Source organism: Octopus sinensis, linkage group LG18 (genome assembly GCF_006345805.1).
Source record: "Octopus sinensis linkage group LG18, ASM634580v1, whole genome shotgun sequence".
Taxonomy (NCBI): Eukaryota; Metazoa; Mollusca; class Cephalopoda; order Octopoda; family Octopodidae; genus Octopus; species Octopus sinensis.
In genome coordinates, this window is record NC_043014.1 from 28,193,250 (window position 1) to 28,295,750 (window position 102,501).

At 36.4% G+C, this 102,501-nt stretch overlaps 2 protein-coding genes and 1 long non-coding RNA gene across 5 annotated transcripts; 2 read left to right on the forward strand and 1 right to left on the reverse strand.

The window, feature by feature from the left end:
* Positions 1-7,635: 7,635 nt before the first annotated feature.
* On the reverse strand, positions 7,636-15,134 carry LOC118766812. Its single transcript, XM_036510596.1, has 3 exons — positions 14,957-15,134; positions 8,652-8,880; positions 7,636-8,053 (listed from the first exon to the last, which is right to left on the reverse strand). The coding sequence occupies exons 1-3, from the start codon at positions 15,132-15,134 to the stop codon at positions 7,636-7,638; spliced, it is 825 nt and encodes a 274-aa protein (XP_036366489.1).
* An 8,508-nt stretch (positions 15,135-23,642) lies between these two features.
* LOC115221294 (transmembrane protein 170A-like) lies at positions 23,643-46,632 on the forward strand. 2 transcript variants are annotated; one of them, XM_029791442.2, is made up of 3 exons: positions 23,643-24,873; positions 44,372-44,542; positions 45,732-46,632. In XM_029791442.2, exons 1-3 carry the CDS (start codon positions 24,741-24,743, stop codon positions 45,860-45,862), a joined length of 435 nt encoding a protein of 144 aa, XP_029647302.1. In that variant the 5' UTR covers positions 23,643-24,740; the 3' UTR covers positions 45,863-46,632. The 2 variants fall into 2 exon arrangements, with proteins under 2 accessions (XP_029647302.1, XP_036366723.1); XM_036510830.1 differs by lacking the exon at positions 23,643-24,873 and adding an exon at positions 26,396-26,407 and having other exon boundaries at positions 45,732-45,871.
* A 56-nt stretch (positions 46,633-46,688) lies between these two features.
* Positions 46,689-71,031, forward strand: LOC118766948. Of its 2 annotated transcripts, none has more exons than XR_005002854.1 (3): positions 46,689-48,838; positions 49,078-51,983; positions 71,019-71,031. It is a non-coding gene; the product is annotated as an uncharacterized LOC118766948 (long non-coding RNA). The 2 variants fall into 2 exon arrangements; XR_005002855.1 differs by lacking the exon at positions 71,019-71,031 and adding an exon at positions 54,445-54,457 and having other exon boundaries at positions 49,078-50,925.
* The last annotated feature ends 31,470 nt before the right edge of the window (positions 71,032-102,501 follow it).

Below are 102,501 nucleotides of genomic sequence, written 5' to 3' on the forward strand. Positions count from 1 at the left end.
AAGAATATTTAGAACATCTGCAACAACTTTTTATGTGCCCGTTGCAATACAAATTTGACATCAATCTCAGTAAATGTCTTTTTGGTGTTTCTTCTCTTACTTTTCTCAGACATACCATTGATAAAGTTGGGATAATCCTTTACCATCTAAAGTGGAAGCTATTCATAATTACCTATTCCTCGTTCCTTATGAAAATTGTGAGAATTTCTTGAACTAGACCAGTGGTTCCCAACCTGTTGTCTGTGGACTCCTGGTGGTCTGCAAAGGTAGCACTAGGGGTCCATGAACATGTTAAGTTGACAGATCCTGGAGTCCATGAGAAAACTCATTTAAATAAAAGGGGTCCTTGGTAGTGAAAAGGTTGGGAACCACTGAACTAGACTGTTAGCATCGATCTGGTTAAGAGAGCATTTTTGGATCCATCTACCGAGCAACGACATTCTTCTTCTTCTTCTTCTTCTTCTTCTTCTTCTCCTCCTCTATATGTTGACCCACCATCTGCAGATCCTACACATCCCAGTTTGTGTTACGCAAAGTGGAAGAAATGTACATTGGCCAGCCAAGTCTGTACAAACATTTTATTTTTAATTCTGTGGTTTATACGGCAGTTATTGGTTAATGCATTCTGTGCACATTATTTTTTTTTGTACCCAACCTTTTTCAATATATACTGATCTTATTGCCATTTGTTCACTTTTTTTTTATAACATTCAAGATCAGTCTGACATTTCACTTTTCAACCATCTGCACCTATTTGTATGTTCATTTTTTATATAATTTGCACATTACATTTTTTGCCTATATTTTGGCATTTTCTTTGTACATTCTGCTACACCCTTTTTTTAAAATCTTTGTTGTACATTTTTCTGCAACAAATGTTCTTGCATGGGAGTTCTCTAGCAGAACTGTTTAACACATTCATTTTATTGTAATATTAGACATCTTGTCAATTTGGCTGTTTTAACCTTAATACTGGAGAATTGGTTCACCAGAGCTTGTCTTAGCATCAAGTCACATGACCCAGTTGTTAGCCAATTTAGTTGCAGGTATTGGTCAGATTTTACTGTCCAATTGTGTGTTTGCAACAGAGTTTGTTCCCAACACAGGAAAAACCAATTTTTACCTGTGGAGCCTACCCATGGTTATATAAACACGAGTTTCTGCTGTGCTTTGTCTTTGGACCAGCCGCTAATGACAAACACCAGCCAGTCTCACAGCTTTCTTCATCCAGTGTCACCTGTCTTCATCATAGCGGCAACAGTAGACCACAGCCACATTATTGGACCTAACAGAACTGAAGTCATTTGAATGTTTGTTCCAGACTGTATCATTAACATCATTCCCTTTGGCAATCTTCTGTTATTATTTTCAACTTATTAAAATCTTATCGCTCTTCTTTCCACACCATATCATTATAAATGTTGACCTAGGAACATCTTCACATTATACCCTCTTTAGTTTTTGAAATTCCTAGAAAAAAAAACGTCTTTAAAGAAATTCTCTGGGCTTTTGTAATCTGATAACTAACAGGTATCCAATAAAAATTTCGTCAGATGCCTTCTTATATATTCTGTTCAATTTAGAGTTGGTTGAATCAGAATTCTCACATTCTTCAATATACTCAAAGATGCTGAAGTTTGCACAACCTATTGTTTTGTACAGTATTGTGTCCTCATAGTTTTTAATGTAATTCAGAAAAAAACAAAAAAACCTAATGTTGATGATCCTTGGGTGAGCCAGAGTCAATGTCTAAGCATTTAGACATCCATGCTGTCTCATGAAGGCACATGGCTTAGTGGTTCAGGTATTCAGCTGATGATCATACGGTCGTGAGTTTGATTCCCAGCGGTGCATTGTGCTCTTGAGCAAGACGCTTTATTTCTTGTTGCCACAGTACATTCAGCTGGCAAAAATGAGTAGTATCTGTATTTCAAAGGACCAGCCTTATCAAATTCTGTGTCATGCTGAATCTCCCCAAGAACTACTTTAACCCTTTAGTGTTCAGATTATTCTGTCAAATGTGATGTTTGTTTATTTAAAATGGTTTGAATTAATCATGCATTATCTTGTAGTTTAGAGATTTCAGTGATGCGATTTTTTAAGTTTTAGAATGACATTGTAGGGCTGAGGTGAGAGGCGAGATCTGGTCAGTTTCAATATAAAAGAGGTTAAATATTTTGGCCAGATATGGCTGGTTTGAATGCTAAAGGGTTAAGGGTATGCATGAAAGTGGAGTGCTCAGCCACTTGCACGTTAATTTCATGAGCAGGCAGCTGTTCCCCTGATGGGATCAACTCGAACCCTTGTCATTGTAACTGACAGATTGCCAGTTTCTTTTTAAATTCTTGATAAAAGTTGTATAAGTTGTAATGGAAACAAAAAAAAACTAGGTGGCTACTTTCCAATCTTTATTCAGCTAAATGATGCAGTTACAGTTTTGTTTCACGTAGTTTATTAATGGAATATGTACAGAAGAATTTGATATTGTGTAAGTTTCTTTATACTATGGCTGCCAGACTACTTCCGCTTTTAAGTATGGAAACCCATATCATGTACATGCTTTTTCTTATCTGTTGTTCAAGTTACTCATCCACAGTGCTTTTATTTGTCTTTATTTTTATTCACTATAACATCGCCTTCCTACATTCCAAGCTGTCTATGATTTCATACAGTTCTAAGATTCAGTCAGAAAATTATTCTTTTATAGATGACGCATGGGTTTTAAAAAACAGTTTGCAAAGAAAATGGTACATATAGCCATTGCTACTTTAAGTAAACCAACCAAGCTCTCATCACATTCTGACGATTTTTTCAATCTTTTTTTCACTGTATATACTTGAAAAACATGTTTTGCTACTTGAAAATCCTACTAGATTAGTTAAAAAACATAAACAGTTCCTTTTTATTTTAAAATAAAACTGATATCTTGCATTAAATAATTTTGTATAAAATCTTTATCAACTGTTATGTGCCAGTATGTGATGTCAGCACATTCTTTGAAACCACTAAATTGGTTAATGTGTTTACCCTGGCTTTTCATGCTCTGCATTTAATCCTCTGTATTCACCAATTGTGTCAAAAATGTCAACTGTGGATTAAAGATTGCTAGAAAGAACTACCATCGTCTGTGTACTATGATTTGTTTCTGTCAACTGTTGGTGTTGACAAACTTAGAATTGCAAAATAGTTTAATAGATTTTTGATGTTTTTTGACATTTGCAGTCTTGCTATCCACTTAAGTACTTTTGTGAATCTCTGTTACGTAACCCCATAGTCTGTCAACTATGAAGTACCTAAACGTTCAGTTATATCTTTCAAATTTTTGTTTTTGTGCATCAATAACATGTAAACTGTTACTCTTAGCCACAATGATGGAGATGAAAATATCTTTTACACTTCAGTATACTTGCATTCAAAGCATCATACACATAAAAGTTAAATTATATCTTGCAAAACATTCATTACTTCTTTGAATATAGATTTAAAAACATTTAATGAGACATGGCAACCCTGTCTCTACATTATCTAAGTACAATTGCAGCACATAAATAAATATACAAAAAATTATCATTTCAACTTAATAATAACTAATTGTCCAAACCCTCAAAGTCACTGTAAATCATGTACCTGTAACATAGCCAAAATGAAATCCTGAATATCAAGGTTTCACTTCAAAGGTAAGTATTTCATCCTTGATATTTCCTGGCCCTCAAAAGACTATAAATTTCCCACAAATTAGACTACTGCCAACATATTGGAGTTGCACCATGGTTAATTACACAAATATTTGAGATAACATTGAAAAAATCACCCAACTGCTTGGCAAATGTTAACTTGCTGATATACAACAGCCATTTGCATTTTACATCTGTTAAGAGTCTCAGCTACTTTTGAACTAGCAAATCATGGTATCCATATCAATATCTCTGCTTGCTAACTTCTTGTTTGTCCCATCATTCCTCTTCAGAGCTGTAAACTTCTGTGATTCCTTCTTTGCTCAAATTTTGATTGCAGATACTGACCAATGGAAGTTCAAGCTGAATGCCAATCCCAATGATCTACCTTATCAAACTTTGAGGCCTAGAAGTGTTTAAAGGACTATTCTACCTTGTTGGAGTGTTAAAGAAAAAACAACAAAGCTTGTTTACTAATGTGGAGAACAGCTATGCAGCAGATGTAAATGACTTGTGTAAAGTTGTGGAGAATAACAGCTTTGGTAAACTGATGAAATACAGTTTCAGCCAGGTCTAGGGTTGGGTTACAGATATTTGTCATGCAATAGTTAGTTGATCAAACTGAGATATGTTTCTTATTTTACTATCTTGTCTGAGACATGTAATTGAAAGCTTCAGTTTTACAGCAGTAAAGCAAGGCGAAGTATACTAGGTCAGTGTACAACAGTGTTCCTTCCTTGTGAGTTATTAAATGCAAGCAAATATCAGGTCATCCCATAAGTTCTGTCCGAATTTTGAATAAAGAAAACAAGTGATCAAATGTTATATTTAATTGAAATTTAATCATCAATGTACTTTCACTGATTATCTATGACTTATTTCAATCTATTTACAAGCTTTTTAATCCCATCAATGTAAAACTCTTTTGGTTTCAAAGCGAAGAACTCTGAAATGTCAGCTTTGACCTCCTGGTTTGTGAAAGTTATGTCACCCAAATGATTCTGTAAACTATGAAACAAATGGTAGTCTGAAGGAGCAAGGTTGGGAGAATAAGGTGGATGAGGAATTTTTTTCCAACCAAGCTCTTCGATCTTCTGTGATGTGATTTTTGCAGTGTTGGGTTGTGCATTGTCCTGATGAAACATCGCTCCTTTTTAATTCATTTCCACCATGGAAAGAAATGTTTTGAGGTGAAAAAATGCGTTTCAATGATGGGAAACACGTTCTCTCAGATAGTGCTATTGTGAAATATTTTATCAAAGGCTTACCACAAGAGATCGTGAGAGAAACGAAATCAGAATTTTGAAAGAAATATCTTTAATTGAAGAAAAATATGATAGGAGAGAAAAAGAATAAAATCTCTTACTTTTTCCTCTCTATTACAGCACCTTTTCTACCTAGTATAATATGTATGTATATATATATATATGGTTTTGTCATGTTCTTGAGATGAAAATATGTAATTCAATTTAATGGGAAACAATGGTGAAATCAAGTAAGTGTTAATAAATTCTTGGTTTTCTTTTAATTTATTTAATCTTTTTTATGCATATAAAATTTTATTTTAATAGAATGGCAAAAGCATGGGAAAAAAATGTAATTTTGGGGTGAAAAATTTGATAAAAAGGCAGTAAATATGGTTTCTTTACTTTTTGTGTTATAAGAAAAAGGAAAAAGATTTTACAGAATGGCATAAGAGAAAAAGAAACACCCACCCCACAAAATATGGATGAAAAATAATGAAAAAGTAAAAAACAAAAGATTCATCATAATTGTTGAAAATTACAATGAAGGGGTGGAGTGTGTGTGTGGGGGGGTAATTATTTTTTTGTAAATGTGAATTAAGAATGTATCAAAGTTGAATGCTATAAAGTGCAAAAAAAAAAAAAATCGAAGCTGTTATTGCTAAGGCACAATGGCATGACACTGTGAGATTTGGGTGGAAGAAGGCAGGATGTCGAGACATTTGGAAGACAGATTTTGCAAAGAGTATTTTTTTAAAGAATTATTTACAAGTGTTTTGTAATGTGTGATATTATAAAATGTTGAAGCATCTTGAAAAAAAAAAAATGAAGAAATTCCATTTTATTTGTGACAACTATTCAGAAACTTCTCTGGTGCTTCTTCATTTCCTAAGCCCCATGAAAATAAAACTTTGCCTCATTGAAAGAAATTTTAATTGAATACTTCTAATTTATTTGATGGAGTCTCTGTAACCATTTGATCTGCTAAAATCACAACTAAATCTACCTATAATCCACTCAACTTAGCACATAAACAAAACAACTATTCAGAAACTTCTCTGGTGCTTCTTCATTTCCTAAGCCCCATGAAAATAAAACTTTGCCTCATTGGAAAGAAAATTTTAATTGAATAACTTCTAATTTATTTTGATGGAGTCTCTGTAACCATTTGATCTGCTAGAAATCACAACTAAATCTACCTATAAATACACTCAACTTAGCACAAAACAAAATACAGGCATTCTCTGTGTTACGGCTACCTCAGCTGACAAGATTTCATGCTTATGGAAATTGTAAAGTATGACCAATAATTTTGGGATAGAGTTGGTAATTCACAAAAACTTCATGATAGTCTTCCAGTGTAATGACGAACAAGAATAAAATGAAAAAAAAAGGCATCAGATGGGCAATGCATACCCTGCACGCAGATAAATTTTTCTGTAAATTATAGTTTGGCTTACAATGCGTTGCTTACCCATGCTTTTTAATTGAACTGAATTTTTTTTTCTTTCAAGTATCACCATTATAGGTATTTATACACCAGTGAAATTAAGAAATCAACTCATAAATAAAAAAAATCCTCGAATCCATCAGTGTACACATAAACACAGTCACATATCGATGTATGTATTTATGTATGTACGCACATGTCTACATGCACAGGTACTCCATGATCTATATGCAAGCAGACAAGGGTTGATTCATATGAAAAAGAAAGTGAACAAAATAATATGACCACTTGCTTATCGGGAAATTCATAGGTTTGATTTTAAAAAGATTCTTTTTTCTAAGTATCATCATACTTGTACTCCGGTGAAATTAAGAAACCAAGTAATAAGTAAACAAAACCCTCGAATCCATCACTGTACATATGCAGTCGCACATCTATGAATGTATACATGTATCTACCCGCATAGGTACAACATGATCTATACATATGCAGATGAGGGTCAATTCATATGGAAAAGAAAGTGAACAAAATAATATGGCCACTTGCTTATCAGGAAATTTGTAAGTTCGATTAAAATTTTTTTGTTTATTTTCTAAGATAATCAAACCAAATGTTCATCATTTTGAGCTACTCACCCAATGTGTATTTCTGCCAAAATGTGAAAATCTGTTCAGCCATTTTCCAGTAATTTTGCAAACACACAAAGACAAGCAGTTACAATACCCTGCTTTCACTTATTCATACAGGGTAATAACAAATTTTAAATATCTGAAAATAAAATTAACAAAAGTGAAGTATAAAAATGTTAATCTATTGTGTATGGAGTGCTTAAAATTGAAATAAAGCTTTAGGCAAGGATATAAAACCTGTTTGCAGTATCAAAATTTGCTTCAAGATTAGTGTTGGATGAGTCTGAGTTCTCATCCTTATACCTTTTGTATTTTTTGAGATTATTTCTTTCACTTATTCAGAGATTTTTTTTTTTTTTTTGTAGCCTGTTCTGCAATATAGTATGGTTTCAAAATCAAATGAAATGCATTATCACAAGAAATAAAAAGAGATTCAAATTCACTACCAGGAACCAACAAATTTGATAAGAATTGAGGGTTTTTTGGGTCATGGATTTCAAGAAATAAATTGCAAAGAAATGTTCCAGAAATTATGAAAAGAAGTGACTTGTTTGCAGAAAGGTCCTGAAGCAGTTGATTCAAATGTGGGCACAATAATGCAATGTAACTTGTAATTCTTTCCAATTCACATACTTTTCTCATTTCCAGCAGAGCTTTGAAGAAATACTTTGTTTCTCTGTTTTATCCTTTGAAATTTTTACCCAGATATATATATTGCATAGAACCAAAACTGTCACCATAGCTTTATGAATTTCATGGTTAGCATTCTTCACCCAATACACAATGGTAATAGCAACTATTTTTAACTCTTCAGGAAATTCTTTTAAAAACTCCAAGTCTGAACCTAAGGTTAACAATATAATGTGTTTGATATCAAGAGTGGCTGATAAAATGTCACTCAGTGATGGGAGAGGCCCAAAGTCTGGAATGGTAAAAACTGGATTAACTTTTTTCTTTTTATAGTTACAACCAACTCTGTCATATTCTTCAATAAATGATTCCTTTCTTGATTCTTTATCAACATTATCAAAAAGTAAAATACCATAAATAACTTGTCTGATACAAGTGGATAGCTCATATGTTCAATCTGACTCGTTAGAATGATTCACTGTAAGTGTACTGAATTAAGAAATGATACAGAAAGTCTACATCTTTTTAATCAGTGAATGAACCATTCTGGTAGAATACAGTTGTGACAAAAATTCTTGAAACCTGGTGATTTAAAAACTAACTTGTCTGTTTCAAAATATTCTTTCATATCAAAAGAAGATTCTATACTAATATAACTACTAACTGATTTACTCATTAATGTTTACAATTCTTTCCTCTTTGCAATTTTGAAAAAGTTCAAAATAGCTTCTTCAAGGGAACTTTGATGATGGAGCCAATATTAAAGTGATAGGAACTTTTCTCTCAATCAATAATTTTTGGACCAAAATTATTTGGGGCTTTCATTTTATTGCAAAAAAGATATTTATCAAACATACCTTTGGAACTAATACTATCATTTCCACTAAGTTTTTAAAAAAAAAGTGGCAGTAAACTTTTATTGTTTGGGAAACAAATCAATGAAATTTTTGCTGAAATAAATTTGACATTCCAAAAACTTGTACAGAACTTACATCAGTGAATGATATGGCATTGTAATTCACACATTATAAATCCTCCAGTTACATCATAAATGTAAAAATCACTCTCATTGCTAAGCACTGGACAATTCCATTGGTTAGCCAAAAGCATGATCTGACTATCTGATTCAAAATCTCCTGCAACACAAGGAATGCCAAGATCTTTTACAACATTGAGAAATGTTTGAGAAGTTAGAGCCCATGTCACATTTCCAGATCCTCTTTGTGCCAAAGCCTGGGATGTATGTATGAGCTCTAGAGAGGCAAGTATCTAATTTTCAACTATCACTTTTATAATCACCATCAAATACAAGATAAGATGAGATATTGTTAGATTCAAAGGTCTTAAAATACATTTTGATTTTAGAAACAAATCAATAATAATCTCCACCACATCAGTAAGGTACTTTATGATGATTATATAGGTATAGCTCACCCTAAGTCGGTAATTGGTTCCAAGAGACTTAAGTTGATTTGCTTGTCTATAGGCTAGGCCTGGCCTAGCCTAGCCTAAACTGCTAACAGCCATTCCCTAGTGCTATATTTTATTTATGAATGCATTTTCAATAAGACATGGTTAATAAAAACCTACTATTTTAAGTTTACAAACAAATGTATTTACTATTTTGTATTACAGTAAAAATAATAAAATAAGTATTTTAAATTTACCAATACATAAAATTTGGTTATGTAAACATAACTAATAGCTTGCTTACCAACCACATGGTTCCGGGTTCAGTCCCACTGTGTGGCACCTTGGGCAAGTGTCTTCTACTATAGCCTTGGGCCAACCAAAGCCTTGTGAGTGGATTTGGTAGATGGAAACTGAAAGAAGTCCATCGTATATATGTATATATATATATGTATGTGTGTCTGTGTCCTCCCAACATCGCTTAACAACTGATGCTGGTGTGTTTACGTCCCCGTAACTTAGTGTTTGGACAGAATAAGTACTAGGCTTACAAAGAATAAGTCCTGGGATTGATTTGCTCGACTAAAGGTGGTGCTCCAGCATGGCCACAGTCAAATGACTGAAACAAGTAAAAGAATAAAAGAAAAAGTTTTTCAATAATGTACAATTTGGTAAAGGCAGAAACCATGAGTAATTGTTAGAATTCAATGGGAATCAGTTATTAAATGTTAGTGTTTCTAACAGTAACTGGCAAAAACAATTCGATTATAGGATAACCATAAAGGAATAGATATGGAGCTGTCACGTCAATTTACATCCCAATAGAATTGTGTATTTGTATGATGATAAGACATGATTTTGTCACAGATTACCTGGATACTACATAACTACCATTCTTTTTTTAATCTAGCTAACAAGGGAAGGTTAGCAAAAGGCTACATAAAAAACTCACTGTGATGAATAAAAGATTAATTTCAACACTCAGCATTGAAGTATGATAATAACTTATAAGAATAAGTTCAGTATAAGACTTGAGTAAAAAGTGTTATTTCAAATTTAGAGCTGAGTATTTTTTCACCCGAAGTGGATGCTCAGATACTGTTGTCTTGACCATGGGATTGCACCTAGAAAGTTGCCCTCTGAGGTACAAGTCCAGGCAAGGTTTTTATGGAAGACCAGCAGTCGCTCATGCATATCAGCCTCACCTCACCACACCACTAATGTTATCCAAGGGAAAGGCAAAGGCTGATACAACTTGGCACCAGTGATGTTGCAACTCATTTCTAGAGCTGAGTGAACTGGAGCAACGTGAAATAAAGTGTCTTGCTCAAGAACACATGCAGCCCGGTCCGGGAATCGAACTCACAACCTCACGATCGTAAGCTCGACACTCTAACCATGCACCTTCAATATACTGCAGTTTATAATATAGAATATTACTAGCAGGACCCGTGAATATTTCATGGAATTAATGGTAAACCTACTGGGTTATTTCTGAAAACTTTATTCATTGAAAAGTGAAAGAAATTGAAATACGATAATGCACAATTTTATAGACTTACACACAGCTCCCATAAAATAAATATTCACTCTTATTTTCCCCATAAACAAAAAAAAAAAAAACCATCCTATACATACAATACAACCTTTTGTTAAATTGCATATATCTGCCACATGAATATGAATATTTCACAGAATTGCACTTATGTGCATGTGTTAAGTGATAGGTATTATACAAAACTTAGTTTAGTTAAAAAATATATATTTTTCACTATCCAATCACTACCACCACCACCTCTCTCTCCCTCAACTCTATCAGCCTTTCTTTAACCTCACTATCAGAACATCACCCCTCTATTAAATTATGCTTTTAACTTTTCTACTCTACCTTCAAGTTTTTTAACCACATAATATTGTGCTCCCTCCCTCTCTCCTTTTTCAACTAATCATGTAAAAGTGTTACAATTACATTCCCTCTACCTCACGCCATGGACGCTTCTCTCTCCCTCTTTTTTCTCTAATCACATGAGCGCATTACCTATGGGCTAAGTAATGCAGTGACAAGCAGAATTATTATAAGATATTACAAGTGTATTGCATTACAGATTCTAGGCCTCACCCTCACTGAGGAGCTTTCATGAACACAGTCCTCTGCTTAGCAATGACCACATGAAGGACTGGCCTTCCTCTTCCGAATTATAAAGTATTTTAACTTCCAACAAATACTCACTTAATGGAAAATTCACTTTGCTCTAGTTACCAATTTTATCTCTTCACACACACACTATTAATAATCAAAGTAGGTTATCATTTCATCATTGAAGGATGTTTTCTTAGTCTCAATGTAGGAAATAATTGTAGAGTAGGAAATTAGGTGTCCAGTGGATCTGAATGCTCGAAAACCATATTGGTGGTTTATTAAAGTTGATGAGAGGCGTTTTTGCTTCTTGATGACACTAGCTATGAATGTTTACTCATAGTTTACCCAGACTGAATAAACCTATGATCAAAAGCGTGTTCACCATGACTATTCCATCTGTTTCTCTTGCTTTGCTTATCCAAGTTCACGTTTGGCAATGTATCCCCAGTGATCCCTGCATATTATGGGCATAAAATACAAGCAGAATCCAAAATGATAATACAATTACAAATGTCATTAAACAGTGGAAACTTTTAGAATTAAGTGGGGTTAGGGGATGGTTTAAGATATAAAAAAAAAATTTTTATTGCATAATAGTATTAATTCTGTGGGATGATGTCAGCAGCTGGACGTCAGCAGCCGGGTGCGTTGACCGGAAGCGGGGCAAGCGGAAGGGGTCAGCTGTCAGGCGTGCGCAGGGAGCGGAAATCGCCTTTTCCAACGTGGGTCGTGTAGGTGACAAGACGTGCGAGGACGTCGCTAAGGGTTTGGGCTAGCAGCTGCTATCGTTAGTGTTCAGGTCTGGGCTGTGAGGAAGGACTAGTCATCTCTGGAGGGTCTCTGTCACTACGAAGAGAAGGTAGGTGCCTCTATATTCAAATCGCGCACTCATTACAAGCTATTTTGGCCGTTCTTAAGCATTCACATTTTTTTTCAACACGATGTCTGCAAAAATTAGGATCGCCAGTGACGTCGTCAGACCTTTTAACGGCGAAGGCGGTGTAGTGGCCTGGATTCGCAAAATCAGGCTGGTAGCGAGACTGCAGGGCATAAGCGACGTGGCGAGTCTTATGGCGCTGTATTTGAAAGGGAGCGCGTTGTCGCTCTACCTAGAGATGGATGAAGAGGAACGGCTCAGCGATGAGAATATAGAGCGACGCATACACGGAATGCGAGTACACAGCTTTCGCTAAGCTAGGTGCAATCAGGTGGACGGGAGGCCAAGTGGACGACTTTGCATCAGAAGCTAGAAGGCTAGCGACTCTGGCCGGGTTTGCCGGAGAAGGACTGGAGAGAGCAGCCCGACTGGCGTTCGTGAATGGGTTCCCTGACGATGTAGGGATTCACCTACAACGACTGCCCGGGGTTAAAAAGATGCCATTGAGCGAACTTGTAGCTCAGGCTCACGCGTTGACGAGACACTCTGGGCGGAAGGCGATAGCGATGGCGGTGACGGAGGCGCGTAAAGACGGACGACGTCCCGAGAAAGAGGTACAGAAGCTCACCGTGCAACAAGAGCAGCCGTTCTCGGGATGGTGTTTTAGATGCCAGGGACCACACATGGCGCGGGACTGTACGCAGCCGGGGCCCGTTTGCTATCAATGCAGGCAGACAGGGCACATTGCCCGTGATTGCGGCCAGGGAAACGACCGCGGGGAAGTTGCTGCCTCTCGAACTTTCCCCTCAAATGAGTAGAGGCGCTATTGGAGACGCTGCCATTGATTGACATGGAGGCCGAGGGGGAGACGTTCAAGGCCCTTGTGGATATGGGCTGTACGACCACCCTGATGACTTCGAGGGTGACGAAGGAATGGAACGGGGTGAGTAGTGTCCGGGCGGTCGATGGCAGCGAAATCTGTTGCAGAGGCAGCAGCAAGGTAGAGATAGTGGTGCGCGGCGCGACGCTAAGGCTGCAGGCAATTGTGGCCGAACGCGTGATAGATGGAGTTGATGTGGTGATGGAGATGGACGCCATCAACTGCCTCGGTGGCGTCAGTGTTGTGGGAAATGAGGTCACGTTCGGAAGCGTGGGGGCGTCGTGCACTGCGAGTCAGGATCGCCAGAGAGAGCAGAGCCCTGCGAGGGACTGCGCCGCTTACACCATCGAGGACAAAGACTTTCAGGCGGCGTTCGATGGTCGGCGGTGGACGATAGAGTGGCGATGGAAGGACGAGCCCCCGACGCTGGAGAACAGGGTGAGCTGTTACCAGCATACCCTGAAAGGCCATGCCAGGGTCGAGTTTGAAGACGAGGTGGAGAGGTGGATCGAGGAAGGGGTCCTTGTCCCTTGGAAGGAGGAGGTAGCGGGCGGAGTGCTACCCCTGATGGCGGTGGTGCAGCCTACGAAGGGAAAAGTCAGACCGGTGCTGGACTTCAGGGAGCTAAACCAGCACATATCATGTCACACGGGAGGTGAGGCGACAGACGCTTGTGGTGAGGCATTACGTAAGTGGAGACAGTCGACTGAGGCAGCGACGATTGTCGACTTGAGATCGGCATACTTGCAGCTCCATGTGAGCGACAAACTGTGGCGATATCAGCTGGTGCGGTACAAGGGCCGGACATACTGTCTAACCAGGCTGGGTTTCGGGCTGAATTCCGCTCCGAAGATCATGGCAGCAGTGCTTAGGTCCGTCCTAGGGAAAGACGGCAAGATTAGAAAGGCCACCAGCTCCTACATTGACGACATTTTGGTGGACAAAACTGTAGTGCCAGCCAACGAGGTAGTTAGACATCTGGAGAAGTTCGGACTGATTGCTAAGCCACCGGAGTCGATTGAAGGGGGAGCCGGGCTGGGGCTGAAGCTGCGAAGAGATGGATCAGGTGAATCGGTGTTCTGGAGAGGAAATGAAATCCCAGAGCTGAGTTCCAGCGTCAGCAGGAGAGAGCTGTTCTCGGTGTGTGGGAAGTTGGTCGGTCACTACCCGATCGCTGGATGGCTGCGCACGGCGTGTAGTTACACCAAGAGACGAGCAGAAGGAGAGAGGTGGGGCGACAAGGTGGGAGAAGGGATGGTGGCGATGATGCAGGAGATCCTGGAGAGGACAAGAGCGGAAGACCCGGTCAGTGGGAACTGGTACGTGCCCAAGACGAAATGCGGGACCGTCTGGTGTGATGCTAGCAGTATAGCGATAGGGGTGGTGTTGGCAATCGAAGGCACTGCGGTGGAGGATGCGGCCTGGCTTCGGAAAGCAGATGATTTCAACCACATCAATGTCGCCGAATTAGACGCGCTGCTGAAAGGGGTGAACTTGGCCTTGAAATGGGGGCTGCGCACGATTGAAATGCGGACGGATTCGGCCACTGTGCTTGGCTGGGTAGGATCGGTGATCACCGGTGACAGGAGAGTGCGGACGAAAGGTGCTGCGGAGATGTTAGTGAAGCGCCGTCTAGGAGTTCTAGGTGAATTGATCGCCGAATTCGGACTGAAGCTGAACGTGGTTTTCGTGCCTTCGGAGAAAAACAGGGCGGACGTACTGACCAGGGTGAAAAGGGCGTGGTTGGAAGAACCGGAGGAGGCCCGGAAAGGGATAGCTGCGGCGTGTCGGTTGGATGACTCTGAACTGAAGAAACTGCACGCTATGCATCACCTGGGTGTGGACAGGACCCTGTATCTGGCAAAAAAAATTGATGCTGACGTCACTAGGAGAAGCGTCCGGAAGGTGGTCGGGAGCTGCGACAGGTGTCAGTCCATCGACCCTGCTCCATGTGGGCATGAACAGGGAAGCCTTTCCGTGGAGCAGAACTGGAAAAGGCTAGCTGTGGATGTGACACACTACCGTCAGCGAATGTACTTCTCCATGGTCGACTGTGGGCCGGGCCGGCTGGCCATTTGGAGGAGGTTGAGATCGGGCATTGCTGACGAGATCGTGCAGATCCTGAACGGGATATTTTTAGAGAGAGGTCCCGTGGAAGAACTACTGATGGACAACGGGGCGGCGTTTCATTCGGAAGCATTGAGGGTTATGCTTGATTGGTGGAACGTGCGACGCTTGTTCAGAGCAGCGTATAGGCCGGGTGGTAACGAGATCGTGGAGAGGCACCATCGGACAGTCAAGGCCATAGCGGAAAGAGGGCACATTTCGCCGCTTGAAGCAGTCTTTTGGTACAACTTGTCTCCCCGATCCGGACAAGCTGAGGAATCTGTGCCGCAGAGAGCTGTGTTCAAATATGAATGGAGGCACCCGAGCAAAGCGCCGGAGGGTCACGAGGAAGAGAAGGGACCCGTTCGCGTGAAAATAGTGGAGGAAGTCTGGGTCAAGCCACCAAAGGCGCGCTGTACATCTCAATGGAGCAGAGAAACGGTGACGGCGATCAATTCCAGAAGCAACGTATCCGTAGATGGAACACCACGACACGTCTCGGACCTTCGCAGGATTGTTGCTTCGACGGACGATGATTCTGGAGAGGGGGAGAATGAGGAGCCCAGCTTGAAAAGATCTTGACGAGCAAGGCGCTCTCCCGGTTGGATGGTAGACTACAACATGGAGCGGAGAGATTGTGATCTTTAAGATCAGGGTGGCGTGTGGGATGACGTCAGCAGCCGGGTGCGTTGACCGGAAGCGGGGCAAGCGGAAGGGGTCAGCTGTCAGGCGTGCGCAGGGAGCGGAAATCGCCTTTTCCAACGTGGGTCGTGCAGGTGACAAGACGTGCGAGGACGTCGCTAAGGGTTTGGGCTAGCAGCTGCTATCGTTAGTGTTCGGGTCGGGGCTGTGAGGAAGGACTAGTCATCTCTGGAGGGTCTCTGTCACTACGAAGAGAAGGTAGGTGCCTCTATATTCAAATCACGCACTCACTACAAATTCCATTGAGCAGAAGACAGAATTGAAAAAAGTTTTGTGAAAATTCACAGAAATAAAAAAGTTACGAAGAGATTTACATGTGCTTTGATCCAAACACTGCTCATTTGTGTGCAACTCATTCACTACTTGCTTTTTTTTTCCACAAAATTTCTTCAGATTTCTATGTTTTTGATATAGGAGAAGATGATTTTATCCAAACATCATGTTTTCAAAATTTTAATTTGCCCCCTCCTCACCCCAATTTATTAATTTCTTTTTTCGAATTTTTTTGATCCACATACAAAAATACAGAGATTATGAATCTGGGAAATTTTTTTTGTTTTCTAAATTTAGTTTTCTTAAAGAAACACTCGATGCTCCTTCTCCTACTTCACCCACCCATCACCTGCTTTCAAAAAGCTAAAACCTCTAAATGTTTCACTTTTGTTTGATGTTTCATGCATGCGTAGAATTTTACTGAAATAACAAACACCAAAAACATCAGACCACCACCAGAAAACCCAACATGCAAGAAACAATAGTTAAACCACATGATTTCTGAAAAAAACTTCCCCACTTTCAAAAAGGCTAAAAGTGAGACAATCAGTTTTTAGCTTTCTGAAAGTGGGGAGGTAATGGGTGGAGGTTGGGGAAGGGGATTTGAGTGTTTCTTTAAAGGGTGGGGAGGCAGAGAGCAAATGTCACCTCCAACATGCTAGAAACAACAGCTAAATGACACGATTTCTGAAAATACTTCCTTTTAAGTTTATATTGAAGATCAGGTTTTTAAATACACTCATCACATAAAAGAAGGTTATTTCAATTGAAGTTGAATTGTAATTTTGTGCATGCACACAGCAAGAAATAACATAATTTGCATTGAAGTATTACCTAGCTCAGCTTCAATTGAAATGACATTTTTTTATTTTGTAATTTGTGTTTGTGATGAGCATATTTAAAAACCTGTTTTTTTTAATATAAACTTAAAAGGAAGTTTTTTCAGAAATCGTGTCATTTAGTTGTTGTTTCTGGCATGTTTGTGCTCCCCACCACCATCACTTTTTTTCCCCAAAAATTTCTTTGGATTCCTATGTTTTCAACATAGGATTTTGCTCCAAAAACATGTCTTTAAAATTTTAATTTCCTCCCACCCCACCTCAAATTTTAAAAATCTTAAACTTTTTTCGAAATTTTTGTTTGCAATCCAGAAAGAAAAATACAGAGATTACAAATCTTTAAGAATTAAAAAAAAAAATTTTTTCTTCCCCACTTTCAAAAAGCTAAAAACTCCAAATGTTTCACTGTCAGCATTTTTGAAAGCGGGGAAGTTTTTCAGAAATCATGTCATTTAGCTGTCGTTTCTAGCATGTCAGGTTTTCTAGTGGTGGTCTGATATTTCAGTAGAATTCTATGCATGCATGAAACAATTTCATAAAAGAGCCGTTCATAACCTCAGTGTGAAATAGTTTTTTCCATAGGTATTTTTTGAGTGAATTCAACATATCGCACTCCCAAAGATTTGGCTGCTATTTCTAGCACACCCTGCTACCACGTAACAACTATTTGTGATAAAGGATCTGAAAAACCTGTTACGTGGTAGCAGGGTGTGCAAGAAATAGCAGCCAAATCTTTCCTTTTATAAGGAAAGGGCCGTTTATACATACTTCCGATGCCACATTCATTGAAAGCATGCAAAATAACCTGGAAAAGAAAACAAAACTCCATTGCTGGGAATCTCAGAGCTTCCTGGTGATCCAGGAAGTAACTATTACAGGTAATCTAGTTATCTATATAATTGATAGCAAAGTTTGTATAAAATTAAACTAAATCCAGGATTAGTCACAGATCAATCTAGTAAAGTTTTAACAGTTTTGTGATAACATAGTGTCTCAATACATTCTAATACACTCTCTCTTTGGAAGAGAAATTAATTTTTGACATGCTAAAACCCTTCATAACTTTTTTATTTTTAAGAACTTTCACAAAATTTTTTCGCTTGTTTTCTGCATAATGGAATTAATACAATTATCCCCCCAAAAAATAAAAAATTTATATTCCCACCTACTTCCTTAATTCCAAAACTTTCCACTCTTTATCAACTTTTTTTTTAAATTCTTGGATTTCACAATGGAATTAATACGATTATCCAATAAAATAATTAAAAAATATATATATTTTACTCCACACTCCCAATTCCAAAACTTTCCACTATTGAGTCTTGTGTGTATGTGTAAGAGAAAACCATCTTAACATAATTTTCTGTTAGTCGCTGTGTGGTAAGTAGCTTGCTTACCAACCACATAGTTCTGGGTTCATTCTCACTGCTTGGCACCTTGGGCAAATGTCTTCTACTATAGCTTCGGGCTAACCAAAGCCTTGTGAGTGGATTTGGTAGACAGAAACTGAAAGCCCGTCGTATATATGTATGTGTGTCTCTGTTCCCCCCCCACATCGCTTGACAACAGATGTTGGTGTGTTTACATCCCCGTAATTTAGCGGTTCGGCAAAAGAGAACGATAGAATAAGTACTAGGCTTTCAAAAAATAAGTCCTGGGGTCGATTTGCTCGACTAAGGGCGGTGCTCCAGCATGGCCGTAGTCAAATGACTGAAACAAGTAAAGAGTATGATCAAATGATTTTCTCTTACACAAACACAAAACAGTTTTGATTTTGAAGTATTTAAAAAATTATTTGGAAACTATAAAGAGAAACAAATGGCAGAATCAGACTGTCCGTATTTTAAACCCAACAACCCACCAAATCGAGAAACAGTGGAAAGTTTTAAAATTAAGGGATGGGTGGCGGAATATTAAAAAAAGAAATATTGGATAATTTGCACCACCCCCAACACTTTTTTCCCAAAATTTCTTCGGGCTTCCCTGTTTTCGATATAGGAGATTAGGATTTTGTCCAAAAAACATGTTTTCAAAATTCTGATTTCCCTCTCCCCACCCCAATTTTAAAAATTTTTACTTTTTCCGAATTTAAAAAAATTTTTTTATTCTACGCACAAAATGCAGAAATTACGAATCTTTAAGAATAAAAAATAAACATTTTCTTAAAGAAACACTCAAATCCCCTTCCTCAACTTGCACCACACATCACTTCCCCACTTTCAAAAAGTTAAAAACTCCGAATGTTACACTTTTAGCTTTTTAGAAAGCTGAGAAGTTTTTCCAGAAATAATGTCGTTTAGCTGTTGTTTCTAGCATGTCGGGTTTTCTAGAGGTGGTCTGATATTTTTTACGTCTGCTATTTCAGTAGAATTCTACGCATGCGTGAAACATTAGACGAAAGTGAAACATTCTGAGTTTTTAATTTTTAAAAAACGCGGAGGTGAGGAAATAGGCATTGAGTGTTTCTTAAAGAAAAATTAAAATAAAAAAAAATAAATTCCCAGATTCGTAATCTCTGTATTTAACTACATGGATTAGAAATAAATTCGAAAGAAAGTTTAAAATTTATTGGGGTTGGGGAAATTAGAAGTTCGAAAACAGATAGCCGAAAAACTTTTGAAAAAAAAACAACAAACCCACCGGAAATGGGTGGTGTACACATCCTTTACCTTCGTCCGTATTTGTATAAAATTTCATTTAAAAATACCCATTTTCCTGAAAGTTTTGTTAAAAAGTATCCATTTTTCTGGAAGTTATGAGGTAAGAAAGTCGGGAGGGTATACGTCTGTAGTTATGCCGAAAAAATTACTTATGATGAGAGAAACAAACTTTGAAAAAAAAAAAAAAATTCTGAATCGTAATTTCTGTTGTATGAAACTAAGAAATAAATAAAAGAAACTAATGAAGGAGAAAAAAAAGCTTTTTCTCTTCCCGTAAGTTTAGGATACACCTAATACGAATCTCCTTCCCAAGAACGACAAACGGACCCCGCAACACAGTTCCATTTATACCCTATTTATCTCTAATAACCCTAATGCTAAGACACTTGACCAGACAAGAAAATAAATTTCGAACACAGTAAAGTTGTAAGAACAGCAGAGAAAGATTATTTACCCTTATAAGACGGAAAAAACGTTCAGGGTAAATACTTAATCTATCTCTGCTCAGCTTTAAAACTGCGTTCGAAATTTACTTTGTAAAATAGCAACCACGTTTGAGGCTTCCAGTTTGTTTATAAAATGTGGCACTTGACCACAGTTCGGTGCATTGAAACTGAAATGACCGATCTGAACTTTATTAATTGTACACCCATGTTTATATTTTCACGAGCCAGTTATGAAATTTTAAAACAAATAATTCGAAGCACATGATTTGTCAATCTAATATATTACAAGTCCAAATGATTATTCCCCACCACTAAAATGAGCCCGAATAAAAAGAAAGAAAACAAAATCGATCTTTTTCAAGGAGTTTAGTTTAGTTTAACCGTTTGAACACATTTGGCAATAAAAAAACATATCACTTGGAAAAATAACGATACGATGAAATTGGCATTTATACATATCAACAGTAATGAAATAGAAAAATAGTTGTTTTTCAGGGGATATTTTTGTTAGGATCTGTGGGGATAACTATGATTAGAACCTGACTGGCTTAATGATTTCGCTTTTTATCTTGTTAGATTTCGAATTCAAAGATGAATTTTTGTAATTAGCAGTAGTTTTCTGTCCCTCTTTTATGTCAATTTGCCCGTCACAATTTCCGCTATTGTTGTCATCTAAATGAGTGTTAATAATAGAAATCCTAAGTTCTTGGAGAGCAAGATCTCCGTGTTGGATTTTGAGTGTACTGTTTGGTTCTTGTTTATCAACAAGGGTTACAGTTCGGGATTTCATTTCTCTGTTACGCTTCCCTGGACTATCCTCAACGTTAATGTCATTATGATAACACCGACACTTGTGATTACATTTATCGACTTGCCTCATGCTAAAGTAATTTTTGACGTGACACTGACAATCACAGTTTGCACGTGGAAACTTACTTTGTGAATCAGTAGTATCAACACAAAGACGGGAGTCTGAAAGACCGTGTTCCGACATCTGAAACTTATAACTATTGTCGTTAAACTCATTAAATCTTTTGTGAATCGTAATTTTCCGTCCATTGCCTGATATAAAGCATCTGTTGTGTAAGTTTGGCGTTGAAACATAATGCCTACTTTGCAAAGATTTATTTATTGTATCATGTGCGACAGCTACGAAGAACGGTCCCTTTTTGATGCACATGGTGTTGTCAACACTATAATTCAGCATGAGTTCATCTACAGATTTGTAACCGTATTCTTTTAAGGGTATGTACCTACCCGTCTCAGATTTGTATTCCTTTTGTAAATCTTTAACGTTCAACCCGAGAGGAGCTTGATAGAGTATCGATAACAGTTTCATTCTGAGCTCATCAACGTCTAAATTATCGACTGTGGCCGGCACTGAAGCCTGCTTTTGATATGTCCGTGTTGGTAATGGTGGTGGTAGTGATGGTAGTGCCGTTAGTTGGTGCATGGAAACACTTCGTGTGATTCCATTATCATTGCTGTATCGAGAAAAACGATCATGTTTTGTTTGATAACGCCGTCGTTTGTCATTGTCATTCTTAACGTAATGTCGACTCGGTTTCTGATGACGTGACGAAATTTCTTTCGTTTTCAGTTTGCGATCTGATTTTTGTTGTTGGATTAACTTTTCTAGGTGATGTGTGGCGTCACTTGAAACTGCAAAGTAATAATTTTCGTCTCGAACAACTGTATCAGGAATCGATCTGAGAAAATCATCGAGAGTTGTGAATCCAGTTTTTCTGACGTCGATATCTTCGCCTGTGAGTTGCTTGTATTCTTTCAAAAAATTCGTTTTTCTCACGCCATGTTTTGAACTTAATAAAACAGATCTGATTTTTTTCTTTAAATCGATAATATTTTCCATTTCTTTTGAGACACTAATTAAAATTGAAAACTTTTGGTTTTTGAGTTCTTCCTTACTTTTCTTTGCAGTTTTGCCAGCTGTTGTTTTCTTTTTTATCATCTGCTCTGAATCGAATGACCTACCTGTTTATAAATACTTTCTCCTCTTTCTCGCAACCTCGAACTTTGAGCGGCTATTATATAGAAGTATGGATATGTATTTCTATTTATGTGTGTGTATTTGCATTATGCCTCCTTTCCTCTTTCTCTCTCTTTAAGCACACACAGACACACGCACTCTCTTCCCCTCCGTCTCTCCCTCAATACTATTTTCTCCCAAATCACTTTATTTTGTCTTTCACGTCAGTTTTTGTCATTGGATAAAATTCTTTCAGAGCTGGTGTCAACTTTTTTTTATCTATTTATTCCTTCTTCATTGAGAAAATATAGTATGTGAGTGTATAAATTAGGGATACAAGCAGGAAACTGATTAGTAAGTTTCGTAAGTGCTAATGCACAAAACTTTCAGCCTTTGAGTCATTCTGTTACTTCTGCTGAATATTAAGAAAAATATACATATACGAATGTGAGTGTATAGGTAATAAGGCAGATAAACAGAGTTGATTAATATGTAGGGATCTAGCCTGATCCTGCCTAAGATTTAAAACCAAATCCACCCGCTTGTTGCTGGTCAAAACGAGCGGGAAATATTCTCCACACCAGATGATTGATGACGAAACACTCCAGCCCCTACTACCGGTGCTGGTCAAGGAAAGGTCAGTCCCTTGTTTAGGGTTTGATCTACATTACTGACCATATAACAGAATTTCGACCTGATAATGGCACCTCTACACATATCTTTAAATGGAGTGCAAAATACATGAAATAAAGGATAAATATAGAGAAATTATAAGATGACATTACATAATTTCTTTATTTTATTATCTGTATTTTGTATTCCATATAAATATGTATATGGTATCGAACCTAACTGTTTATCTACCTGACACCTTCCTAGCAGCATGATTTGAATTTCCTCTATAGCCACTCTCGATGCCATGGGCTTTGCCTTAGTAGATGAAGTCACCCAAATTTCTCAACTTTAATTCCAAATAACATGAGATTCTTTAATTTATGAGATAAAATAATTGGTTCATCGTTATCAAAATAATTGGTTCATCGCAATCTGAGAAAAATTAAAGGGGGCTCATTTTGCAGATGAGAAAGACTAGATCCCAATTTGAGTTTACATCGTGTAATAATAATTTTATTACATATATAACAGAAAACGTCATTAAAATACAAATCTAAAAACAAACATGATCGAAGAAAGAGGAAAAAAGAAAAAAAAAACATCGATTCAACACCGAGTGCCTCTACTAGTGGCATTCCACGAGGTTCAACAGAACCCACTGAAGTAAAGCAGCATGCTCGCTGCATTATTATGGGCGATGGCGAGGTTAAGGTGTTGGAACAGCCAAACACCCTCACAAGCATCACCTGACGCCTCTGTAAGGCGAGCCGCCAAGGATGACAAGAACTTGGCTGTTAGCGGCCATTTGAGTCACGGATCCGAAGTTTCAAATTGTTTAGTTAACTAGAAATTGTGTTGAATTCCGTCCATCAAAAGGAAAAGATCCGAGAGCGTTGATAAAACACACACACATATATATATATATATATAATGCCAAAAGTGTGTTTCGGATGGGTCACAGAGGGTCGTGATGACAGTCAGTGGGGTTGTCCTGGATTCTGATTGTTCAGAAATGTTATTTATAATTTCACTCGACTCGACTATTTTTTGTATCGCTGAAAATGCTCATTCTAAGTATGTTATGTAACTCTATATAAAAAAATAGCCTATTAGAGTTGTTTCCCTTTAATACACGAGCCAGTCAAACGTTGGTATTGCCCACGTAGCCTCGTTCTGGAAATACGAGGCTCTATTTACTGCGACATACTACCTTGTATGTGACAAGTCCGTCTCTTCAGTGCAGCTGTCAACTGGTACCACACACTTCGTCAGCAGTATTATTATTATTATTATTATTATTTTATTTTTGCCTTCTCTATTGAATTTCTTGGGTGGTGAAAATATCCTATCAGCTGTTATATCTTTTTTTTTTTTTAAAGCTGAGTGAAGTCGATTAAAAAAGCCATACATACAGCATCTATATGTATGTCTTTTAAAAAATACACCCATTATTCTGATAAGATCAAGTGAGATTTTATTTCTTTCTCTTGTATTGTAAATAGTTTGTAAATAGTTTTCGTTTAATTTCGAAAACAGGCATTCCAAATTTAACCGAATTTCAGTTATCTATCCATCTATTTATAATAGATGCCTCTTTTTGCATATATCAACGCAAAAATATATGTATTTATATGTAAATGTATATAAACATAGTTTTTGGCACATGGGTTAAAATTGGCACATATTCACAAGTTATTCCTTGTGTAAAAGAGGTTAAATACAAATGCCACATCCTTTCCTGATTTGATTGTTGTCATCTGTGTGTGTGTTGTTATTCTGTTGTATCTACCAAATTATTTTTTTATTTTATCTGTTTACATATCTGTACTTCAGTTCCTAGACAGTAGTCTTTTCTTTGTGTTGAGTATTTTTTTCTCTCCTATACTTCAGTTGACGTATCATTTAAAAATAAGGAACGATGTAAGCCTAGGGAAAAAATTTAAAAGAGCAGAAATACATATACATTCATTGACATATACACACGGGTTCATACTTAATATGTACGTTCATCGACGGTTATATGTATATAATACATATATACACGAAACGAAAACGAACTCTAAATAAAGGGTCTGAGGTGTGTAATGTTTTTGGTCTGTTATCTAATTAGCTGAAATTTCAACTCCGGTCCGACATCACTGACAGGTGCAATGATGAAGGCCAGCGCAGAACTGTGGCATGTTTGGAGGATGGCCGCTCTTTTGGTGTCTTGTTGATATGAGTTCCAACGACGACTTTCAGCCGGATACTTTGGATACTGTTATTAATGTGTTTGGATTGACTCCCAAGGATCCACTTAACGGATTTTTGGGTAAGTGGATTTTATTCAGACACAACTTGTCACCAAACTCCAACTACCTACCTCATGTCTTCGTTTTTCTTCCTAACACCCCAAGACGCACACATAAAAGAAAATATATATGCATGCACACACATTTATTGACACACGCACACTGTGATGAACATAACAAAGGGGAACTTTCGAAAAGTGCAGAGATCACTTTCCCTAATTCGTTCAAGGTGCATCTGAATCTTTCATTTGGACTTAAGGCCCTGTACACCAAATCGACTGTAAAAATCAAAAGATTGGCTTTAAAACTAGCGAGAAGATGCTCCTATATGAACTTATAACGAAACCCCACATATACAGACACCTAAATGAATGTGTGAGCGTGCAATGTATTCATACAGACACCCCTGCTAATATTTGCTATAACATTCTCCCTTCCCAGTTCTCCACCTTTTTTGTTTCACCTCTCTCCCAATCGATAGCTTCTAATCATCTTAATCTACCTACTGAACTTTTTTCGTATGTTTTTGTTTTGTTTGTTTTTAGTGTACTAAACATTTTATATATTGTACTAATACTAAACATATATATTTTTGTTGTCATATAATGATATAAATCTCTCTCCTATATCACACACACCCACCATCATCATCATCATCACACTCCAGATTTTATTTCCTAATGTTGTTTTAATACTCCTTTGAAGCGGACAATTTATGACAGTAAATTGGAGATGTTTACATAGATATTCTATTTTGAACTTAGCAGGAGGCATCTTTTTTGCTCCCCGAGGATAAGGACGTAGACATTGATAGGGAAAAGAGAGGAAATATAGTGAGAACAGTGATTCGCTCTTAGTTATCCTTGGATATTTCCTTGTTGCAGCTATATCACGGCCAAATGTCCTTGGGAAATGTACGAACGCATTTCAGTCTTATTCTCTTCCTCCTGTTAGTCTTTGTTTCTATATTTTGTACTCTAGCAGTCTCAGTAAGGAATGGTAGTGATAATATCAGTTTGTTTCCTGGAGCTTTCTCTCCTGAATAAAATCAGTGGTTTGTTAGAAAAATGTCATTTCTCTTTTTACTCATACTATTGGAACTAGCTTTGTGTATTATTGTCCTAGATTCGACAGCATATATACCAGTCATATACTATTTAATGAATTCAACAAGGAAATGTATTGTTGCTTACTATGTTGAGAGGAATTTACCAACCATACACTGGACTTCCATAATTTTGACCTGCAATATGGTACATTGTCAAAATTGTTTTTATACACTCTTGTATGCCTCTTAACTGCCACTCAATATACATCCTTTTAAGCAACACTCCTTTGGCAGCACTCCTTTATATAAAGCTACTTAACTTTCTCTTTATTCTCTAATCTCAGTTCATACAACAACAAATTGAACTACACCTAATCTCTTGACTGCTTTGGACTTTTGACTGCCAAGTTTTTCACCTGCCATTACTTCTGATATGCTTTAAGATAAAATAAGGAAATTGGTGATAGTCTGTGTCAATAAGGCTGTGAGAAATCTCAAGATAAGAGGTAAAGCTCACATATTATAGATATAAGAAGTATAGAGTCTAACATTTCAAGCTTTACCCTTCAATAAAAATTGAAGAAAAGGTAAAATAGTTTTTTGATTGCTCTCTTAGCTTTCTAAACTTTTCAATCATCTGTTTTTACTCTCAGATATAACGGTTACCAACTCTTCCATTTGTATGGAAAGCTGTCTCACTAACCCTGCCAACTATCAACCTGTTACTCTTGTATTTAGCAGTTCAAAGTAACCAGACTAAGTTCTGCATAGTCAAATACATGTTTCCTCCGGAGATCTCTCTTTTTACCAACAGTCTCTTAACTCTTGAACATTTCAGTGAGGGCAAAGTATTAGCCATTGACATAAGCAATGACTCTGTCTAGTATGAGAATCTGTTGGCAAAGCTTCTAATGAGTTTATATATTCATTGCAGCTCATGTTGACAAAATTCTCTCTCTCAATTCTGATGTATCTCGGACTTCCTTTTATCTTTCTTATACTCTTTTCCCCTGCGTGTTATTAGTTCTCTAACCATATATATATACAGATTATGCTACAGTGTACATCTATGTAGAAATCTTTTGCGCACACAGTGTTAACATCTCTTGGCAAGTATTCATTGTCTTCAACAGCTCCTCAATCTACAAAATATTAATTTGCTCTACACTACAAGAATAGTGCTGATGTACAAACACTACTTGCATTCATAAGCATCATTCACTCGAAAAAAGTTTGTGAATAAAAACCTAATAGGCATTTATTCACCAACATTCTCTAACTATTTAGTCAAGTTTGAGCTGTAACCGCTCTCTTAAACTACTATAACAATGGCTGTTCTACATCTGAATCTGATGTTATTATATTAGCTCCACTTAACTTTACAGAATTTACTTTTGAACCATTTTTTGTCTCATCCACTCAGTCTCTATACTAAGCTCTTTGTCCAATCTCTCTTCACTAAATTACATTTCTGTAGACACTTCTCTCTTTATCCATCACTTCAAAAGCATTTAACGACGATGATGATGATGATGATATCATCATCATCTTCTTCATCATCATCATCATCATCAAGCTTCCACAGCAAGGTGGCAGAATTGTTAGCTATGCTTAGTGGCATTTTGTCTGTCTTTGAGTTCAAATTCTGCCAAAGCTGACTTTGCCTTTCATCCTTGTGCCAAAATTTGAAACCAATATTAACTCTCACAACTATTCCTGTATCCTTTTCTTGGAGTATAAAAAGTCATGAACATGACTTCTGAATTATGTACTCTCTCTTGAAATGGCTGAACTGATCAGTTATGGGCTGTGAATTCAGATCTTAAACAGTCAGTCAATAAAGACACTTTATTCTATGTACTGCAGTTGACATTTATAAAATTTGTTTTAAAAAAAAACTATAATTGTAGCTCTTCACTTCAAGTATGGGCGACTTTATTGATTCATCAGATGTGTGAAAAGATTAAATTCCATCCCTTCCAAATTCAATCTTTGTAATTCGGAAAATTATCAATATTGATTTCATATTTTCGCACAAGGCCAGTAATTTCAGGAAAGGGAGTTAAGTCAATTACATCAACCCCACTAATCAGCTGGTACTTATTTTATTGACCCCCCCCCCAAAGGATGAAAGGCAAGGTTGACCTCAGTGGAATTTGAACTCAGAATGGGAAGATGGATGAAATGCACTAAGCATTTTGCCTGGTGTGCTAACAATTCTGCCATCTCGCTACCTTAATAATAACAACAATATAAATAATAATAATAATGGTTTCAAATTTTTCCACAAGGGCAGCCATTTTGGGGGAGGGGATGAGTCAATTACGTCAACCCTAGTGTTTCACTGGTACTTAATTTATTGACCCCCAAAAGGATAAAAGGTAAAGTTGACCTCAGCAGAATTTGAACTCAGAACATAACAACGGGTGAAATGCTGCTAAACATTTTGTCCAGTGCACTAATGATTCTGCCAGCTTGCTGCCTTAATAAATTATTATAATGATGATGATTTCAAATTTTGAAACAAGGTCAGTAATTTTCGGGGAGCGTTAAGTCAATTACTTTGATCCCCAGTGATCGACTGATACTTGTTTTATCACCACCAAAGAATGAAAGACATATTGACCTCAGTAGGATTTAAACTCAGAATGTTAAGATGGGCAAAATGCTTAGCAGCATTTTGCTTGGTGTGCTAACAATTTTGCCAGCTTGATGTCTTAGCAAAATTATTAATCTCAATTTTCAGCATAGACACAAAGTTTATGTTTCAGTGAGTGGGTTGGTGGGTGGAATATATGTTCCAAGAGAATAACGTAAATAAACCACCTTGGGTGGTAGAATTAATGTTTTGGTTAACACCACTTGGGTTTTTGGTGTCTTGAACAGAGTCCTATCTTTTGCAAGCATTCAGGCTAGGTGTCTAGTCTAAGAATAACTTTCTCCTACCAGTTTGAAGGCTCTAAAAAAAGGAAACAAGTGCTATTCTTTTTCTTTAACCATATACATTCACATGCAAATATTACCCTACATACCAATGTATGCTACTTTCACTTTGAGATCTTTGGTACTCTTGTCAGGTATATATAGTCTTCAACAGTTGCTTGGTTTACAAAATGGTAAATTTGCTCCATGCTACAATATAAAAAGAATTTACACTATCGTAAAATAAATTAACAATCTGGAATAAAAACAAGAACCTAGTCTTGAATTTCTTTGAAGTGATCTATGTTGTTACACCATGGTTTTGATTCTCAGCTGGCGCATATTACATTTCTGTAAGTGATACTTGAATAACACTTGGTATTTATCCTACTTCATTATATATCTGATTCCTTATAACTATAGGGAAGGTAATGGCATAGTGGACAGCTAAACTCAATATTTAACCATATTTTGTATTTAGTCTCACCACCATCATCATCATAATTTAAAATCCGTTTTCCATTCTGTCATGGGTCGGACAGTTTGACTGAAAACTGGTAAACTGAGGAGCTGCTCCTGGTTCCAACCTGATTTGGCATGGTTCAGATTGAAACCTGGTGCAACTCCCCCAGTTTACCAGTTTTCAGTCAAACTGTCCAACCCTTGCCAGTATGGGAAACAGGCATTAAACGATGATGATGATGAGACTAAATACAAACATTCTTTAATTCAATTTAAACCAACTATTTTTCCCTCTTCGGAAAGAAATATGAACTGTTTTTTTTTGTCTTACTGTTGTTATTTTTACTGTTATTGTTGTTGTAATGTCATGACAACTAGTGAATAGTACCATACTGAGAAATCAACTGTTATTAGTTTTACCTTCCAGTTCTATTATTCAGACTCTTATTAGATATGTCTTTGCTGTTCGTTTTTCCAGAGTTAAGATATATTGATCAAGGCAATCAGCTATTTACATCCTTTATGAAAATGTGTAAGAATGGCTGCTATTATTAGATTAAATCTAATTAAAGAGAAACATACACAAGAAAGTAAAAACCAGAAATACACTCAGTGAATTGGCAGTTTCATTGGAGCATTGGCATAATGCCTTGTGTTTTTACTGATAGTAATTTATGTTCTGAGTTCAAACTCCATTGAAGCTAATCTAATCTTTCATCTTTCCAGGGTCAGTAAAAAAAATATTGTTGGACATCAATATAATTTACTGTCTTCTCTTATCCAAATTTGTGGCTTATTAGAAACATTGAGGCATTCCTACATGTGTGATCCCACTTCCCTGACTTTGCTGCCTCATAACTTCCAGAAAAATGGATATTTATTTTTTTTTTAATGAAGTTTTCCACAAATATGCTTCAGATGGTATAGATTCCAATTATACCAGAATTTATTATGAAAAATTTTTCCAAGGGTAGGGTGATGAGTTTTGGAAAATTCACATGAATTGGTTTTGTTTCCTCATGACTTTAAGGAAAATGGGAATTTTTTAATGAAATTTTCTATATATACCTTTCAGAGTATGTAGGTTATGATTATACCAGAATTTAATATGAAAAAAAATAAAGGAAAAAAATTTAGTGGGCTCCTTCTGGGTTTTGATAAAATGAAGTACCAATCAAGTACTGGTGCTGATGCCTTTGACTAACACCCTTTCTTCAAAATTCCTATGTTTGTGTCTAAATCAGAAACCATTCTTAGACGACCAGTGGATTGGCAGAACTCAAAGATCAATAAACAAAATATTTTCTGCATTTTGGCTTGTCCCTTTAGGTTTTGAGTTCAAATCTCTTTATGCATTGCATTCAACTTTCTTGACCCTAAAATGATGAAAGGCTAAATTGACCGTGGCAAAATTTGAACTCAGAGTGCAGAGAGTAAGAACACATACCACATGGCTTTCCATGTGACATTAACTTGGCCAATTTTTTACTTTAGACGGAGTACCAATAATCATGAGCAGTTAATTGGCACATCTGTAATGAGATACTTGACTCTGTGTGTTTTTCACCATCTCTCACACACTTTATTAGGTCAAAGAGCTTTGTAAATTGAAATAGGTCTCTTTAAACTTACTGTGTAGTGAATTTCCTTAAATCTGACATACTTGAATTTGAATCCTATAGAATTACTATGTTTGTGTACGTGTACATCCGAAAAAATGACAATGATATTTGCATTTGTTAATATCTTAGCAACCATCTGAAAGAAATAGTTATGTTACTGATTAAACTGTTTGATAATGAATTATTTGTCACATATGCATTGTATTTGATACTGATAATTTCAAGTTGCTTGGGTGGATTAACAATGTAATGTAATCCCTTATTAGTTCCTTGATACATGTTTAAGTGTGAAAGCACATGGCTCAGTGGTTAGAGCATCTGGCTCACAATCATGAGGTAGTGAATTCAATTCTCAGACCGGGCTGTGTGTTGTGTTTTTGAGCAGTACACCTTATTTCATTGTTCCAGTTCACTCAGCTGTAGAAGTGAATTGCAACGTCATTGGTGCCGAGATGTATCGGCCTTTCCCTTAGATAACATTGATGGCATGGAGAGGGAAGGCTGGTATGCATGGGCAACTGCTGGTCTTCCATAAACAACCTTGCCCGGACTTGTGCCTTGTAGGGTAACTTTCTAGGTGCAATCCCATGGTCATTCATGACCAAAGGGGATCTTCAACTTTTTTACACATTTAAGTGAAAATGATGAAAAGATGTAGCAATTGTTTTGTCCCTTCTTGCAGTATTTGAAGTTTTAATTGTATTCTTTATATCTAAGAATCTCTTGTGGGTTTCTCTATGTTTATAGACAGAAATAAAAGATGAGATAATTGAGATAGAGTTGTAGTCGTGTAACTGTAGGTTAGACCTGATCAAGCAGACCTATGGCATATAGGTAGTCAGCTAAAAATGACTAGATGCAATCCATAGCTCTAGATATGCCACATCTGGTTACAGTGTATGCCACCCTGAACTAGAAGCATTCAAATTAGTCTTGTGGAACCCACTTCATGGTAGTGTAAGAAGAGGACAATGTTGTTACATTTACACTGACAACTTGATCGCAGACACTGGCTTGGAAGTGTGGTAGGTGGACTTTGTGGCTGCTACCTGGATTGGAACCCAACCATAATTAAATTAATAATAAATAATATGCTTCACCTTCTAGTTGTGGATCATATTGCCCAGTCTGATGTGCATTGGTATTTGTTGTTTATAAGATTGGAGCCTGGTGCAGCCATCTAGTTCACCAGTCCTCAGTCAAATTGTCCAACCCACGCTAGCATGGAAAGCAGATGTTAAACGATGATGATGATGAAGAGACGTGTATCCTCTCCACTATCTATGACATTTCTGCACACCTGTGTAATCTTCGTTTAAAAGGAAGCATCTACAGGATCACTGAACCTATTAAATACTAGAAATAGTAGCCAAGTCATCCTCAAACTTGACCTTACTATCATAAGGGTTGAATATTCTGGTTAACTCAGTCATGGATAGAATATGCTGTGAAAGATGATGAGATTATCTCAGCTAGAACACCGTTAGGAAGAAATGCCATATAAAACTGAAAGTTGTGTATTATGGGATATCATATAGTGAGGTGATGATGGTGCAGTTAGTAAAGTGAATATATTTATTAACTATACAGAGCTTGTTCAACAAGCATTGAGTCAATGTTGCTGAAGCTTCAGTTATGCTGGACTGGCCATGTCATCAAAATGACTGACAGCTGTTTACAGTGACCTCATGCAGGGTTCACATAAACAAGGACACCCTGTAAAGCACCCTCAAATAGAATGACATTAATTCATGTCACCTTACATGCAGCAGCTGCCTTTGAAGAGAACCGGTGACAGTGTCTTGCTGCTGCAAGAGACAGACATCACAGGGTAGTGTCTACCTCGATCAAGATAACAGACTGTCATTGTGACACCTGTGAGCGTCTAGCTTTTGACCGTGGTGTCACATGGGCTCTCATCATTGAGAACACAGACGTTGTCATCATTGGACAACAATGGGCTACTGTCAATTACCTCTGTATACACTCTCTTTATAGCGGTGACTTTAAAAATTTGTGATTTTAAATTTCTAGTTTTAAAGATATGGGAGAGATACAGGATGAAGGCTGCTAAATCTGGTGTGTTCGAGCTATTGTTCAACTCCAGGTCAGCCCTAGTCCATTGTTTTATGGGGATAAGCTTTACAGTTCTGACTATTTTGTAGTTTCCAGGTATGTCATATATCTTGAACTACATTAAAGTGGCTTTCCTTTTTTTAACAATCCTTGGGTATGATTTGAGGGTGATTGGCTGTTATTTCGTTCAGGTTGAGTAATCATGTAAATATGGGTGTTTTGTTGTATAGCTATAGTCACCTTTCCTTAAACAGACATGTCAACTTTACTAGCATTCCAATGGTGGCCATCATTTCTTTTCATTATATTGTTTCAGAGTTGATTTCTGTTGTATATTCTTCCCATTTTAAAATTGATATGGAATGATTTGATGTCATTTGATTGTTGTTGCTTGCAGATCTAGCAACCATATAGAGGCTACCTTATATGTGTATGGTTGATTGCCTGTGTATGATTATGCATTCAACACCAAGTTATTGAATTGGAAATCCATTCAGCAAACCAAGAGTTGGTCCCCAGATAATTATATTCAAAATCTCTTGTTTGCATCTTTTGTTTCAGTCATTAGAATGTGGCCATACTAGAGCACTGCCTTGAGGAATTTTAGTAGAACTATTCGACCCTGATACTTATTTTCTCTTTTAAGCCTGGTACTTATTCTGTCAGTCTATTTCACCAAACTACTAAGTTATGGGGACATAAACACACGGGTTGTCAAGCAGTAGTCAGTCTCTCTCTCTCTCTCTCTCTCTCTCTTGCACATGCGACTTCTTTCTGTTTCTGTCTACTAAATCCACTTATAAGGCTTTGGTTGGCCTGGGGTTATAGTAAAAGACACTTGCCCAAGATACCATGTGATTGGAAGCAAGCTTCTTACCACATAGCCACATCTGCACTTATGAATAATCTTTTTTATGTGTTCAAATCTTTAGCTGTGTAAATTTTAATACATCAAACAAGCAGCCTTTAGATTTTGTTTTGTCACGACAGAGCTCTTTTGATTAATTTTGCTCACAACTCAATTAACTGGTTTTCAATCCAGATGCAATTTCATCTTCATCACTGCTATCTTTGTCACTTCATTGTTATCTTAGCATTCATAACATTGTTGTTTCAAGTGAGTGCCATGATAGACAAGTTTTTCTTTATCCACAAGGACAGATTCTGTTTTATAAGCCTATTCGGTGTCTCCTTTTGTGATAGATTCTATAACACTGTTTTGCAAACTCTCTTTAGCTCATTGTCTGTGTATGTTTCAAGTGCTATAAAAGTACATTACTATGGAAACAAATCATTTCAAAATAATAAAAATGCTGATAATGATGATATGAGGACATATGGACAATAACATTGAAAATAATCGTACACCTAGAACAGTAAAATAGAAATAATATTAATCATGATTATATTAAACAATAAACAGATGCCTATGTATGTGTGACATCTGTTGCTCACTAAAATAACAGTAAGGATTTAAATTTTAAGGAAAGAAATATTCTTATGTAGGTTGTTCTTCCTAATGCTAACCACTCCACAGAGTGTACTGGATGTTTTTTATGACACCAGCATCCACACCAATGCTTTTTACATGGCACCTTGGTTTTAAGGATCTCAATTCTCTTGTGGTGGGTGGGTGGGTGATTTTATGTGGCACCTTGATTTTAGAATCTCAATACATGTGTATATGTCTATGTATGTACATGTATGAAAAATTATGTGCACACATTTATGCATAAATGTGGTATGTGTATATATGTATGTAACATGTGCATATATATATATATATATATTACTAATGTTTTCCACTCCTAAAAGGCACAAGTATAGACATCACTAAAGTGACTGAGGGTGCTAGTCAGCACCAGCATTGCTAGAAATAAGAGTCAGAACAGCTCTTAGCCACAGGGAAGCACTTAGCTAATGAGTGACAAGGGAGATAAGCTACCTACAGCACTTAGGCAGAGCCAGATCATCAATTGATGATTTTGGATTTGATTAATCCTCATCAATGACTCTTATGTGTATATCTAAAATTATATATATATCTTTATGCATCTGTATGTGCATATATCATCATCATCATCATCGTTTAACGTCCGTTTTCCGCGCTAGCACGGGTTGGACGGTTTCGACCGGGGTCTGGGGAGCCAGGGGCTGCCCCAGGCTCCAGTCTGGTCTGGCAGTGTTTCTACAGCTGGATGCCCTTCCTAACGCCAACCACTCCGCGAGTGTAGTGGGTGCTTTTTACGTGCCACCTGCACAGGTGCCAGAGGGGTCTGGCATCGGCCACGGTCAGTTGGTGCTTTTTATGTGCCACCTGCACAGAAGCCAGTCGGGGGCGGTGCTGGCATCGGCCACGTTCGGATGGTGCTTTTTATGTGGGGGGGAGGGGTGTTCGGAGAAACTATGACAGGTTCTAGACAAGTAGAACGTATGATATCACGAGAGGGGTAATGCATGGTGAAATAGCGTATTGAAGAGGGGGTTTCGAAGAGTAGACACCTATAATGGTGGTGGGAGAAGCGACATCCGGTATAGATGGAGCAAAAATATAGAGATATCCGGTATTGGTGGTGGGGGTGGGCAAGGGCGGGTGCACCGCGAATACGCGAAGGTTGAAAGACGAGAGAGCGAGGACTTGGGCAAAATTAATAAAGGGACGGTGGAGAAATGGAGAAATTATCGGCATATAATGATGAGAGGAATTAGGGAATACAATGACAACTGCTTAAGCGTATTAGTAATTAGTAAGTAGATAAAATAGATAGATAGATAAAAACATAATCAAGAAATGAGGCACGTTACTTGACGGGCTGGCTTAAAATGCTCTTAGCAATGGAAGGGGGAAGGAAGAGGGGGAGGGCAGGCAACGTAAAAGAGGGAGAGAGATGAAGGGAATAGTGGAACCCCGCGAAAATCGGCCGCCATTGAAAACCCCTATATATATATATGTTGAATGTTATAGAGAACCTAACAGAAACTGAGCTACACATTTTATTTTGCTCTTAAATTCTTTTTCTGCATAAATATATATGTGTGTATGTTTCATGTTAAGTTTTCAAGTGGCTGAATTGATTGGAAGCTGGTCTACTATTTGACGTTTTTGTTTATATCTCACCATGGTGTTGTACAATATTGATTCAAGATATTTCATTCTAAACCAGCTGTAAATAGGTTCTATGAGGAAGTACTGTTCAACGCTATATATAGAAATGGTACTTATATAGCTGGCTGGTGATTTGTTAGCTCTTATCACATTGAGTTTAAGTGACCTCGTAGAATTTATGTGAACCAGGAAGAGACAACAATGTTTTCCACTCCTAAGTGTTCACTGGTTTATGGAAATGTTGTTACTGCTGTTGTTAAGGGAGCAAGCTGGCAGTATTGTTAGCATGCTGGACAAAATGCTAAAATGGCATTTCATCTAACTTTATGTTTGAAGTTCAAATTTTGTTGAAGTCTACTTTGCTCTTTGTCCTTTTGGAGTTGATAAAATAAGTAGTAGTTGAGCATTGGAATTGATGTAATCAACTAGCTCCTCCCCCAATATATCTCAGGTATTGTGCCTAGTAAAAAGAGTTGTTATTATTGTACTCTTGATAGCTGTTTTGGCTTATTGCTGTTGTTGTTGCTAAAGCAACTACTGCAAAGTATACATATTGATTCACTTAGATCAGTGGATCTCAACCATTTTTTACCGATAGATCCCTCTGATTACTATTTATTCCAGTGGACCCCCATTGTGATTTGATATTTAAAAACTAGTTCTTTTGAAATTCTTATTTGTTTTTTATACGTTGTATCATGTACGTTGAACTATGTAAGATGTTAGAGAAAGAAACCTAGCTGTTTCTTGCACTAAATACATCTAAAGCAAAATTTTTTTGTGAACCCTTAAGATACTACCGTGGACTCAATTTGCTATTTTGCTTGTGTGGACCCCCAGAAATATTATATGGACCTTGGTTGAGAACTACCGACGTAACCCTATAGTATTCACATTATTCTGTCAAAAGTAATGCTTATTTATTCCAATTTTCTTTAATTAATCATGCATTAGCTTGTAGCTATGAGATTTTGATGAGACAACTTAAATTTTTTAGAATGGCATTGTAGAGTAGGTGTGAGAAATTAGATCTGACCAGTTTGGAAGTAAAACAGATAGAATATTTTGACTGGTTATGGCTGGTTTAAATGCTAAAAGGTTTAACACTAGTGCAGCCTGGCATATAGACTGCAGATATTTTGATTGACTTGTTTGTGCTGACTCTTGATCAGCCCTGCACCAGCAGATCTTTATTACTGTAGCAGTAGCTGATGGAATGAAAGTTTGAATATCGTCTTTGTTTTTCTTTTAATATTTTCTTTAACGTTTGGCTCCCTGTGCCGGTGGCATGTAAAAAGCACCATCCATCCTGTGTTGGTGGCATGTAAAAAGCACCACCCGAATGTGGCTGATGCCAGCGCTGCTTTGACTGGCTCTCATGCCGGTGACACGTAAAAGCATCATCCAAACGTGGTCGATGCCTGTCCTCCTCTGGCTCCTGTGCCAGTGGCACATAAACAGCACCTTCTAAACTCTCAAAGTGGTAGGTGTTACGAAGGGCATCCAGCTGAGAAATACTGTCAGATCAGACTGGAGCCTGGTGCAGCCTCCTGGCTTCCCAGACCCCCAGTCGAACCATCCAGCATGGAAAACGGACATTAAACGATGATGATTATGTTTAAGACTTAAAACTTGTGGAGTCACCATTTTGAAGACAGTAAGGCATTTGTAGAGGTAGATCTGGTCAAGAATATTGGGAAAGTTGAGAAACCATGTAGGAAGTGCTTTGATGTTTATCCAAGATGTCCTCATTTTAACCCTTTCGATACAAATGTCCTTTTTCAAAAAATCTTTGAGTTTCATGTTAATTTTAACAGAAATATGACAACAAAAGGGTTAAAGACAACAGGAAGGAATTGACTTTACTGTATACATCAATATTTTGATGTTTAACCCTTTCGTTACTGTATTTATTTTCAGATGCTTTGTGTTCCTTTCAATTACTTTAAATATTAACAAAGAATTTAGTAAAATAACTTAGTTATCAATCAGCTAGTGTTAGGAACATAAATTGTGACTAAGGTTTGGTGGAAGATTTTAATTCAAAACTTATGAAAACAAGACATTTGTACTCAGTGCCAGAGCCGGTTTCAGCCAGGTTGGTAACGAAAGGGTTAAATCCAGGTTACTCTGACTGGGTTGCCCTAAGATTAAAGACATTCCTGCTGTGATTGTCTCATCTGTTTTCTATTTTTCAGCTTGGTATAGTTTAGAAGGTAGATTTTGCCACTATTTTTAGTAGGTCAAGTAAAACATATAGAGCAGTGGTTCTCAACCATTTTTTACCTATAGACCCCTTTAATTCCTATTTCATTCAGGTGGATCCTCTGAACCATTCAGTGTTTAAAAAAATTTCTATCATATTTTTATAGTTTCATTTCATTTCATTTGAGTTTGAGTCCATGCTCAGGCCAAGTCGAAGACTCCACCCTCAGAGTCTGGTGTGGTTGCCAGGTTGTATTCTCTGTTTAATTTTGACATGTGTAGGAGCGAGTTTGAGTCAGTTTGTGCTCGTTGTGTATATCCTGGGAGATGGGGTTCATCTCTAATGGTGCTTAAGTATCTATCCAGCTGCAATTTGAATGATTCCACACTGCATCCTGATAGATTTCTGACATGTACCGGAATGGAGTTGAATAGTTGTGCTCCTCGAACCAACAGACTTGACTCTCGCAGGGTTTTTGCTGCCTGGCCAGCCTTTTTGTTGATTGGTGGTAGCTGGCAGCGTCTTCCGTGGCGCAGTGAGTGGTAGGTTTTGATACCAAAGTTTGGCACCTTTTGCTCTATCATTTTCCAAATGTATATAATTCGGTATCGCTCAAATCTTCTTTCTATTGAGTACATCTTCAAGGTTTTGAGTCTTTGCCAATAGTCCAGGTCCCTCGTTTCTGAGAAGTATGAGGTAAAATTTCTTTGGAGCGATTCCATCTTAGATAGTTGGCCCTTTGTTGTTGGTGACCACAACTGAGAACAGTAGTCAATCCTCGGAAGTATCATACTGTTCCAGAGGGTTTTCATTGTTGAGGTATCTCTTGATTTGAAGGTGCGCAAGATCCACCCGCTGTACTTTCTTGCAGTCAAGGTGTTCTCTGAATTTTAGGCTGGTTCCCATGTGGATGCCTAAATCTTTCACATACTGTTTTTCCATTATTTGTTGTCCTGATGGGTTTCTGTAGTTTGTTGTATTTTTCAGATCTTGATCTGTTCCGTAGCGAATTAGTTCAAACTTCTTATCATTGAACAACATGTTGTTTGTTTCCTGCCATTTATATATGGTGGTCAGGTCCTTTTGTAAGGCCTCTGTATCCACCTCGTCTTTGATTTGTCTCATGACCCTGGTGTCGTCAGCAAAGGATGAGACGTTGCTGGTTGTATCTTCATCTATGTCAGAGACGAGGATGAGAAACAGGATTGGGCCGAGTACTGTACCCTGAGGAACACTGCTGGTCACAGGTGATGGTGTTGAATGGGTTCCATTCACAGTGACTGTTTGAGTTCTATTTGTAAGGAACTCATGTATCCATGTACTAACTTTTCCTCCTACTCCTAGCTTTCGAAGTTTGTGACCCAGGATGCCATGATTTACCTTGTCAAATGCCTTGGCAAAGTCGAGGTAAATAACATCTGTGTTGTATCCATTCTCTAGATTTTCTAGGATTTGGTCATGGTGTGCCAGTAATAATAATAATAATAATAATAATAATAATAATAATAATAATAATAATTGTGTACAGTGCTCAGGTGCACTACAACTCATCTAAAGTGTATATATAATCAGGTGTAGTTTCGGCGGATTTCGGAAAGCATGAGGGCCTTAAAGGATGCAGTGTCATGGCAGTCAACAACTGACGCAGGCAGTTCATTCCACGCTTCAGCAACCCTGAGCATGAAAAAATGTTTCCGAAAGTCATGGGAGCTGTGCTGTTTTCTGACTTTGTAGGCATGACATGATCTACCTAACCTGAATCCATGCTGGTTGCAATTCATCAGATTGTTGGATTCCAGGAACTCAACCAGTTTTCCACGAACTATTCTTTCGAAGACCTTGATAATGTGTGATGTCAGTGAGATTGGTCGGTAGTTCTTTGGTTTTGATTTGCTGTCCCTTTTATGTATCGGAGTTATGTGTGCTTCTTTATATGTATTTGGTATTTTGCCATTCTCCATAGATTCCCTCCATATCATGTAAAGGGGTTTCAACAATTGTACTTTGCAGTTTTTAAGTATCATAGTTAAATATTATTAGGAATTGCATAAAAATTTTTTAATATTTTGTGTATTGTCAAAGTATACCTTTTATCTTTTACTTGTTTGTCATTTGACTGTGGCCATGCTGGGGCACCACCTTGAAGGGTTTTAGTCAAAAGATCCCAGGGTTTATTTTTTAAAACTGAGCTGTTATTCTGTCTGTCTCTTTTGCCAAACTGCTAAGTTACAGAGATGTAAACACACTAACACCTGTTGTCAAGTGATGGTGAGGAACAAACACATACACACGCACAGATGACAGGCTTCTTCCAGTTTCTGTCTACCAAATCCACTCACAAAGCTTTGGTCAGCCTGGGGCTATAGTAGAAGACACTTGTCCAAGGTGCACATTGTGGGACTGAACCTGGAGTTGTGTGGTTGGGAAGCAAACTTATTACCACACAGCTATGCCTGTACCTAACTAATTTATTCTTTTATTCTTATCAGTCATTTGACTGCGGCCATGCTGGAGCACCGCCTTTAATTGTAAACCTAGTACTTATTCTATTGGCCTCTTTTGCTGAGCCGCTAAGTTATAGGTATACAAACACACCAGCATCGTTTGTCAAGCAATGTTGGAGACAAACACAGACATACAAATATATACACACACATACATAAATATATATATATATATATATATATATATATATAGAGAGAGAGAGAGAGAGAGAGAGAGAGAGGCTTCTTTCAGTTTCCATCTACCAAATCCACTCACAAAGCTTTGGTCAGCCTGAGGCTATAGTAGAAGACACTTGCCCAAAGTGCCACACAGTGGGACTGGAACTGTATGGTTGGTAAGCAAGCTACTTACCACACAGCCATTCCTGCTCATAAATTTTTTAACAAAGTGATTATTATATGGACTCTTATGATCATTTCATCCTTTTTCTATTTTTCATATAGTTTAGAAGGTAGACTGTGCTACTATTTCTAGTACATTGCGTGACCATATAGAGACTTTCTTGTTAGTTGTAGATGTGAAGTGGGTTATTTTGATGAGGTGTAATGTTGGAATGAAGCAAATTCCAAACTGAACTAAAATTTTGCACCACCGTTGCTATGGTTACCATATCATTTAATTTGTGTTACTCTTGTTATACCAGCCTGTCTTATTTGTATATTTTTTTAGGTTGAATATTTCTGTATAAATTGAAGTATTATAGCTCTGTCCCTTCTCTACTCTTCTAACCAGTTAACAAAGTGGTACATAGTCTCAGTCTAACTGACTGTGGCAAACTAATTTATGTGTATACAGACATATCCTAATAGCTTAGCATTTTACTTAAAACCTCTTATGCTACTAATAATGCAGTGACTGTAAGGGCCATACTTAGACATATTACCACACACACATACACACAGAGAATTGTATACACAACAATAAAATATATAAATATATTTTTAAATGTGATGATGTTGAAGCTTGTCTATTTGATATCTTTACAATAATAATAATAATAATAATTTTCTCCTATAGACACAAGGCCAGAAATTTTTCGGGTGGGGCTAGCTGATTACATCAACCCCAGTATGCAACTGGTACTTATTTCATGAACTCCAAAAGGATAAAAGGCAAAGTCAACTTCAGTAGAATCTGAACTTGCAATGTGAAGATGGACGAAATGCCACTGAGCATTTTTTTTGTAGTGCTAATGATTCTGCCAGCTTGCTACCTAAATAATAATAATAACAACGACAATTTTGGTTCTTTATGTTCTGAGTTCAAATCCTGCCCCAAAACCAACTTTCTTTTTTATTCTCCCATCCCATCTCCAAGATTGATTCATCCTTTCAGAGTCAGTAACATAAGTACCAGTTGTGCACTGGTGTTGATGCATTTGAATATCTCCCTCTAACATTTCAAACCTTGTGCCTATAGTAGAAAGGATTATTATTATTATTATTAAGGTGGGGACATTAGCATGACAGGCGAAATACTTAGCAGCATTTTGTCTGTCTTTACATTTTGAGTTCAAATTCTGCCTTTCATCCTTTCGGGGTTGATAAAAACAAAAAAAAAAATGTACCAGTTGAGAACTGAAGTTGATGTAAATGAGTTACTCCCTTCCCTGAACTTACTGGCCTTGAGCCAAAAATTTGAAACTATTATTATTATTATTATACAAAAACTAAGAGAGTAAAGACCTTTTTGGTCATGAATGACCATGGGATTGCACTTAGAAAGTTACCCTCTGAGGTACAAGTCCAAGCAAGATTGTTTATGAAGACCAGCAGTTGCCCATGCATATCAGCCTCCCCTCTTCATGGCACTGATGTTGTTCAAGGGAAAAGCAAAGGGCACCAGTGACATCGCAACTCATTTCTATAGCTGAGTGAACTGGGGCAATGTGAAATGAAGTGTCTCATTCAAAAACACAACACACAGCCCCATCTAGGAATTGAACTCAGTACCTCATAATTGGAAGCTCAATGCTTTAACCTCTGAGCAATGCACCATCTTTTCTACAAAAACTATGACATGCTAATTTAATTATCAGGGATATTAACCCGTAATTTGGTGACAATAAATCTCCTCAAGTTTCAAGAATCTTTTTAAGGATTCTTGTAGAATACAGGATGGCATTTTTCTGCAGGGAACAGTATGTGTCTTAATTCCAATATCTTTGAGCTGCTTACTGGCAATTTGGAGGTTGTGCCAAGTGGACCACTTACCACAGGAACAATTTTCACCTTTGTGCTTCACTTTTCTGGCTAGGTCCTAATATTTCTCAATTTTCTTGGTATCTATGTATTACAAAGTCAATGATCTTACACTCCTTTTTTTCTTTTCTGCCCACTGCACTTACATCTAGTCGCCTTACATCAATAGGATTGAAGGGAAAGTCTCTATGAAGAAATCCTGTAAAATCCTGAATTTATCATTTGCCATAACAGCTTCTTGCTTGTGTTCATATCACTTGTCTCTCACTTTGAATCCACAAACTTGGTATTCAGAAAGTGACGACAAGATTATTATGGAAATGTTACCATCAGATTGAGCCTGGTAAAATAAGATAGAGAAAATGATTGCATAAAATATGGATAAAGAAAGATATGTTCTCGTCACAGAACTAACTTCTAGATCAGAAAAATTATTATTATTATTAAAGGTAGTGAGCTGGCAGACTATGCTGAACAAAATGCTTTGCGGTATTTCGCACATCATTACATTCTTGGTTTAAATTCTGCTGAGGTCAACTTTGCCTTTCATCCTTTTGGGGTTGATAAAATAAGTACCAGTTGATGTAATTGGCTCATCCCCTCCCCCAAAATTACTGCCTTTGTGGCAAAATTTGAAATCACCATCATTATTATTATTATCAAGGTGGCAGTGAGCTGGCAGAATCATTAGCCTGCTGTGATAAATGCTTAGCAGTATTTTGCCTATTGCTTTGTTCTGAGTTCAAATTCTGCTGAGGTTGACTTTGCCTTTCATCTTTTCAGGGTTGATAAATTAAATGCCAGTGAAACACTGGGGTTGATGTAATTGACTAGCCCCGCTTCCCTCTAAATTTCAGGCCTTGTGCCTTTAGTAGAGAGGATTACTATTATTGTTATTATTATTATTATTATTATTATTATTATTATTATTAAGGCAGCAAGCTGACAAAATCGTTAGCATGCCAGGCCAAATGCTTGACTGCGTTTTGTTCATCTTTACATTCTGAGTTCAAATTATACTGAGGTTGACTTTGCCCTCTGTCCTTTCGGGGGTCGATAAAATAAGTATCAGTGAAACACTGGGGTTGATTTAGTTGACTTGTCTCCTCCTCCTCCCTTGCTTAGCAATATTTCTTTCAGCTCTTAACATTCCGAGTTCAAATTCCTTCTGGGTTGACTCTGTCTTTAATCCATTTAGAATCAATAAAATAAGTTCCAGTCAAGTACTGGGGCCAATGCAATTGACTTCTCCCCTCCCATCAAAATTGCTGGCCTTGTGCCTATAGTAGAAAGTATTATTATTATTATTATTATTATTGCTATTATTATTATTATTGCTTTATCCTGATATTTACCTGCTATCATTTCAGAAATGTGGTATCAAATATTTTTGTGGGCCCTATTCTCATCAGTCTTTGTTCACCTAATAGCTGCCGTCATCGCATTTAGTCGACTCAGGAAACACAAGCTTGGTCGATGGATTCCCATGCTGATTATCATTATGGGGGTGTTATCTCCCTTGACTGGCGGCATTCTCTCTAGTAAGTACCAGTTTTCTCATTTTCATCCCTCTTCTTCATTTCTTCCTTACTCTTCCATTATTTATTTTTTGCATCTTTCCCATCATTCAATTTCTTTTGGTTTTCAGTCATTCCTTCTTTTACCTTTATTTTTCTGTTTCCTTCTCTCTCCAGTCTTTTTGGTCCCTTTACATCATATTTCTCACAATATTTCCTTTTCTTTCTTCTTACTTTTCCTCTTCCATTTATGTCTTCTTCTCATCTCCCTTCACCGAGTATACATGTTACTGTTTCTGAAGGATCTGCTCTAATCAAGATGTATATTAAAAAGCTTTCCAGTCATGACCATTCTATCTTTTCAGACAGTAAGGTGTGATATGAAGGATATTTTCTTGCTACTTTTTACATATTGCAGCCTCTATCATTTCCTGTTGAATGAAGATGTTGATAAAGTATGTGTTTACATGTATGTATGGCTCTGTATGTTTGTTAGCTATTCACAGTGGCTTTCTGCTGCTGGCACCACCAAAAGTGAACAATATCAATGTTAAAGGCTCAAAATTGTAAGGATCTTTTGGAAGTTGACTGATGAGGAATTAGCTATGAATTTTGTGTTGTGTTTTTGTAAAATTTTCCATTTCTTGTGTTTCTGTGAAATTTTATATATATATATATATATATATATATATATATATATAAGGAAGTTAAATGTTATGGCTGGTCATAAAGTGCCCATTGATTTTGCACCTATAAAGTGCTTAGCAGTATAGGTGCATAAGCTCACCTCTCTCCAACATTACAGTCAGTCAGTTTTGTAAGAAATACATCACAATCAGTTAGTTTTGTAAACAAAAAATATTTGTCCATGCTACAGACAGGACAGACAAATATTTTTTGTTTACAAAACTAACTGACCGTGATGTATTTCTTCTTTCAGTTGTACAGAGGTTATGCACCTTTAGTCATTTGAGTCTGATGAGTCACCTTTACTGTTAAGTGCTTTATAGGTCTGAAACCAAAGGTGACTCTGACTGACCATAACATTTACCTTCCTAAAAATTATATTACTGCTCTATTGCTTTAGAGTGTGCTTCTTTTTCCTATATAGGAACTACTGATGATATATATATATATATATATATATATATGTATCTATGTATATTTATTTGCATAATGTAAATGTGACTTTCTCTACTTTTGTACATTGCAGGTGCTGCAATTGCAGGTGTGTATCGTGCAGCGAATTTTGAAATGCGTCCCCTTTATGCTCTCTTCTTTGGTGTTGTGCAGACTGTTGGTGTGATTCTGATTTCATTGACACGATTCCTCAGCACCTTATGATACATGTGGCCATCACTTCTTCAACATATACTTTCTGGGAACACTTTAATGAACGGGTGCTGTTTTTCTCCCCCTCATCATCATCATTATCATTATTTAACATCATTATTGTTATGACTACTATCAGAGTAGCAGACTTGGTGCAGACCACAGCATCTAATTCAATACCTCACAGATGGTCTTGGTGCAGACCATGGCATCTAGTTCAACATCACACATTGCCCACCTGGACTTGGTGCATACCAAATCATCTTGTTCAATGCATTAGGTCTCCCAGGTGGACTTATTACAGACTGCAGCAGCTTCTTCAATGTCTCACATCTCAGTTTGTGGTCACTGACTTTGCCTTTCATTCGTCTGGCAGTGAGTTTGACAGAGCAACTGCCATTAGCAAACTGAAGCCAATGGAAACAGCTATAATACCTTCCTTACAAATTTGGTTCTGTACCTAGAGGAAAGAAATTGTTGTTATTGTTATTATTTATTATTATCATTGTCACCATCATAATCATTTTGATTAACACCACTATTGTTTGTAACTGACCTTATTTTTTGCTGTACGCCACCTATTTACTATTTTTTTCCATTTTGTCTCTGTGAAAAATCAGAGTATTCAAGAGTCAGATTTTGAGATCTAGTACTCAAGGCAGATAACAATCATACTTTTACTAATATAAATAATTATATATATGTACATGTAGACACACATATATACATACATTCATACCTTACACCTTTAAGTAAATATACACACACACACATGTAACATATATATTTATTATACTCACACATTCACACGTGTACATATATATTTATATATTTATATACACACACACACACATATAAATATATATATAAATCTTACTTTGCCATCACTTGAAGTGTTAGGGAATTGTAATTAATGGCATAGGCAATGTGCCTGCTACTGAATTGTTGGGGTCTTTACTCTTTGTCCTCTTAGCTAAATGAATGTCTGACTAGAAAACATCGAAGCACATCCACACACACACACACACACACACTTGCTGTTCCTCTTGTTTCCACCCACTACCAGAGCCTGAACTATAGAGATATACTTAAGATAACATAATAGATATTGCTCTACTTGTGTGTTATCTGAACTTTTATTTATATTAAAATATATCTTTTAGTATTTTCCATTTATAGTGGTGGCTGTCATTGTAGTGCTCCTATTTAAAAAAACTGTGGGTAATTCTGAATAATTTATTCATTTGGTTACTTCTGTGGGATTCTGGATTGGATGACTTTAGTAGAATGGTAATATTCTGGAATTAATTTCATCAACTACCAAATCCTCACCTTCTCTAGAAAATTCATCTTTTGCCAATTTGTCTCCCAAAACCCTCTTTTTTTTTATTTTCATTATACTACTAATGTATTTTGCATGTGGGGGAAACAGTATTCGCTAGACTACATGGCTAACTATGTCACAGTATTTAGATTTTCTCTACTACCTTCTGATTTCAAATCTCAAAGGATTTGATTCTATCTGCCATCCCTTTAGGGATCAAGAAAAGAAGTACTAAACATGTATTGGTTTAGTACTTCTTCAATCAACTATGTTTTAGTTGTGTACCAATGTGAGAAATTATCATCATCATTATTATTATTATTATTATTGAGCTGGCAAAATTGTTAGCACACAGGTGAAATACATAATGGTATTTTGTCTGTCTTTATGTTCTGAGTTCAAATTCTGCCAAAGTCGACTTTACCTTTCATTCTTTCAAGGTTGATAAAATAAGTACCAGTTGAACACCGAGGTTGATGTAATCTCTTTATCTCCCCCCACAAAATTGTTGGCCTTGTGCCAAAATTTAAAATCACCATTATTATTATTATTATTATAGAAGGGATGAAGATTTTCTTTGAAAGTTGTTTCTATTGTTTGTCTTACACTCAACAACCAGAAAGATAATTGTCTGTGATATTGAATTAGCAATTTTGATTATGCCCCACCCTTTCATATTTACTAAATTTCTTTGCTATGTTTTGGTATGATGTCTTTCTGTAAAGGTAAAGACAAAAAGGAAGGGATAGGGTGCATCAGAATCAAGTAATTATATTGTAAATATATCTTTGGAAATAATTATTATTTTATGAATTCAGTGATTAATTGATTTGAAAATTTATTTCCATTTCTTTCCCTTCTTTTTTTAAATACTTATTATTATTTTTTTTTTGTCTTTCTGAAATGTCTTCTTCCTCCTCTTTCTGTCTCATATCATCATCATCTTCCATAGACTTCACCATTTCTCTCTGCATTACTTCATTTATTTGTGGAGAATTATTCCCTCCCACCAGTTAAACCTTTCTACTCAACCTGGAATTTACATATGTGTGTGTGTGTGTATGTGTAGATATATATTGATAGCTGATTAGTAAATATTCAAAAGACATAGATAAAGGTTACACACATGCAAGGAAGAGTGGTCACTGATAGGTTGACTTGATCGAGTAGTTCTGTGAAGGAAAATTCAGAAGTTTGAAAAGTTTTACAGTTATTAAAGATAAATTATTATGATAAGAATGATGGATTGACACTATTGTTAGTGTCAGACCAAATGCTCTGTGATTATTTCTTCCAGCTCTTTTTACATTCTGAGTTGAAATTCTATCAAGGTCAGCTCTGCCTTTCATCCTTCCAGAGTTAATAAAAGAAAGTACTAGTAAAGTACTGAAGTATCAACTATACCTCCTCCCTTCAAAGCCGCTGGCCTTGCATCTAAATTAAAGCATTATTATTAAATTGATGGAGAGGTAGTATTTGGTTGACCTCCTGACAAAATATATATTAGGGTTGGATAAAATGAAGCCCTAGTAGTCTATAGGGTTTTTGAATCAATCATGTGTACTCTTCCTTAGAACTGTGTGATCCTGTGACATTGTGAAAAATCATTATTAAGATGAATAGAATGACTTAAGTGGTGGAGCACAGGATGAACGTGTTTTGTGGTATTTAGGTAAGGAGCTGGCAGAAACGTTAGCACGCCGGCGAAATGCTTAGCGGTATTTCATCTGCCACTACGTTCTGAGTTCAAATTCCGCCGAGATCGACTTTGCCTTTCATCCTTTCGGGGGTTGATTAAATAAGTACCAGTTACGCACTGGGGTCGATATAATCGACTTAATCCGTTTGTCTGTCCTTGTTTGTCCTCTCTGTGTTTAGCCCCTTGTGGGTAGTAAAGAAATAGGTATTTAGGTAAGTTTATGTTCTTAACCAATAAAATATGCACTTGTGATCTACTAGTGATCTGATATAAGAAACCATTATTATGAAGGTGAGACAGAAAATAATGCAACTTTTATTTGCATTATTTTCTGGTTCATCCTTGTGCTATTTACTCTTTCATTCAAGTACTAATATTGATTTAATCAACAAACCTCTCCCCCAAATTTTTGGCCTATGTTAGAAACATTATTGTCATTATTATTATTTCATTTTAAAGACTTTATGGGAAACATACAGTGAAAGGTTTGATATTTTAATCAATGAAGTACAGCTGTTATTTGCATTCTCCCCCAAGCACCTGGTTTATATATGCAGTGCTTTCTGTTGGGTTCAAAACTAAGACAGCCGTCTGACATAAACAAGGTATATATTTGGCCTTTGAACTCTTGAATACTGCATCTGTAAATGGTGAGTGGCGGCAGTGTAGGTTGTGGTGTATAAAAATCAAGCTAAAGATAAAAAATTATCAGTTATTAAGAATTATCAAATGCAATTTAACTGTTCTGCTTAATATTACAGCAAACACTTGATAAAGAGAAAAAAAATGGTTGTCACACACATGTATAGATTTATATACATTCACACTCATACAACTATACATTCCTCATTTCTGGTTGTCATCTACATTGTTATTGTTATTATTACAGTTTTATATAAACAACCTGGTGAATTATCTCATTTGGATTTGTGTCCATTAATATATCAGAAGAGCCAACAAGCATATTGTTTGTGGAAAAAGAAAAAAAAACTGATTTAAAAAAAAAAATCAGTGGCTGTTTTTTGCTGTTGTTTGTTGTAGTCAGCTCTGATAGAATAGTCTCTATCACTGGAGTAACTAATTAAACATTTAATGACTTTCAAGAACAGATCTCTGTCTTATAGGTTCTTGGTTTTTAAACATACAGTCCACTGTGATGGTATCTGATTGCTAAGCTTGTCTGGTTGCCAGATAACATTGAACATATTTAATGGAAATCTTTTAGCTTGAATGGCTGTTTTAGCTCTGTCTTCCATGTTTCCTTTATGGTTACTGAAAACAAATTTTTGGTTTGATCAAACAAAAATGTCTTTTTCAAATTTAAATCCTGACATGAATGAGCTGGTTCTAGAAATTCACTCTGCATGAATTGTTGAAGCAAGCACTGTTTTTTTTTTTAAGCAGCTGGATATCCTTCTTTAATCATTCAACTATATAGAGGGAGAGATATCCAATATTTAGCTAGATAACCTAACATAATATACTGTGCTTTTGCCAAGGGTCTACTTCACACAGGCATCTCCTTCCCTCTACTTTCACACAATATGTGCGCAGCAGAGTCAAATGTCTTTTAGTTGTGCTTAATGTGATTTCTAGTATCTTGACACAGTTGGTATAATGAAAAGAAAGTGTAGATACAAAATGGCTTGTGAAATCTATCACAAAGTGTGAGTGACATTTAGTTTTGCTAATTATCATATGAACTCCATATCTAAGAACACCCAAGTATATTAGTGCTTTAGTTTCTGTCCAATGGGACAGCAGAACAAAGTCTACTTTCTTTTTTTATCTTGTTATTATGTACATAATGGTTGTTTAGTTTATGTGGCTGTTGTGCCACCAATCTAGCTGCTGTTATCAATATGTACCAAGTATACAGTGTGGTCTAATTGTTGGTTGTAAACTGTCCCATGTACTGTTGATGGTATAGTTAAATATTTGGTGTTGAAACTTCTCTGCTATATATTCAGTCTAACTTTTATGGTAGTGTTAAGAGAAGTCTAATTTAACTCTCTAAAGTAGCTTAGATCTGCTCACACACAGTACCTAGTGGTACCCATTGGTGGTATGTAAGTGAAATAGTATTTTAGAAAGCCATAAAATCCCAGTTTGGTCAATGAATGATGTTATTTAAAACCATTTTACCTGGTTTCAAAGTTTATATTTGGAGTCAGTCATATAGAAAAGAGAAGAGAATGTACATGCATTCATTATTCAATTCCGAATTGTAATGTTTGATTTTGTAGTTATAAGTGATATGGTCATCCTTATCACTTTATTTATTGGTGATAACTCAAAGGTCAATCTCAAAATAATTTTGTCTTGTATGGCTTATTTGCTACCATATTAGTTTTTCTCAGTGAAGTAGATGAAGCAACTTCAATTTGAAGGGAGTTAAAATTAATCTCAAATAATATATTTACAAAAAGTATAACCAAACTGATAATAGACAGTAGTATATTCATAACAATTGTTTTAGAGTAACTGAGGGGGTGTAGCTTGGAATTTAAGCTTTTTCTTTCGTTTTTTTTTTTTGAAAGAAAAATTCCAGTCATCATTATGTTTAGAATTCTGTTTAGGAGAGTAAAATGTTAGGGAAGTTGTTAATTTGGTTGTGTGTGTTTTTGCAGGAGTTAACATTTTTGCATATTTTCACATAGTCGTTCCAATCTTCTACCATTACTGATATGTTCTGGTGAACCTAATTATGTTACCGTCCAGTCAGTCAGAATAATGAGAAATCCTCTATCTGTAATCCATATTAGAAATTATTCTTGATTTAATATTGAGAGACTTCTTGGAAGGAGTTTCTTCATGTTGATCCGTGTATAATTCCATAGCACTGAACTACTCTGCAAATGTAAGAAATAACAGGGAATCATTGGTGGATTTCATTTCCTGGAAGGAATGCCATCAACGGTTCTCTACTAATTCCTACATTAACAGAATAATTTCTGACTTAGCATTTGTGCTCTGTTTTGGTGGCATCCAAATGCAGTTGATCTCTTGAGAGGTGGTAGGTTGTATAACACTATGAAGCCAAGTGTTTGCAATATGGATTAAGTATTTACACTTAACATTATCGAATGACTTTTTTTTTTATATATATAGTCTACAGTAAAATTTTCATACATGTGCAAAAACAAACAAAAATATAACATTAGATGGATCTCTTGTGGCTGTTGGTCTGGGCATAGCTGAAACAGACTTTATTCATTTTTTTTTTTTCAAGTGTATTTGTTTTGCAATTATATTTAAAAAAAAAACAATTGGAGGTGTTCCCATAAAACTAATTCCAGTGTGAAGATGTTTGGCTACTTTGGAACAACTAACTCCCTAAATGATAGAGAGGCATTGTCTATTTTTATCTCTTCTCCACTCTTAATTTTTGCCACTGAAGGCGGCAAGCATTGCACAAGCTCTGGGGAAAAATCTACAGAATTTTACTTACAAAAAGCCAAAGAAAATCTACTCTTTCCGATCCCAATCTTGATATTTGATATTATTTGTTGTCATAGTGATCAGAAACTTGTTTGTTTTTTTTTAAATTTCATATTGTCTTCCTTAAAAGTTTTCAGCAATTTCAAGCCACCTTATTTGCATTATTTAATTTTTGTATTTATCTTTTTAATACACTTTAGTGTCTTAATCCTGTCTTTTTTTATTAGTTTGTATTTTTTTTAAATGACAATACTGAAAATTTATTTTTGAAATTTAAAAATTGACAGGAAAAGAAAAAGAAATGCAAAAAAATAATCTTTTAACTTTCTATCTTTTTCTTCTTTTTTTTTTTTTTGTAATTTTGTTCTCCATTTCTTTCCATCCATCCTTTTTTTGAAATTGTTTTGCCTGAAGAATGAAAGTTGATTAAGAATTGTAAATAATGTTTAAAGGAAGAAATCATGTCAACAAATACAACAAAACAAAAAGAGTTTGTTTAATCTTCCCTGCTGTTTCCACCATTACTGTCACCATATCTTTAGTATTCTGAACCAATTTTAGGCCAACTGAATGCTAGATTGTGGCAGATTGGCAGATTCAGAAGAGCATTGGGCAAAATGCTTAACAGTATTAAGTTGTATCTCTTTACATTCTCAGGTGAAATCTCAGTATAGTTGGCTTTTATTATTTTTTTCATTTGATAAAATAAGTTCTAGTATTGGAAATAGATTTAATCTACTCTACCTCCTCCTATCCTCTACAAAATCTCTATCCTTGTGCCTGTGTTAGAAATGAAAAAAATTGTAGAGAGGTTTGAGAACTTGTGTTACTGAATTTAGTTTTGGTCAATGAGCTTGCAAGTTAAAATTCCATTTGGGCCCATTTTTTTACCATTGTGGTAATCAACAAAATAAGTACCAGTAATATGCTGAAGTGAAGGCTTCTCATTTCAAGTGATTAAATATTTCCTTTTTATAGAACTCAATCCTTCTATCAATAGATGTTTTGTATTATCAAGATTGAACAGAACTCACAAGATGAGATAAATTCTGCAATCAATTTGTCATTATCACAATTTGCTGTTCTTTCTCTTAAAAATCCCTAGTATGTTTATGAAAGAAATAGTTATTTAAAAATAAAAGAGATTAAAATGAAGTGTTGTAAAAGTGATTTGCGTCAGTGACATGGTCACTCCTGGTTAAAGTAATTTAACTACATTTAGGCTGGTAATATTCTTAGGAAAGCACAAATATCACAGCACTCCATTTCCAATTTTCCTAACTTTGATAATCTCACATTGACTTATAGAAAGAAAATGTCAGTTCAAATCTTATTGAGATCAACTTTAATGAAATAAATACCAGATCTTTTAAAATCAAATTTGTGGTCTCGAGCCCTTTTTCTCAACTACCAATATATTAAGTAACAAAGATATTTAATATCCTTGTTACTAATATATTGGTAGTTGAAAACAATCTAGAATTCCAAACTGAACCTCTTCTTAGATTGATTTAACTGCGTAGAATGCTCGATGAAAGAACAAATACCAAATTTCCCTTTTCTTATTCTTTGCTAATATTGATATTTCAGGCCTAATTAAGAAATTGTAATTGCATGCTTATTGTTTTAAGTTGTTTTCAACAGGCAAAGGTTGATTATGAGGAATGTTCTATTTCTGACTCTTGAAGTGACTTAGAGAAAATAATTATTGAATTTTAAGGATAACCATGTTTATATTGATTAGTAAGATGGCATTTGATTTGAATAATATATATATACCCTCTCTTTCTCAACACATATACTCTAATATTTTTTGTTAGTCTACATAACCTACTTGAAGACTTCTATCATCTTACAGTGTTGCTAGAGATCAGGTCATGTTGGTAGAGTCTCCCTGTTTCTAACCTATACTTATGGCCTGAATTTGAACTCAGCACTGCAAGCTAATAGATCCCTCATCAATCATAGTGCTATAGATGCTTACAGCAGTGAACTAGGTCATTTGTATTTTGGTCATTGACTCAGTTTAGGGGAGATTCTCATCCTCAACATGCGCACTATATAAATATATATTCCTTGCCAACTGTAGAAGGCCTGCTTGCCTAGTAATCAGTTACTGTTCTGGTCTAGTGTTTCTGTTCAGGGATTAAGATGAGTTGGCTAGAATGGGGAGCTATCTCCAGTGTAGTGCCTATAAAACAGTGCAAGTTAATTTCTCTGTCAACAATGGAAAGATTGGAACAGAATTCCTCTCAGACTCAGTAGATAACTTATTGCTTTATTTCTCTCAGTGTGTCATATTTTTCTGTCACTAGTTTCTTTATTTTACTTTTCCTGGTATGGAAAGATTTAAACTCAGCCTACATAATAATGAGACTCTTGTCAGGTATACATTTTCTCTTTTAGCTATAGTGGTAATCTGTAATTCCTTTTACACTGTTTATAACTTATTCTAGCCATGGTACAGTGAAGTATTAATATGTTTGCTTGGGAGATAGTGTCTTAGTGTCTTCTGTTTAAGGTGAACTCTCAGCAGCCTTTGTTGGTTTGTTGTGGCATTAACTATAATGAAGAAGGGTGACCAATGGCAGAATTAGTAAAATGCCTGATAAAATGACTTGTAGTATTTAGTTATATTTATGTTCAAAGTTTGAATTCTGTCAAAGTCAATTTTGCCTTTCTTTCTTTTGGAGTTGATAAAATAAAGTACCAGGCAAAGTACTAGGATGATATAATGTGAATTTTTTTTTGTACTTTTATTATGATGGCAAGATTAGTAGAATTCCCGACAAAATAAGAGTATTTATTTATATCCTGAGTTCAAGTCTTATTGAGGTCAACTTTAATGAAATATAAGATCCTTTAAAATCAAATTTGTGGTCTCGAGCCAATGTTCTCAACTACCAATATATTAAATAACAAAGATATTTGATATCCTTGTTACTCATATATTGGTAGTTGAAAACAATCTAGAATTCCTGACTGTCCTAACTGAACCTCTTCTTAGATTGATTTAACTGCGTAGAATGCTTGATGAAAGAACAAATACTGAATTTCCCTTTTCTTATTCTCTGCTAATATTGATATTTCAGGCCTAATTAAGAAATTGTAATTGCATGCTATTGTGTTAAGTTTTTTTTTTTTATATATTTTAATTTTTTTCTTTTCATGTGAGTTGACTTCACTGATATCACTAACACTATTGAGGATTGTATGATGTAATGACTTACCCCATTTATAAATATGAGACAGAATGTTCATATAAGAAACCATTAGAAGGATGATAATTCTTATATTTTTTTAACTAACAATTAACAATGAATACATATAAAATAAAAACTACCTTTCTGAGCATTGGTTTCAAATGAAAAGTAGAAAAAAAAAATTATATACTTCTGGTCCCTGATATGATTTATTTTATATTTTAAAAATTGTAAAATGACTGTATTATTAAAAATATTTTTTAATTAAAATGTATTTAACAAACAGTCTGTACAAACTCACAACTGAGTCCAAGAAAGTTTTTGTTTTTATGTTATAAAAGAATGAAATGTAATGAAACCAACCAATCAAATCAGTTTCGAGAAGGTCAAGTGTGTGAGTGGCTGAGTCAAGCTGTTGTTCCTTCTTTTCATGGTCAATATTAGACAGCTTTGGCCTTTTTTTTTTTTTGTTAAAGTGTAGTTACATGTCCTAGAAAGGATTTTGTGTTTTTATACTACAATTGTATCTATGTAAATATTTTCTTTCTGTCCACACCCAATATTTACCTTTTCCCCCCAGGTGTTCATCTGGTGTCATGTGATTTATAGAAGGGAATATATTTTATTAAAATCTCTACCCCCCCATGTAGAGTAATTTATTATATGTTTTGTTTTTTGTCTTTATACAATCTCTCTCTCTCACACTGTTATACTTACAAACACCACAAAAAATTTCTCTAAAATAATTCACCAAGAAATGCATTCAATGGTCACTTTTACTGCTAGAAATAGCTTATTTTTCCCTTATTACACCCTAGTATCATCATCAGGCATGGATTTGACAGGAGCTGGCCAGGTGAAGCTACTGTGTCTGTTTTGGTAGGGTTTTTATGGCTGGATGCCCTTCCTAACACCAACCACTGTACAGAGTGGACCAAGTATTTTTTATGTGGCACTAGCATAAGCAAGGTCAGTTTGGGCATGGTTTTTGCAACTGGATGCCCTTCCAAATGCCAATCACTTTACAGTGAGGACTGGATGCATTTTATGTGGCACCAGCACTGGCAGGGTCACCAAGTAACAAGGAATTTTGAGAGTTGTTTCAGATGCTGAAAGGGTAGGATGTGACAGAGAGGCAGGAACAGGTGTCTTGCTAGAGAGGAAGAGGTGATCTTGTTTCAGATGAAAGGTTAAAAAAAAAAAAAAGACATCGGCAAAAGTACTCCTAGATAATACAAAAGGACAGACTGGTCCTGGCTCAAATGATTATAATCAAGAGTTAGATCTAGGTTTAACAAACATCAATAAAATATATGGAATTTAGAACTGCATTGTTGTATGGAATACAACAGGAACACTTTATATCATGACTGAATTGACCAGAGCTCTCCTGGAGTACAACAACAACAAAGAAATGCATTGCAGGTATTACAGACTTTTCAGACACCGATTGCCTGGAATCTCTTTATGAGGGAGAACTTTGAATTCCTACAGCTGTCAGACTAGTTTACTTATATCTTGCACAGTACACTATTAATAAATTTGTAACATTTATACTAATGTGTGCTCTTTCACCTTATAGCTACTCGTTGCCTGTGCTGGTAATGGACATGTCCTCTGTCTCCAACTAGGTCATCCTACCAGGGCTTTACTCTCATTTGATGTGACATCTGCAAGCTGGAAGAGGCAGTCATGGTAGGCCCTGCTCTGGATGGCTGGATGTAATTGGGGAAGATCTCCAAAGGTTCAATGTCACCTTAGAGGATGCATTGTGGCTGGTATGGAACCACCAGCAATGGAGGGTACTGGTGGACTTGGTTGGCTCTATGCATGATGACATATATGGGATGATCCCAGCCTCATCAAGCAAGAGCATGAAGATTTATACTAATGTACAGTTCAACAATTCAACAAAACAAATCCTTGTTCGACAAACAGCAATAAAATAAGGTAATCCACAAAGAATAACGGTAACAATATCTACAGCAAAAATTGCTTACCAGTAGCAAAGAAAAACACATCCACACAGTAGTGAGGGAAGCAAGCTTCTTACCACAAAGCTACTCCTGCACTTATATTAATAATAATAATATTTATAGGGTCATCCCATAAATAATGTGGGTTTTTTTATACTTCTTTTATTTTTCAAAATTAAGATAAACAAAGTTCTTTTTTAATCTAAAATATACTCTCCTTCATTTCATACAATGCTCTTCCATCTCTCTGGTAGACTTGCAAGGCCCCTCTTCCAAAATTCACTTGTCTGTGATGAAAAAATACTCCTCCAGTACTGTTCTGACCTCATCTTCAGAATTCATATTTTTTCCGTCCAAATGATTTTGAAGACTGCAGAATAAATGATGGGGCAATGTCTGGCAAATATGGTGGGTGGGGCATCGTTTCCCATTCAAACTGTTCCAGCCTTTGGGATGTTATCCTTGCTGTATGCAGCCAAGCATTATCCTGATGGAAGAACACCTTTTGTCTTGAAACCAAAGATGGTCGTTTTCCTTCTAGTGCTGACTTAAGCTACTCACAGTAGATCTCCTTTGTTATCATTTGGTTTGGGTTTAAAAGTTTGAAGTGGACCCAACCTTTCATATCCCACCAAACATTACAACACCTTACATGGTAAAGACCTTCTTTAGCCTGGGGTGCTGGTGTTTCTTCTTTCCCTATCCACTGTCTTTGGCACTTGACATTTTGATATAGAACCCATTTCTTGTCACCAGTGATTCTTTGGTCCAAAAAAAGGTTCATTCGTGTGATGTGACAGCAAAGAAGAGCACACATTCACTGTACACGATTAAACTTGGAAAGTTTGTGAGGAACCCATTGACCCAATTTGCTGACTTTTCCGATGGTACACGAGTGTTGATGAATGGTTGAATGAGCAAATCTAAGCTTCTCTGCTAGTTCCTCAACAGTTACAATGAGATTTTTTCCACCGGAGTTTGCAGGATGTTCTCGTCGAACTCTACAGATCTTCCAGGAAGAGGCTCATCTTCTAGGCTGCAGTTTCCGACTTGGAATTTCTTCAACCACCATTAACTCTAGCTTACGCTTATTGTCTTCCCCATACACTGCATTAATACACCTCGCACTTTTCCATTGTGTTGTTTCTTTTATTGAACTCACAAAGTGAAATATGCCAAACATGCTCTTTTGTCACTTCCATTATGGCTTTGAAAACAAAAATCAAACTACACTCTTCAAAATCTGCACTAAGAATAAGCACAAGGTAAAATTACTACCTGTTTTATAGCAAGCTGATGCAGGTAGTTTATCCCACCCCACTCCGACTTTTAGTTCATGCAATTGAAAAAACTGCATTATTTATGGGATGACCTAATATTATTAATGTGATAAAATATATTACATCAAAATGTTGAATGGATTTGATAGGTGGAAACTGAAAGAAGCACATCATATGTATGTGTATATGTAGACATCACGTGATGGTTGTAAATGAGCATGGTTATTATACAAGTGAGATAGTAGATTTCCAGTCTTCTCTGAATAACATGTCCGACCATAGGGAAATATTACATTGTTTGGAAACGAAGGTTAGCAACAGGAAAGGCCTTGACTGTAGAAAATCTGACTCAAGTATGAAAAAGTGGATGTTGAATGATGGTGATGACACGTGTTAACACTTACAGACCATTGTTGGCATGATTTCAATGGATTCCATTACAAATGAAGTAATAATATAGCTAAGCTTCATTTATGTCTACACCAACAGATTCCTTACCAAGCCAACAACAGATATTGTCATCACCTTTTGCTTCACACAAACCTAGCTACCACAAACACTTCATAAGCAATTCCAAATTGCATCAGATCACCTACCAATTATTGTCATAACATACTTGTATATCAATGAAGAATGCAAAGATTCCTTTACAAATTTCCAAAATATGCAATTGAATTAATTCCATGAAGGAACAGTATCAGTGATGGTAATAAGCTATGTGGTTATTAATTCCTAGCCAAAATATTAATAATTTGTACATCATCAACTCTATCAGTTTTCAAGAATTTAACTATCAACTCAATTTCACCAGATGTAAATAAATACAATGACATTTTTTTCACAACCTTAAAAGGTGGAAAACTTTTGGATATTTAACAAATACTTTATCATCTTAAATATTTTGTTATCTTATGCTTAACAACTTCCATTAATGGATGCACTGGTTAGAAATCCATTTAATTATAATAATAATAATGAAATTATTGCATACAGTGCTCACGTGCACCACAATTTGTCAAAAGTGGGTATAAAGCATATGCAGTAATGTACAAATGTCTGGAAAGTAAATAGTGTAGGAGTCAGATACATGCTTGCGTGTGTATGGAGGGGAGAAAATCAGGTGTAGTGTTGTCGAATCTCAGGAAGCATGGAAGTTTTGAAGGATGCAGTGCTCCGACAACTAACAACTGATGCCAGCAGTTTGTTCCATGCTTCAGCAACTCTTAGCATGAAAAAATGTTTCCAAAAGTCACGGGAGCTGTGCTGTTTTCTGACTTTGTAAACATTTCCACGGGTGTTAGACAGGTGGAGTTTGAAAAGGTGCTCAGAGTTATTGTTAGTAAGATGGTTAATAATTTTATTGGTGTCAGCCAAGTCAGCTGCCAGACGTCGGAGTTTCAATGTAAGTAAGACGTTCAGAATATGACTAAAGACTGATGGAGAGTATTCTCTTGGTTGCATGTTGCTGAACGGTTTCCAGACGATTAATATCCTGGACAAGATAGGGGTTCCAGACTGGTGATGCAAATTCCAGATGAGGGCGCACCATAGCTATATAAAGCCTCAGACAGATAGCCAGAGAGCAGCTCACAAGGGACTTGGTAAGTGATGCCAAGACACCCTCAGCCTTCTTGGCAATTTTAGCAATGTGTTTTGTCCAACGCAAATCGCTGTCGACAATAATGCCCAGGTCATGTTCACTGTGTGATAATTAAATTTTGAACTTTGGCATAAATTTACAAAATTGAGAATAGAAATAACTTTGGTTACATTACTGGTACTTATTTGATCACCCCTATTTTTCTAGAAGTGAAAAGTCAATTGTCCTAGAATTTGAACAGAAGACATTGGGGAATGTATATATTTCCGGATTGACATATTTCTTCTGAATTTAGCGAACATTTCTTCACTACATGTAGTTTTTTTTTTCATGCTAATTACAAAATCGTAATTATCTATATTTTTGAGATTATAATTATTAAAAAAATTGCGAACCTTCAAACTGAAATTTTTTTGTAATCTTTGCCAATTAAGTTTATCTCTTCTCGGCATGATGGAATTCCACATTTTTTTAGAAAACATCTAATACCAATCATATTTATTCCATCCAGCAGACGATCATAATTGTCATGTTATTTATATATGTAGCAAACGATGCAAGCCCCCAAATTCCGTTTCTGAAACCAGCTCAGGGTCACCTTCCTCCGCTGCTTCATTGACACAAATACCTAGGAGACAATCGCCAAGGACCGCTTAAAGTGACAGCATGTCATCGTCAAGGGAACAGACCAGATGGAAAATAACAGACGTCAATAGGCAGAGATCAGATGAAGACGCAACGAGCGATTCGCACATGCTCGTCCCCTGTGATAAATGTTCCAGGTTCTTCCATACCGCCCTTGGTCTGAACAGTCACATCGTGCACCGGTACGCTTTGCACTCATTAGGAAAAAGAGGCTCAATCACTTGTTACAGATTAACTACGTGGATACGAGTTAATGACGACGACAGCGACATCAACACATTGAAATCATCAAGGATGACTAAGTGATAGGTTAGTGTTAGGGTTTGCAGTGCATCGCAAAATTTCATTTTAAATGTTGGCAATCTATCGTTTTGACTAGAAGGTGTGTACGCAGCTCAGCTGTTACCATACGGCGTTCGGTAAATTCCGTAAAATTTTTTTATATATTTACTAGCAGTGTTGCTCGGGTTTGTAAGGGAAATAACTATATAAGCATTTTTAGAGAGTTATAGCCAAAAAATGCATTAAAAATGGGAAAAAAATGATGGTAAATTTTTTTTTTAAATCGTTGACTCATCGTAGACATTTTCAGAGAGTTACTTCCCTTATATAATAGCGAAAAATGCATTAAAATGGAAAAAAATGATGTTAAATTTTTTTTTAAATCGTAGACTCATCGTAGACGCGCGCTAATACCCAGAAGGGCTCGATATGAATCACGACTATAAGATACCCGGTTTTGGTTAAACTGCACCGCAAAATGTGGGAGTAGTTAGGAATCTAAATCGTAGGAGACAGACACACAACTTCACTTTTATATATAAAGATTTCTGTGGCTGGGAATGTACATTTCGTTTGATGTCAACATAAAGTGAAAGAGAGAGAAAATTGACAGAGACGTGTGTATGTATTGATGTGGGATGCGAGACAGAAAGTGTGTTGTGTATATGAGAGACAGGTGTATGTTGCTCTGTGTGTGTGTGTGTGTGTGAGGAGGGGGAGAGGTGACAGCGTACATTTTATTAATTTATTTTTCCTCGCATCTCTTTTGAGTGTGTGTGTAATTGACTGAGAGAGATAGAGTAAATTTTATTTACATTTTCTAGCATCTTTTTTTAGTTAGTATGTTTGGCTGAGAGAGAGAGAGAGAGAGAGAGAGAGAGAGAGAGAGAGAGAGATAGCGTATTTTTAAAAGTTTTTTTCTCGTATCTTTTACACTCTCTCCCTATCACTCTCTCCCGCTCTCTCGAGTCAAACACTAAAAACACTAAAAAAAGTTGCGAGAAAAAGTAAATAAATGAAATTTACGCTATCTCTCTCTGTTAATCACTCACACACTTATTCAAGAGATGCGAGGAAAAATATATAAAAAAGAATGTACGGTGTCACTGTGTGTGTGTGTGTGTGTGTGTGTGTGAGAGAGAGAGAGAGAGACACACACACACACACACACACAATTTTTTTACGGAATTTACCGGATCAGCTGTTCTAGTTTGGCATTTCTGGGAGTCGTATCGAAAGAACCGAAATGTTTTCTATCACGTTCTTTAAATTAAATATTTTCATCATTAAAAGTTTTACTAAGCTCTGTTATTTATTTCTAAAGAAAGAAAAAAAAATCGTAACGGCGCTTCTATAAGAAAAAAAAAAACATCATTGCGACTAAAACACACACACAATGAATACTGTAATACTGAAGTGGAGAAATAAAAAAAAAGTTTTTATCTACCGTAAATCCTCGAGTATAATCCGCACTTTTCCATTTAAAGGTCAAAATGCCTAGTGCGTACTATATACGAGGGTAAAAATGAAAATTATTTTCTAAGCCATGTCCGAGTCTCTGTTTGTTGTCCGGCAATGTTTATTTAGACACATTTTGTGATGTCGGGCGCGAAAATACCTTACACTAAGCCTGAAAGCAATGAAGTCATAAAAGAATCATCCATAACTTGCAGTAAGCAACATTTATTAAACGTTATTACTGTTATTTCTTTATTTTCTGCAAACAAAATGCACAAAAAAGCTACACGTTTGCATTATGTTATATATACAATAATAATAAAGGACGTTACCGTATACATTTTTACAAACCAAGGACGTAATATAGACCTCCTTGACTCAAGTTAGAGAAGGGGTGCGTATTATATACAAGGTTTAGGTTTTTCAGAGGTACAGCCCCCTAAAAATCCCCTGCGTATTATACTCAAGGGCGGACTATACTCGAGGATTTACGGTATCTTGTTTCCATAACCAGCTGTTCGCTTATCCTTCATAAAGTTCTGAACTGGATTCCACAGCATATTTCTATCATAACGGAGTCCACTCAAGTCTTGTGACTGAAATTAAGTAGACAGAAACTGTAATAGGTCATTGTATAAGGCTGTAACTGTAATTCGAAAGCCTAGTTTTGTATTGATTAATAAATTAAATATATTATTCAATATTTGAGGAATATATTAAAAAGGTACGAGTCAAGATTGCTCATCCATTTTATATTACGAGTAGTTTGTTACGGTGTTCGAACAACACCATCACTACTGCTTTGAAACTAACGTAAGATCCATTTATTTTCAAGTTTTGTTGATAGTTATGGTACCGCCATTTGCTCCTCCACCTAATAAACGAGTCGGATGAAGGAGTAGGGAGAAGTTAAGGCGCTTCTTTAGAAGCGCACCTCTCCAAGAAAATGACGATTACTTGTCAAAAAGTTACGAAAATGGGAAATACGAGGGGCGTTCAATAAGTAATGCCCCTGACCCACTTCCCATAGCAGTAGAGCAACGAAACTTGGCACAGTTATTAGTCTTTTTCTACATAGGAACCACCCAGAGTTACGCATTTCTCCCATCGTTTGATGCGGCTCTGGAGACCGTTTTTGTAGAAGAACCCAGCTTGGTTCTCCAACCTCAACGTGACTTCAGAAATCAAGGCTGCATCATCTGGGAAACGCTTTCCTTTCAAAAACAACTTCATGATTGGGAGGAGTTCATAGCCATACGCCTGTGCTTCTGATCTGGCGACAAGCGAGTTGTGGACCGGAGCGTTGTCCTGCAGGAGGAGGATGCCTTTGCTGATCTTGCCCCGCCTCTTGATTTTGATAACTTCTCTTAATTTCCTCAAAAGTGAAGCATAATAGGCTCCTGCAATTGTGGTACCCTTTGCCAGGAAATCTGTCATCACTACTCCGTCCTGGTCCCAGAAGACTGTGAGCATGACCTTGCCAGCGGAGGGCTGCACCCTTGCCTTCTTTGGAGGGGGTGAGTCACGGTGCTTCCACTGCATTGACTGGGCTTTGGTCTCTGGATCATCGTGATGGACCCAGGTTTCATCCTGTGTGATCAGTCTTTTGAAAAATTTTGACTCATCTTCTTGGCATATCTCCAAATTCACCCTCGAGCACTCGACGCGTTCTTGCTTCTGGAAAGGCGTGAGCAACCTGGGAATCCATCTGGCAGACACCTTTTGCATATGCAAATGGTCATGAATGATAGTTTCCACAGACCCAGTACTAATCTTGACCTCATGGGCTATTTGGCGAATAGTTATGCGTCGATCTTCCAAAATGGCAGTCTCAACTTGACGGACAGATGCCTCATCAATGGCAGAAGGGGGCGACCAGATCTGGGAGCTGTTTCCACGGAGTTCCGACCATGTTTGAATTCACGATGCCAGCGTTTTACAAGGTCATATGATGGGGCATCATCACCATAAGTTACTTTCATTTCATCAAAAGTCTCCCGTGGTGTGCGTCCTTTCAAATACAAAAACCGGATCACTGCTCGACACTCAACAGGCTCCATTTCACACTTGACTCGGTTCAAACACCTGTAAATCAGAAACCACAATTAATTCAGAGCTGTAATTTGCCACTTACTCTATAGAGATATAAATGATTGCACATGCAAAATTTCAGCTAGATCAAACAACTGCAAGTGGGTCAGAGGCATTACTTATTGAACGTCCCTCGTATATCCAAAATAATCTTCCCAGGACCGTCTACCTGAACTGGGCTGCGGATCAGATTCCCCAACAGATATTTCACGAACGGTTGTGCAGTGGCTCACACCCAGGCCTTCAATGCAAAACCGGACTGAAGTTAATTCCTTGACCCATGAATGAAAGATCCAGGAAAACAAACACCTCAAAATTATGAAATGAGGTAGTGATAGGACAGTCACCAAAGTACCCGTTAAGCAGACAACAGCTTGTCTTGTTACTATGGAATGGTGCAACAATATGTTTCTGGCTTTCGCCTGGCTAAAATTACCCAAAATTTGAAAATTTTAGAAGCTATTAACTTTTTATTTAATAAGTTATGGCAAAAATGAATTTCATTTCCATAATTAGTATACAAAACTACATTTCGTATACCAAATTTAAAAGATAAAAAACTGTGACACCAATAGAAAAAGATCCTGCCCTTGTTTATATTGGTCTGCTTATCGAGTCTAATATCAACTAACGAATCAATTTCAATCCTCAAAGAGTTATAGTGACCTAATAGAACTAGGTCAGGAGTTTTGCAATTCAGAGGGTTGACAATTTCAGTTACATAGAGTAAAAATCTCACCAACCACTTATATATAATTGCAGGGTCTCTTCAGAGATTTTTTAATCGTTTCTGGGGACCATGATAACTTCGGAATCTTTGAGAAAGTAAACGAAAGTTGTTTTCTGTTTCCTGTCTCAGACCCGAAGGAAGATTTGCAATCAGCTCTACAAACGAACAAAACATTAGCTGTTCCAACAGCTTACATCATAGTTTCTTTACATGTATCCAGAAATCGCTTCTATACATCAGCTGAATTTCATTTTCGTAAAGATGGCGATTGCCAACGTAAATGACTGCAGTTTATACCGCAGAATAAGACATGCCTGGTGAGATTTGAACTCGGAAGTGAATACAGTAAACCATACAGTCCGACGCTTTAATGATTACTGTTTCTACCACGTCGAACAACTATATTAACATGTATTTCTTTTTATCAGAAAGAAGTCGTTTAGATGTATTTGGTGGAAGACGAAATTAGAAACTTCTAGGTATTTTATCAGAAAGAAATTTGATCATCATCAGATGAAATGACTTCAAATGGGATTTGAAACTGCATCATGATTTCAGCTTGCTCGAAGTTTTAATTTTTTTAACGTGTTCCACAGGAACATCACTTTTAAGATATCTATATAAATTTCTAACTTAGGAATAGAGTCAGATTTTAGTGGTTATGTGTTTGTATGGGATTAAATAACATATCTTTAAGATCCCGGAAAGATGGAAAGCTAAAGTAACCTGGATGTAATTTGATATCAGAAGGTAAAAGGCTACAAAATATTTTGTCCACGAATCTCCAGTCTGTCCATCCACTACCTAAAATATGAACGAAGTAAAACCCCATATTGGTCGTATATCGAATGACTACTAATTTTATCAGGATTAAAAATAAAGAAAAGGAAATTGTTAGTAAAATACTTCATCTTATCAGTCGACACTGAAATAAATTTATTGTCACGTAATACAACTACGTTCGAAGTTAACCTAATGTTTGGTATATATATATATATATATATAGGTTGATTCCTATATCGCAATATTCCGGCAGAATATCGGTTTTCAGCTACAATTAGACCTGGAGAGAATTAAAAGAACTTATCTACGGATACGGCACAAATTAATGCAAAGAGTCTTGGTTGACACGATACTGTTAATAAAATATCTGTACTATATGTCGACTTGAGTTTATGCCTAACTCATCTCGCCATTCAAGACGAAGACACTTCGGTACTACTTAAATACAGAGGTCTCTAAAAACCAACCCTAAAACTAACCAACCAACCATAAAATCTAACCCTACGGGTCCTCTGTATTTGAGTAGTCGTTTGACTTGTTAGAAATAGTAGCCAAATTCTCCGTTATAAAGCCACTTCTATCTTAAAGAACGCATATAATTTAGTGCTAGTTACCCTGTGAGTAAATAACGAAAACAGGATGTCCATAGTTTGAATTCATTTAAACATAACTGTCTTTTCGACTAGGACCTAACAAAACTATTTGATAATTTGTACACTGTAATTACACAAACGTATCTAATAGGTGACAACATTGAGTAAATTTTTACTATTAAACTGGTCTCCCTTTAAAAGCGTGGTTTCACAAAGGACGGTTTTCGACAGTTTTGATGGTCAAATTCGTTCCGTTTAAATGCTAGTCTGATATGAAACCTCCCCCACGTTTTTCAGGTCTACAAATGAAGTAGCTCAAATTACTATAAAAATCCAGAAATTAATAAAGTTCGTTTTACGGAAAATTTTATGCAATAAAGTTTATTATATATATATAGACTTAGTTTCTTATTACAAATACTAAACATTAGATAGAAGTATTAGAACATCGTCTTGTTTTATACATTGGCGGGGAAGAAGAGGAATAAATATTTGAAATTTAAAAGTTACTCTAGGTTTTCGCAAATTAGTCGGTCTTTGAAGACATATATACGGGAAAAAAAGAAAAGAAAAAAAAAACAAGGTAAATAAAGCAATGTAAATATTTGCGATAATTAAGAAAGTTATTTGCTTAAAGATTTTAAAGACGTTTTGTTGATTGTTATAATCAGCAAACATTTAAATTTAACAGATGGTTCGGTTTAAATAAATAGTTGTATAAATAGAAAAAAATTAAATATCCAAGATTTGTACACAGTTGAAAATAATCCTGCTTCCATGAAAGGATTTTTTAACCGAAGGATTAAAATGTAATTGATCATGTTGTCCGAAACAAATAAGAATGAAAAAATAAAAAAAAATAACCAAATTTATAATTTCCAAATTCTGTGCGTGTGTATAGATAGATATCTCCATCTATTCCACCAGCTCCAGCGTATCTAAATAAATTTTTATATAACTTAATTTTTTTCTTTCTTTTTTTTTTTTTTAGCAAAGATTCGTGAACGATTTTGATTTAAGGACACGCCAGAATAAGCTAATTTCTTATTTGGTCTTAACAAGATTCATCTTCAGATAAAGACACGGAATCATCTGAAATCCCACTCCAGTCTGTCAACTCTTCTGGCTGGGGGTATGTTCGTGTGCGATTTTTATGTACTAGAGAAGCACGTCTGTTTGATTGCAGCCAGTCAGGTCGTTCATTCTCATAGCTGTTGAAATAACTCTCCAAGGAATTTAGACTTTTTGCGTGTCTCCTAATTGTTTTAAAAGAAGACTTATGTTCAAGAATATTCATGTTATTAAAATCGACTTCCATGTTAGAGCTTTCTGTTGGCGAAATTAGCCTGCAAGAAAAGAACTGTAAAGCTCTTTTCCACATATTACGGTTCGACATAGCTCAGTTTATTTTTTAAAGTCGGATGCACAGCTTATAATGCGTTTATGATTTTCTTTGATCTAATAATTATTTTTTTAAAAATAAATATATCGTTATCAAATGTTCAAATAAGGCAATTTGCTCGAGGTATCTGCGATTAGAGAACGTGCCGAAATATTAAAAATCAACAGTTCTAACACCATACACGAACGCAATAAAAAATGAGAATGACAAAAATAATCGATGATTTTGAAAATACGGCCACCAGATTCTATTAGAAATTCATTTACTAGATTGGCTTAGCAACAAATATTTCGATTTCAGATACCAATAGTATTCCTCCTACCGCTTTACCGTTACCTTTGATTAACCAGGAAGACAAGAGGTACTGGTTGAATTGACAGAAAATTAACCGAACGGCTGACAGTTTGTAGCCGTTACTGGCAACACGCTTGTGTTAAAGACGCTCATTTCCTCGATGGACTCGTCCACTAATTTGTAATTTTCTTTTTAGTGATAATATTTTAATTATAACATCTAAATACAAAGAAACGGGAAAAAGAGAGCGAGAAAAGAAAAGAAAAGAATGTGAGTCTGGTAGAGCAGCAGAAGATGGTGGGGGAGTGGACTACATACCCCGGAACAAATAGTGTGCTCATCTGCAACTCCACGGTAATGACCACAATGTCAATTGCCCTTATCCTTCGTTATATGTACCCCATGTTTTGTGTTGTCCGTCCTTGTTATGCAGGCTACATACCTATAAGATTAAACGATAGCATCGCCGTGGAGGATGGCCAGCGATCGTTGCAGCAGTCACTCCACCTCTCGGGGCTGATTTCTTCGACGGGTCACAGTTATCCCTATTTTGTGGAGGAAATCGGTAGTATGGGGTCCGAGAACACCGGATGTCTCGACGGCGAGCATAGAAAATCGATCATAGGATGGTACAGTTCACTTATATACGATGCGAAGGAATTGTTTGATGAATTTGTTTATTTTTGTCACAGTGGTTTTAGTTAACTAGAACTTGCAAGTATGGAACACACAGAGGATTTTCTTTTATGACTACTCAGACCATGGCACAGGCTCATCTTAGAATAAAATGACTGAGTAGAATTCCATGAAGTTACATGATACATTCACTGACATTTCGATAGATCTTATATGTTGGAAAGAATAAAATGAACGTATATAGGCGATTAGTAAAAGAAAACAATAGGTCAACTGTAATCTTTTGACAAAACGAAAAATAACGTCAATGCGGTAAAGGGGACTTGTCAGTGAATCATTCCTTCCAGCCTGTGGCGTTTGAGACGTTTGGAGGGGCTGGGCCGCTAATAGCGAAGTTCTTGTCAACGTTGGCGGCTCGTCTTACTGAGGTGTCCGGTGAAATCCGTGAGGGTGCTTGGCTGTTTCAAGGCCTTAGCCTCGCCATCACCCGTGGTAATACCTATTTTTTTACTACCCACAAGGGGCTAAACACAGAGAGAACAAACAAGGACAGACAAACGGATTAAGTCGGTTATATCGACCCCAGTGCGTAGCTCGTACTTATTTAATCGACCCCGAAAGGATGAAAGGGAAAGTCGACCTCGGCGGAATTTGAACTCAGAACGTAGCGGCAGACGAAATACCTATTTTTTTACTACCCACAAGGGGCTAAACACAGAGAGGACAAACAAGGACAAAGGGATTAAGTCGATTACATCGACTCCAGTGCGTAACTGGTACTTAATTTATCGACCCCGAAAGGATGAAAGGCAAAGTCGACCTTGGCGGAATTTGAACTCAGAACGTAAAGGAAGACGAAATACGGCTACGCATTTCGCCCGGCGTGCTAACGATTCTCTTGTTCCTTTCTTTTTCTTCTTTCTTTTTTACTTTCTTCGCTGTTTATGTTTTCTTCGATTTTGGATTTGTATTTTAATGTGGCTTTGTATTACATATGTATCATATATATACGTGTTGTACAAGTAGATATTCAATTTTAATGTGGTTTTACTCTTTTACTTGTTTCAGTCATTTGACTGTGGCCATGCTAGAGTACCGCCTTTTAGTCGAGCAAGTCGACCCCAGGACTTATTCTTTGTAAGCCTAGTACTTATTCTATCGGTCTATTTTGCCGAACTGCTAAGTTACGGGGACGTAAACACACTAGCATAGGTTGTCAAGCGATGTTGCGGGGACAAACACAGACACACAAACATACATACATACATTTCTATATATATATATATATATATATATATATATATATATATATATATATATCAAAAGAATATGGTACTTAACCTAGATGCACCAGAATATTTTTATGGTATTAACCATAAAATGATGTCGGGTGATTATAACCCAAAAATACAACTATAGAATTTTGTTTGCAACAGTTAGATGCGAACTTAACCGTGGTCTGATCGGCATCTTTCCTCATGTTCCTTGAAATTTATATCTACATCTTTATGAGTAGATTTACCTTCTCTGAGATGTCAATAATTAATTTAATGACTTTGTATTGTTGGAAAACATATATAGTCTGCTTGGAATCTTACTTCAAGCTCCTGGAACTCACTTCTATAACTTTATAAGGATATTTACACTCTCTAAGATGTTTGGAAAACCTATATGAAATTTAGCTGAAGAGTACTTGACATTATATTTGCAGCTTTAATAAAATGTTTATAGTATGAAACAATTGTACTAAACTACTGATCCATTCTTGTTGCTTATTTTTGTGTGTATATATATATATATATATATATATATATATATATATATATATATATATATATATATATATATATATATATATATGGTGAATTGAAGAAATGGAGCTGAACGCAGATTGAACAGAAATCGTTTTATTTCATTCTACACGTGTTTCGAAAGGCACAAATTACCAAAATCCGATTGAATAATGGGACCACATTGTGTCTTTCTCTTCAGGAAGAAAAAAGGAAATCCGCTGGAAAAACAAAAACAGAACAGAGGCTGAGCAAAAACAAATCGAACTATGCTCCTAAGAGCCCATGGCGAAACTGTTTCGCCATGGGCTCTTAGGAGCATAGTTCGATTTGTTTTTGCTCAGCCTCTGTTCTGTTTTTGTTTTTCCAGCGGATTTCCTTTTTTCTTCCTGAAGAGAAAGACACAATATGGTCCCATTATTCAATCGGATTTTGGTAATTTGTGCCTTTCGAAACACGTGTAGAATGAAATAAAACGATTTCTGTTCAATCTGCGTTCAGCTCCATTTCTTCAATTCACCAATAATGTTTTAATTTCAATTATCCGCACCAACGCACGGTTGCAACGCCAGATGGTTGTACCTCCAACCGTGCTGTTTACTGCTGTGATTTTTGCTACTAAGGTATCGGTTAAACTTTTGATTAATCTACTACAAGATTATTCATCTTTCTATTTCACATAATATATATATATATATAATTTCAACAATTGAGGGTAAAATTAATTAATTAATTATCAATCAATTTCACCAAGTGTTCAGTATGTAAAGGGACCATTTAAGGCGAATTCAAATTATTACATTATATAAAAGGGCTTAGTAAAATAAATTACTTTGCCACATACTGAACTCATTAGAAATAGCAGCTAAAAAAAAAACTTTTTTAAAACTATTTCTAATACTTAAAGAAAATCTCTCTCATATAGTGCTTGCTCAATTCAACTCACGAAAGTATGGGGGTAAAGACATTAAAAAATCAGATGCAAAGGTTATTTGAGAACGTACGTTTCAAGATTAGTCAAAGTCGACACTTCTATCATCAGCTCAGAATTCCTTGGTTTGGATTTGAAAACACTGAAAGTGGGAGCATACCTTTTCGGCATCCTATCGCTTCCGAAGATCTGCTCGGATATATATATATATATATATTGATAAAACGGTAAGATAACAAAAGAAAGAAAGAGACCTCAATATTATGTAAATAGAGGAAATTTATCTATACAATATGTTACATTACTCGGTAGTCAAGATAAAACTCTGAGTTTCAGATGCCGAAGTGGAAATCCACAACACCATCTCATCGGTTATCTGGCTATTTGAAAACGTTATGAAAAAATATACCGTTAAAAATGAAGGGAAATTACTCTGTTATAACTCTGCTTTGCCTGCGTACTTATACATCGCTCGCATTTTTCGTCATAAAAATTATATAAAAATACATAAAAATATATAAAAATATATAAAATCTTCTTGGGACATAACACAGAAAGCATGTTCTATCCGTTTTCTTTAGGGGACCAAAAACGTAACAGAAATTTAGTCACATGTGGGCATGATCCGAAAAGCTCTGTCCTTGTATTTAGACATGTGGTAGGGTCTAAGCTGCTTTTCCAGATAAGCCATCTCTCCATGTCGCATAAACCGCACCTTCCGCTGCCGTTAGTATAGGGCTTACATCTGGCCAAAATCTTCCATTGTATGTTATAATCGACACCTTTATCTCTTAAAGACCAAATATGATTGGATAATTGTGTCGCTTTTCTTTTGTTCCAGTGCCTAAAGCTCAAAGTGTGGTTATTGAACCTGGCCTTGAAATTACCCTCTGTCAGGCCCACGTATTTCTTCGTCGAAACGGTGTCTTTAGTGGTTATAGAGTTTACGGTAGCTTCATATATGATGGTCTTGGACATGCAAGCTCCATTTAGCGGGCACAATTCTTTATTCCTGCATGAACAGCTGTTTTCTTCTTGTGTTTTTTGTATGTTATGATTGATTATGTTTTTAAAATTGGTAGTTGAACTAAAACTAATTTTTAAATTGTGTCTATTGAAGAGTTTCCTATAAGCATGGTTAACTGGAAAATGTCTATCTATCAGTGCTAGGAAATATTTACCTATATTGAAGGCCACCTCGGGTGAGTAAGGGGGCGTAAACCAGATGACCTTCCTATTTCTATTATTCCTTTTCCTTATTGTTGGGCTGGTGATAGGTGTATATTTTATTTTTTCGCTAAAACCACTATCTTTTAAAGCTTTATTATAAACTGGGGCAACGCTATTGAAGATGTCCTCATTTCGACGAAGAAATACGTGGGCCTGACAGAGGGTAATTTCAAGGCCAGGTTCAATAACCACACTTTGAGCTTTAGGCACTGGAACAAAAGAAAAGCGACACAATTATCCAATCATATTTGGTCTTTAAGAGATAAAGGTGTCGATTATAACATACAATGGAAGATTTTGGCCAGATGTAAGCCCTATACTAACGGCAGCGGAAGGTGCGGTTTATGCGACATGGAGAGATGGCTTATCTGGAAAAGCAGCTTAGACCCTACCACATGTCTAAATACAAGGACAGAGCTTTTCGGATCATGCCCACATGTGACTAAATTTCTGTTACGTTTTTGGTCCCCTAAAGAAAACGGATAGAACATGCTTTCTGTGTTATGTCCCAAGAAGATTTTATATATTTTTATATATTTTTATGTATTTTTATATAATTTTTATGACGAAAAATGCGAGCGATGTATAAGTACGCAGGCAAAGCAGAGTTATAACAGAGTAATTTCCCTTCATTTTTAACGGTATATTTTTTCATAACGTTTTCAAATAGCCAGATAACCGATGAGATGGTGTTGTGGATTTCCACTTCGGCATCTGAAACTCAGAGTTTTATCTTGACTACCGAGTAATGTAACATATTGTATATATATATAGTTGGTTCCGTACCCCAATCGTGCTAAAAAACTGTCGTAAACAAGCTTTCTTTCATCATTACTCTGAGTCACTGTTTCTTTTCATCTGCCGTACATACGATTTTCGCAGATACTTAATTACCCGAGATTTCATCTATTATGTCACAGACCCTTTATCTCTCACCCTTAATAAAATTACATTGTTTTCCTCGACTATATTTGACACAATTAATTCTTAGCTAAGATGATCATTTATGTACTCCATCCATCTTTCATCTCTTCCTAGGGTGCCATTTGTTAGCTTTCGGACCAGGTATCTAGTTTGAGAATAATTTTCTACTTTTCTCGCACTAACTTCCGAAGCTCTTGAAGATTTCCCTTCGTTCTCTGATTACTCCATAAAACAAAACAAAACTAAAAGACTACAACTGCATTTGACTTGGCAATATAATACAATGTTGAAACGCATGTTCAATCATCGTCGTATGCATAACTTTATAATTAAATTTTCTAAAGGTTAATTGCCCGCTTTCAGTTCAATTTTCCTGTAACAAGTGGATTATAAGTGGATAAATCAGTGTATTGGCTTTAGAATAACCTTCTTTAGCCCTTAATTATAAGATGTTTATACTTCAACCGTAAATTTTTTTTTAATATACTGCCACGCTTTTTGATGGAATCCTTTTCTGTAGAGAAAGGGACTTCATCCTATATTGTTAGTAGAAAATCACTGCTTGTTACAAGGGGACCGGTAACCATTGCAATATGTAGCGGCGATAGGTCAACACGTTGTTCTGAGACTGACCAAGGAATTTTTATTTTTAGATATAAATGATGTACTTAAATGTAGTTGTGTTTTTAGCTTCTGCTTTTTCCATGATCACATGTGAGTATTTTATTTATGTTCCCTCGTAAGCTCTACTGAAGAAGAATATATCCTTTATAGGGATTAATTCCGAAATTGATTCAATATAGAGATAACGAAATTTAAATTTTCTAAAGGTTAGTTGCCCGCTTTCAGTTCAATTTTCCTGTAACAAGTGGATTATAAGTGGATAAATCAGTGTATTGGCTTTAGAATAACCTTCTTTAGCCCTTAATTATAAGATGTTTATACTTCAACCGTAAAGGTTTTTTTTAATATACTGCCACGATTTTTGATGGAATCCTTTTCTGTAGAGAAAGGGACTTCATCCTATATTGTTAGTATATATATATATATATATATATATATATATATATATATATATATATATATATATATATATATATATGAGGGAATATTAATCCTAACTAACAGGGAAAAAATTCAATTTAGAAAGACTAAATCAAATTTCACACAATATAATATACATATATAAAAAATTAGAAAAAACCACCTTTTATCTCAAGAAAAAAACATTTTGGTGTTTGCTGTTTTTTTTTCTTGAGAACACTCTTCGTGGTAAGGCGATTTGACGTCTATTTCTAGCGTATAGGATTCCACTTTAGTGGTCATTCCTCTTATTAATTGTGATATAATTTTTAAATCTTCGGATTTTTTTGAATATGCTAAACCACTGGTTTAAATTGATGTTAATTGATTGATATCATTTTCTACCCTCAGTATTTTTATACGCGCACACACACACACACATATATATATATACGTATATATATAACTGCTCGCGACCATATAGGGACTAGAAGAATTAGCGAAGAATTGGCTTTAGAAAAAGACAAGATAGATGTGGGTCATAATTTCATGGGTCGACTCAAGGCCACAGAATATGATAGAGCGGAGTAGAAACAAGAACCAGCTTTTAAAAAGCAAAATAATTACATAATCGAAAGTAATCTGCCTTTGCGACAGAGTACGCTCCCTTCATAATGAAGCCTATGATTTTTTTCTCTCAAACTGGAGTAATTTAGTAGTAATTTAGTAGTTCCATAACGTTAAGAAAAGAAGAACAAGAGAAAAACAAAATAAGAAAAGCAATTTATTGAAAATTTCTTTTCTCTATGTCGCGATAAAATCACAGTGAAATAAATACCATAGCTCCTTTGCAAAAGTAATTTTTTTTGGTGTAAATAAGTACTTCGATGAAAACAAATCATTTACAGCTTCACTGTACACTGTGAACTTTTTTGGGCATGCTATTTCCCAGCATGATTCTTCTTTTCGTATTGTTGACATTAGACATTCATCTATGGTGTTGCATTTCGTGAACTCACACAAAACTTACGTGATGTGAACAGAACAAGCATCAAAACGTTCTCAATAATTTTACGTTTTTTAACATCTTTCATCTCAACCTTACCATTTATTTACAAGTTTATTTGAATCTTTTGGTCAATAATGCAGACTTAATGTGAAATAATTAGGGAAAGATATCAAATTCGCTCCTTTTATCATGATCTGTAACATTCCATATAAAATTTGAAATATAAAAACAGAGGAAGGGGAACAACTTTGATGGAGTTCAACGAAAAAAAATATTAGTTCTATTATTATTTTTCCTTGATTAAACCCTTTGAAGGCCATATTGCGTGAAATCTGCTCTAAAGAAAGTGCTTAAATAAAAAATTCAATTTCTGGATTAAAATCTCGTAAATATATGTTCTGTAATATTAGATTTCATTAAATAAACATTTATTACTTCATTTAACATCATAAATTCTTGATTGCTTCCCTTTACATGAATGACTTTCTTTTTGGCCAATTAATGTATGAGAGAAAAAGAGAAAGGGGAGGAGGAAAAGTGTGGAAGGGAAAGATAGTAAGAGAGTGAAAGAGAGAGGGAGATAAAGGGAGAGGGAGAAGAGGTAAATAAATATCTTTCTTTTCCTAAGATGTATTGACATATCTATCTCTGATATTCCACTGCAAATTATTTTCAAAATTTATATACGTACTAGCAGTATCGCCCGGCGTTGCTCGGGTTTGTTTCGACCCTTTAGAATTGGAATTTTTGAAAAGTAAAAATTTTGCATTATGTAGCTTGTTATTCTCTTTAAGTGAACATTTTTCTGGTTGAAATACACCGAAAAATGGCGACACAGCTGTCAAAAAATTTTTAAAAATAGGGATTTTCATAGAAAAAAAGCACCTTTTTGATGTAAATAATTTTTGGTGTTAACATAGTCCGATTTGAATTTTTTCTTCTACGGAAGGAAGATCAAACCTTCTTCTATCATACTCTCAGTTTTGGTCAACTTGCGCTGCAGGGTCTCGGAGGAGATATTGTTAGTTGAAGGCTACCAAACCTGCCATACACAGACAACTTCAGCTTTATATATAAAGATATTTTAATAAGAATTGTTAGCGCGTCGGTCAAAATGCTTTGCAGTATTTCTTCTTGCTATTTACGTTACTGAGTGTAAACTCCGTCGAGGTTCACTTTGCCACACAAAACCATGCAGTCATATGTGCTATGATTGGAAAAATATGCAATAAACTGTTTTAAATTGTAAGGAAATGTATGAAACATTGTGACAAAAAATCGGAAGAATAAATGAAAGAAGAATCGAAGTTATACTGATCATCACTCTCACCAAATAACTGGTAAAACTTCTCGGTTGTGATGGTCTCGTCGTATTCACCCTGATCCTCGATTTCACTTGTTTGATCTTCATTAACTGATGAAGCACTGGGCCTAACATTTCTTGCACAGACGAAGTCATTATATAGCTCGTCGTCTTCTGTACCATCCATGGAACTTGAGATCCTGCACTTCAAAAATTATTTCATCACAAGTTCACTCGGTGTTTCAGCCCATGAATCTATCACAAACTGGCAAACAATCTTAAGGAGAGGGCGTTTAAAGTTCCCAGCCTTTGTCATTTCCTTGTCACCATAAATCATCCATTCATTCCACTTAGCACGCATGTTCACCTTAAAAGGCTTGTTCACCGACACGTCGAGTGGCTAAAGCAGAGATGTACATCCATCTGGAATCACAGCTTGGTAGGTACGATGCTCCTTTAATCTATTTTTATACTGTCGATCAGATGAGCCCTGAACCATATTCCATACAAGGAACGAATTTGAATGAAGCATAGCCCTTGGCTTGAACCACACTCGTTTAACAACTGGGGTAGGTTTCGTACCTTCAGCCATACGAGCCAAAATCGTGGTGAAGTGGGCCTTGTCGCTGCCCATAGTTTTTATTGAAATTGTGTTTTCCCCTTCAATGTCGACTGTCCGAGTTCCAACCATATCGAAAAAATGGGGTGTCTCGTCCATGTTACCGATTACTTCCAAGGCAAACTCGTGACTCTTTCGTAGGTCTATTACATACTGATGGAAGGAATCAACTTTTCTGTCTACGTCGGCGGGTAATTTCTGTGCGACATGAGCCCTCTGTCTCAGCGTAAGATTGTGACCTTTCATAAATCTCGTACACCAGCCAGAGGATGCCTTAAAGTCGGATATACCATGTTCTTTAGTCACTTGGAGAGCCCACAATCTAATGATGTTTCTCGTGACGACAAGTCTATTCGTGCGTAGTTCAGGTACCCAGTCTCTCAAAATAGTCCCCATCTCCTCATTGGGACTCATTTCTATTCTAATTTTCTGTAACGATTTGATGTCAACAGATTTCATTTTCTCACAACTTGCATTGTTTAGATATTTGGCTTGTAAACTCGCAACTCGCTATATTAAATTTATACTGTATATTTTTTTCTAATTATTGTTATTAGTACGGAAGAAGATCGGATAAAATTGTGATTTGCCCATATGTACACGATTGACTAAAACAAAATAAACTTAATTGTAATATAGAACTAAATTCTCAATAAGTATTCCTACTATCTCCACTAATGATAATTATGTGTCAGAAGAACAAGTACAGTTGTACTATACTATTCCAGTGTAAAAAAAAATCGAAGGTGCAATGGCCCAGTGGTTAGGTAGAAGACTCGCGGTCATAGGATCGCGGTTTCGATTCCCAGACCGGGTGTTTTGAGTGCTTATTGAACGAAAACACTCAATAAGCACTCAATAAGCAGGGCTTAGTGGTGAACCTTGCTGTACTCTTTCACTACAACCTTTCTCACTCTTTCTTCCTGTATTTCAAAAGGCCAACTTTGTCACACTCTGTGTCACGCTGAATCTCCCCGAGAATTACGTTATGGGTACACGTGTCTGTGGAGTACTCAGCCACTTGCACGTTAATTTCACGAGCAGGCTGTGAACTGGAACTCTCGTCGTCGTAACCAATGGAGTGCTGTAGTAGCATAAAATACATTTTGTTACATGAAACAGAAAAACGTAATTAGTTACCTCCCCTCGTCTGAACAAGTAAAACTTGAATCTAAATACAAGTTTGTGTAAGGTGTTGGGCAGAAACTACATAACAGTTTATTATGAAGGAATGGTTAAAACAATTTTCAAAAGGTGAAGGAAAATACAGAGCCATATTTATCGTTGGATCTTCAGTAAGCAAATACCAACTGTCAAGCGGTTGTGGGGGACAAAGACACACACATACACGTTTGTTTGTTTGTATGTATGTGTGTGTGTCTGTCACACACACACACACACACACACACACACACACACACACACACGCACGCACGCACGCACACACACACACACACGCACGCATACACACACACATATATATGGACCAAAAACAATTTGATTAAAATTTCGTGCTTCTTAAAGTTTCAGAGCTCTTGAAGCTTATCGTCGGGCAGTGGAAATTTGGATGAGATGCCCGACGGTAATTTTCACGAGCTTTAAAACTTTAAGTACCACGGAATTTGAATCAAACTGTTTTGATCCATACATGTAACTCCCAATAAATGTGTTGATTGATTACACCTACTTCTAGTTGGTGTCAGATGTGATCTGGGTGGAGGACGTCTCAAACTGAACTTGCTGTAATAATCTATGATGAGGTCTTTTTCCTTCCACGTTGATGGAAACTTTGACTAACTTATGCTGTACCTAGGTGTAGGGGTTGGTCAAATCTAGCCACAGTATAGCTCTAACATGAGAATTACAGTGGTCATATGTATGTATGTATGTATGTATGTATGTATGTATGTATGTATGTATGTATGTATGTATGTATGTATGTATGTATGTATGTATGTATGTATGTATGTATGTATGTATGTATGTATGTATGTATGCATGTATGTAAGTCTTTTCTATTTTTTTAATTATTATAAATCTTCCACTGAGGAGGGAGCCGGTTTCCAACAAAGAGACAAGGCTCCATCTTTGGGATGTAGTTAACACAGACTAATTCACATTTGGAACTTGAGAATAGTCTTGTATATTTTTATTGTTCCACTCACATATTGCACTTGTAATGTATGAAGTAGCCGGTCCATTCCTCTTTCTGAAAATCCCAGTTTATTCAGATTCTCCTTTAAGCATTTAATAACAAAACTTAGTGCTCCAATTATAGATATCCTCTTTTTCTTTGATTTTCAAAGAGATATTTATATCTGCAGGGCAGCTGGCCTCTGTCCCAAACAACAATATTCGGCCTGTTACGTTTACAGAAGTTTGATAGGAATATTCCATCAGTATTCCTTGAGTTGGTGCTTATGAATGTATTCTATAACAGGGATTTTCTAAGACTTTTTTTTGCGGATGGCATTGTAAAATGTTTTGAAAATATAGGCATTGTACAGTGATTAAATATTTTATTCCTCAGAAATATCGTGATTGTTCAAAACTCTCATTGTACCATCCCATAGCACAACCCCGTGGAAATCGTGACATTTACCACCTCTTGTGAGTCGGTAAGGTTCCCAACGGGCTACCATTGCCAAGGTTAAGAACTACTGCTGTAAAGCATGGGTAGATCCCAAGATATGAAGTTGTCCGGATAGAGATATAAGAGGAGGAAAACAAGAAATATTTCAACAAGAGTTATCTTTATTGAACGCTGGAGTGTGTTCCCTTCATCTCCCTATTCCTCCTCCCTCTTTGATTTATAGATAGATAGATAGACACATACATACATATATACATACATACATACACACACACACACGCACACACACACACACACACACACACACACACACACGCACACACACAAATAGATAGAAATGAAACAAGTTATTCGTAACGATCTAGAAAAAATATTTGACTAGCAAACCACTAAGGAATTCGTTCCTTTGTAAGTTATGATAAGAAAGAAAAAAAAACATAATGAAATAATTATGTTATTTTGTATTTTATACAATACCTATTATTTTGTTGTTGCTCTATTTTCTGTATGTAATGTAATTTATTCAAAAAGAAATCAGCACTAACTTTATTGCAAATGGCGAACGTTTCATATTTTAGGCAGTTTTAATTCCCTGTTGTTATTCAAGATAAGATAAAAAATATTTTGGTGAATTTATTAATAATACATTCCCGGGCTGATATTGTAGTTGTTGATTCCTTCTTTTGTTATAGTCAGCGTTAGACATTTTGTCGAGCATTGCCTCCATGTGTAAGTATATCATGAACTACACACAACCCAAAATTACTTGCGTGATGCAAACAAAACAAACTGGTAGCGCGATGCTGTACAAGAATAGTTCATGGGCAGACTATGAATGAGTGATACTAGAGCTGGGAAATCTTGCACGCATTAATTTCAGCTTTTCTTATTAATAGTTTCATTGTTTCTTTCCAGTAAACTGACATCTGCCTGTTCGAAGAAGACTTCAAATGTAACTAGTAGCGACTTCTCTTGAAAATGGGCAAAATTTAGCATCGTGGTGTTATCAAGTACCCGCAGAATAAAGGGTTTAGCTCACACCCCATCCAAGGGCATTCATACTGAGATGGCTGCTATATTAGAAGATGATGCTTCCAGCTTTATCAACAGTGCGAAAGTGGGTAGTTGAATTTAGGAGGTGAAGGGAAATCCTTGAAGATGATCCAAGGTTTGGACGGGTTGCAACCGCCATCACCGAAAAAAACCCATTTATTTCTTTATTACCCATAGGGGGCTAAACATAGAGGGGACAAACAAGGACAGACAAGGGGATTAAGTCGATTATATCGACCCCCGTGATTAACTGGTACGTATTTAATCGACCCCGAAAGGATAAAAGGCAAAGTCGACCTCGGCGGAATTTGAACTCAGAACGTAACGGCAGACGAAATACCGCTAGGCATTTCGCCCGGCGTGCTAATGTTACTGCCAGCTCGCCGCCTTTCCACCGAGGAAAACATTGATCGTGTTCACCGCATGGTGATGGATGACAGGCGATTGACTATAAATCAATTAGCCAATGCTGCTAGCATATCCCGTGAGAAAGTTGAGAATATTTTGCACAATGGCTTGGCATGACGAAGGTTTCTGCTCTGTGGGTGCCATGTTTTCTGACACCTGATCATTAGTACACCAAGCTGATCACGACACGACAAAATCTGACATTGTTTGAGACAGATCCAGCTGGTTTCTTTGAACCAGAATGAGTGTTGGATTGATCACTTTCAGCTAGAGACAAAGAGACAATCCATTCAGCGGAAGCGCTCCTCCTCAATTATTCAAAAGAAGGGCGTTTCATTTTCAGGAGAGGTGACGGCCTTAGTTTTTGATGGATGCAAAAGTTATTGTTTATTGACCATCTTCAAAACACCACACCATCAATAGAGAGTACTATTCCAATTTGCTGAGCAGTTACGAAAGGCTATCAGGACCAAAAACCCAGGAAACCTGAAGAGTGGTGTCTTGTTTCATCAGGACAATGCACCAGCATACAAGTTCTTGCTTTTAAAGGCTGCTGTGCGTTACTGTGTCTTTGAACTGGTTGATAACACTCCCTACTCTCCTGATTTGGCCCCATCTGACTATCATCTGTTCACCTACATGAAAAACAAAAACAAAAACAAACCCCTACCACTTGGCTGGGAACGAGTATCGCAGTGATGATGCCGTCATATTTGCCGTTGATGAATTTTTTGACCTACAACGTGAAGGCTTCTTCACTAATGGGACCAAGCACTGCAACACCAATACGAAGTGTGTGGACTGCAAGGGGGACTATGTTGAAAAATAAACCTGGTTTGGTTACATCCCATGAAAGTATTTTGGTCAACTTATGAATTTTTCAGCCGACCCTCGTAGTTCTCACCAGTTTTATTTCATTTAACCATTTCTAGCTCCGATTCCAACTCTCACTCTAAAGGTTTATTTATTGTATTTGCTGGGAGCTGTGGATTTACGAATATGAAATTCCCAAATAAATTGTAGTTGCTTATCTTCCCTCACGTACCCTCATCCAAAAATACGCATAAAAAATAAGGGAAATAACTTTTATGGAATTAAGGGAAAAAAATATCAATATTGTGTTATTTCTTTTATTTAATTAATCATGTTAACCACAATCTATCCGCAACCCGCTTTAATGAAAATGTTTACGTTTAAATTATAATCTTGGGACTGTAAACACGAAATGACAAGAAGGATAATATTTGTAAGTTAATCTGAAATATTTGTAATGTCACTCTATATCATGTAGCTCATGATTACTTCCCTTTATACGCACGCCGTCTCGATGCGTTTAAGGAAAACAAAAAGGAAAGGAGACAAAACAGTGTGTATGCGAACAAATAATCGCCTTACTTTTGTTCATGACAGAAGGTGTATTGTAATATTGTTACTCCTTTAACATTCTGCCATGCACTATCTTCAATATTTATAGTTTTCGTGATTTACGGTTGTAAAATTTGCCAAAGCTTTATTAAATAAAAACACGCCTCACCTATGTCGATAATTGGTTTCAAGACATGCGACTGAACTCGAAACATGACGTAACAAAAAAAAACATTAAAACAAAAATTATTCGATTACATTGTTTTAATAAATGCTTTGTACATATTTTCTCGTGTATTTTATTTAATTTTTTTTACCCTCTTCAGCATTGGTTTTTAGGGTTAGACATTTTTTTTTCGTTCTTTTAAATGTTCGTTAAAGTCGGATAAATCGAGTGAAATCTATTCATTCCATTAATTTCTTTATAAAACGACCTAAAGCCGAACAATATTGAGGTATGTCCGTATTCTATTGATTAACATAATGAGGATTGTAATAAGTATAAACAAAATATCTGGCTTTTATATTCCATTCTCCTAACTTATTTGTAATTATGTAATTATGTTAGAATAAGTTACATAAAAAGAGATACAGACACTAAATTCTCTCTGGTATCGCATGGATATACAACAATTATTCGATCTCCCATGAGAGTTTGAAATAAGAACCAAATCACCCTTAAATTACTTTCTACTGTCTTAAAAATGGATAAAGTAGTTCTAGATGCACAATACCAAAAAATGAAAGACTGGTCATGGCTAGAAAGTCTGTAATGGTAGGGCTGAGAAAGAGCAGTACCTGTTATGACTGAAGTTCTGGGGAGCAAGTTCTGGGGAGAGGGTAAATCGATTACAATCACCCTAGTGATCAACTGGTACTTATTTTAGAGAAAGGACATCCCGAAAGGATAATAGGCAAAGTCGACCTCGGCGGAATTTGATTTCGGAACGTGGAGACGGACGAAATGCTACAAAGCGTTTTGCCCGTCGTGCTAACGATGCTGCCAGGTTTCCGCCTTAATACTGGTAAACTTAATAACAGTCAAACTCACATTTAACTTTGTAAAACCAAAGAAGGATGAAATAGTGCTATACATGGCTACCAACAACTTTAAGAATTTAATAAATATTTTGAATATATATATATGTATATGTATATATATATATATATATATATATATATATATATATATATATATATATATATATATATATATATATATATATATATATATATATATATATATATATATATATATACGATAAGAAAATGGAGGACAAACATCAAATGGAAGTGTGTCTGTGGTGCTAAAAGCCGTTGCTTAATTAATTAAATAATGGCTTTTTAGCACCACAGACACACTTCTATTTGTTGTTTTCCCCTCCATTTTCTTATCGTCTATATATACATTAAACTACGGTTTACCTCTTAAATTACCTGCTGCCGTATACCTTATACCAAGGACCATACTTACTGAGGTAATTACCAGGAGTGCCTCTGGATACTCTTATCCTTTAGAGGGCTTAACACCTCTAACCTATACCTTATATATATATATATATATATATATATATATATATATATATATATATATATATATATATATATATATATATATATAATTTTCTTTCGAAACACATAGCGTAGAGGTGCTCAAGTCGAACCTGAGGCGTTACAATATAATGGATACAATAGAAAAAGTTCAAATCAGGCAAACTACGGTTAACACACATATATATACGGGTTTAGTTAAGATAAAAATAAGAATTGTCCAAGCTGAAACATTTTTTGATATATTAGAGATATAAAAATATAAAAACATATGAATATTAAAAATATACATGGACATACAAATATATGGATATATAAGCATAATAATAATGGAATATTGATAAAAAACGTTTCTTTTTAAATTAAAATATGGTATTGAGAAAAAATAATAGGCATTAAAAAGAGTTTTGAGTTACATGTTAGAAGAAGATAAAATATTCCAAGGATCGTTTCTGGGGTTCATTCGTCCAAATAACAAATGAATCTTAAGATTCATTTCCAGAGAATGTCTCCTTCACATACATACATACATACATACATACATACATATTTGTGTGTACGTTGTGCGTGTGTGTATGTGTGTGTGATTTCTACATCTTTTTTACATTTTGAATTGAATTTCAAATTTTCAAATCTGACTCAATCCATGAACTCTAATATCCCATTTTTGGGATAGATATTTTAAATTTAATAAAAATATTATTGTGTTTCTTTTGTTAAATATTTACAAGTACTCTTCAAATATACCATTAAAATAAGCAATATAACAGGAGAAAAATATTCTTTCTGTAACCATCAGTCATATTTTAATTACTAGGGGAAAAAACCCCAAAAGGGGATGAAAAGGGTGGGATTAAGTAGGGGGAGGGGACAACGGGCCGCATACCCCAGACCAAATGGCGTATCTAGTTGCACCTTGCAGTCATGTCCGCGATGACGTTACCGCGTAGAATGGTCAGCGATACTCGCTGCAGTAGCCAGTCCACCACGCAGGGCTCATTTCTCAGACGGCTCGCCGTTATCCATATTTTGTAGAGGAAATTGGTGGTGCGGGGTCCTAGAACATCTGACGTGTCGACAGTGACCGACACAAGCTGAGAGGGCTAGTCAAGCCCCTGTATTTATTTATTTTTCTCTCCTCTGCGTTAGGGGCGGCGATACACGGGGTTTGCACCGAATTGAGCCACACGGCACTGTTTGGTTGCGAAGCGGAACGGAGGCAGGCGAGGTGGTACTGGTCTCTGTCCAACGTAACTGGGAGGACAGGAGAAATATAATCGAAGGGTCATTAGCAGCTAAGAAAATGTAAAAAAATTTATAACATTCCGTCGTTGAATTGCTTTGAATGGGTTAACGTAATGGAGAAGCGATTGTCTCCCCTGTAATAGTGGAACAACAAACGTACACCTAGTATAAATTAAAGTTTTCCTCGTAATTCATTTTTTTGCGATAAAACTATATTCTATTCCATTCACCTGTTTGTTACAAGTTGATTTGCAGTTATTATTACTAACAGTGAAACTATTTGAAGTATTGGGTAAAATTTAATAATATACTTGATGGTCATCTGTTGTCTTAATCATAACTGACTTTTAAGATTTAGATAACTTTGGATTGAATGAAAAGATTAATAATCTAAGTTTTCTGTTTACTGTCAATGCGTTGCTCTCAAAAATTTATGGTGCTTCTAAATTTAACCCCCCCCCCCAAAAAAAAACCCCATAAAACAAAACAAAACAAAACAGTCCACTATTCGAACTTGAAAATACGGTTTTAGTTTTAGCCTTAATTCCGTCTTGTACAACTGACTAGTACATTGGGCAGCAAGATGTCTCCATTAATCCCGGTTTTGAGTATTGTCGCCTGCGTCTTCCCAGGTGATGTTAAGTTGCTTCAGATCTTTCTTTGAAGTTGGTGTGCCATGTCTTCTTTGTTCTCACTCTGTTTCATCGTCCATTTGGTGGTACCCATTGTGTAGCTGTTTTAGAGATTCGTTCTTCTGGTAGATGGAAAACATGACCTACCGGTCTCTTCTTTCCGCCACAGTCTCTTCAGGCTGCACAGAGTTATTCTTCTCAGGACTTCAGAGTTTGTGATTCTATCCTTGTAAGTGATCTTAAAAATATTGTGTAGACACCATTGGAGGAATTCAATCAAATATATGTATTACCAATAATTTTTCCGATACTCATGGATTAAATAGTAAGGCTGGTGTATGATGTGTGTATCTAATGGCTATCATGCATACTTTGTTTTCAATATTTGTTGAAGGCAAGGCGGAGAGCTGCCAGAATCGTTCGCACACCGGGTAAAATGCTCAGCGGCACTTCGTCCGCCTTTACGTTCTGAGTTTAAATTCAGTCGATGTCGACTTTGACTTTCATCCTTTCGGGGGTCGATAAAATAAGTACCAGATGACCACTGAGGTCGATATCTCACTGCCCAGAAATTGCTGGCCTTGTACCAAAATTTGAAACCAGCACTTGTTGGAGACAATGTGAGAGTATCAGACCAAATTGATATATTACAGAACTTACTTCAGACCTATGAACTGATTCATTTAACCCTCAGAGATGAATTAAATGGACGCTAACAATAAAATCTGACGACTCAAGTGCCTATTCTCTTTTCTATGCAACATTTGTTTTTCTGCATAGTCGAAAATAACAACAGCTCAGTCTAAGTAAAAGCAAACATTTATTAATTTTCTTATGGCACTCAAAATATTTTAATACTACTTTAGTGATGAAGGTGGAGGTGCATGACTTAGTGGTTAGGGTGTCAAGCACCATAATCGTAAGATTGTGGTTTCGATTTCTGGACCGGGCGACACTTTCACGTTGCTCCAGTCCACTCAGCTGGTAAAATGAGTAACGCTGCAATGGACTGGCGTCCCGTCTAGCTAGGGAACACATACGCCATAGGAACCGAGAAACCGGGCCCATGAGCCTGTCTAGGCTTTAAAAAGGGCGCATTTATTTTTATTCATAGTAATGAAGAAATACAATCTCTGCAATCTCTTTCATATTTTCATTTTATCCGACACATATTTAATATTATGTATTTGATATATATCTCACAATCTTGAAATCATAACTTTTGGTACCATAATGTTACATGTAGCAATTTAAACACTTATCTGTCGGTCACATGTCGCTTGTTCTTTATACAAGATCACGTGATACACTGTGCGTTGTAAACTCTTTTCATAAGGTTACATGGTACAGAGTGTATTGTCTGCTAAATGTGGCATGATGTGAGTCTCTTTCTCTGGAAAAGTCTGTAAAATAATCCTTTCTTCTTGCTCGAGGTGGCTTTGTCTAATTAGGCAATTTGAATTTTAACCACCTTTGTTATTTTTTGTTCATTTTACCACTTCAAATCATGTCTGTCAACTTTAAGTACACCACCGACATTCAATTTGGATGATTTTGTTTTTTTGAAACAAACCAGGAATTTTTGCAATCTGTTATATGAATATCTAAGAATTTATGTACGAAAATGAGAAGTGTATGTTTTGACTTTAATATTACAGGTTGCCAGTTAAGTCGCATTAGTTTCTTTCTTCTCTTATAAAGAGTTTTCGAGGAAGTGGGTGTCTCATATAACATTATAAAGTCGGGTCATGTCAGAGTTGATTTCGCTTGTCTTAATATTGTTTTATTTACCGTTGATATCTACAAAAAATTGGGAGCAAATAGTTATGTCCCAGGCCCATATTTTTGTTACTCTTATTATTATATACATTTATGGCACTTTGACTTATGAGTTCAAATTGTACAAATGTCTATTTTGCTTTTCATGCTGGTGGGGATCAGCATAAAAGACCAGTTAATTGGGTAGTGCTTCCCTCATTTGTGTTTGTTGCGTGATATAGGTTCGTCTGGAACCCCAAGTTACAAAGAAGAGTTTTTTGAATACATCTTCATCTATATTTCGTATATTTCTTCGGTTTTTAGTTAAAGGATTGAAGAAGTTGTGGGCCTCTAAACATTAAGCTGTTACAGTGTCGTATCCTTACTCAAGAAGAAGAGGGCTGGGTTTTTGGCTTTATGTAGTGGCGCCCAGGCTTTCTAAGTTCGGCGCTAGATAACCCAGGATTTTCTCTATACAGGAAGAGAGGACGGATGTTTTTGAAAAATTCATAAAATTATTAATTTTTGCCGCAAACAAATTTTATTGACATCAATGTATTTGTATTGAATTAGCATTTGTCATAATTAAGTGTGGAAAGCAACATCCATCATGTGGTGTCTGTTTTCATTGATGCATTTCTGAAGGCGTTCTTGGAAGTTGGCCTTCACTCTCTCCAGCATTGCTCTGTGCTTAGTTCCATGGTTTAAGCAGTTGCCTAATGACCAATTTGTACGAGTGGAAATTCAGGTCTTCATGCCATGTTCAGTGAAATGCCTTTGAGCAGAGCGATTCAGACTCTGTATCAAAGCTTGTCTGACGCGTAACTATCGTAGGCAAACACGAGATGCTCAATCGTCCACAATGCTATGGCTTGACTTGAAAAGAAAAAAAATAGTAAGACACCACGTACCGAATGGTATCTATCAGACATATGTCCCTCCCACTGGGGCTGAGTAATAGCCATTTCAAAAACGTTCATCCTCTGCCCCACCCTGTACATAACCCTGTATATCTTTTATGTCCTTATTCCAGTGTGTAGAGCCTTACTTCTTTCAGCCTCTCCCGGTGGCTCATCTGTTGCATTGCAGTAATTATTTGCATGAAATAACTTTGGGTTGCCTCAAGTTCTGCTGCTAGTTTGACTCTATGTAGCAACCATAATTAAGAGCTTAAGAACAAATATTCTCCAAAGGACCAGCATGGTTTTCTAGTCTCTGTTATTGTGAATGATATAAAACTCCAACCAGCCAATTACCACTATATAGTTGCTATCTTAATATGCACATGGAATGATGCATCATTACTTATTTTGAATCCCTGACAACATACCGATTATGACTCCAAGATAACAATCCTCACTTTACCGGTCATATGTATGCCGACTGATATCTGTTTATGGGCTGATAGCCGAGTGCTTGAAATCACCCAGTATAGAACAGCATGTTGCTTTCTTCGGTTCAGATGTATATTCTGTTTAGGTCTCATTGTTGGTGATACTTTTGTCTCGTTAGCATAGCTGGTCAAGAAACGGCAGTGGCCCCAGAATAGCTCCATGAGAAAAACTCCGCTTAGAATTAATATCCCTTCTGAGGGGGAATCGTTGGTTGCAAATATATTACTCCTACGTTTTAAAAAGACAAGTAGCTACTTCTCTAGTTTTCCAACTCTGTCGTAATCACGAAGTTGTGACCTATTCTATGATCAATTTTAACGAAAGCCTTCTCAAAATCGACACATACTTCATGTTTGATGCAGTAGGAGCTGTGTGAAACAGCTCTTCTCTTGATGAATCTGTGTCATGTGTTTGTGATCAAGTCTTCAACGAACGTAATCAGCTTCTGTTTGACAAGCCGTTGCATGATTTGACTGATGGGTGAGACCAGAGAGATAAGTTTGTAGTTTTAAGCATTTGCTCAGCTTCCTCCTTTAGGGATGTGGTTTATTATAATTTATTTGAACTTACTGAGAAATTTACCACGGTTTTGCCAGAGCCTTCTTGCAAGGATTTAAGAGAACTGCTAGGATGCCACCAGAGCCTATAGCCAACAGTTAGCATCACATCCCTCTCTTTTTATGCTTATGTAATCGATGGTTGTGACATCCATATGTAAGGCTGTTCTCTTGAACTCTTCTGGCTTGTTTGCATATCTCTCAGCGAAGAAGAGAAAACACTTTCTTCAGTATTTCATTTATCCTTTCGGGCTCTGCAGTCAATGAGCTACTTCCTTCGAACAATAACCTTATTTTGTAATATACCGAAGCTGATTCTCTTGCAAATTTACAAAAAGCCTTCATTTATATATTTTCTACAGCCCTGGTTTTCGTTCTTCCCTTACTCCTTCGTGAGAGTCCGAGTTTCCCTTCAGTTGCTAAAAGTGTCCTTTTCTAGGTATGATTCCTCGCTGTCCTCAAGTTGTTTATTTAAGCCATTCAAGATCTTCATTTTACGCTTCATGAGGACTTTCCTGTCTCAGGTACAAATTTAATGCATATGGCTTGCGTTACTGACATATCTCTCTTTTACTCTCTTTTACTTGTTTCACTCATTTGACTGCGGCCATGCTGGAGCACCACCTTTAGTCGAGCAAATCGACCCCTAGTACTTATTCTATCGGTCTCTTTTGCCGAACCACTAAGTTATGGGGACGTAAACACACCAGCATCGGTTGTCAAGCGATGTTGGACACACACACACACACACACACGTACACACACGCACGCACGCACACACACACACACACACACACACACACACACACACACACACACACACACACACACACACACACACACGACGGGGTTTTTTCAGTTCTTAAAAAAGTTTAATTTCATTGTCTTTCATAGAGAGTTTTGGGTCAATTCTGCCCCAGAGTCTCTTTTTGAATCCAGTTCCAATTTACTTTGTAGAAATTTAGGATAAATACGGTTCGGGTCTTTGAGCTCTGTTTCAATACCAAATAATAATACTGTGGATCATATATTATTAGTTCTATTATACTGTAATCTGAGAAAAACGTTGGTACATTCTGGTTGACTTCTACCTTGTTTACAAAGCAAAGAACCAAAACGTCTTAATCTCTGACTAAGTAGACTATTAATTGTTCCATGAAGAAAATTTTAGAGATCAAGTAAAAATCCTGCTTGTCTGTTAATGATGCCTTCGGACTATTGATGTTAGAGATACTGAAGTTGTAGTGGGCTGCATGTTACCAGTAGTACTTTTGAGTGACCTGACATACATACATACATACATACATACATACATACATACATACATACATACATACATACATACATACATACATACAGGTCCATACAGTTATCACTGTCAACTACTAAAGCAACACCTATTGTTACAAACAGAATTAAGCAATCAACAGTCATATTCCAGGGTGATAGTTTATCTGTAATGTTGTTTGTACTGGCATTGAATCCTTTGTCAGCTTTGTTAACAAAATGTCAAGGCTACATGCTGAGATATGATGAAAAAAATAAAATTAAAGTTACACATTTTTTGCTGATGACCTAAAATTATATTCTGGTAAGATGACCAACACCAAGAAGCAATTAGAAGTAGTCACAACTAGTAGAACTAATCAAGAGACAATTAGAACTAGTCACGAGATATAGGAATGGAGTTTGGACATGATAGTCAACCAAAGAAAGATTGTCGACCAGGCAGAGAACATATACATTAACGGTTTGTCTATCTTCCCTATTTCTAATTATGAAAGCTACAATTACCTCAGAATCGATGAGAATGTTCCATACATTGGTGACTGAAGCCAGAATTACAAAAGAGTACTTCTTTAGACTCTGGAAAATATGGAACTCAGAGCTGTCTGCATTTAACAAGACCATATCTCACACTGCTTTTGCAGTATCAGTGCTAGTGCCAACATTTGAGATATTCGACTGGACATTCGATGAGATACGCAGCTTGGACATCAAAACCAGAAAAGTACTGACCACTACTGGCAACTTCCACATTAACTATGGCACCAATAGGATTTATGTGAGACGAAGTGATGGCGGTAGAGGCGTAAGGTGAGTCCAAACAGCCTTTGAATGCTGTAATGTATCACCCAGACAACACAGTAAAGAAAAAAATTTAGTACATTCCATGCATCTGGAGAATCACTATTGTGCCGTTACTCTGAGAATACAACTGTCTCATGCAACCCAAAGAAGGCTGACTGACCTACCTAAACAAAAAATTGGAGGAGAAGCAGGCACGATGCCAACAAAAAGTAATGCGTGGGTACATATCCCGTAAGCTAGAGGGTAACAACAACATTGACAGGAAGTGTAGCCTCTCCTGAACATGCGATACATCCCACCAAGAAGGTTATGCCTTCGCTATCCAGGAACAGGCGATAGCTATTAAATATCTGATAAACAAAAGGGACAAAAATATCACCAAGCCTCCACGTTGTGATAAAAAATGTCGGTTCTGCTATACCAGTGTGGAAAATATCACTCACATCATCGGAAGCTGTCCCAAAATGTCTACGAGATACTACCTGTCCCTGAGGCATGATATAGTTGCAAAGACTATTTACAATGCTATTCGTTGGAAGGACTGCCCTGACATATACATCAAACGCATTTCAGAACCAGCAGTATTCATACCTTTAAAAACAAGGAATACTGCTGGAACACCCCAATAAAAACATCAATTGGGTGCAAACAAAACAGACCTGATATTGTTCTATGGGACAAGAACGGAAGTCATGCGCTGTTATAGAGGTCAGCTGCCCAGCAAATGTGAATGCACAGCCAAAAGTTCTGGTGAAAGAGAGCAAGAGCATTTATGGCACATTAATGCCGAACTTACAGCTCTTGCACCCTGACTATGAATTCTCATTTATACTTATCATCATAGGCGTATTAAGTTACATACCGACAAACTTGCACAAAAACCTAGAAACACTTGGTTTTATAGAAAAAACAGCAAAAGAAACTGATGCGGATTCTGCAAATCCAACCTATTAGTGGCACAACGGAAATTTGTAAGACATTCCAGTAATTCTCCATGTGAGATTCTTATGTGAATAGATGCACACACTTTGGTGTATGCATCGACAGTTCAACCAACGCACCAATTCAACCACGTGTTTACAAACACCGGGAAGTCTCATAACTAAAAAAAAGGTCTTGTTGCTTTGCTAGCAACCGGCTTGAACTCTCTCAAGAAAAACCTAAATTATACTCAAAGAAAGAAACACACAAACATACATACATACACACACCTGGATATGCCGTCAGTGATGTTATCTGGAGTTATTGGGTGTTTCATGTCTTTCAACAGTCAGACACCTTCATCTAAGTGACCCAATCATAGTCGATCAGGCTCCAGCTTACGTTAAGTTAGCTGACACCTGATTTGTAATTGCTGTCTCCATAGTCTAACTGATGATCTTCTGTTTACTGAGTCCTTGTGATGCTCAGCACGTTGTAACCTCAGTAGAGGGGCTGACGCGCGAACACTCAGAATCCTTTCTCAGTGGGGTCACACCTTGCTCGTAAGTAGTTATTTCGTTATCACAGTTCAGTATATATTATTCTCTTCCTAGCGTTTGTCTCCTCAGTACGGTACTCCAAGAGATTGCAGTATTCTAATAGTACCACTTGGATGGAATCTTCCGAGATCATCGCTGTGTCTGAGCTTAGCGATGTTGAGGCGGTCAGTTTCTGGAAGTGTCAGCAACTGTCTCAGTCTCCTTTCAAATTCCAGTTTTGCACTGTTACTTGCAGGTCTGGGGACATGGTCTAAGCAGATGACGCCATCTTTACACCATGTTTGACAAAAGCAATAATTGTTTTTCGTTTGGCAAAGATGCTTGGGATAAACAATTTTTGGATAACAACAGAAAATGTAACTACAAAGAATAGAGAATAAGGCGATGATATTACAGAACAAAATGATACGGACAAGAAGCACGTTGTTATCTCCCTTCAGTAACTTGACTAGTTCAATTTTTGTAATGAATAACTATCTATCTATCTATCTATCTATCTATCTATCTATCTATCTATCTATCTATCTATCTATCTATCTATCTATCTATCTATCTATCTATCTATCTATCTATCTACACACGCACACGCGTGCACATACACTTATGCACATATAGTTCGACTTCATGCAGCTTACCATCATTGTGCTCTGTGTCAGTAGCAAAGATAGCGATGTCACCGGTCTTCTTGGTTTACTTCATACCATAAATGATTGTTTTGACGGCGCTGCTGTATTCAACATAATTTACGACGTAAGTTTTCAGAAGCTTGTACACCAATTTGATGTGTGGGACAAGCGATAGCTTGTCGAAAAATACCTTCTCTCCTAAAAATGATGGGGCAGTTGTCTCACATTCATCTTCGTGCGATAGACAGTTATCCGTTATTGTTCGTCTGAGTATGCAGAAGAAATACTCTCAGATACCTTCCGTGTATTTTTAAAATCTTACATGCGGAATGTAGCGGAATTGTTGACTTCGCATCCACTATATTTGAATTTAGCCTAGTTTGTTTTAGAAAACTCTTGATCGGCAACTTCAAGGGGTAGCTCAGTTGAAATGATTTTGTAATCATTATCTACTTTTATCTTTCCCGTGCACAAAATCAGTTGTGAGACCGAGGAACTTCTCTCTTCTTCCATCTATCCGGGTTTTGCATTCTAAGTAAATATTCCTACCTTGACAATGATGACACGTTTTTACAGTATGAGAGCGGGATGGAAGATTCAAAACGAATACTAATATTTGCAAGTGACGAAGCACTTGGACAGTTAAAACAATACAAAAACTGGGTGGCGGATGGATCATTTAAGTGCTGCTCTAGTATATTTTTTCAGTTATATATACTTCACATTCAAATTGATAATTTTAATGCCCCACGATTGTTCGCATTGCTCTCTGTCAAAAGTCAAGACACATAGTAGACTTTTTGGCAAAATAAAATGAATTATTACAGAATGAGGGACCTGATAATATAATTATGGACTTCGAAAAAGCAGCTCATAACAGATATCTGGGTCGAATTTGGCATGTTGTGCAAGAAGGACTAAAATGCGGATGTCACGAAGATGACTGTTTCAGTCTAAAAATGCGGTGTTTTGTTGCCCTTGCCTTCCTGCCAGTTGATGATATTGTAGATGGATATAGGCAACTTGACGATGATGATGATGATTCCACAGTCAATCGTATCCTATTTTGAAAATAATTATATAGGACCACCTAGGGGAAGAAGACAGAGGAGGCACCGCCCTTGAATCTTCATTTCTATTACCTATATGGAATGTTTGGGATCAATGTATGACGGGGATTGCTCATATTACAAATAGTTTAGAAGCCTGCCGCAGCGCGCTGAAAAACACAGTGAACGTTAGTCATCCAAATATTTGAAAACTTATTGATGTGATTAAATGTGTGGAAAAGTTTGCCAGTACCAAATTGCAGAAGTTTATGCAAGGAGAAGAACCAAGCCAAAAGAAAAAAAATACAGAGATATGAATCTGCGTATAAAAAATGCCATGGAAAAATATTATTCAAGCCAAAAAATTGTTTTTCTAAAAGCAATTGCACACCATCTTAAATTTTAAGAAAAGATAAATATGTAATCCAGTAAACCTTAAAATAAACGTTTTTTAATTCAGATATTCGTGATTCCATTTTACCTATGATCTCGACAAATTGACTGACGACGAATTGACCTGGGGACGAATCAACTAACGACGAATTGACTGGGGACAAATTAAATGACGACGAATTGATGTCGATGAATTGACCGGGCACTTCATCATTGACAGGGTACTGTATCATTGTTCATGTTCTACACCCGGACATCTGACTGTTTAGAAGACGATTTTGCGATTCGAAGAGTTGTTCATATCCTCCAGTGTATATTTGAAGATATTGATGTACATGTGCTGTTGTTTTAGCATTTCCTTTCTTTTTATGCAATGTACGACTGTAGTCCTTCGTGGGTATTAGCGTAACCTTGTTGTCCCTACTTTTCATTGCTGACATGAGATAAACCTGCACGAATATGCGAGATTCCTTAGTGGTAACACCCTTCCTGAGTTTTATACGTTATAAAGTATTAAAAATCTTTTAATGTTCTTGACAGCTCGTTCTGGAAGTGTATATCGTGTGTATCCAGGAGAAATTGATTCTTGTTTGGAAGTCGACTTTGCCTCCTGGGCATCAAAGACCTAATGCTTCTGCAGATACTTCATGGCATTACAGTAATGACACTATGTATTCGTTTTCCCAATGGTGAAAACTGGGTTGCTATCGAAGTCCTTTTAGGGTGTCCCCTTCTCAAAATCCATCGACCAGTTCATATTTCTTGTGAGTCGTGCTTCTGCTGGGTCTGTACAATGGTGTTCTTGATCCTCACGTTACCTAATTTGTCACTTTTCCTTTGCAATTCTCTCCTAGAATCAGTTCTGTGTTTTAACACTCCTCTAATTTATAGCCTGATGCAAAACAACTTGAATCCTGGCAGGAGCTGCACAGGCCAGTCGAGCCTGCTCGCTTTTTAAGGATCTCTTTGCTCTCTTTCTCTTAACCTTTGAAGACGATCTTCATATGACGTTCTTGACGACTTCAGAAGCATTTTGATATGATATACATCTGCGCTCCTACCGAAGCTGAAGACGATTGGATCTCTTTATATGTTCTTGCAACTCAAAATAGATAGATATCTCATGGAGGGCAACCAGAAGCAAGTCTATCAGAAAATCATGCAAATGATTGAAAATGACCTGGAAGCACTCTTCTTCATTGATGCTTACTAGTGGCAGCATAAAACATCGCTTACGAATCTCTTGATTGCAAAAGACCGTCAAAGCAGTACATTGCTCTTACTGTTCCGCCAGGTGACGTTGCAGCAACGTTTCTGGGCGGAGGAAGAACAGTATATTCCATATGAATTTAACAAATATTCAGTTAATTCACTTGCGATAATACACGATTATCATGGAATAAAGTCAAGCAACTGGTGTCTCATATTTAGGTTAAATCAGTATTTCTCAAAGGGGAGACCTATGGGACGGTCGGACAAGTTGTTTTGAGAAAATTTGGTTTAGATGTTTGACAACTCAGCACCGTCCATTGGACGGGGAGCGTTTTGCTCGTATCTACATAAATACATAAATGTATGTGTCGGGTGGTGAGTGGTTGTGTGAGTTTGGGTGGGTGTGTGTGAAAATTACATGTAAGAGCTAACGCACTAAGAGAAGATCCTGTTTTTGTTAACCCTATTTATTGACCGAATTCATCAGCTAGGTTTGAAAGGAGCGGTCAAAAAGCAGTTTATAACACAAAGCAAATACAACGTAGCCATCAATTACAATCTCTCTCTCTCTCTCTCTCTCTCTCTCTATATATATATATATATATATATATATATATATATATATATTGTGTGTGTGTGTGTATAATCTCACGATTATACACACACACACAGCCCTTTTCAGATACCTGTCGTATTCTGTAACGCTCTCCGCATTTCAAACGAGATCCCTAACTACGGGGCATAACTTGTTTTAATTTCTTTGTCCATATCAGAGAGATACTCTCTGATCAGTTACTCTTCTACTTGTGGTGTCGCTTTCTAGTTCAGCTTGAACATGCGAATATATAGTTTGACTCATTCGGGAATTGAACTCTCGCTTACAAACGCAACTACTAAACCTAACACCAAAATATATTGGGCAATTAGATTATTGAAATTAGGAGTTTTAAACTTAAACTTTTTGTAGTCGTAGGTTTAACTCTGTCATGCAGTATTTCTGCAATAGCGGGAATAGGTTAAACGTCATCTCTGCTTGATTCTTAATAAAACACACAGAAAAAAGGATGCAGCCGATGCTGCCCATTAATTTGACTGCAATCGTTACTCTTGAGTATATGCAACTATTTATTTTTTGCTCAAGAAAGAACCCAGGTGGAGGGTAAAGTTAGACACAAGTAACTAGGTCTGAGAGGGTTAGTGTTCTTTCTTTATAAAGACGGTCATATAGTGTCAATCTCTCTGCTAGGCCTACTGAAGAGGTTATCAAAGCCTAGAAAATGGGTTGAATCTTTCAGTCATTTTATCTTTTAATATTGTTCCCTATCTATTTATCTTAACTTTCTCCAGCATGGATGTTGACTTTAGTTTTTCTTTCTTTAGCAATAAGCATTTTTCGATTTGGTTGTCACCAGTGTAACGAAGACATACCTTGACTGAGTTGAATGATGTACAAGAAGCCTGTGTGATGTTCTAAATGTAAACAAATGTTATTTATCTTGAACAAAACGCTGTATCATCATCACTACAAATGACAGTAAAGATATTTACTTCAAGTTAAATAGTCCAACTCTTTGTATGAAATGTAGTTTGGAGTTCACTGTGTTGCAAGTATTCGGAGCAGGTCATCAGGTGATGATAATTCCCTCTTCTCACTAGTTCAGAGACCCTGAAAAAAAATGCAAAAAACAGGAACAAAAGATTATAGGCATTACCCTTCCCTCCCTGATTAAGGATAAAAAAGAAAAAAAATCTTAGTCAAAAGCTGAAACCAATTGCTGGCTTTTTGCTAACTTAATACATTTTTATATGAAATCATTAAGTATAAAATACGTAATACAATTGCATTGCACCACTGTCCTTTACTGAACATTGTAAGTATTAGCATTTATTTGGAAAATACAGTTTAAAAAAAACTATCAAAATTTAAATATAATAAAACCTATATTTATGTAAACTTACTGTACATAGATTACATTGTAAACATCAGTCTCAGGCTGATATCATGGTAACTAAAAATTCATCTAAATGAACATATAAATACTTGTGGATAGAAAGTCTCATATTTAGAAGCATAGATTATGCACTCTTCGTTATCCACACGATTAGTAAACTCAAGCTTTTCTTTTTAAAATTTTAGTCACAGTTTTTTTCTTGCCTGTTAAATATGCATTGAATGGTGCTTAATGTATTTCAGTGAGTTATAATGATTTTAAGGTTACATACCATGGTGATATATGTGTTTAGCACACATAAAAAAAATTTCTGCCAAGCAATATAAAACTAGATTTAGTATTACATAAGCATGAGGCAAAATATATTTTATTAACACAGAAAAGAGCAGTTATCTATTGATTAACTATAAGTAATAATATTGATTTTGAATATTACGCATCTAAACAATAATATAATTATTTTTGAGATAAATTCAGCTACACGGTAACTGAAAATTTTTTAAAGTCCTTAATACGATAAAATAAATTCTTACAAATATAAATTCAATTTACTTACTGCTTATTGATTACAATATTATACAGCATCAATCATAATGGGTTAGCATCGTGTAAGTCTTGATATGAAATTATAAAGACAACACTACTTTTGAAGATAAGAATATGAAATAATTCATAAACAGGTTGTACAACATGCCGACAACTTACTGATTCTGGGTATAAATGGAAGAACTGTATTGCATAATTAATAGTTAAAGTAACATTCATGACTGAGGTTAAGACTAGAAAGGAAATTCTAGTGTGTTCCTGTGAAAATCACAAAAATAAGTAAGATGTTTAATGACATAAATTTTCTGTTTCTTGCACTTTAGAAGACTTATCATGGAGTTAAAAACTACAAATGCCTGGGTTTTGTCCGAATATATCAGTCATCTTTTGAAAAAGCCCATATTTGTTTTAGACCCTTTTCAAATACTTTAGACTATTTGAATAGCATTCTCAAAGCTTAACAAATTTTAAAAGTCTTTAAGCGAAGTTGCTCAAATGTAAATCTAGCTTGCCAAAGTGTTTTTTTTTTTGGTGCAGTGGCATCACAGTTGTCTGATCTGCAGTAGACACGTGGGTTGATTCCAGTGGTTGACACGAATAAAAAATACGATGATCAACCGAAGAATTTGCCAAATAATTTTATAGCACTGTCATCTCTTGTTTCAACGCAAAGACTATCAAGGTTTCATATATTTCCAGATGTGCAAAACCATCTCATGAATACTACATACTAAAATGGTCGACAGTATAGAAAGTTATATTTTCACCCCGATTTTCCTCTAACTAGTCGTCTCACAGTACTTTGAGATTGACACATACGCTCTTTTCTGGTCTGCTTCTGATGGCGATAAATTTTGTTGCGTCTACTTGAACATCTTTTGCAAATTGCTTGATATATAATTCATTCTACTTTTTATTATTATTTTTTTGTCTAATGGGATTTTACCCGATGTTTTACAACCTATTATTTACGGCTAGACTTGCATTTGAGAAACTTTGTAAAAATAACTTATTTTGTAATAAGCTTGTGTTTTAGAGTCCAACGTATTTTGCATAGTTATGGCACACTCAGAATAGGACATCTGTTTTCGTGTGTTCAAAAAAGGAAGTCAAAATAAAGAAAATCTAATGATAGCTTTGACAGTAAATTTACTAATTACCTATTTAGGTCAGAATTCTTAATCTCTCTACGAATAGCTTCTCGAATGGCGGTGGTATTTGTCCCACTGAGATGTGGTAGTTTTAGTCAGGAAGTTGGCATTCTAGTGGCTGTTGCTCTGTTTTACGTCGTTGACCTTGTTGGAGATGAGTGGAAGATGTGGAGTATCCATTTAGTTTGAAATGTGTCGATCGGTCGCTTTGTTGCATCTGTTACGAATGCGAGTAAGTTCATTTTGCATGTTGTTGTGCTTGGTATAGTGGTGAGGAGCTGATATAAAGTACACCAACATGTCTCCGCAGGCCGTTTTTGTATGTAGAAACGTGTGGTGATTTCCTCTCTTTCCGAAATAACATCAACTAGTAGAAGAGTCTCTGTTTCATCAGGGTGTTTAATAGTGGATCAAAGCATTTATCAATATTGTTGAATGCATCAAAGGTAGAATTCACTTTAGTACGGGAGTATGTGAGAATGAGTATGACACTGCAGATGTTGAACGATCAACCTTCCAAAACATACTATAACAAGTAACAACTCCTACATCCACTCGCACAAATTTATCATGCTGCAGAATTTAGTACCACAGCTATTGTCACCTTTTCACCTCTTCCTCTTAATTCTTGCACATTCTCAACTCATCACTAGAACACACTTCATCACACTTAATAACATAGTTCAGATAACCCATTTTGAATTAAGAAAACGTCATGAAACCATACGTTCTAACTTTACAATTGAAGTTCGTCAATTGTCCAGTAACTTTTCCAAGAACTCCTTCACACAAGTATACTAATTTTTCAAGCCACGACTCTAGCTACTGTTGCCCATGCCACACCATACTATCTACTGCTACTGATACTACCAATCCATCTTAACCTACCTCAGCTATAAAGAACAGCACATTTTCCGAACTCTGCTTATTTTCTTTTATATATTTGAAAAAGTGAAGCTTCCCCGAAATATTAAAGGATCATTAAACAACCTATGTAAGGTAATACAATACCTTTTCTTTTTATTTTCAGTTATTGACATCACCTTACATATTTTGCCTACGCTCTCATTGCTCAAAGGTTTTTAAACACATGCTCACATAAAAATGAATCTATCTATCAAAAAACATGCACTCACATATATATAAACAAAACTATTCACAAACATACGTCTGCACACACACACACACACACACACACACACACACACACATATAGGCCTATACACACATGTAAAAAATACATACATACATATACATACGTATGTTTATATACACATACTTATACATGTATGCATAAACTGGTTCACAGATGTGTACTATGTTTCAAA

Coding starts and splice junctions, on each gene's coding strand:
- LOC118766812 (XM_036510596.1), bottom strand. CDS start 15,134: ATGCTTCCGAATGAAACGCCGCCCCGTTGTCCATCAGTAGTTCTTCCA. Junction 8,881..14,956: donor GAGAAGTACATTCGCTGACG/GTAGTGTGTCAC, acceptor TTGCCTCTCTAG/AGCTCATACATACATCCCAG. Junction 8,054..8,651: donor GTAACTGGAGGATTTATAAT/GTGTGAATTACA, acceptor CACTTGTATCAG/ACAAGTTATTTATGGTATTT.
- LOC115221294 (XM_029791442.2), top strand. CDS start 24,741: ATGTTTGGAGGATGGCCGCTCTTTTGGTGTCTTGTTGATATGAGTTCC. Junction 24,874..44,371: donor TCCACTTAACGGATTTTTGG/GTAAGTGGATTT, acceptor CTATCATTTCAG/AAATGTGGTATCAAATATTT. Junction 44,543..45,731: donor GACTGGCGGCATTCTCTCTA/GTAAGTACCAGT, acceptor TGTACATTGCAG/GTGCTGCAATTGCAGGTGTG.